Source organism: Triturus cristatus, chromosome 7 (genome assembly GCF_964204655.1).
Source record: "Triturus cristatus chromosome 7, aTriCri1.1, whole genome shotgun sequence".
NCBI lineage: Eukaryota > Metazoa > Chordata > Amphibia > Caudata > Salamandridae > Triturus > Triturus cristatus.
The window spans coordinates 1,404,219,711-1,404,363,889 of record NC_140590.1 but is presented as its reverse complement, the minus strand read 5'-3'; positions in this window follow the sequence as shown (position 1 = coordinate 1,404,363,889).

The window sequence follows — 144,179 nt, the reverse complement described above, 5'->3', positions numbered from 1 at the left end:
GTGTGTCAAACGGAATTGTGTTGCAATTGAGAGATAACGGGCCTTTTGAAGGGGAGCGGTGGGAGAAGGTATGTATGAGCTGGAGTTTTGGACTGGCTGACTTCAGAGGAGTATTCAGTATTAAATAAGTAAAGAGGTGAGATGCCGGGAGTATGGCAGTTGTTTGAATGTTCGTATGACTGTGCCATTGTAGAGCAGTCGTGTGGCACTGTTAAGTATGAGCCAGGTCAAATGATTAGGTGTGCGCTTGTGCGCATGAGGCAAGCGCAGATTAGAACAAAGGAAGAAGCGAAGCGGTTGAATGGGCGCATGCATATGCGCATGAAGAAGGCGGCATTTGAAACAAATGACAAAGCATTTACATGGTGAAAGTGCAAAAACATAGGTAAGCACAAAAGTTACACATGCACAATAGGCTGGCTGATGTTACAAAAGGATTCCAGAGCAAACATGTTACTAAGAGACTTGAATATGGAGAGTCCTTGTTGCCGTACATGAGTCAGCTGACAAGAGGCTATTTTGAAATGGGAAGTCATTAGGTATCTAAATGGTGCAGAGTGTGGCCATTTTTGGGCAATTATGATTGTTTTTTAGGCAGTTTCTGGTCAGTTTCTTTCGACGCCGTGAGAGAGATATGGAGGAATTCTGGTTTATGAAATGTTTGGCAGGAAGGAAGAGATTATTTAGTGAACTGAAGTTAATTAACAAGTTGAGGTTGTTAACACAGATAATTTGAGGGAAGAATTAGTTTATTTTTCTGGAGGAATTGTGATTTACTGGGAGCAAGGAATATGGAGGCAAATAGTGCATCTGAGCAGAGTTTAGATGATAGGGTTCAGGAGTGTGTAAATAAAGCAGTTTCTTCATTGGCAAGCCAGTTGGGTAAGAAACTTGATGATTATATGTAAAAGTTGAAAGGAAGGTATGGAGGGAGTAAAGTTGAGGATGAACGGTTTTGCTCCATGGAGGAGGCCGCACCTGCAGGTGGAGCAAAAGAGGGCCGTAAGGTGGTGCAGAAAAGGAAGCATTGTCAGAAAGTGAAAGGAAATAAGGCAAAAGGACATTACGGTCCAAAGGAAAAACAAAGGGCAACTCGGATGGAATTGAGTTAGAAGTGTATAAAGGCCAGTAAAAGGGATCACAGAGCGGTGGCCTGTGATGAATCCTCCAATTGTGGGGACATAATAATATCATGTTCTTCTGATTTAGAAGACACGAATGATGATGAGGTGGTAAGCAAAAGAGCAAAAAAGGAGTTGAGGGAAAGAATCAGATGAAGGAGCCATTGGTAGAGTATATGTCCGATCCTCATACCAAATAGCATACTTTGTCTCCTCAGTGGGTTCCAGCAGGGCATGTGGCGGAATATGTATAGTTCTGGATTAGGAGGGAGATGCCTAAGCAAGTCAAAACTATACTTCGATTTGAGTGCCCAAGTCCTTCTTTGCCCAAAACGGTGGCTTTCACACCAGAGTTGGATTCTAGGATGCTGACATTTTTAACCTAGTCAGGAGGAGATTCTAGGAGAGGATTAGACAAGGGGCTGAAGGGTTGTCAGGACCAATTACTCGATGCATTTGGTCCCATAACCAAGATATTAGATATGTGTGAGGAGGCAAATCTTAAGGAGACTGCTGTAGATGTTTTGGAGGTGTGACAGTCGATGCAGCGAGCTGTGTGCTTCTTGAGAAACACTAATGCGGCATTGTGTAATGAACTTAGGCACTGATCTACAACAAAAACGATAGGTTTTTAATGACCAGATTCAGACTGGATCTCTTACATCATATTTTAGCAGTTCCCGCAGGGTACACGAAAGATATTGGTTCAAAGGGTCCCTGTGGCTGCGATCTGGGATCTCCACAGGACACCCTACATTTTGTATTCTTTTGTCCACTATATGAATATCCGCGGGCTCTTTTTTTAAAAACCATCCTAAGAGTGAATAAATTCACCCAAGTTAGAGTAGCTCTTCTATACTTAAAACTCTCCGCGGACCCCCTTACCTTGTTCTGTACTGTAAATTTTTTAAGATTAGCCGTGAAATTGAGGAATTCTAGAAGGGAGGCGTAAGTTATTCTGTTTGCCGGATACTGTAGTTGAGGCACCCGGATTAAAGTCCACCCGTAAGATAGTTTTACACTTTACACAGAACAGGAGATAATATGTGGAGTTTTCGCAATTGCTGTCTCGCAATGTTTAGAGTACTTGGGATGTTAAAAGAAGTTTGTTTTATTTAGGCTACGGCTTATTTTAAATTGATTGATCTTATGTAAACTACGATCTTGTATTTTAATCAATGTTTATGTGTTGGTATCCCCTATCTGTATAGCTGTTAGCACACTGCACTTTATAAAAACTATGAATTTGCAATTTAGCACAAATCTTAGGCCCAACTCTGCTATTGAGATCTTGGAATGGCCCATTAGATATGTTTTATTTTAATGTTTTATGATGAACTGTTCATATTATTGTATATGAAATATGTAAATATATTGTTCTTTTCTGGATGTTTTAATATCCGAATAAAGATACTTTGATGAACTTAGGAAGAGTCTTCTTATGAAGATTTATCCAAAGCTAGGAGAGCTTGTTAATAAGGAATCAGGCCAGGAGGAAAAAGGCCTGATTTTTGGAGATTCATTTGTCAAGGAAATGGCAAAGTAGGCCGGAGCATTTAATTCTATGCAAAAAATACAAAAGGCTATTCGGAAGGTTTTTGGTGGGGCCGGGAGGAAGTCAATTCCCTGGCCGTGGTTTGGTATCGCATGGACATTGCTCTCTCATGGATACAGAGCCTCAGGATATCAAACAACAAGTTTCTACCCCCAGATATAAAGGGGAAGAGGAATAACAAGAGGAGACAGAAGGGGAAGAGCCCAGCAAGGTACGTTTGGCAAGAGACCCTTTGTGTATACTAATAAAACTGGGTGGCAGACTTGCCCACTTTTCAGAGAGATGGAAGGAGATAACGGCTGAAACTTGGGTTTTGCGGACTGTGCAGGTTTATCGAATAGATTTAGTAGAAATACCGGTACAGGAGGGTTGGCCAAGTGCCCTAAGGGTCTCAAAGGAAGAAGAAAGGATGGTAGATCAGGAAATAAAAGAACTGGTGAAGAAAGGAGCAATAGAAAATGTAGAAGGTGTGATGCAGGGTTTTGTGAGCAATTTGTTTTGGTGGAAAAAAAGGACAAAGGAATGAGGCCAGTAATAAACTGAAGGGAGTTGAACTATTGGGTTTAATACAATCACTTCAAGATGGAAGGAATTCATATGCTGAGAGATCTGTTAAGGAAGCCTGGTTGACACGTCTGGATTTGAAGGACCCGTGCCTTGAGAGTCCCTGCTTGCAAGGAACAGAGGGACTTTTTAGATTCTGGTGAGGGGTAATGTGGAGGTTTAGGAGCCTTCCATTTGGGTTGACATCAGCCCCTGGTGTTTCACCAAGGTGGTGAGACCAATTGTGAAGTGGCTGTGGACAAGGGGTGTCAGGCTATTAGTGCAGGAAGAGACGGAGCTCGCAGTGTGAGCATTAGAGGATCTTCATTTTGTGGTAAACAGGAAGAAATCATGTCTGAAGCTAGCTGAGGAGATGGTGTTTTGGGGACGATGGAATACATGTTGAGGGTACCCCTGGAGAAGGTGAAGAAGATTTGCAGGGAGATAAGGAGGATGTTGTCATGCGAATGGGTGACTTTACGTCAGATAGCCAGGGTACCAGGTTTACTATCAGCATCGATACAGGCAATTGTTCCAGCTCCACTATATTATCGGGCTATGCAGAGGTTGAAAGCCAGGTATTTACGCAATGCAGTGAGATAATAACAGAAAGGGCAGTTGGATGCAGAGACTGAAGAGGAACTGGAGTCGTGACAGGAGAACGTGGAAGCCTGAAATGGAAGGGCCATTTTTGGTGACATTCCGGATATGGTTATAGAGCCAGATGCTAGCCTTCAGGGTTGGGGAGCAAGGTGTGGCTCCCTTGCAGCAGAGGGAAATGGTCAAAGCAGGAGAAGGAGTTGCATATTAACTAGCTGGAGTACTTGGCAGAATCGTGTGTGATAAAGAGTTTTGTCAGAGAACAGGAGAAGTGTTCCTAAAAATGGACAATGTGTCTGCGGTAAGGTATGTCAACAAGTTGGGAGGGCCTTGGTCGAAGGCTTAAGTGGATTTTGCATAGGGGTCTGGTATTTTTGATAAAGAAATTATGGTACAAGCTCAGTACATTCTGAGAATGACTAATATGGTGACAGATTGGAATTCCAGGAAGTTGAAGGATTTCAGCGATTGGATGCTGAACAGGAAAGTGTTCAGAGTGCTGGACATCAGATGGGGTCTACTGTGTGTGGACTTGTTTGCGAACAGGGTGAATGCTCAAGTGACAAGGTTTTACAGTTGGAGACTGGATGCAGAAGTGGAGGCAGCGGATGCGTTTCTGCAGCACTGGGGAAATGACCACTGCTCTGCTTTCCCGCTGTTTGCGTTGATTCAAAGTCTGATATTGAAAGTGAGGAGAGAGTGTACGGAAATGGTGCTGGTATCTCCGTTTTGGCCATCTCAGGTATGGTATCCACTCTTCATAGAGTTGTTGATAGACAATGCAGTGCTTCTGCCAGAGGTTTCGGATCAGTTAGTGAAAAAAATGTGAGAGACACAAATTGGTTTTACAGGGACAGTTGAGACTGATGGGTTGGTTGATTTCAGGAGAGTCTGGCCATGAGTTAAGAGGTAGCTTGCCAGTGGGTTAGCATGATGTAGTGAAGAGGTTGTAGTGAAGTGTGCGAAGGAGGCTACCACCGGGCCTGAAATATTCATCTATGTAGGATGTAGAAATAGTTTTAGGGGAGTTGGCTAGTTGGACAAAAAAATCAGTTTTTACATTTAAAGAGTCTGTCATTCAAATTGATCATGCTTCTTTGTTTAATATCTTTTAGAAGGGTGTCGGATGTTAAGGCCTTGGATGTGACATCACAGAGCTATTTACCAGAGGGAGTTTGTTTCAATATTAGGAACAGGATTAAGACTATGTTTAGAACAATATTTTATCCAAATTTGGAGGAGAGCAGAAAATTGTGTCTGGTGTGATGCTTGTATGAGTATGAGAGAAGGACTGATAATATGAGAAGTGATGGAGAAACACAGTTGTTAATTTCATTCAGGCACCCTTTTAAATCTATTTCAAGCCCTACGCTGGTTAGGTGGGTTAAGGAGTTCATGAAAAAGGCAGGAATAGATGTTGTGAGATTTGGGGTTCATTCCCCAGAAGGGCAATGGCTTCTAAGGCATTGGTGACAGGTGGCGGTTTGAGTTGTATATTAGCTGCAGCAGATTAGTCTTCAGATTCTGTGTTTAAGAAATTATATTTTAAACCAGTAGACTGTGCAGTGAGGAATATTATGGCAAGGCTTTGAACATGCATAACACTGGCCTCCTTGTCTTGCCATGAAATTCAGATTTTTCACAACAGTGGTGATAGAAAATCATGATTTTATTAAAGACACAGAGGCTGATATTATCCCTCTCTGAGTTGACCCCACCCTATAATGTGTGTATGTTCCAGGAGCAGGAAACTTTAGGAAGTAATTTAGAAGAGCGGAGTGAAGAAGTTTTGGGGGAAAAGGCTGTTTCCATGAAAAGATGATTCAAGTTTAATTTTGGAACCTTGTTCTGTCAAGTTGAAGAAAAGAAGAAGGAAGATGGCTATCTGACATAGGATTATATTGAATTGGAATGTTCTTAGATTCTTATTCTAAGTTCTAATATTTGCTAAAGTTGCTGCTTTGAGCTGGCAATAAAGAAGATATGCATAATATCAGCCTCTGTGTCTTTAATAAAATCATTTTTTTCTACCCAACCCTGCTGTGGAAAATCTGAATTTACCAAGCAATGCCAGACCACCTTGCCTGGCCCTGCAATGCCTGGTAAATCTGGAGTAACACAAAGCAGCGCAAGGTGCTGCTTTGCATTACTCTGCCCTGGGAAGGCGTTTCATGGTTGAAGCATGAGTGTTAAAAACAATGTAAATTTATGAAGATAGTCACTGTACTCAAAATTAAGTTAATCAACCATGTACATTTATTTTATAAAAACATATTTTTGATCACATTTAAAAACATACCTATATATTCATTGCTTTTCCAATATACATCCTAAATCTAATTACATACAATATTTCATGACTGACCTGTATATACAAAGAATTTCAAACTGAATAGCACATTTATCTTACACATAACAAATAATAAAACCTTTACACGCCCCTATTTTACACCCACATCACAGAGAGAATACAACATAAAAAAGACACTCTACTTTGTCATACAGTATACATCCAATTTAGGGCAATTGAGAGGATTAAACACTTGTAAGATCTTGACCCGTTTATCCTATCAAGTGGATATCCGTTTCTTTGGATTGTATTTGTTCTATGCGTCGACGCGTTTCGATGGGCTTACTTTCTGCCACTATCTTTATCAAGACCCATAATCAATGTTTTTTTCTCTCATTCAGTGTTGGATTTATGTTCAACTCTGGAAAGGAGAAAATTTTGTTTAATTAATAAGTTAAGATGGATTGTCCCTTTAATCTATTTCGACAGCGTTATTGCTGGACTGTGCCTTAGCCCTAATGTTGATGTTATTGCATCTTGACACCTGGAATTACCCAAGTTCTAGACCATAGTCCCTGCCACTTCTATTGCTTGCTTTCTTTTATAACATGTACTAATCTTTCCACTTCATTTTGTGTTGATACTGTCTCTACTCATAGATGTTCTCACCTGAGTATATTGCTCCTAGTTTCTTTTTCGCGCAACCTCTTGCAGATGGTTGGATGATACTTCTTGTGTAGCAGCAATTATTAATCCTCCTTCTTCTTTAGGCTATATATGATCTGGAAAGTATTTAAATTCCCTTATTATCGTTACCTTTTTTCCTCACTTTATTCAACTGCCTCACTCTACATCTTTCCTCTATGGGCAATATTAGATTTCCATTCTTACCGATAGATTTATTTAGAACTGCTCGTCTTATTCCGGAAACAGGCTACGGTTCTAGCTCTTGTTCGTTTGGCCCCGTTATTGTTGTCGATCTACAATAGATATGTGTTGCTTTAATATCTCTACTTTATTTCACCTCGTAGGCCCACTAACTATTTCGAAAAAGAACTTTTTCGTACCTTTTTCTTCCCTTTGTGGTTTGGCCCGCATGTAATTATTTTTGCTTCGACTTGTAAGTGGATACAATTACGGCTATTACGAGGTCCGGAAATTACTGAAGCGTCCTCCCTGTTTTACACTTCCCTGTTAAAAAATAAAAAGAGGGGAGTTTTTGCAATTAATATCGATTACCCGTAAGGAGTATACCCCATTTTTTAGTCTTTCAAAAAACCCTCGTTTTAATTTCCTATTACAGCGAAAGATTACATCATTTCACTGTTCGTATTTCCCTCGTTATTCTCACCTTAGCAATGCCGATAACAAGCGTCCATGCGGGGGTCCTTCCTTGATGCGGTCTATGATAACCGCCATTGTTACCAGATGTCCTCTATTTATTTTGACAGAGTCCCTTTCTCATTGGTTATTTTGGTCCTGTGACTTGTTATAAGCCAATCACCACTCCTCATTCACGTGGTTTGTGGTAATTTATATGTTAGCTCGCTGCTCATACGCTCGTTCCAACCTAATGTGTACTAAAACGTGGAACCCCATTCGTTGGTTCTAGCGTCCCCGCCTTCTTCTCGTAATCATGTTACATTCATTCTATTTATTTATTATTTCGAGGGTAGTTTCAAATTGTTGAGTACAACCTGCCGGTTGGAGAGAACCTAGGTTTCCTAGGTGTTGAGAATCAATTAAAGTGATCTTAGGACACTCAGAAGTCTTTTAATTAAATCACGTATGGATAAGTTAAAAACTTTTGGATTTTCAGAGGACCAATTTAACAGGCTTATTAGCCTAAACCCTCGCTCTGGCAACAATAATGCCCTGAAAAATACAAGTCACGAACAATTGATAAAAATCTTGAATGCCAAAAAGAAATTGATCCGCACAGAATTACACGCGGAATTTCTAATAGAATATTTGAAGGCTGGGGTAATTCCTATAGGTCTGCAAGTAAGGAATGAGCCTGGACTTTTTACAGAGAACCCCAAATTTATAGAAACTTGGACACATATAGCCAATCGCTGTAGCCGAGATTGGCTTATTCTCATTATTGAGACAGCGCAAGAACTAATAGAAATAGAAAGGAAACAAATTGAAGATTTGGAGATCCAATTAAAACAAAGTTCAGCATTAGAAGAAGCAAAGAAAAAATTAGAAGAATTAGAAAATGAAACGCAGAGCTATCAAGACTACTTAACGAATAAAAAAATGAAGAAATTAAGAAAGGACATAGAAAGATACAACGAAGAAGTAGTATATCCGTACTTGGGGAAGGATTATTACAAAAATAGACAAGACCAAAGGTGGGAAAAACCCCAATACACTAGACCTGTATACTCAAGAGGTGGCAGTAAACGGGTCACCTTTTCGGAGACCTCAGGTTCCAGCAGTGAGGAAGAACAAGAGGGGGAACATAATAGTAGACCAACACCAGCGTTCGAAAGGGAACCTTTTTTAGGCAGGCGCCAAAATCGAGGACAGAGGGGTTACAGGAATTACAATCGGCAGGAACCCCCGAGGAACCCTCAACCTCAAAACCCAGGGCAGGAATACCTGACAACCAGGAACAGACAATATTGGAGATAGAGGAATTACCCATTATTAATTTGTCAAATAAGATTTTAACGAAAAATGAAGAAGACATTTTAAAGAAGGGATTTAGTTTTGCACCAACAGCCCCCCACAACGCATACGAGCTGGAAAGTGACCTAAAAATGTTCTTTAGGAAAATAAGATTAAATAGGTTTTTTGAAGATAAGGAGTACATACAACCAAACAATGTTTCTGGTTTCAAACCAAAATCGACATTTACTCCAAATTTGGGACAAGTAGACAAAAATGTGGAGATTTTCGAAAGGGTAGTAGAAATGGAGATCAAGAATATGAGCAATATTATGCCTAAACACAACAATCACAATTTATCTTTGGAACACAAAAAAGCTTTGAGATCACTACAAGAATGTGAGGAGATAGTCATCAAACCCGCCGATAAAGGCGGGGGGGTTGTAATTTTCGACTCCAATGACTATGATAGAAGAATGAGGAATCTCCTAGAGGTAAGGGAACATTATTGTCCCATCAATCTCAGTGCTATAGAAGACCTAAAGAGGGAAGTGGCTACCATTCTTAAACAGGGACTACAGGAGGGATGGATTTGCAAAAATGAGTACAAATTTCTTTTAAATACGCATCCAATTACACCGGCCATTTATGGTCTACCGAAAATCCATAAAAACATTAGTAACCCTCCCATGCGGCCCATAGTCAGCAGTATAGGCTCAATGTTGGAACCTCTGAGTAGATATGTTGACCATTTCCTCAAACCGATAGTACAGAAACAGAGGTCCTATATAAAAGATACAGCTCATGCGATTTCTATCTTCGAAGGACAAAGCTTCAACGGGGTGACCCAATTTTTGGTCACCCTGGATATCGAAGCTTTATACACAAATATTCCCCAAAATGACACCATCAGGGTGGTTGCAGACATCCTTGAGAACGAAAATCTGGAAGGGGCAAACAAAACTTTTATAGTTTCCTGTATAGAAATGGTTCTTAAAAATAATATTTTTTTATTCAAAAATGATGCATATATACAGGTAAAAGGGACCAGCATGGGGGCTACCTGTGCTCCCAGTCTGGCATGCCTCTATGTAAGTAACTTTGAACAAAAACACATCTTTAATGAGATGGCTCCGTTTTTCGAAAACATACAGGGATGGCATCGTTTCATAGACGACATTATCTTTGTATGGAATGGCAATAGCCAGGAGTTAGACTCCTTCATAGACTGGATCAATTTGGGTGACCAAAATCTCAAATTTACAGCAAATTACAGCAACTCGTGTGTTGATTTTTTGGACATCAAAATTAAGAATGTGGCAAATAAGTTACAGATGGAACTTTTTACAAAGCCCACAGACAAGAATACTTTACTAAAATATGACAGCAACCACCCTCGGTCCCAAAAAGATAATATCCCCTTTGGGGAATTTTTAAGACTGAGACGAAATTGCACTACTTTGGATGACTTCTATCGCCATGCGGAAATCCTAACAAATAAACTAAAAGCAAGAGGATATCCCAAAAAGCTAATAAAACATTCTTTAAAAAGAGCGAGGTTTTACAACCGAGAATGTCTACTAGAGACCAACAAGAATAAAAACAAGAAAGACATATCAAGTGGCAGAATTGTCTTTGTATCACAATTTTCCAACATAAGTAATAAGATCAAAAACATAGTTAATAGAAATTGGAAAATTCTTAACTATGAATCAGAACACAGATTAGAAAAACCTCTTTTCTCATTTAGACGTAACAAAACAATTCGTAATTCCCTAGTGAAGACTTATAAACAGACTCATGAAAATCAAACTACGCTGGCAGGTGAAAGAGCCAAAGGGAATTACAAATGTGGCTCCTGTTTGGCTTGTGTACAATGCTTAGAAGGTAAAAGCATTACACATAATCAAAAGATCATATCGGCGAAAACATTGAATAATTGCCGTAGCAAAAATGTTGTTTATCTCCTCATCTGCCCGTGCGGTTTGGGCTATGTAGGGGAGACAGGCAGGGAGCTCCGTACTCGCCTGTGTGAACATAGGTCTGCAATTAGGAACATGAAAGATAAGGCTCCACTCACAGATCATTATAGCAAATACAAACATGATTATAATGATTTCCAATGGTTCATCTTAGAAAAAATACAAGTAAACAGAAGAGGAGGTGACCCCAATACCCGGAGAAAACAACGTGAACAATGGTTCATGTGCTATTTGAATACAGTGGATAGAGGCCTTAATTCCAAGGAAGATTGGATGAGTATCATCGCAAGATAAAAACCTTTTTTTGAAACATTTGAAATATGATTCTGACCCTCTCCTCTGAAGAATGTATAGTGTATGACGATATGGGTTATCAACACGATTCGGCAATGGTCACCCGGCTTCCCTTCTACATAGGTGCAAATAGGTGGAAGATCCTGGAAGGTGATAAAGATTCCGCGTAAAGATTAATTTGGACAATCTATACAACGTGTCCATAATTACGAAGGGAGAGTAGACACACATTTACATTAGGGAAAGGGAGAACCAGGAGCATGTCATAAACAACGGGAAAGAGAAAAAAATAGGAAAATGTAGGTGATAATAAAACCAACAATAGCGGGTTTTTTTCTCTTTGTAGCGTCAAACGGAACAAACCTAAGAAATTTGTAAAGTTTTATTGAAACTACCCTCGAAATAATAAATAAATAGAATGAATGTAACATGATTACGAGAAGAAGGCGGGGACGCTAGAACCAACGAATGGGGTTCCACGTTTTAGTACACATTAGGTTGGAACGAGCGTATGAGCAGCGAGCTAACATATAAATTACCACAAACCACGTGAATGAGGAGTGGTGATTGGCTTATAACAAGTCACAGGACCAAAATAACCAATGAGAAAGGGACTCTGTCAAAATAAATAGAGGACATCTGGTAACAATGGCGGTTATCATAGACCGCATCAAGGAAGGACCCCCGCATGGACGCTTGTTATCGGCATTGCTAAGGTGAGAATAACGAGGGAAATACGAACAGTGAAATGATGTAATCTTTCGCTGTAATAGGAAATTAAAACGAGGGTTTTTTGAAAGACTAAAAAATGGGGTATACTCCTTACGGGTAATCGATATTAATTGCAAAAACTCCCCTCTTTTTATTTTTTAACAGGGAAGTGTAAAACAGGGAGGACGCTTCAGTAATTTCCGGACCTCGTAATAGCCGTAATTGTATCCACTTACAAGTCGAAGCAAAAATAATTACATGCGGGCCAAACCACAAAGGGAAGAAAAAGGTACGAAAAAGTTCTTTTTCGAAATAGTTAGTGGGCCTACGAGGTGAAATAAAGTAGAGATATTAAAGCAACACATATCTATTGTAGATCGACAACAATAACGGGGCCAAACGAACAAGAGCTAGAACCGTAGCCTGTTTCCGGAATAAGACGAGCAGTTCTAAATAAATCTATCGGTAAGAATGGAAATCTAATATTGCCCATAGAGGAAAGATGTAGAGTGAGGCAGTTGAATAAAGTGAGGAAAAAAGGTAACGATAATAAGGGAATTTAAATACTTTCCAGATCATATATAGCCTAAAGAAGAAGGAGGATTAATAATTGCTGCTACACAAGAAGTATCATCCAACCATCTGCAAGAGGTTGCGCGAAAAAGAAACTAGGAGCAATATACTCAGGTGAGAACATCTATGAGTAGAGACAGTATCAACACAAAATGAAGTGGAAAGATTAGTACATGTTATAAAAGAAAGCAAGCAATAGAAGTGGCAGGGACTATGGTCTAGAACTTGGGTAATTCCAGGTGTCAAGATGCAATAACATCAACATTAGGGCTAAGGCACAGTCCAGCAATAACGCTGTCGAAATAGATTAAAGGGACAATCCATCTTAACTTATTAATTAAACAAAATTTTCTTCTTTCCAGAGTTGAACATAAATCCAACACTGAATGAGAGAAAAAAACATTGATTATGGGTCTTGATAAAGATAGTGGCAGAAAGTAAGCCCATCGAAACGCGTCGACGCATAGAACAAATACAATCCAAAGAAACGGATATCCACTTGATAGGATAAACGGGTCAAGATCTTACAAGTGTTTAATCCTCTCAATTGCCCTAAATTGGATGTATACTGTATGACAAAGTAGAGTGTCTTTTTTATGTTGTATTCTCTCTGTGATGTGGGTGTAAAATAGGGGCGTGTAAAGGTTTTATTATTTGTTATGTGTAAGATAAATGTGCTATTCAGTTTGAAATTCTTTGTATATACAGGTCAGTCATGAAATATTGTATGTAATTAGATTTAGGATGTATATTGGAAAAGCAATGAATATATAGGTATGTTTTTAAATGTGATCAAAAATATGTTTTTATAAAATAAATGTACATGGTTGATTAACTTAATTTTGAGTACAGTGACTATCTTCATAAATTTACATTGTTTTTAATATATGTGAGTTCAAGGGACTGCTAGCTGCTACTTGGAAAAGTACCCTATTCCCTTGAATTTGACAAGGGGTCTCTCTCTATCTTTAAACACTTGTTGAGTACAACCTGCCGGTTGGAGAGAACCTAGGTTTCCTAGGTGTTGAGAATCAATTAAAGTGATCTTAGGACACTCAGAAGTCTTTTAATTAAATCACGTATGGATAAGTTAAAAACTTTTGGATTTTCAGAGGACCAATTTAACAGGCTTATTAGCCTAAACCCTCGCTCTGGCAACAATAATGCCCTGAAAAATACAAGTCACGAACAATTGATAAAAATCTTGAATGCCAAAAAGAAATTGATCCGCACAGAATTACACGCGGAATTTCTAATAGAATATTTGAAGGCTGGGGTAATTCCTATAGGTCTGCAAGTAAGGAATGAGCCTGGACTTTTTACAGAGAACCCCAAATTTATAGAAACTTGGACACATATAGCCAATCGCTGTAGCCGAGATTGGCTTATTCTCATTATTGAGACAGCGCAAGAACTAATAGAAATAGAAAGGAAACAAATTGAAGATTTGGAGATCCAATTAAAACAAAGTTCAGCATTAGAAGAAGCAAAGAAAAAATTAGAAGAATTAGAAAATGAAACGCAGAGCTATCAAGACTACTTAACGAATAAAAAAATGAAGAAATTAAGAAAGGACATAGAAAGATACAACGAAGAAGTAGTATATCCGTACTTGGGGAAGGATTATTACAAAAATAGACAAGACCAAAGGTGGGAAAAACCCCAATACACTAGACCTGTATACTCAAGAGGTGGCAGTAAACGGGTCACCTTTTCGGAGACCTCAGGTTCCAGCAGTGAGGAAGAACAAGAGGGGGAACATAATAGTAGACCAACACCAGCGTTCGAAAGGGAACCTTTTTTAGGCAGGCGCCAAAATCGAGGACAGAGGGGTTACAGGAATTACAATCGGCAGGAACCCCCGAGGAACCCTCAACCTCAAAACCCAGGGCAGGAATACCTGACAACCAGGAACAGACAATATTGGAGATAGAGGAATTACCCATTATTAATTTGTCAAATAAGATTTTAACGAAAAATGAAGAAGACATTTTAAAGAAGGGATTTAGTTTTGCACCAACAGCCCCCCACAACGCATACGAGCTGGAAAGTGACCTAAAAATGTTCTTTAGGAAAATAAGATTAAATAGGTTTTTTGAAGATAAGGAGTACATACAACCAAACAATGTTTCTGGTTTCAAACCAAAATCGACATTTACTCCAAATTTGGGACAAGTAGACAAAAATGTGGAGATTTTCGAAAGGGTAGTAGAAATGGAGATCAAGAATATGAGCAATATTATGCCTAAACACAACAATCACAATTTATCTTTGGAACACAAAAAAGCTTTGAGATCACTACAAGAATGTGAGGAGATAGTCATCAAACCCGCCGATAAAGGCGGGGGGGTTGTAATTTTCGACTCCAATGACTATGATAGAAGAATGAGGAATCTCCTAGAGGTAAGGGAACATTATTGTCCCATCAATCTCAGTGCTATAGAAGACCTAAAGAGGGAAGTGGCTACCATTCTTAAACAGGGACTACAGGAGGGATGGATTTGCAAAAATGAGTACAAATTTCTTTTAAATACGCATCCAATTACACCGGCCATTTATGGTCTACCGAAAATCCATAAAAACATTAGTAACCCTCCCATGCGGCCCATAGTCAGCAGTATAGGCTCAATGTTGGAACCTCTGAGTAGATATGTTGACCATTTCCTCAAACCGATAGTACAGAAACAGAGGTCCTATATAAAAGATACAGCTCATGCGATTTCTATCTTCGAAGGACAAAGCTTCAACGGGGTGACCCAATTTTTGGTCACCCTGGATATCGAAGCTTTATACACAAATATTCCCCAAAATGACACCATCAGGGTGGTTGCAGACATCCTTGAGAACGAAAATCTGGAAGGGGCAAACAAAACTTTTATAGTTTCCTGTATAGAAATGGTTCTTAAAAATAATATTTTTTTATTCAAAAATGATGCATATATACAGGTAAAAGGGACCAGCATGGGGGCTACCTGTGCTCCCAGTCTGGCATGCCTCTATGTAAGTAACTTTGAACAAAAACACATCTTTAATGAGATGGCTCCGTTTTTCGAAAACATACAGGGATGGCATCGTTTCATAGACGACATTATCTTTGTATGGAATGGCAATAGCCAGGAGTTAGACTCCTTCATAGACTGGATCAATTTGGGTGACCAAAATCTCAAATTTACAGCAAATTACAGCAACTCGTGTGTTGATTTTTTGGACATCAAAATTAAGAATGTGGCAAATAAGTTACAGATGGAACTTTTTACAAAGCCCACAGACAAGAATACTTTACTAAAATATGACAGCAACCACCCTCGGTCCCAAAAAGATAATATCCCCTTTGGGGAATTTTTAAGACTGAGACGAAATTGCACTACTTTGGATGACTTCTATCGCCATGCGGAAATCCTAACAAATAAACTAAAAGCAAGAGGATATCCCAAAAAGCTAATAAAACATTCTTTAAAAAGAGCGAGGTTTTACAACCGAGAATGTCTACTAGAGACCAACAAGAATAAAAACAAGAAAGACATATCAAGTGGCAGAATTGTCTTTGTATCACAATTTTCCAACATAAGTAATAAGATCAAAAACATAGTTAATAGAAATTGGAAAATTCTTAACTATGAATCAGAACACAGATTAGAAAAACCTCTTTTCTCATTTAGACGTAACAAAACAATTCGTAATTCCCTAGTGAAGACTTATAAACAGACTCATGAAAATCAAACTACGCTGGCAGGTGAAAGAGCCAAAGGGAATTACAAATGTGGCTCCTGTTTGGCTTGTGTACAATGCTTAGAAGGTAAAAGCATTACACATAATCAAAAGATCATATCGGCGAAAACATTGAATAATTGCCGTAGCAAAAATGTTGTTTATCTCCTCATCTGCCCGTGCGGTTTGGGCTATGTAGGGGAGACAGGCAGGGAGCTCCGTACTCGCCTGTGTGAACATAGGTCTGCAATTAGGAACATGAAAGATAAGGCTCCACTCACAGATCATTATAGCAAATACAAACATGATTATAATGATTTCCAATGGTTCATCTTAGAAAAAATACAAGTAAACAGAAGAGGAGGTGACCCCAATACCCGGAGAAAACAACGTGAACAATGGTTCATGTGCTATTTGAATACAGTGGATAGAGGCCTTAATTCCAAGGAAGATTGGATGAGTATCATCGCAAGATAAAAACCTTTTTTTGAAACATTTGAAATATGATTCTGACCCTCTCCTCTGAAGAATGTATAGTGTATGACGATATGGGTTATCAACACGATTCGGCAATGGTCACCCGGCTTCCCTTCTACATAGGTGCAAATAGGTGGAAGATCCTGGAAGGTGATAAAGATTCCGCGTAAAGATTAATTTGGACAATCTATACAACGTGTCCATAATTACGAAGGGAGAGTAGACACACATTTACATTAGGGAAAGGGAGAACCAGGAGCATGTCATAAACAACGGGAAAGAGAAAAAAATAGGAAAATGTAGGTGATAATAAAACCAACAATAGCGGGTTTTTTTCTCTTTGTAGCGTCAAACGGAACAAACCTAAGAAATTTGTAAAGTTTTATTGAAACTACCCTCGAAATAATAAATAAATAGAATGAATGTAACATGATTACGAGAAGAAGGCGGGGACGCTAGAACCAACGAATGGGGTTCCACGTTTTAGTACACATTAGGTTGGAACGAGCGTATGAGCAGCGAGCTAACATATAAATTACCACAAACCACGTGAATGAGGAGTGGTGATTGGCTTATAACAAGTCACAGGACCAAAATAACCAATGAGAAAGGGACTCTGTCAAAATAAATAGAGGACATCTGGTAACAATGGCGGTTATCATAGACCGCATCAAGGAAGGACCCCCGCATGGACGCTTGTTATCGGCATTGCTAAGGTGAGAATAACGAGGGAAATACGAACAGTGAAATGATGTAATCTTTCGCTGTAATAGGAAATTAAAACGAGGGTTTTTTGAAAGACTAAAAAATGGGGTATACTCCTTACGGGTAATCGATATTAATTGCAAAAACTCCCCTCTTTTTATTTATTTTTTAACAGGGAAGTGTAAAACAGGGAGGACGCTTCAGTAATTTCCGGACCTCGTAATAGCCGTAATTGTATCCACTTACAAGTCGAAGCAAAAATAATTACATGCGGGCCAAACCACAAAGGGAAGAAAAAGGTACGAAAAAGTTCTTTTTCGAAATAGTTAGTGGGCCTACGAGGTGAAATAAAGTAGAGATATTAAAGCAACACATATCTATTGTAGATCGACAACAATAACGGGGCCAAACGAACAAGAGCTAGAACCGTAGCCTGTTTCCGGAATAAGACGAGCAGTTCTAAATAAATCTATCGGTAAGAATGGAAATCTAATATTGCCCATAGAGGAAAGATGTAGAGTGAGGCAGTTGAATAAAGTGAGGAAAAAAGGTAACGATAATAAGGGAATTTAAATACTTTCCAGATCATATATAGCCTAAAGAAGAAGGAGGATTAATAATTGCTGCTACACAAGAAGTATCATCCAACCATCTGCAAGAGGTTGCGCGAAAAAGAAACTAGGAGCAATATACTCAGGTGAGAACATCTATGAGTAGAGACAGTATCAACACAAAATGAAGTGGAAAGATTAGTACATGTTATAAAAGAAAGCAAGCAATAGAAGTGGCAGGGACTATGGTCTAGAACTTGGGTAATTCCAGGTGTCAAGATGCAATAACATCAACATTAGGGCTAAGGCACAGTCCAGCAATAACGCTGTCGAAATAGATTAAAGGGACAATCCATCTTAACTTATTAATTAAACAAAATTTTCTTCTTTCCAGAGTTGAACATAAATCCAACACTGAATGAGAGAAAAAAACATTGATTATGGGTCTTGATAAAGATAGTGGCAGAAAGTAAGCCCATCGAAACGCGTCGACGCATAGAACAAATACAATCCAAAGAAACGGATATCCACTTGATAGGATAAACGGGTCAAGATCTTACAAGTGTTTAATCCTCTCAATTGCCCTAAATTGGATGTATACTGTATGACAAAGTAGAGTGTCTTTTTTATGTTGTATTCTCTCTGTGATGTGGGTGTAAAATAGGGGCGTGTAAAGGTTTTATTATTTGTTATGTGTAAGATAAATGTGCTATTCAGTTTGAAATTCTTTGTATATACAGGTCAGTCATGAAATATTGTATGTAATTAGATTTAGGATGTATATTGGAAAAGCAATGAATATATAGGTATGTTTTTAAATGTGATCAAAAATATGTTTTTATAAAATAAATGTACATGGTTGATTAACTTAATTTTGAGTACAGTGACTATCTTCATAAATTTACATTGTTTTTAATATATGTGAGTTCAAGGGACTGCTAGCTGCTACTTGGAAAAGTACCCTATTCCCTTGAATTTGACAAGGGGTCTCTCTCTATCTTTAAACACTGAAGCATGAGTGTTCCCATGCATCCACCCATGGATTTTGGTGCATCCCCAGATTTATCAAGTCTGGTAAGCCTGGGAATGGGTCAAAATGCTATGCCTTCCCAGGGGAGGCGCAACAAGGAGAAATATCTTTATTTCTTGTTTCCTCTTTCTAAGTGTGCTGCATTCTGCAGCATACTTAGAAAGAGAGAAAAGCCTCAGAGGATTGCTTTTGTGAATAAAGGTGTTCACTTCCAGAACAAAAGAAATCCTGCCTTCAACGCAGCAACCCTTGCTCCATGGGGCAAGGGTGACTGCATTGGTGCCAGGCAGTAGACTGTGCACCGGAGCAGTCAGAGAGCCGGAATGCACCATATATTTGTAAATATGGCACATTCCTGCCGTCTCCTTTCATGCAGTGCAGCATGTTGTCTTGCTGCGTTGCGTGAAAGATTGATACATTTGGCCCTAAGGGTAGGGTTGAAGTCTTGGCAAAACTCCCTTCAGGGGCATATAACAAAATGGCAGTAATAGAGTAACTAAAAACAAGTTCATGGATCCCTACAATAAATTGTTTGCTGTTTGTGGAGTTACTGCCAGAATTGATACTGATCTGGGTGGAGATGTCTAGAATGAAAAGCTATTTTTGTCTTGAAGGAGCCTGCCTTTTTGGTGGCACCATGCAGTCCCTGAGTGAAGCCGACGTCTAAAGCTGAGCGTCAGTGAACTTGAACTTGTTCTTTGGACATAGTCACAAGGCAGTTTTCTTTTCTTGTGTCTTCTGCATGAGTGTTGTCTTGTCTGATCCCATTTTCTGGGGATGTCTATTTAGGATCCGTGAAGGGGAAGTATGAGTTTTGTGCACATATAATTCTGAGCTACGCAAGCAGCTGTAGGGAAAGAAGCTGATGTCTCTTGGTTTACATTTTACTCCTATATAGGAGGCCCTTTGGTGTAGTACCTAGGGTGTAGGCTGGGAACAAAAGAAGCTGTTTGCTGTCTCTATAAAAAAATAAGTGAGTTGCCTGGCTGTGTGTAGGATTTCATTGTGGTCCTTGAAGAACAGTAGTTTAGGAACAATTGGTTGTGGTGCACAGGCAAGAGGGGGCTTTCACAAGGGTACACTGTGGGCTCGCTGGATGGAGAAAAAGAGGCTATTTTGGAACAAAGCTGTTGGTCCATTTCTCCAATATTGCTATGGTGTCATGCCCCTTTGAGCCCTCAGGCAGCCCTACAAGTCTGATGTTGCTCCGTGCAGTGTATTGAGCCCACCCTTCACGAAGTGTGCACAGTCCATCGGGTCAAGTAGTTGCTGTTGTAGTTCTGACCGTTGTGGCCCTTGCAGCTTTAATTCTGACTGCGACACCATGTCGGCCAATTTCTTACACCAAGTACCACTGTGTATATTTTGGTTTCAAGGGATGTAGTAGACATTACTATTGCTTCTACGATAATGTTCAATTCATAATTTTTTTTAAGGTGTGATGGTGTATTGAGCATTGCAATGCCCCCGGCCTTATATATTTGGCAATCCACGGAGGACAATTGGGTCATTTTGACAGATACGAGTCTCCCCAATGCCACAGCAACTGTAGGTACAATAGAAGGAGCATAACATCATGTATAAACCAGTACAACAAGTAAAGTACAGTCCTCTAGTGTAATGAAAACTGAACAGCTGTCAGCTCTGACAGTCATGAAATGAAAGCCCACTTTCCGTGGCTGGCCAGACCCAAGAAATTTAGCCAGACACAGCATAATGAGTGGCACGACAGTGTAGGGTGCAACAAACCCTAACGAGTCCCAGGATGTATAACTACAAAGTGAGCTGTGAGTAGTTTAGTTGCTACCCAATCATCGGCCCAAAACAAATCCTCCAAGCCTATTCTTCACTGCGTAGGATAGCTTTACCGTCAAAAAGTTGCACAGGTTATGTAAGGGCCCAACATTTTTTCATTGTGGTGAAGAAGTGAGGCATTAGTACGTCAAATTATTAGTGGTGAGTGATGTTAGGTTGGTCACCAACTATATATGGGTGGTGGCAAAGGGAAGATTGCAGATTACACTCATGGCACACAAATGAAAGCAGGATGTAGCATGATAGTCTAGAAGGCCAGGCAACAGAGGCCAGTATCTGCCGGTGAGCTAAAAACAAGCAGGCATTGAAAAAGAGATTATTTGAGGGCATCATACAATGCGGGGGCCCACTCAGCTGCCATTATAATACTTATCACTCATCAAGGGCCTGCACCAAGTACTATAAGGTGAGCCCCACTGGGGTGGGGGAAGGGGATGCCTTGAGGCTGGTCTTCCCACCAGGGAAGGAGAAAGGTTGCTTGTGCTTCTCCTGCCGCCCAGAAAGTGTGGGAAGGAGGGAGGTTCAAACTGGGCAGGACCATCTCAAGCAGCCTCCTCCATAGGCCCAGGACACTGCACACCAAAGGGAGATCCACCGAATGGTGCTTTAAGTGCACCCCTCTCTCTAGTCAAAGGAGGCTACCCTTCATCTTGTGAAACCTCCAACAGTAAAGTGAGCAATGTGGTTAATAGTTTATTGAGGTATGCCCCCTTAAATGGCCTGATGCGCTTAGGGGTCTTCCACCCTACTGTTATGATGGCTGGTTTCCAGATCCTTTCCCAGTGAGATAGGCAGCAAGGCCGCAGCTCACAGCAGACTATCCAGTCAGGCCCCGCTCACAATATCAGTCAACCCTGTCCCATCAGGGGTTACAGCCAAGTTGAGGTAGGTGGTGTATCTAGTCCATGATCCAAGGCCCTGCAAAGGCTCAGATGGTTGTCTCTGCCCACATTGCAGTCTACCGTCTCTCCTCCACTTCAAGACCTTTCAGCTAGACCAAGCACAGAATATCTACTTAGGATGGCGGGCCAGGCCACAGAAGAAGTGTCCCTAAGCGCTCCCTCACTAGCTCCAGCAGATGCTCCTGGCTGGCAGCATACAGTTGAGGCACAGGAGCGATGAGTGCACAAGGTGTCCCCTCGTGAGGATTATGCTGAATGTTAGGGGTGACGGGCATAGAAGGCATCTGCCATCCTGACCATCTTAGTCATACCTTACCACTAGTAAAGGACTTTTTCATGGCTTTTTTGCAACTCAAATTGTTTATCTTAGTGAAGTAACAAGTAATTTGTTCTTTCACTATGATTCACTGATTCTTTTCTGTGTGATCACCTGATAACTGTGCTTGATTTTAGATAGCGCCTGTGCTTTTCAATTATATTGTCCTGGTCTATGCTATACGGCAAAATTGTATTTAAAGAAAATATACCATCTCATTGGTAACCTTTTTAGTATCCCTTTGCAGGCCTTGAGTGCTAAAGAATCCTAAAAATACAAAAGTAGAGCAAACAAAGTTGCATTTTTCTCCTTTGGCAGACAATTAGTTGTCTCCTATTCAATGTAGCAAAGCCTGGATATTAGCAAAATGTTCAGCTTTTATTTCAGAAATAATGAGAATGTCATCACTGTAGACTATTACAGAGACATCAATGTAGTCTCAAAGAATATTTTATAAAATATTGAAAAGCTACTGGTGCATTGTGGAAACCAAATGGCATTACCTAGCACTCAAATAGTCCAAATTTAATATGGAAGCCATCTTCCACTTATCTCCTAGTGTCATTCCTACAAGACAATAGGATCCAAATAGATCAATTTTGGTGATAATCTGGAGTCTTTTTTGTGTGTCTAATATATCTTGTATTAATGGTAGAGGATATCTATTCTTTATGGTAGAGGATATCTATTCTGAGTGTCCTGTAATCATTACAAGTAGGTAGCTCTTCACATCTCCTAAGCGACAAAAACAAAGGAAATGCTGCTAGAGATTGCGAAGAACTGATCTAGCTATTTGCCAGCAATTTGTCTGAATATTTATGTAGATGTCCATTCAGTGTCTGGTTCAGTAACAACATAAATGTTACCACATAGTATTGGGCCACCGGGTTTCTTATCAGTGTAATAATTATAAGGGTGCTCTGGTGGCAGATGCTAAACACATCCCACAAAATCATAATCTTCAACTGGCATTACCAAGGACAGCTACTATGTATGTATGTATGTATAGATATACTTGTATAGCGCAATGACTGTCACCCAAAGGGCATCCTGGCGCTTAGACTGATGGAGAAAGAAGCCTGCATGAAAAGAAACGATCCACTGTATAAGAAAAAATTACGCCGCTCTTGGAAAAAGGTGAGTTTTCAGGGCTTTTTTGAAGGAGGGGAAATCGCCCGTACTCCTCAGTGCAAACGGCTGAGAGTTCCACAGCCTTGCTGCTGTGAATCGAAAGGACCTGCCTCCCAAACGAGTCCTTAAGATTTTTGGAACTACAACCAGACATGCCGTGGCGGAGCGGAGAGACCTACGCGGAACATACCACGAGAACATTTTCTGTAAGGGAAAAGGGCCTTGTTCATGAAGAGCTTTAAACACCAAGCAGAGGGCTTTAAATTCAATCCGCTGAGGGACAGGTAACCAATGGAGGTCCCTGAGCGCAGTAGTGGAGGAGTCCGCGCGCTGGCGTGACAGAGCCAGTTTAGCCGCCAGATTCTGCACGCGTTGAAGTTTACCCACCAGGGTCACCGGGGCTCCCAGAAGTAGTGCGTTACAGTAGTCAAGTCTACTTAGGATGGTACTCCGCACTACCTCTGGTCTTGCCTGCGCTGGGAGAAAAGGCAAGATTTTCCTTAACGTGCGAAGCAAGGCCATGCATGTGGCCACTGTTTTATTAACAGAAACATCCAGTTGAAGGTTGGAGCCAAAATAGACTCCCAAGTTCCGCACACAATTCGTTGGTAAACTGGTGCCCTGGAAGGATGAAGGCCAGAAGTTCGATGGAAAAGGCCTCAGGGTGCTGCCAGATGGGCAGTATAGGACCTCAGTTTTAGAGCTATTAAATTGCAGAGAGTTGTGGCACAGCCAGTCTGCCGTAGAGGTCATGCAGCGATGGAAGGTCTCTTGTGACACCGCCTCCTTACCCTCAAACGAGAAGATAAGTTGGGTGTCATCCGCATAGTTAGTAACTGCAATGCCGAAAGATTTTATCAGCTTAATCAGGGGGCGGAGGTAAAGATTAAAAAGGATAGGGCTAATGGCTGACCCTTGAGGCACACCCTGACCAACGCTTCTGATGGCTGATTTGAACGGAGGAAGGGCCACTACCTGGTGTCTATTATCCAAATAAGACGTCAGCCAGTCCAGGGCCAAGCCAGTCACCCCCACTTCCTCCAGCCTCCTGAGTAAGATCACATGGCTGACCGTATCGAACGCGGCCGACATATCTAGCAGCACTAAAAAGGCTGCCCGACCTTGGTCGGCACGCGTCCTGAGGTCATCGAGCACGGTCACTAATGCTGACTCTGTCCCATGGGCTGGTCTAAATCCAAATTGAGCCACATCCAGACAGGCATTACTCTCCAGAAAGCAGGAAAGATGTTTTGTGGCCCATTTCTCCAAGATTTTGATTGGAAAAGGGAGAAGGGAAATGGGCCTATAATTGGCAGGGCAGGAAGGATCCAAGGTTTCCTTTTTGAGGAGAGGAGACACCACTGCCAACTTCCAGCAATCCGGTACTCGCGCAGACCTGAGGGATTGGCAGCAGGTCGCGAATAATGGCAAGAAGAGTTCTGTCCGGAATAGCTTCCAAAATTTATGAGGAAGTGGATCAAGGGGAGAGCCAGAAGAGACGCTGGCGGCCAGAGCACTAAATTCCTCAAAGCATGGTACCGGGAAACAATTAAGGCGTGCTGAGCCAGCATCACCCTCCCTATCCGATGTCAAGGTAGAGGTGAGCAAAGGCTGAGTGCCAGAGCTTGATGAAGTAACAAGATTGCTTAGGATGGTGGCAATCTTCTGCTCAAAAGCCTGTGCCAATGAGTCGCATAAAAATTGAGATGCAGGGACAACATTAGCGACACAGGTAGGGTGTGAGAGATCTTTAACAATTTTGAACAGCGCCTGGGATTTATTTGCTGCCGACAATAGGGAATCCTCTAGGAATTTAGCTTTGGCACGTCTGATCTGTGCTTTATAAGTTGCCAAAGTTCGCTTATAGCAAGCTCTGTCTGAATCCCGGTACTGTTTCCTCCAAGCACGCTCCGTCCTCTTGCACTGGAGTTTAGATTGGAGCAGTTCCTCTGAGAACCAAGGCATTGCACGAGTGGGTCTATCTCTGATTTTGCGAAAAGGAGCTAGTGAATCTAATGAAGCCACAATTTGCTGGCTAAGCATCTCATAGCTAGCTTCCACGTTGTCTCCTAACGAGAAGCCCGACGGCAGCAAGGCCGGCAGGGGGGACTGCTTCACAAGCTTGGACCACTGTCTACCCACCCTGGTAGTGCCTAGGCTACCTTTCTTCATGGAGTCGGCGGAAAGAGAAAGGGTAAAGTGGACCGATGCGTGATCTGTCCAGCATTGGGGTAGGATTTTCCGAAGAGCTACATTCTCTGTATCCGCAAAAATCATATCTAAGGTATGACCTTTTGAGTGAGTTGGCAGGGTAACTAGCTGTTTCAGCTGTACATTACTACAGGCCTGCTCCAAATCTTTGAAAGCAGAATCCATTGGACCATCTGGCCATAGGTTGAAGTCTCCCAATACCAAGAGTCTGTTATGGGAGTTGGATAGGTCATAGATCAGGTCGATGAGCTCTGTTACCTCTGATAAGGAGCCAGCCGGGGGTCTATAGCACAGCAATCCAGAATATAAAGCTCCTCCTGGACTGTTTAGGGAAAAACCCAGTAGTTCATGCCCCGAGATGGCCTTGACGTCAATCTGAGAGAGACATAAAGTGTCTCTAAAGATAATGCCAACTCCACCTCCCCTGGCTCCCACCCGGGGTTTGTGTTTGATTTTATATCCTAAAGGACAGGCTAGGCCCAGATCCACTGAGCTATCAGCTCTGGTCCATGTCTCAGTCATAAAGAGTATGTCAATATGTTCTGACTCAATGAGAAGCACAATTTCCTCATGGTGTTTGCACAGTGATCTGACATTTAGTAGGCCACATGACAATGTTTCTGGGCATCTACTAATGTTGTGTAGCCCAGGTGAGGGTAAAGTCGTAGCGCTGGGTTGTAAACTTAGGAGTTCCTCACGGGAATAGCTTACCACACCCATGGGCACAGGGGCAGCGGTTTCCGCGTCCGTCGCGTTCCGTGCGCGAACGGGCGCAAACGGGCTTACCTCTGGCGCACCTCCGGCGCGACGCTGCGCGCGTACGCTGCGCGCGACCATAATGGCCGTTAAGTAACGTGTGGTGGGCGGTGCTCGTATCAACTAGAGCGCAGCCCCGGAACGTCTTGGGCGTCTCAGCCCTACTCCCAAAATGGCGATCGGGATCGAGATCGCGAAGGGGAGCAAACGAAGCAAACACCCAAATGGTGAGTGGTGTAATTAATTTTTAAATGCAGGCAATGCGGTCAGTGGGGTGAGCAGGCAGAGGGATTAAATGACAATTCAAAAAAGACAGTTTAAAATACACTTTACACACATTAATTCTAGCAGCATCAGTAATTTTAAAAGCACAGCGTAGCGTTCGCGCAGCGGTCAGTCTATTGACCGCCTGCAGACCAACTGGCCCCTAAATACCGTTTGCCGGGCGGTGCTCGTATCAACTAGAGCGCAGCCCCGGAACGTCTTGGGCGTCTCAGCCCTACTCCCAAAATGGCGATCGGGATCGAGATCGCGAAGGGGAGCAAACGAAGCAAACACCCAAATGGTGAGTGGTGTAATTAATTTTTAAATGCAGGCAATGCGGTCAGTGGGGTGAGCAGGCAGAGGGATTAAATGACAATTCAAAAAAGACAGTTTAAAATACACTTTACACACATTAATTCTAGCAGCATCAGTAATTTTAAAAGCACAGCGTAGCGTTCGCGCAGCGGTCAGTCTAGGTTGTGTATTCTGTAGAACCAGAAATTGTCATAGCTAATCCTAAACACCGTTATGATGCACTCCTCTGATTTGCTTCATTCTGTGGTAACAAGTGGGTTTGCATTTAGGAGAGGATAACTGAACTGTTCCTTGCTCCCACTGAAATACTCAATAATGATATACCAACTAGGGAATTCCTAATATAAGCTGAAATGTAGTGCATCGATTAAATCCAAGCTTACCCTCTCTGTGCGGAAGGTGTATAGGGAAAATATTTGATGCGAAAATATTGTTAGTCACAAATATCATGGTCACAATATTGTGATCGCAAAAATATTGGGAGACTTAATATCGAGGGTAAGAACATTGTTTTTTAGGTACTTAATATCTTTTTTTTAAATATAATTGTGTATAATACAGTTGTAATATGCATAATTTCACTAATGTAAATTTGTTATATAAAATGTATATTTTTACAAAGTAATTTCATTTGTTTTATATTTATTGAATAAATGTGTTATTTTCAATTTGTCTTAGATTTCTATTTTATGGTCTTCATTGAAATGTTTTATTTTAAAAAAATAGCAGTGGCCAAATGTGACAACTCCAAAGTCCAACACTTTCCCTACTGTTGCTCAGATTTGAGTGAGAATAGTAAATTCAGCCCCATCAAATCCAACACTTTCCCTACTTTTGCATATGTTGGAGAGAAAATAGTAACTTTAATCCCTCCAAATTCTAACAGTTCCCTACTTCTGCATACAATGGAGAGGGAATAGGAATTCTGAACTCCATGCATACAATGGAGAGGGAATAGGAATTCTGAACTCAATAAAGTCAAACACTTTTCCTGTTGTTGCTCAGATTGGAATGAGAATAGTAAACCTGACTCCTTCAAAGGCCAAAACTTTCCCTACTATGGATTATTTAAGATTGTTAATATCTATGTTATGTTATGTTATGTTAAAAGAGATTTATTCAGCGCACATTCACCATACAGTTTCTTGGCGCTAAGCAGAGTCAGACAGTTGCATAAAAAGAATAAAGAGGAAAAAGAGGTATTTTAATTATGCGCTTGAATGAACAGCCAGGTTTTAAGAGCGGACCTGAACAGAGCATAAGAAGAGGATGAGCGAAGATCAGGAGGAAGAGTGTTCCAAAACTGAGGCGCCAGGAATGAAAAACAAAGACCACCGTGTTTCTTACGCTTAAAGGAACAAGACGTCAAAAGATTCATGTTTGAAGAGCGTAGTACACGAGAAGGGGTATAGCGTGACAGTCTAGATCTAATAAAAGACAGGCCAAGATCCCAGAGGGCTTTAAAAATGGTGCATCCTAGTTTGAAAAGGCAACGTTGAAATTCGGGAAGCCAATGAAGATCCTTCAAAAGGGGTTTCACATGGTGAGATTCAGGCTGGCCGTGTACGAGATGAGCGGCTTGGTTCTGTACCAGTTGAAGTTGATGTAATTGATAGGCGGGAATGCCGGCGTAGAGAGAATTCGTGAAGTCAAGACGCGACATCACCAAGGCAAGGACGGCCTTGATCCGAGCCTCAAAAGTCAGAAATCTGGTAATTTTGTGAATTCTTCGAAGATGGAAAAAACAGGCAGATACCACAGATTGAATCTGTGCTTTCATCGAGAGATCGCAACTGATTACAATTCCCAGACTCTTGACTGATTGCGCTGGAAATGGAGCATGACCCAGGGAGTCAGGCCAGAAGTTGGAATTCCAGGGATTCCCTGAGCCCCCGTGAGGATCAGCTCAGTTTTATCTGGGTTTAGCTTAAGCTGGCTGGCACTCATCCAATTGCTAATAAATAGCATGACAGATTGAAAGTTTTCAATAGAAGAGGGAGAGGAATCAATATGAAAAACTAATTGGAGGTCATCAGCATAGTTGAAAACGGTCACCCTTCTTTTTTGGAGGGCCGAGATTAACAGAAGAATGTACAAATTAAAGAGGAGGGGGAGAGGGCCGAGCCCTGGGGGACACCGCATGTCAGTTTCTTTTTCTGAGCCAGGAAAATTGCCAGACGAACCACTTGAAAGAGGTCACAGAGAAATGAGGAGATCCAGTCCAATGGGGGACCCCGAATCCCGGCGCTCTCGACCCGATCGACCAAAAGTGCATGGTCGCCCGTGTCGAAAGCAGCCGAGAGATCTAAAAGTACCAGGGCTTGCGTGGAACTCGATTCGGCCCCTCTACGAAGTTCATCAAGAACTGCCAGAATAACAGCTTCCGTAGAATGTTTAGGTCTAAACCCCGCTTGATGGGGTCTAAGTACGATGACTGTTCAATAAAGGTGCTGAGACAGTCAGCAACATGGGTCTCCAAGATTTTGCCCAAGAAAGGCAACAATGAAATGGGGCGGAAATTGCTGAGGATGGAGGAATCAGAACCTGTTTTTTTTTAAATGGGAACCACCTCAGCACATTTGAAAAGATTGGGGACAATGCCCCGAGAAAGGGAATTGTTAAGGAGAGTCATGGGGGGCGCCGGACAGGGAAGATAAACTTATCGAAGAATGGAAAAAGGGCAACTACCTGAGGGGGATCCTGACTTCACTCTTTTAAGTAGAGAAAAAAAGGTTTCTTGCATAATAGGAGGAAAACAGTCCAGGCAATAGGGGTTGATATAAGGAACAGAAGAGGCCACAGAGACAGGAGGATGATGAATTAGTTTGATGTTAACAATTTTCTCAATAAAATAATCGTTAAGTGAGTCACACAAAGATTGGGAAGGGGTGGGTTTAACAGCAACACGGTCAGGTGTGACAAGTTCATCCACTATTGCAAAGATGTCTTTAGACCTGTTGGTGGATGCCAGAATTTTAGATGGAGAAATATTCAGATTTAGCATTAATGATGGCGTTTTTATAATCCTTAAGTGCGGCAGTAAATAAGAGCTGCTTGTGGGGACAGTAATCCTGTCCCCAATCCTGTATTTGCTGACAGATAACTGTTTTAAAACCGGTCATGTTGTCAAGTTTTAGTAGCATTGGAAGCCAGTCTTTGCTTATGCTTTGATTACATGAATCAGGCTTTGACACAAAAGTGCAGTCCTGAAATATGAAGATTGTGTGCAGTTCCCTTACCACTTCCACAGTAGTGAATGAGTTTTGGTAAACTCCTAGGGATAGTGGTGCTTGTCTAGAATCACAGTGTGAGTTAGTGTGTATTTTGGATCAGTGTGAGAGAAGCATTTGGTGACATCATGTATTTGCTGACAGATAACTCTTTCAAAACCTGTCATGTTGTCAAGTTTTAGTAGCATTAGAAGCTAGTCTTTGCTTATGCATTGATAAAATGAGTCAGAGTTTGACACTGTACCATGTACTATTCTGTTCACTGTGGCAGAACTGAAAATTTAAAAGTTTTACCTAAGCACTGTCCTAGAAGTAGTCTGATTATTTAGTCAGTTTCTAAGTACCAAATAGATTGCTTCAAATGTCTATGCAGTATGCATGTAGTGTTCTAACATACACTTGTCTTTCACACCTTCAATTCCCCAGTCAGTATCCATTCACTTCCAGCAAACACCCTGTCACTCCCGTGGCACTCCTCTAGTGACCCATTCAGTACCAAGTACTAATCCATTCCCTGTGCGAAAAGCCTAGCACTTATAAATTCACCTAGGCACTCTCCTTGCTGTACTCTAATCATTCAGTCAGTACCCAAGTAGTCATGCAGTGAGCCAGGCCTTAGCACATGGACTGCTTTAAATGCCTATGCAGTATGGATGCAGTCCTCTAATCACCTACACAGTTGTGTTTCACACCTTCAGTTCCCTAGTTAGTATTCATACTCTTCTAGCAAACACCCTGTCACTCACCCAGTGTGTCTCCTTATAGTACTGTAATCATTTAGTCAGTTAGCATGTAGAGTTTTAGTGAGGTAGGCTTTAGGGCATGAACTGCTTCAAAGTAGTATGCACCATGCATGTAGTGTTTTAACCATCGTCACACTTGTGGTTCAGGGACATAGTTTCTTAGTCAGTATTTATATAAAATGTGTTTGTATAGTAATGGAATAGTATAATTTTGAAAGTTATTAATATACATTTATTTGTGATTCTTTTTTACAGGTACAGAATAGGAGTGTTTCTCATCTGTTTGCACTCTTCTCGTGCAAGATTGTTCGGATGAAGGGTCCTTAGGTGTTTCATCATACTTGCCGTGCCGTACGAGTATTTCTTGTTAGGATCCCCTCGTGAGAGAACTCTTTTGCAAATGGTGAATGTATAACTGCAGAACTATGAGGAAGTGCTGCAGCATCACACAGGAACCTCTTTAACTGCAGTGTGCTGTAGTACTTCCAAAGCACAGGGATGCAACATATGTACATAAATATGCTGCAAATCCATGCTTCTCTCTGCACGGCTGCTTAAACTGCAGCCATGTGGTGACACAGGCACCCTTGCACCATAGTGCAAGGATATCTGTGTCATGTGCTGTTTGTTTTTCTACAGGAAGACACACCTTCCTGCACAAAAACAATGAGAAAATGCATTTTTCTTCTTCAATGTATGCTGAACATTTTAGCATGCATTGAAGATATAAAAATGTGGAGAAATTAAAACAATTCTCTTTGTTGTACTTTCCTACACCAATTTTAGAATGGTGCACCATTCACACACATATCGAGATTCATGATTTCTGATAAATCTAGACATGTGTCTTGTTCGATGAGTATTCAGTGCAATCATGCACAACAACACTTATAGAACACCCTTTCAACGCAAAGTGGTGTGTATGATGAGGTTGTATTTACATGGAGTATAAAAAGTGCACAGAGTGCCTTTTCCTCTCTTTGTAAATATGAAAGAGTGTCTTGCGCAATAACTATGTTACAAAAAGTGACATATTTCCGGTTTCAAAATTCCTTGCGCATGATAGAAGGTATGTGGAAAAGAACAATGGTTCGAGTTGGCCTGAGAAGGTCCGGTGAAATGAAAAAGCCCTTAGGAGGGCGAAATGATTTAGTATAGGTTCAAGGACTCATATTTGGAGAGTGATACTTAATATAGAGGAACAAGGGACAGGGGAGGTCAGTGTATGACACTTATTTATTGAATAAAGATTGAATTCAAAGTGCTCACATATTTAGTGACAAGAAAGCGTGACATGCAGGTGAGGGTGGAGACTTTAAAAGAGAACATCGCATTGGCAACAATTGAGAACGATTTTAAATTAAATTAGTACAAAATAGGTTCGAGTTGCATAGGGTCGACGGCGTTTCGAACTCAGTTATTTGAGTTCATCATCAGGACAAAATGTGAGCATATGAACTCTAAATGTGAGAAAAATACAGAAAAAATAAATCAATAACCAATTACAAAACATAAACAAGCATTTGCAATGCAATTGGTCTCGCATTTTTCAAAGTTAGAGCTATTGGCATTGTAAATCATATTTTTTATTATTAGAGGACTAACAAATGAGGAATTACCACTGGGAAGAGAGACACAGCTGTAGCACTGTCTAGAGAACTTAGAATGAGTAATTAATGAGGGGACCAGGCATTGGCCAACTCAAGTGCTTCAGGGGGCCTCCATCTGCCCCTTTAACTATTTCTGCTGAGGGAGCTGAGCTGCTGCAGACAGTATAGGAAACTAACTCCTCCCTGGACAGTCTATGCTCTATGCATAGCGAGAGTGTGCAACGCAAGGCCTGTGCTGAGTGAGCGTGGTGGGGGGAAGCAGAGACAACAGGTTAAATGCAGCCTAAATTTGTCTCATGCATTCTTCCAGTTCTAGCCCCTTTAATAACAAGTGGGGCGCAGAACACGTCAAAGGATATTCGTGGGTGCATTGTGGCGCTACATGGGGGAAATGTGTGGTTGGGGAGGGAACTGAGACGAGGGCAAGAAATATTAAATACATATCAAATACAATGCTGCAGGAGGGAGGAGGTGATGTAAATAATAAATATGCTGGGCTGGGGGAGAGTGTAAAACGTGTGCTCCTTGTTATGAAACATAAAAAAGAACCAGCGCAAGATGTTCCTGGACATCAAAAGTAGGAAGAGGGCTGGAAATAAGAAAAGCTTGGCGGTGAAAAGAATTAAAAAGAGACATCCAGTTTGCTAATCAAATTACAGTTGCCAGTAACGTGGAATGTGGTTACTTTGTTGATTAGAACATTAAAGAAATTATATAGTTATGATATATTTGTGCTCGTTATTTTCCGATAATTCCCTTCCCCGATTCTGTAAATGGATTTTTCGAATTAGCTGTATTCATATAGGTTGCCCTGAACTGACACTTTTGTGGAGAGTAATGAACAATGTGACATGCATTACTTTGAGAAACACACGATGGGTTATTTACTTGGTGCAGCTAGTTGACTTCATGGTTTTTTATTACATAGAATCTAAATGGATAATGGTCTGAAGCGCCCCGTCAGGGTCGGCACTTGTACTCTGCAGTAGGAGCGGAGCAATCTGTCCACATCTGCCACAGGATATATCTAATTTACATGATTGGAACATGTAACCAACAGTCTGCATGCTGATCTCCACAGCATGCACATTTACCCTCTGAGCTGCCTTACGACGACTGAAACGTGCCCTTTCTGGCACGAGGTAGCCCCGCACCCTGGTCATTATGAGTCCGAGCCGCCGAGTGCGGATTATTCACTACCAAAAAGGACTTGGAAGGTAATGACTCGAGCCCTACGTTTGCCACCGTCACAAAACTGCAATTACCAGAATGGATTGGAGTAGCCAGTTTCACAGTTGGCAGAAGGGGGAAATCGATTAGATCAGAAAACCGATCCACACATGCCAAGAGCCTACAATATCTTTGCTGGCGTCATATATGATGTCATCAGTTGCGTGGTGATGGTGTGACAGTTTCAGTGGCGCAATCATTGATTTGTTATGTGTATGAAGCGGTGGTAAAATGTCTGTCGGACTGGGAAGGGGTAGGGGACTCGGGAACGATTACAATATCTCTGGCCGAATCAGGAAATACCGATTGTAAAAGGGACCGTAGTGTTTACTTCACTTACAAGATAAGCACATCAACGCCTCGTTGGGTGTTTTAAGCGCTATACAAAAAGAATTACAGCACAATACAAGTCCCAGCCAGACTCCTCCGAAGGGCCCTTGCGTGCAGGGGGAGTAGGATCGGTGCCCACACTCGGTCGTGAGCAGGAACCCACAGGCTGAGCACAGAAGCCAGAGTTAGGGGCTAGGTCGAGGGGCTGCTGTAAGGGGGTAGCTGGGGGGTTTGGGAGGACACCAGTGCCACCATCCCAGCCCATGATCACACACCCACGTCCGCGCGCTTTCTAAACAGTAAGGGGACTACAGTGAGGAAATCATTGTTCCCTGTCGAAACCCATGACTTCATGGAGGTGCACAAACATAACAGGCATGGGCTGGGTGGGGGAGAAGTAACGGGACAGGCGGAGGGAGGGAGAGGAGAAACGGGAATGTGGACAGGTAGAGGGAGGTGAACACAGACGGGGGCACAGGGGCGGGAGGGAAAAGAAGCAAAATGGACAGGGATATGGGAGACGGCCTGAAAACATGCACGGAGTGTTTGGAAACAAAATATTCTCATTTTAAAATTAAAGGCCTTAAAAGACAAGACCTGTTCTGGAAGTTAAGGTTATAAATGCAGTGCTGAAAGCAGCGAGGGGGCGGGGTGTGAAAAGCTAACAAGCACCAAATGCAGGCGGCCTTTGGTAGATTGAGTGAAGAGAGGAGGACAAAGATAAGATATCACGCAGCCACCAAAGCCGCAGTCCTGAAGGGGCGAGTGTCAGTAGTGAGGTGTGGAGAAAAACCCACACAGGGAGCACATTAACAATTGCGCGCAGGTTCCCCGGGCCCGAGGCCATCAATAAACAACAATTCTAAACCAGAAGTTGAGGCAATCCTAACAAGACAAGGGACAAAAAGCTAAACGAGACCTATTGGTTAAGTGATCGCGATGGTGGCCGCGAAAGTGAAAGTAATCGAGGTAAAGTGCGGCGCGCGCGCCCGCGCACATGCACTGTACCTCTAGGCTGGCCTGGTAGCACTTTTTGGAGCCCTCTCAATAAGTCTCGCCAGACCAGCGCATGCGCTGGGTCAGGCGAGACCTAATAGTCCCTGAACTTTAACAAGCATCACAAGCAATTAATGAGCGGTACATAGTGTTCTCCAAAAAGTGATGCAATTACACAAAAATGAAAAATCGGTAACTTGGCAGAGTCAGCAAAGTGATGGAACTGGGCAGTCTAGTGCCCTGAAGGAATGCGCAATTACATGAAAAGGATGTAAGGGACTCCGAGCTCATAGTGACGAAGTAACTTATAGCGCTAGGGGCGGAGGTTGGGGCATCATTGCGCGCGCATGAAGAGGAACACTTACTGAGTATATGAGCGGTAAGGTGACCGGATAGTCGTCAGTGAAAAACGTGTTCGTCGCGGGAGTGGACGTCTTGATTTGAAACCATTAGTCTAGAAAAACGGAGTGACTATGGGTTACAACTAGACAAGGCGCGTGGTGATTGAAGCAAGAAGACCGCGTGGTGTCAGGGTAGTGAAGACACTTACTGAAGTAATAAAATGGGTCCAAACTTCTCAATAAATGGAAGCGCGGAGTCAGTGCCGAAACATATTCAAGCAGGTATCAGGAGGAAGTTACCTGAAGGAAAAGGGGTTGGGTTGTTAAGGGGGTGTGTACATGTAATTACGGGCCGGTGTCAAACTGAGAGCGCAGACACTTACTTGAGTTAGGATTGTAATCATGCCTACTCAGCGAGTTGAGGCGAGTTTGCGGTGCCGAGGAAATTAATCTGTAGAGGAGGATGCGGGAGGTTACCTTCAGGCGGAAAACAGAGCCGCGAGCAAGTGGAGGGAGGGGGTGTAGTTAGAAAAGTACTTACTTAATCCATGCGGCACTCGGTGCAATCAATGGGGGTCACGGGGAGTGGAGGGAATCCTGTGTGCGTGTGGTTACGCGCGGCGACTGGCCGGGTGGTGGGAGGGGGGAGGGTTTTAAGGGGCAGGGTTGCCATTGGTTACTCGAGGCGTCTGCAGCTGCGCCGATCGCAGGGTGTGAAGACCCAACAAGGGTAGTAGGCTCAAGGGGTGCCTGTATGCAAATAAAAACGCTAGCATGAATGGGACTGCTGGAGTTACTAGTTAATGTCGTGGGGCATGATTCCATAGCGCTGTGCAGCCAATGTTAAGAAGTCATAAGTCTGGGGTCAATACTAAAGGGCCAAGGGGGGGGTTGTGTGTTGGGTGGTTCAGTAGCTAAATTGCAGCATTAATATAGTAAAGGCAGCGTAGGTGTTCAAATACTTGCCCGCTTAGTCTACATTCAACTATATTCAACTATATACAATTAGTACAATAGGGAACAGAAAGGTTGCTTTACATACAAGAGTACAGAAGTCTCAGGGTTGGCAAGAGGAGACTGGAGTTTACAAGAGTTAAAGGCATGTTTGAACACAGTAGGTGGTTACAGAATGGTTCTGTATTCGTCCAAAGTGTTAAGTCCTTGTTCAATGGAGCGGCATTTAAAAATCCATTTACATTCCATATGAGCCCAGAAACCAGTGCACAAGGACAATACATTTCATTCTTTCCTTGGCCTCCCTCCTCTACAAGGCCACTACAAATGTAACAACTGTCTGTCGTGTGATTCCACCTGTAACACCCAGTCTTTTGAATATAATGGCACCAAACACACTTTACAATTTTTCTCTAATTGTAATTCACAAAATGTGATCTACTGTATAAAATGTCCCTGCCAACTACTCTATATCGGGCAAACCACGCAGAAAATCAAGACCAGGATCTCGCAACATAGGAGCAGGATCCGCTGCAAAATACAAACAGCACCACTTGTGGAACATTTTCTGGCCAAAGGACACTCTGAATCTGACTTCACATGGCAAGTGATTGACAGCTTACAACACAACCACAGAGGAGGAAATCAACAGCAAATCCTTAACCGTATGGAATGTAAATGGATTTTTAAATGCCGCTCCATTGAACAAGGACTTAACACTTTGGACGAATACAGAACCATTCTGTAACCACCTATTGTGTTCAAACATGCCTTTAACTCTTGTAAACTCCAGTCTCCTCTTGCCAACCCTGAGACTTCTGTACTCTTGTATGTAAAGCAACCTTTCTGTTCCCTATTGTACTAATTGTATATAGTTGAATATAGTTGAATGTAGACTAAGCGGGCAAGTATTTGAACACCTACGCTGCCTTTACTATATTAATGCTGCAATTTAGCTACTGAACCACCCAACACACAACCCCCCCCTTGGCCCTTTAGTATTGACCCCAGACTTATGACTTCTTAACATTGGCTGCACAGCGCTATGGAATCATGCTCCACGACATTAACTAGTAACTCCAGCAGTCCCATTCATGCTAGCGTTTTTATTTGCATACAGGCACCCCTTGAGCCTACTACCCTTGTTGGGTCTTCACACCCTGCGATCGGCGCAGCTGCAGACGCCTCGAGTAACCAATGGCAACCCTGCCCCTTAAAACCCTCCCCCCTCCCACCACCCGGCCAGTCGCCGCGCGTAACCACACGCACACAGGATTCGCTCCACTCCCCGTGACCCCCATTGATTGCACCGAGTGCCGCATGGATTAAGTAAGTACTTTTCTAACTACACCCCCTCCCTCCACTTGCTCGCGGCTCTGTTTTCCGCCTGAAGGTAACCTCCCGCATCCTCCTCTACAGATTAATTTCCTCGGCACCGCAAACTCGCCTCAACTCGCTGAGTAGGCATGATTACAATCCTAACTCAAGTAAGTGTCTGCGCTCTCAGTTTGACACCGGCCCGTAATTACATGTACACACCCCCTTAACAACCCAACCCCTTTTCCTTCAGGTAACTTCCTCCTGATACCTGCTTGAATATGTTTCGGCACTGACTCCGCGCTTCCATTTATTGAGAAGTTTGGACCCATTTTATTACTTCAGTAAGTGTCTTCACTACCCTGACACCACGCGGTCTTCTTGCTTCAATCACCACGCGCCTTGTCTAGTTGTAACCCATAGTCACTCCGTTTTTCTAGACTAATGGTTTCAAATCAAGACGTCCACTCCCGCGACGAACACGTTTTTCACTGACGACTATCCGGTCACCTTACCGCTCATATACTCAGTAAGTGTTCCTCTTCATGCGCGCGCAATGATGCCCCAACCTCCGCCCCTAGCGCTATAAGTTACTTCGTCACTATGAGCTCGGAGTCCCTTACATCCTTTTCATGTAATTGTGCATTCCTTCAGGGCACTAGACTGCCCAGTTCCATCACTTTGCTGACTCTGCCAAGTTACCGATTTTTCATTTTTGTGTAATTGCATCACTTTTTGGAGAACACTATGTACCGCTCATTAATTGCTTGTGATGCTTGTTAAAGTTCAGGGACTAATTTATGTTTTGTAATTGGTTATTGATTTATTTTTTCTGTATTTTTCTCACATTTAGAGTTCATATGCTCACATTTTGTCCTGATGATGAACTCAAATAACTGAGTTCGAAACGCCGTCGACCCTATGCAACTCGAACCTATTTTGTACTAATTTAATTTAAAATGGTTCTCAATTGTTGCCAATGCGATGTTCTCTTTTAAAGTCTCCACCCTCACCTGCATGTCACGCTTTCTTGTCACTAAATATGTGAGCACTTTGAATTCAATCTTTATTCAATAAATAAGTGTCATACACTGACCTCCCCTGTCCCTTGTTCCTCTATATTAAGTATCACTCTCCAAATATGAGTCCTTGAACCTATACTAAATCATTTCGCCCTCCTAAGGGCTTTTTCATTTCACCGGACCTTCTCAGGCCAACTCGAACCATTGTTCTTTTCCACATTGTATCACCCCAGGTTCGCATAAGGGGTACCCTTGTTCTTTAAAACACTCGTACGTGCAGTGGCTTCACTGCAAGGGTTCCACTCTTTAGTGGTTTTATTAAGTTATACTATAAAGAAATTACTCTGTCCCCTCCCTTGATCTATGTACATCACTCTAATTTACAGGCCAGCCAGAAGCCCTACCTCGGTTTCAGAATATGTCTACACCCACTATCCCAACCTATACCGAGGAATATATAGCAAGATTGATTAATGGTCCTTCACTGTTCCATACTCCGATACCAGCAAACAACACTCCCTCTAATGTAGCAAGTGAAAAACTTATTAGTCTAGAAAGACTAAAAAAGAAACACATACGTACTGAACTACACGCCCGTATGCTTACGGAATATCTGAAGGCAGACATCATACCAGTAGGTTTGCAAGTACGCAACATCCCTGCAATTTTCCTACAAGACCCAAAATTTAAGAACGGTTTCGCCCACATTGGCACCACGTGTTCCCGCCACTGGATGGTGCTAGGTATTGACACTGCATTAGAACACAGTAGAAAAGAACTACTAGAAATCCGAGAACTAGAAAAGGCAATCTTAGAACTAGACAGCCTAGCAGATGCCAAATCAGCCCTGGAGAAACTAGAACGTACCATTGTTGACTTTCAAAACTTTGAACACCATAAAAAGTCAACCAAAGTGACAAAGGACATAAGGACCTACAACAAAGAACAAACCTACCCTTACCTCAGAGAAGACTTCTTTACTCAAAACAACCAAGATCAACAGAGGTACCCAACAGGCACTTGGGGTAGATTCAGAAATAGACAGCCGGTCACTTTCTCAACCTCCTCTCTAGAATCCGAAAACTCTGATCCCGGGGAAGGCACTAGCTCCTCTACATACAACCCCAATTTTTTAGAGAGAGGCCAAACATTCACAGGGGAGAGACCGAGAGGCAGAGGTCGAGGCAGAGGGAGGCCCAGGTACAACCTCCCCCCAGGGGAGCGACAAACACGCAGGAAATTCTACCAATGGGGATACCAATACTAACACCTTCCCCCCTCCCACCTCCCTCATCCAACATGGACCAAATGCCTATCTTCAACCTCTCCAAACATCAGCTGGCCTCGACTGACATAGCCCTACTTAGTAGAGGACTTTCCTTTGTCATCACGGAAAAACCTAACTGGTTTGACATCCACACCGAAATTCTCCAATTCTTTAGGAAAGTAAGACTCAATGTATTTTTCCAAGATAAAGAGACAACCACTAGAAATGATATCACAGGACTGCGACCCAAATCCACATTCAACCCACCCACTGGTTCGATGCCCCCGGAAGTTATTGCCTTCGAACATCTCGTACTTAAAGACTTCAACAACATTAAAACTAACTACAGGTTCACTCCCTTCAATGTTAGCCTTGAAGAAAGACATAGTCTCAACGCTCTGAAAAACCTCGATGACGTGGTGATAAAACCCTGTGATAAGGGAGGCGGCATCGTCCTACAGGACAAAACCGCCTACGACAATGAAATCCAACGCCAACTCAGGAACACGTCACATTATGAACGCCTTATGCACAATCCTCTTCAAGACATCAGTGACCTCATCCTCACAACTACCAAAATGGCTCTAGAAGAAGGCTACATCAGCAAACAAGAATTTTCCTTTCTAAACAATAAAAACCCTAGGACTCCTGTCCTATATACTCTTCCCAAGATCCATAAAAATCTGGAAACTCCACCAGGCAGACCCATCCTCTCTGGCTGCGGTTCCATTCTAGAACCCTTAGGGAGCTACATTGACTTTTTTATAAAGAATATGGTACAAGACACCGCCACTTACGTTAAGGACACCACTCACTTTATCAATCTAATTGAATCCCAGCCTTTTGACCCCCAAACTGAACTCCTGGTCACTCTGGACATCGAGTCACTATACACCAACATTCCCCAAGACAAAGGCATAGAAGTTATCACTAAACATCTCAATCTACGCCCAGCACCTCATCGGGTCCCAACAGAATTCATCATCTCACTTCTGAAAATAGCCCTCACCAGAAACTATTTTATGTTTGAAGACCAGTATTACAGGCAATGTAAAGGCACTTCAATGGGGGCCATTTTCGCTCCTAATTTTGCCATACTTTTTGTTGACGATATTGAAAACAAGTTCATCCTCAACAACAACAACCCCTTCTTTAACAAAATTCGCATATGGCGAAGGTACATAGATGACGTCTTCATGATTTGGTCAGGCACTGAAACTGAACTCCAACTATTTAGTACATGGCTCAATAACACCCAGCCGGACCTAAAATTTACCTACAATTTCAATAAAAACAAAATTGACTACCTAGACGTCACGGTCAAAACGTCCGAGGGTGAACTTTACACTACCCTCTTTAGAAAACCTACAGAGCGCAACACCCTCCTACAGTACGATAGCTGTCATCCCAGGGCTCTGAGAGATGGCCTACCCTACGGTCAATTCCTCCGCATCCGCAGAAATTGCAGGTTCAAAGAGGATTTCTTCCAAGAGGCTGAAATCCTATGTAAAAAACTCACCGATCGAGGCTACCCTAGACGTCTAGTAAAGAGGTCAATGAAATGAGCATGGTACTCACATCGTGAATTCCTGCTGCAACCAAAAGAAAAGACATCCCTCAACAAAATCACATGCGTCACTACCTTCTGTCCGGTTAGCAATAAACTAACCAAAATGATAAAGAAACACTGGTCAGTGCTAGGCCCATTGGAACTCAATACAGGCACCCCACTTTTTGCCTTCAAGAGAGGACGTAATATTAAGGACCACCTAGTTAGAGCCCAGAAACCAGTGCACAAGGACAATACACTTCATTCTTTCCTTGGCCTCCCTCCTCTACAAGGCCACTACAAATGTAACAACTGTCTGTCGTGTGATTCCACCTGTAACACCCAGTCTTTTGAATATAATGGCACCAAACACACTTTACAATTTTTCTCTAATTGTAATTCACAAAATGTGATCTACTGTATAAAATGTCCCTGCCAACTACTCTATATCGGGCAAACCACGCAGAAAATCAAGACCAGGATCTCGCAACATAGGAGCAGGATCCGCTGCAAAATACAAACAGCACCACTTGTGGAACATTTTCTGGCCAAAGGACACTCTGAATCTGACTTCACATGGCAAGTGATTGACAGCTTACAACACAACCACAGAGGAGGAAATCAACAGCAAATCCTTAACCGTATGGAATGTAAATGGATTTTTAAATGCCGCTCCATTGAACAAGGACTTAACACTTTGGACGAATACAGAACCATTCTGTAACCACCTACTGTGTTCAAACATGCCTTTAACTCTTGTAAACTCCAGTCTCCTCTTGCCAACCCTGAGACTTCTGTACTCTTGTATGTAAAGCAACCTTTCTGTTCCCTATTGTACTAATTGTATATAGTTGAATATAGTTGAATGTAGACTAAGCGGGCAAGTATTTGAACACCTACGCTGCCTTTACTATATTAATGCTGCAATTTAGCTACTGAACCACCCAACACACAACCCCCCCCTTGGCCCTTTAGTATTGACCCCAGACTTATGACTTCTTAACATTGGCTGCACAGCGCTATGGAATCATGCTCCACGACATTAACTAGTAACTCCAGCAGTCCCATTCATGCTAGCGTTTTTATTTGCATACAGGCACCCCTTGAGCCTACTACCCTTGTTGGGTCTTCACACCCTGCGATCGGCGCAGCTGCAGACGCCTCGAGTAACCAATGGCAACCCTGCCCCTTAAAACCCTCCCCCCTCCCACCACCCGGCCAGTCGCCGCGCGTAACCACACGCACACAGGATTCGCTCCACTCCCCGTGACCCCCATTGATTGCACCGAGTGCCGCATGGATTAAGTAAGTACTTTTCTAACTACACCCCCTCCCTCCACTTGCTCGCGGCTCTGTTTTCCGCCTGAAGGTAACCTCCCGCATCCTCCTCTACAGATTAATTTCCTCGGCACCGCAAACTCGCCTCAACTCGCTGAGTAGGCATGATTACAATCCTAACTCAAGTAAGTGTCTGCGCTCTCAGTTTGACACCGGCCCGTAATTACATGTACACACCCCCTTAACAACCCAACCCCTTTTCCTTCAGGTAACTTCCTCCTGATACCTGCTTGAATATGTTTCGGCACTGACTCCGCGCTTCCATTTATTGAGAAGTTTGGACCCATTTTATTACTTCAGTAAGTGTCTTCACTACCCTGACACCACGCGGTCTTCTTGCTTCAATCACCACGCGCCTTGTCTAGTTGTAACCCATAGTCACTCCGTTTTTCTAGACTAATGGTTTCAAATCAAGACGTCCACTCCTGCGACGAACACGTTTTTCACTGACGACTATCCGGTCACCTTACCGCTCATATACTCAGTAAGTGTTCCTCTTCATGCGCGCGCAATGATGCCCCAACCTCCGCCCCTAGCGCTATAAGTTACTTCGTCACTATGAGCTCGGAGTCCCTTACATCCTTTTCATGTAATTGCGCATTCCTTCAGGGCACTAGACTGCCCAGTTCCATCACTTTGCTGACTCTGCCAAGTTACCGATTTTTCATTTTTGTGTAATTGCATCACTTTTTGGAGAACACTATGTACCGCTCATTAATTGCTTGTGATGCTTGTTAAAGTTCAGGGACTAATTTATGTTTTGTAATTGGTTATTGATTTATTTTTTCTGTATTTTTCTCACATTTAGAGTTCATATGCTCACATTTTGTCCTGATGATGAACTCAAATAACTGAGTTCGAAACGCCGTCGACCCTATGCAACTCGAACCTATTTTGTACTAATTTAATTTAAAATGGTTCTCAATTGTTGCCAATGCGATGTTCTCTTTTAAAGTCTCCACCCTCACCTGCATGTCACGCTTTCTTGTCTCTAAATATGTGAGCACTTTGAATTCAATCTTTATTCAATAAATAAGTGTCATACACTGACCTCCCCTGTCCCTTGTTCCTCTATATTAAGTATCACTCTCCAAATATGAGTCCTTGAACCTATACTAAATCATTTCGCCCTCCTAAGGGCTTTTTCATTTCACCGGACCTTCTCAGGCCAACTCGAACCATTGTTCTTTTCCACATTGTATCACCCCAGGTTCGCATAAGGGGTACCCTTGTTCTTTAAATCACATGATAGAAGGTAAGCACAGAGTTTTGTCTCCAAAGATGTTCAAAGAAGAATGATTGAAATGATTGCGGTCCTTCAATAGGTACAATGGGAAATATTATGAACCCCTCAAATCTCTTTTTTTGCTGGTGACATGATATCTGATTATGGTCAGATTTGAAAACTACATACGTATAAACAGAGTGTTTTTAGAAACATGTTTCAACTTTGTAGCTTCTTGCAGACCTCGTCATTCTGCATATTGAGACTTAGTTAAACTTACCTTCACAATAATAGGAATAAAAAATGGTAGACATTTTTTTGATATATTCATTGCAATCTAAATTCATATAAATTGCTTGTTTTAAAATTTGGATCTGTGAAAGAAAAGAGAAAAAAAAATTATAACATGTAATAATAATTTTTTTTCAAGACAGCATAATTTCCACAAAGTAATTTGTTTGCCTTTTTCGCTGTTCTCAGAATATATTGAATTTCACTAGAAATAGTGATTTCAATCGTACTCATCACTTAACAGCGGGGGAAAATAAAACAATCAGAAAGATTGTTAAAAAAAAAACAACATACTATTCTCAGTAAAATACCAGAAAATACAAATCATACATATATGAAATGCTTACAGATTACAAAATGTTATAACTTTAACTTATAAAAACTGTAAATGTTGCCGCATTAAAATAATCACCGAATAAATGACCACCAAAAAGTCCATAATTCAAAAATATACCTTTCCTTGAGGCCAAATGGTATTTTTGCACTTCTTCTTTATGTAAATTGTCCAATGGTAGTCCTATTAAATTATAATAATAAATTCCTCAGAGAGTGAATAATCTTCCTAAAACTTTGGCTTTAAAAACATTAGGTAGGAATTTGGTAATTCACTAGGCAAACGTTGTTTGAAAACCAACTGGGCATCATTACAAAGTGTCCAGCCTTTGTCACATTTTAGATAGGCAGTGTAATGTCCAGATGTCGTGGAAGGACCATCATGGAAAATTATTGCAATTGCTACAAAAGTCCTTCCTGATATTGATAGTTGTGCTGCTACAAATTGTTTTATTAAAGTATCCAATTTTCTTCCGTCAGCTGTACAACGTTGGATTATTAAAATTATGTATTTTCCATATTTTGTTAAGAATAATGTGGATAACATTTCTGATTTACATTGGCTACACTCCATGTTTTGAATTGCACCTTTCACTAATTTATTGAAAGACACTGATTTACAGTCTGGAAATGTTAAATACAGAAATCTCTCAGTGTCTAAATTGGTGCTACATGTTTACATGCAATTTTCACAATAATGTTCCCATTTGTAAGAAAGGCCAAAAATATTTTCTATTTCTACACCTTCAATTTCAAAAATGGTAAGCATATACATTAAAAATTCCTGAGTATCTTGTTGGATATTTTGTGTAAATTGTGTAGAACCAGAACACACATCCAAAAGACTACGAACATCTGAAACAGATTGTATTTTACTTCTATCTGTTGTAAATTTTTCATAAACAGAATGCAACAGAGAAGAAAATCTTTTTTGCCGATTCTCCATAATTTGTTCTTGCAAACCTTCAAGATAAAAAACAACATTGACCACTACATTAGCATAGCAGTTGACACCAGAACTATTTTCAAACTGATAACCAACAATCTCTTCAACAGTGTCCAATTTCTTTTTACCTGCAATCACAACATTATCTTGATCTTTTCTTTTCTTGACACCTTCACAACAGATATTCTCTAACCTTCTTTTTCGACCAACCACACGCTTTTCAAATACAAGATATTGACCTAAATTTGGAGCATACACCCTTCTTAACCTATTATACTCTTTTACACAGTTTGCATCTGCAGTAACCTTTGTCTCATCAAAACCAATCAAAAACAAACCAGATAATGTTCTGACTCGCGACAAAGCAACATATGCCATACCCTCTTTAAATACGGTAGATCCAATGTTCACCAATGCACTGTCTACACTTAATCCTTGAGATTTATGAATAGTCACTGCATATGCCAGAGAAAATGGAAATTGTTTCCTACGGACATATAAATCTTTAACAAGCAAAAAACGAACTGAACAACGACCAATTTCTTTAATTTCATCAATCTGATCAAATTTAATTTTTAAAAATTCAATTCCTTCTTTTTTCTGATTATTCACAAAATCCACCACTTTGCCCATTGCACCATTAACTAAACCTTTCTCTACATCCAAATTACGCCTTCAAATTACCCGACAGTTTACACACGCATATAGTGTCTTTTCTAAACCAGCAGTTTTAGATATTTTTTTTCTAAACAATCCAGTTTTGATCTCAACTTACCCGTAAAAGTAATAGTGATTCCTTCATGCAGTATTTTATCAATGGCTTCCATTTTTACAATTTCTTCATTTTCCAGTTCTAGTAATTCTTCGTTGAATATTGAACACTCACGCAGTGTTGGCATTAAGCAAATCACTGACTTATTTTTAGCAATTTCCACGTACACTTTTGCAGGAACTGCATTTTCATTTGGAAAGACATTGCAAAGTAATCGAGTCTCCAAAGCTTCTTTCCCTTGTTTTGAAAGAATTCCAATTCTTATATCTTGAAGAATACTTCCATATTCAGCATCATTTGCCTGTTGCATATTTGTTGTCAGTTCTTTGTATTCAAAATTACTCCAAATGTTCACATTACCAACACTGCCAAGAGACTTTCTGGTATCTTCATGACCAAGTGTTCTAAATACCGGTTGTCCTTTTACCGGGGAACTGCACACAATCTACATATTTCAGGACTGCACTTTTGTGTCAAAGACTGACTCATTTAATCAAAGCATAAGCAAAGACTGGCTTCTAATGCTACTAAAACTTGACAACATGACAGCTTTTAAAACAGTTATCTGCCACCAAATACACAATGTTACCAAATGCTTCTCTCACAGTGGTTCAAAATGCACACAGACTCACAGTGTGATTCTAGACAACAACCACTATCCCTAGGAGTTTACCAAACTCATTCACTACTATGGAAGTGTTAACGAAACTGCACACAATGTACATATTTCAAGACTGCACTTTTGTGTCAAAGCCTGACTCATTTAATCAACGCATAAGCAAAGACTGGCTTCTAATGCTACTAAAACTTGACAACATGACCGGTTTTAAAAGACTTATCTGTCAGAAAATACACGATGTTACCCAATCCTTCTCTCACAGTGATTCCCAAATGCACACACACTCACAGTGTGATTCTAGACAAGCACCACTATCCCTAGGAGTTTACCAAAACTCGTTCACTACAGTGGAAGTGGTAAGGGAACTGCACACAATCTACATATTTCAGGACTGCACTTTTGTGTCAAAGCCTGACTCATTTAATCAAAGCATAAGCAAATACTGGCTTCTAATGCCACTAAAACTTGACAACATGACAGGTTTTAAAATAGTTATCTGTCAGCAAATACACGATGTTACCAAACACTTGTCTCACAGTGGTTCCCAAATGCACACAGACTCACAGTGTGATTCTAGACAAACAACACTATCCCTAGGAGTTTACCAAAACTCATTCACTACTATGGAAGTGGTAAGGGAACTGCACACAATGTACATATTTCAAGACTGCACTTTTGTGTCAAAGCCTGACTCATTTAATCAACGCATAAGCAAAGACTGGATTCTAATACTACTAAAACTTGACAACATGACACGTTTTAAAAGAGTTATCTGTCAGAAAATACACAATGTTACCAAATGCTTCTCTCACAGTGGTTCCACAATGCACACAGACTCACAGTGTGATTCAAAACAAGCACCACTATCCCTAGGAGTTTACCAAAACTCATTCACTACAGTAGAAGTGGTAAGGGAACTGCACAGAATCTAAATATTTCAGGACTGCACTTTTGTGTCAAAGCCTCACTCATTTAATCAACGCATAAGTAAAGACTGGATTCTAATGCTAATAAAACTTCAGAACATGACAGGTTTTAAAACAGTTATATGTCAGCAAATACACAATGTTACCAAATGCTTCTCTCACAGTGGTTCCCAAATGCACACAGACTCACACAGTGTGATTCTAGACAACAACCACTATCCCTAGGAGTTTACCAAAACTTATTCACCACTATGGAAGTGGTAAGGGGGCTGCATACAAACTACATATTTCAGGACTGCACTTTTGTGTCAAAGCCTGACTCATTTAATCAAAGCATAAGCAAAAACTGCCTTCTAATGCTACTAAAACTGGACAACAAGACAGGTTTTAAAAGAGTTATCTGTCAGCAAATACACAATGTTACCAAATGCTTCTCTCACAGTGGTTCCCAAATGCGCACAGACTCACTGTGTGATTCTAGACAAACTACACTATCCCTTGCACTATACCAAAACACATTTCTTCATCTACAAGGAGTACTACATTTTAGTGCAGAAACATAACTCATTTCACAAATTCACAAGCAATAACTGGCTTCTAATTCTACCAAAATATAAAAACTGCATAGTTATCTGTCTACAAACACATGAAAAAAACAAATGCTTATCACAGAATGGTTTCTACATGCACACACACTGTCAATAAGATTGTAGAGATAAAAAAGTACTCCCTACACTTTAGCAGAAGAAATACATTAGTCTGATTAAAATAAAAATAGTCTCCATACATCCCCTCACAATTAAATAACTCACCTTTCAAGATGTTTTGTAGATTAAGAAGTATATCAGTCACACACCAGATATCAGTCACACACCAGATTTTCTTATACAGAATCTCTGCACTGTGCACCTGTCAGCAGAACCAAAGAATGGCAAATTTTCCCTCTCATTTTCCACACATATACATGTAAACATCAAATCACATTCCTTCCCACATAAATTCAAAAGCAAACACACATTTCTATTGGTTGAACATTTCAACCCTTTCCAAATGACATAAACTTCAACCCTTCCCCCAATCTGCCTTCTGCCCGTTACCATAGAAACAGGTCATGGAACTCTGTACTGAGCACACAGGTCACAAGTTCAGCACACACAATGTTGCTAATCAAGACAGCAAGTGTGCTTGACTTTTCAACATATCAGCTTATCATATATAATGTTCCTTACAATCAGTTTTTGTTAACCAATAAGAATCATGCGTTTAAAAAACTGAAATATACACCCTACCTTTCAGTGTAGAAGGTTGTCAAACAACAAATGATTTCTTGTCTTTTTTCAAAATTGCATCTTAGCCACCATTTTACAAACATCTTACTTTCCAAAGTGCCATTTCATTTACAGAGACCATCTGAGTGCATCCAGACCTCCTCCGGCCATAGATATTTAGGTACTTTTAACTCCAATTTTCTCAGGAACTACTGAACGGATTCACACCATTTATGCAAAAGGCATGAGTCTGAACTGAGGACTACCTCTTTGCCAAATTTGGTGTCATTCCTTTCAGCGGTAAGGGCTGTAGCTGCGACAACAAATCCTATGGGAAATTGCATGGGGAAAACGCGTTTTGGGACCCCCCTTTTTTCTCGGCCCCCGCTTGACGAATCAGCACAAAACTTTCAGGGTAGGAGCGGAGCTGGCCAAAAGTTTGGAAAATTTCGTGAAGATTCGTCAACCGGCGCCAGACTTATTGGGAATAGAATGTTGCGGATTTCCTATGGAAAATAGGTCCTAACTATAACTATCTACTGGCGATCAAGGAGATGGTCCATGTGTATAAGTCAACCCATCACTTGTGAGTAAGGGGCAACACCTCACCTGGCAACAGCTCAGGATGTGAGGCACCGCTCTCTCCGTCGGTACCCCAGGCTATTCAAGGCTGTAACTTGAGATCTAGTGTGGTATAGGTTGTATTGTTCCACTTCAATTTGGTTACACTTATTTTCTTTTGAGCACACACAGTAGCAATTTACATCGAGGTCCTGAAGAAAGGTAGACACCAGTAGGGTCATGATAGCTGAAACATGTAGACCACATCTGCAGTTATATTGTTAAAACTGCTATTTTGCACTGTTTTTAGTCCTGTCATCATAAGACAATTATTAAATGGCTTTGTGTCTCTTGATAGTCAGTTTTATTTCACATTAGCACATTTATTGCTTTTTTTGCACTGCGCGCATCACTCACTTTACATTACAACAGCTTCTCAATTCTGGGTGTTAAGAACCCATAGGATAGTGATACACATTTTAAAACATCCCTGTGCTCCTCCCTCTTAGTGAGGGGGTTGTAGCCCTCAGCTGTACTAGGTTTTACAGCTGAGAGGAGGACCCAGATGATGAAGCATGTCACCTCGTTGAGTGATGGGTTTCCGTCCTTTAAGATATGACTTCCTGTGTAGGTTTAGTTCCATAGTGTACGTACTGACACTTAGGCCACCATAGTTTTTAGGTGTCTTTTTTAGACCATTAGACTTGTTTGTGTTGTATTAGTAGACTGGTGATTTAGTCTAATTTGGTCTTTAAAATTTTTCCCTTTAGCCCTTCCCTCCCTTTGGTATATTATCACTCAATATTGCCACCATCATTCAAATTCTGTTCACATCAAAGCAGATATCGCGAGAAAACATCTGCCATGTCAGATAAGGCAAAATTTCCTTTCATGTCTAAGTTCAGGATCCATCTTGATTGAATATATGGTTTGATTTGATATATTCCACTATAATGTAAATCATTTATGTAGAACCAGATATTTAATAATGTATGAAATCAATGGAAATGTAAGCAGGTCTAGAACATAATTACTGTGAGCAATTTGTTTTTCTACTCGATCTGTTCCAGGTAGCACCTGTATCCATGCCCTTCCCCCTCCCCCCATCCCCTCACTCTCCTCTTGTGACAATGGTGATGCCTGACACTTTGATATTGAGGGGTAGAAGAACAAAAACTGTCAAATACTTCTGCTGTGGGCAAAATTCTAGGACTTAGTCTGAGCATGCTGGTCTGCTAAAAAACAACATTGTCTGTTCTTAAAATTTGTAAAGTGGATGTAGATCAGCTTAAGGAAAGCATATGATTTCTACAAGCAATTGAGAAAGATAATATCCTACACGTGTGCTTTGAAAATGAGATGGTATCATCTCATTCATCCAGAATAGTTGCTTGGCTGCAGACGAGACACCAATACCAACACCAGACCATGCAGATGCAGCTTGCTCCAAGTGTGAAAGGCCTTTTTTTCCTGCTTTTTAAGCCTAATTGGCCTTGAGTATATGCCTATGGTAATGTCTCTGAATCTAGATTAGATGCGCTATGGATACTGCATGTCTTTGTGGCAGCATTTAATTTGAATCACTGCCTTCTGAATAACTTAAATTAGTTATGAAGCGATCGAACCTTCACTTAGATATTACTGGTACTGCCACCCACACACCACTCTGTGGGTACATTACAGCCAACATTTTAGGTCTAAGTTTGAGAAACATAAAGGCGTATGTCAAATCACCAGCACCCATTCAAGATACACTCAACCTAGTCAGTTTGAAGAAGTGCCCTGATTATCTCATTGAAAATGCAAATATGTATAGACCGCTCAGAATACGCTTGTGCAACATTGATACAAGACTCTCTATCCCTGTTCATATCAGCAGATATCAAGCCTATCCAAGTCCTGGGTTTCTGAAAAAGAAGTAACCCTTTTGAGAATGGAGAATCTGCTGCAGAGAAGCATCTCCTGCCTGAAGTGATTGTCCTCAACCTTCTCATTTTTTTGGTGGTCTCCTTCAAACAGGGCCAGATTTACTAAAAAAATTGTCATGGTATTGCTACTTTTGTTGTACAGCCATAACGCAAAATGCTAGCAGATATTTACAAAGCCACGCAATGGGCAATTTACGGTGGCTTAGTAAAGAAATGAAATGCAACTCAGCAAGTAGTGGCGGGTGTGGATCGGGAGTGGTGGGCGGGGCAGGCCAGGGGGGGAATGTAAAAACAAAAAGATAAAACTTACCTCCTCTCCAATCTCTTGCTCTCTCCCATGTCGTCACAGTCTATCCTCTCCGGGGCCAGAACACGAAGCAGCCAGGCTCCCTCCCTGGAGCCAATTACAATGCTGCAATTCAGGGTTGTGATTGGTCTGAGTGCCATTTTTCGGTGCTCAGCCAGGGAATGGTGACCTGGGCATGTTCTCCACGCAGGCTGTAATGCCACCTGCATGGAGAACATGCAACATGTGCGTGACACTTTGACCGGCCCGAGTGGGCCGGCCAAAGAGTCATGCCCACTTGGAGTGGGCAAACCACTCCTCCCCTGCCCTGCTCTCTGAGCAGAGCATTGCCGCCCACCCCTCAAAGCTGCACAGCATGAACAAATACAATGAGAATAACCCAGAGTTATTATCATTGTATGTGTGCTTTCTTTCACTGCTTTGCAGCAGTGGGGTGACGCTCCTTCGTCTTAGTGGAGGAGCCGCCACGATCCTCAGCAGCTTGCGCTGCATTGCATTACATTTTGTTTTGGGAGGCTCTTCGTGGGTGGAGAAGGGGCTTTCCCAAGCTTCCACCCATGGATTTCATGGAATCCTAGATTTATAAAGGTCAATAAACCTGGGATTCCTTGAAATTGCTACATCTCTCAGAGGATGGCGTAACGAGGAGAAAACTCTTTTTTTCATCTCCTAATTTCCTCTATGTGTGCTGCATCCTGCACACACATAAAAAGAGTAAAATGCCTTGAGGGATTGTTTTTGTACAGGAAGGTATCCCTTCGTGCACCAAAACAATTTTCCTTGTAAAACAGGTACCCTTGCACTTTGGTGCAAGGGTGCCTGTGTTAACGCTAAGCTGCCTGAAGTGGGCCAGCGCTATGCGAGAGAGCAGAGTAGATATGGCAAATTTTTGCTCTCTCCCCTTCTTACAGTGCAGCAAGTTGCCTTGCTGCACTTCGTTGCGTGAAAGGTTACTAAATGTAGCCCACAGTATCTGGAGCTGTGGTAGCAATGATGCACATTGTCTGCAGTTTCATGCACTGAACTGATCTTTCCCTCAGAGCAATGATTATTATTTTTATTATTATTGCAACTTGTAGAGAGCATGGCTATCTCCAACAGAGGTGTCCCGGCGCTAACAGCGGGTGCAGAGTGGTAGTTGCTGGTGGGGATAGGTCTAATGTAGGCCAAAAAGCCAGGTCTTCAGAGTCTTCCTAAATAAAGGTTCTGATTTGGCCTTTCGTAGTTGCTCCGGCATGGAGTTCCAAAGAGAGGCGGTTTTAAGGGAAAACGATCGGCCACCAAGCCTAGCTTTTGTGAAGCAGGGGATGACTAAGAGTTCCTGGTGATTCGACCTCAGAGTCCTAGTCTAATTGTATTTAGGAAGTCTGTGCTTTAAATATTGGGGACCAGTGTCTCTGGTAGTCCTGTGGGCAAGGGTCAGAGCCTTGAACTCTAACCTCCTTTTAATGGGCAACCAATGAAGGCTGCGCAGATGGGAGGAAATGTGGTGGCGAAGTGGCACATTTCTGATGAGCCTGGCGGCCGCATTCTGAGTGACCTGCAACTTCCTGATCAAATAGGCTGGGAGACCCAAATACAGACTGTTGGCATAATCCAGCTGTGAGGTGATCAATGCGTGGACCACCGTTTTCCTACAGTCCATTGGAAGGAGATAAAGGAATCTCCGCAGGGTTTTCAGTTTCCAGAAGCATGACGATGAGACTTGGCATATCTGGGCTTTGCCCGAAAGGGTAGAATCAAATTTAAACCCCAGATTTCTTGCAGAAGCGACGGGAAGAGGGGGAGGGGTGAGTTCCAATGGCCACCAGAGACCAGCTCGTAGAGGGGACGGCTGATTTAAAAACAGAACTTCCATTTTATCTGTATTTAGCTTCAAACAGTTGGCAGTCATCCAGGATGAGATGTTGATCAGACACTGTTTGAAGTTGGTGAAAGCTACCTCAGCTTGTTCCCTAGAAGTGAACACAAGCTGGGTATTGTCAGCGTTTGAGACAACCTTTACACCATATTGCTCAACAAGTGGAGCAAGGGGAGCGAGGTAAACATTAAAAAGGGTCGGGCTCAGGGCCGAGCCCTGAGGAACTCCACAGACAAGTGGGCGAGTGGAAGAGACATGGGGGCGGAGAAGAATTTTCTGGGAGCGGCCCTCAAGAAAGGAGCGGAACCAGGCTAAGGTGGTACCCATCACTCCCATCCGCTCAAGCCTCTCTAGGAGGATCCGGTGTGAAACCGTGTCAAAAGCTACGGACAAGTCCAACAGCACTAACATTGCACAGCTACCCTGATCCAGAGTTCCACGTATCGTTTCCGCAACCTCAAGCAAAGCTGTTTCTGTGCTGTAGCCTGACCTTAATCCCAACTGGGAGTCCTGGAGCAGGTTGTTGGATTCCAGAAATTCCGATAATTGTCTCTGCACTTCCTTCTCAAGAATCTTGGCCGGTGCTGGCAGAAGGGAGATAGGCCTAAAATGTTTAAGTTCTGCCGGATCTGCATCTTTTTTCTTGAGGATTGGCTGGACCAGTGCTGTTTTCCAGATGGATGGATAGATGTCTGAAATCAGAGATGCATTCCAAATCTGGTTTAGTGAGGGATTGAGTAGTGGGGCCAAAAGTTTAAAAAACTTAGCCGGACAAGGTTCAATCGGAGATCCAGATTTGACTTTATTCAATTCTGTAAGGGATGCTTCAGAGTCAAATGGGTGAAATACAGACCAAGCGCCTGGGTGGTGGAGACTAGTAGGAGACAAGGCTGAAGACCCTGTCGGAGTGAACGCAGAGTATATTGCCGGACCTTTCTCCTGGAAGAAGCTAGAAAGATCCTCACACAGGGCGGCTGAAGGCGCTATAGTGATTTTCAAGGCCCCTGGTTTGATGAAGCCCTGAACAATCTTGAAAACCTCTTTGGCAGAGTTGTCAGAGGATTTGATTTGATCAGCACCAAAGGCCCTGCTAGTATTGCGCTTTAGCTTATGGAATTTTTTTAGCGCTGCTCTCAAGACACTCTTAGTGTCTGCGTCATTAGTTTTCCGCCAAACCTGCTCCAGCTTTTTACAGAGGCTTTTCTCCAAGCAGAGTTCAGTTGTGAACCAAGGGGCTGACGGTTTATTTCTATCCAATTTCTTGGTTTTAATAGGGGCTATTCTGTCAAGGGCTGCGATAACCCAACAGTTGAAAGAGGAGGCATCACAACTGGGATCCCCTGTGAGCAGCATGGAAGTATTTAATAGTGCTGGACCCATAGACTCAGGGGAGACTTTCCTCCAGTTTCTTCTATCTTCGTATTTCCATCTTGCTGGGTCATTGCAACTGGAACTGGTGTGGTTAAATGGTATTAGGCTGTGATCAGACCTTGTAAGTGGAATAGGGTATTCCACTTTTAGGGTAAGGACATTGGTGAAAATAAGATCTAGCATATGGCCAGCTTTATGAGCGGGAAAGGCCACTTTTTGAGTGAGGTTTAATCCCTTCGGGGAATCGGCCAGCTGGGACGCAAGAAGACAGCTGGCATTGTCCATATGAATATTAAAGTAGCCCAGGACTATAAAATTGGCGTGTCTCAGGGAGAGATCTGCGATCAGGTTGCAAAGCTACAGCAATTCCGTGGACACAGAGTCGGCAGGTCCATAGACCAGCAGTCCAGCCACAGCGAAGGTGGAGGAGATTTTAATACTGAAGGACATTGCTTCAATTAATCCCATCTGTTCAATCCTTTTATGTGAGATCTCCCAGTCGTCTCTCAGGATCACAGCAAGCCCGTTCCCCATTCCATCGCCTGTGCGGTTAACTGTAGTGATTCTGCAACTTTCTGGAATGGCCAACACGATATCAGGGTTAGAGCTTTCTCTTAACCACGTTTCAGTGAGAAACATGAGGTCCCAGGTATTCGATTCAAGTGTAAGCCAGATATCATCCGTGTGTTTGGGGAGGGATCTACAATTAATTAGACATGCCTTAATATTGAGCCTAGCAGCTGGAGTGTGTGCTTTAGAGGACATTATCGTGCCTTTGCCCTTACATCCACTTCCCAGAATTTGCCCTCTATCAAGTGCGAAGGAGCATGACTTACAACACAGCTCCTGGTCATGTCCCTCCAGTTCCAGAGTACATGGATCGAAACAGGCTGGCCATGGGCAACCTCCCACTAACAACTCAAACAGTTGCTCCCTGGACCAGACAGTTTTGATAGATGGCTCAGGATGGGCAGCATGGCTGGCGCTGGACGTGGGCCGGACACGTACGGACGCAGACAGGCTTGCCTAGCAGCGCGCCTGCTGCGTGTGTCCGCTGCGTGTCTGCTGTCCCATCTAATTAAGTAGGAAGCGCGCGTTAAACTAGCTCCACCCACTCCTGCGTCATAAGTGCAAGTGATTAGTAGTTGCTGCCATCTTAAAGAGATTAAGAGAGTCATTTAGACTCCTGCAGACGATGGGTTAACCCACCAGGTTGGTGGAGGCATTGCTTCCACTGGCCCAGCCACAAGCTGTCTGCAATACCCGCCCAAAAACAACCCGTGATCCTCAGTGGGTTTTGGAGCTCTTTTCACAAAAAGTGCTACCTCCTGCTTATTAAAAGTGTAAAGCCAGCTGGCATGTCATATTTTTCAGCCAGCATTTATTTTGATTTTCAGAAACAAAGAGTTGTTTTAGTATTGCAATGGCCCTTACCAAACGGACCAAAGGCCCAGCATGTAGGGGCCATTGTTTTAATTTCTGTTTGCAGTCCCCTTCATTTACAAGGCATTCATGAACAGAAACAAAAGCGCTGGAAGACCTGCTCTTAATATGTGGCTCTCCCGACTCAGGCAGCCTGTAGCAGATAGTCTGCTGGCTAAATGTTTGTAAAGGCAGAGCCATCTAATGCTGTACCATTGGAAAACAAGTGGTTCTGCTACCTTCAAAGGTGTTTTTTAGCAGATGACCTACATATTCCATTCTTAAATGAGACCAAAAGGGTCTATTTACAAAAGTAAATATGTATGTGTATATTTACTAGGGGTTGGTGTAGGTTGAGTAAATACATGAAATTACAGCAAAATACATGGAATTACATGAGGAGTGCATCCCAGCATTAAGCGCTATTGTCTTAGTGTAAAGTGCACACTCGCACCCAAAATGGACCTGGTGATTAATTTTGCTTTAAGAAAATACTACTAAATGGAACAAAACACAAACACCAGAAGTCAGCAGACACTCACACTTTCTAAGTTAATTGTTCCTGTGCTCCTTATGTAGGATTTATGTGTCAAATTACTCAATTATGTGATTGGCCAGAATCGTGCAATGTTCATACATTTTGCATCAAAATTGTAATGTAAAATTGCTCCAATTACTCAGGCATAATTAAAATTTCACCCAGGCCTAATAGTTACTCATTGATATGCTTACTACTACACCTGGATGTAAAACTACATTTTTTTGCTATTCAACCTTTTCTGAGTGTAGAGTCACATATAAGAGTAGACTACACATCTCTCCGCCTCCCTGAGTTCATTGAGAATATACATCTATGACTAAATTTAAAAGTGTAATGTTAATCGTAGTAACTAGTAACTTTTTACATGTAGGTGTAGAACTCAACACTTTTGCGGAGAGCTCCCCATGGAAAAGTATGGGGAAAATTAATACAGTTAATTAATTTAAAATATTAAAAATACTTTAATGTAAAATCTAATTGTAAAATAATTATATTTGGTGTAGAAATGAAAAATATAAATGTTACAGCACATTAAATCTTCCAAATAAATGTTATCAAATAATTAAGTAAATTAACTACATTCATTTATTTTATAAATGTTCATTTTTAAGCAAAACGAATCACACCCTCACTAGCATTGTTTATCTCAAATGAATGTTTAGTATATCTATTTATGATGTATGTGTTTAAGTAGGATAGATTATTCTTTTTATTTTTAATAGACGTTTAAAAATGTAGGTTTGTATAATTTTTTGCACTTAATACAAAAATGACAAAAATTCACCAGTTATACGTGTGGAGAAGTGTGGCTCACTGGTTAGAGTAGGCAGACCTGGAAGCAGAGGTCAGCCCGGGACCAGGGTTCAATTCCCGGCTCGTCTGGGTATTGAGTCCATAAATTGTCCATGGACTCGATAATTCTCGCTCCAGTGCATACTCGATTCATGGCACACTCTGCGACTCTGGGCAATAGCTTGCTTAATCTCCACAATGGCCCCTCGCGGCGGGATGCCTGGCTTTCACCTTGTGGATGCCCTGCTGGGTTATCTCACAGGGGAATACCAGGACGGGTTCCCTAAGCAAGCGCTTAGAGACTGGTTGGTGATTTGCGCTATATAAATATCTGCACATTTACATACGTATCTGACCTAAGTAGAATTTGCACTGACATATTTCTCATGTCATGTTATGTGAGGTCATATGTAGTATATCAAAGCGGTGCAAGTTATACTTAGCGCAGTTACGTATATCTGATGGATTTAAGTGTTTTTTTGTTTTTAAAACTGTATGGCTAGTTCTACTTTGGTTTTTCAGTGAATTTCTAAGGGTTTTTTAACATAAATTAAAATCTGACTACTTTTCTTACGCATAATTCCACTTTACATTTTTTTCAGTGAATTTCTGTGTTTTAAAAAGGGGTGATAACAGAGTTCAGTCACAATATAAATCATTTGTTGGTGGTACCATACGTATTTTAGTAATTGTGGTGTGCTTTAACATGATTTTACCCAGTGAAAAATGCTGATCTTCTGCTAGGATTTGACGAACCAGGTTTGAAAGAAAACTATTTTCACTCATGAATTCCTGTTCGAGGTTATGGAAGGTGCTCCAGAAGTTAAATTGAGAGCCCCTTTTCTATAAATCTACATTATCATCCTCAGCGAGGTGATAATAAAGTCTGACATTCTGAGCAAAACATGTACTTCCGACAGAAGCAGCATCTTGTCCCTAGTGTTCTACTGCAGCCTCCCAGAGTGTTTGAATGAACAACTAGAGAGCTAGCATTCTGTATTTATGATATAAGTGTGGTATACCTGAAGTCATCTTGAAAGATTTGAAGTAATAAACTTAATGCATTTCCTATACAAATAAACAAAATGAGCGAGTTTGTTTTTATCATTGAAATTATGATTCATTCTCTAGAAAGCTAAAATGGGGAAATATTTTCAGTGAATTCTCAAATTTGTTTTTCATCCATGTCAGTAACATGTTCTGACATGCAGACTGAAACATGTACTTTCAACACCAGCAGGAGTCTGCACTTCTCACAGTGCTCTAATTACCAACTAGAGAGCAAACATTTGTCTTTATGACAAAAAGGTGGAACACATGATGTCATCTTGATGGAATCAAAGCTATTAAACCTGAAGCATTTTCTTTTGAAATTAACAAAATGGGGGAGTTCTATTTGTCATAGAAATTATGGTCAGTGCTCTACAAAGCTAAAATGATGAGAAGCAGGTGTCAGGGGCAGAGACAGCACAACAGACCACATAGGGCAGTAGGGAGGGTGCAGGGGTACGCACAGGAGCAGTGAAGAGCAGGCCAGCATGGGCAGCACAATAGATAACAGAGGGCAGGAGGGAAGAGGTAGAGGCATGCACAGAGAGAATAGATGCCAAGGAGTACAGGGACAGGGCAGCAAGCTGAACCATGGAGGGAAAGTTGGATTGGACATAGGCAGCAAGCTGACTATGAAGGGCAGGTGAGAAGGAGTAGGGGCATGCAGAGGGTGAACAAAGAGCAGGCGAGAGGGAGACAGGGGCAGCATGTTGACTATGGAGGTTAGACCAGCATGAGCAAGGGGATCGCAATGGACCATGAGAGGACAGGGGTACGCACATGGAGAGGAGAGGGCAGGGGAGAGGGAGGAGGGCAAAGGGCAGCCAGCGGACCATGGAGGCCAGGCCAGCATGGGCAGGGGCAGTACAATGGACCGCGGAAGTCAGGAAGGAGTGGGTAGTGTCACACTTATGGAGGACGGAGTACATGGGGGATGGGGCAAAAGAAGCAAACTGATGATAGAGGGCATGCAGGAGTGGGGAGGTGCACACAGACAGAGAATAGAGGACAGGTGGGGGGTGGAGGCAGGTGGGGGTGGAGGCAAGTGCAGCAAACTGACCTCAGAGGACTTGCTGGGAAGGAAATTGGCAACAAGCTGACCACGGAGGACAGGTGCAGTTGCAGCAAGATTACTATTCACGATAGGCTGGCATGGGCTGGGGCCGCGCAAAAGTACAACCAATCACAAGGGACCGGTGAGAGGGGGCCTGGGAACTCAATTGGAGAAAGAAGGGAAGGGAGAGGGGACCTGGGAGAAGTGCAGGGGCACCACTGAGGGCAGGGCGGCTTAAGCTGCACAATGGACCACAGAGAGCAGAAAGGAAGAAGCAGAGCCACACACAGAACATTAGGCAGCCGCAGCAAGCTACTCACGGAGGGTGAGCCAGCATAGGCAGTGGGTAGCAAGCTGACCATTAAGGGCAGGCGGGATGGAGCAGGGGCACTGAGAGAGAGAATGAAGGGGCAGGGAAGATGGATGCAGGGGCAGCAAGCTGATTATTCAGAGCAGGTTCAGCATGAGCAGGGGCAGAAAGCTGGCCATGGAGGGCAGGAGGGTGGCAACAAGGGCAGAGAGAGAGAGAGAGAGAGAGCAGAGGGCAGGTAGTAGGGGGCAGGGGAAGTAAGATAACAAGGGATGCCAGGCTGCTGTAGGTTTGCCACCGGCGGGGGTAGGCTTTGGACAATCCCCTGCTGCTCATGGCTTAAGGCCGTGTGCGGTTCGAGTGTTGGGTGAATATGATTTTTTTTCAACTGAAATTCACTGCAAACAAAGGTTAAAGGAATAGTAAGATATGGTAATATGATCTTTCTTCTCATTAAAAAAAGAAATCAGAAAGGAGGCCATTTTAATGGTAAAGTGCTGCTTTTCCACCATTTTATCAGGTTGTTGTTGGGGAGAGTAGTCTCAACGCTTCTGGCAAAAGTACAGCTTGCTGGCATAGCACAAGAGTATTGTAGTTTTTTATAATCCTCTCTCACTGCATTTGGACTCTTACTCAATTGATGTCAATAGTGTGCTATTGAATGCAATGTTGAACTTGTTTCTTTTCATATGTTTGTAAGAGCAGAATCTCCTGTATCCTCTTGAAGACGACCAGGCTTGTTCCCTTTGCTTTCTTACAAAGATTGTTGTTTTTTAACATACTTTGCATAGGGGCCCACTATTCAGCTGAACTCCATTTGCTCACAGTTATGACAAGGATAGGATCAGAAGCCTGCAGTGCTCCCTTTTCCCAGTCATCACTTTATCTCTTCCAACATTGATCCATTCATCAGTCACTGTTTCCTTCCAACCCTTGCCCTACCCATTTCCCCAGTCATTGCTTTCTTTCTCCCCTCTGGCAGTTCTCCAGAAATACTCCTTCCAACCACCACTGCCCCTACCCCAAGTAATCACTTCTTTTCCCCTCCTACCAGTACTTCCTTAACCCACCCAGGTGAGGCCGATGGATAGTTCTTATACCAGATAGTTTTTCATGAAGCGCCATTACACATAAAAAAATGAAAATTGTTAATGACTCCTACAAGCCTATTTTTTTTATTTTACATTCTTAGATAGCACACCCGAACCGAGAGGGCGGTGTTTTCTACTTTAAAATCAAGCTAACACCCAATTTGCAGTTCACAGTATAGCACTGTGGTCACCTGAGATAAAGCCTAGATTCACGTTCTTTTCCTGATACATTTCTATTCACTAAACTAATCTTGTGAAAATTGTGCAAGGTTTCAATTTAAAGAATTTATCAAAGCTTCTCTTTAAATCATTTCCCCCGTTATCTGGCCTTGTTGAGTATTGGATGTATGACCCTTCCAATTTGCGAGTCGCAAATTGCGTCGTTTTGCTTCTTGCAAATCAGAATTTACAACACGGTTTGCGATTCCTAATGGGACACAAATTGCCTGCCTCATTAATATTCAGGTGCAATTTGCGACCCCATTGGGAATGGCTAGCACTCCCATGGATGGTTGCCTGCTGGGGTCAGCAGAGTACCAGGTCTGTGACTGCTTCTTAAAAAAAGCAGTTTTTTTATTTTTAAACGCAGCCCTTTATCCTCAAAGGAAAACGGGCTGCATTTAAAAAAGAAAAATGAAACGTTACTGTCCCTGCCCATACTGAAAAATATTTTCAATGCCAGTCACCCCTTCCCGTTTGCGAGTGGCTCACCACCCATTAGAAATGGGTGGTAAACTGCAAGTGTTTTTGCAGCCGCAAAACAATCTTACATTGAAGTGTAAGTTGCTATTAGGAAGGGACGCCCGTGGCACGCCCCTTCCTTACAGCGAGTCATAAACCCTATTTCGCGAGTTGGTAATAGGTTACCAATTTGCAAAATAGGGCTTGTAAATAGGGCAGACCTACTTTGCGGTCGCAAATTGGCTAATTTCCTGTTTGCGACCGCAAAAAATGATCGAACATCTGGCCTAGAATGTGCTGCCCCCAGGGAAGCAGCGAACCTGCGCTGCCCTGGGGCTAGAGTATTCAGATGAAAAACGGAGAGGCTTTGAAGCAGCCACTCCGTGTTTCACTTTTAAAGGTGATCAGAGATCTCCTTGCTGGCAGGTGCAGTGAGTGATTGCACCCACCTACAAGGGGATGTCCAGGGGTTCACAGGATCCCTCTTTCCCCGCTTCAGAGGGCTGCTACCACCTTTTAGGTGGTGCACTGTCAGTGCACCACCTGACAGCTTCTTTGCCTCTGCGCTCGATCTACAATACAGTGCAGGCACATTGGCACAGGGATTACCTCATTTGCATTGGGCCATACCTCATGCAAATGAGGGAACACCCCCTTGAGAAAGTACTGGTGCCAGTGCTTTTACTATTACAGAAGGGCCTACACACGTGTCTGCGGCCCCTTCTGTAACAGCAAAGTGCCCCGGGGCTGCGCAAAGCAGGCATGAACCTCTGCTGCGCCACTTGGGAACTTTGTGTAATATGGCCCTGTGTTTCAATTTGTCATGAGTTTGTGACAATGAATAACTCAATGACTTCAGTGAGTGAAGGAGTGTTTTATTGGTAACACGACAACCCCAGCAGCGTCAGGGCAACTGCCTCAGAGCAACAGTTCACAGAAGAACACCCACAAAGGAGCCCTCTCCACATTCTATGTTACACATGGAACTATTCCCTAGCCCTGTGGCCAACTACATCACCAAAGAGTTGCATAGTGTTCTGTCTATTTCGGTGAGTAATGTCTAGAATACGAATCAGCATTCTTAAGTGGCAAGGTGCATACATGAGGTATGCTGGATATAACTTTCAGTAGCTATCTTAATTCTGAAGCTATTTTTTCTTCGTTTCTCATACTCATACCAGTAACACATACAAGTTTGCCTTTGATGTACTTAAATATGGCCTCAACATACAAAGTATTCAATGGTCCTGGCAAAAAGGCAAGGTTGAATGCTTGAATGTTTTCCCAAAAGAAGTTAGCAAAGTTTCCTTACCAGAGACAGAGCTTAACTTGTAAAGAACAGAAGTGCCAGGGCCCTTGTCAGGAAGTTACTGCAGCTTACACCACTCATTGCCCCTGCCAGTGCTGCCAATAATAACTAGTAACCATGACACCTCTACAAGGGTGACAATTTAAACTATTCCAGAATGGCTTGGGTGGCTGGTATTGATCATTTTTAATGTAAAAATAATTGTTAAACAACTGCTGTTATGCTCATTACAAAATTAGACAGGCAGCCCCACCATGTGGTGGACTGTCATAAGTACTGGTGCAGACAATTAAGTACCGGTGCCAAGCACCAGAAACCACCGGGTTAAATTAAGCACTGGCAGAAAGTCAATCAGTGTGATTCCTCTGAATATCAGCAGAAATGTTAACTTTGGTTGAGATTCGACTGGATATGTTTAACTATATGATGAAAGAAATTCCCCTAGTGTATACGTTTTCAGATATACCAATTCTGTTGGGAGTGAAAAGTCCGCTTGCATGGTGACGGACATGTCCCCTTGCCCCAAGGGCCCCAGCTTCAAAGGTGTCTGGATCCCTGGTGCTGATTTTTGTTACCATGGGTGAACACGGATCATGCAAGTGTGCCATGACATAGGTCTGTCTCACGGATTGTTGTATTGTTGGACTGGGAGGGGTGCCCAAAGTGCTATCCTCATAGTGTTGAAAGGCTAATGCCTTTGCCAAGAGTTAAGCAGCATGAGCACGGTGGTGGCAAGCATACTGTGTAGTAATCAGTAGAAGTGACCAGGCCTGTTTACGTTTTTCACTGGACTGAGGCCTTTAGGCTCACTCATGTAAACGTCATGTAAACTCGCCCTTGACCTTCAGCAATTTGGTATGTAGCACTGTGCAGTGTGTGTGTGCTGAATGCATGTGTTGGGTGTATGTGTGCCTGTAAATGTACAATAAATAGAAGATTCTGGGTTCCATTTTAGGAGACCCAGGGCTGACTGGAGGTAGAGGAATCACCCAAAATTAGTGGATTGCTTCATTCCTGTGAATTGGGTGGGACACACACAGGAGGAAGGAGAAGCAGGCTCTTTAGCACACTTCAAAGAGGGCTCTTCGATTCAGAGTGCAGTCCCTGGAAAGGGACCTGGGCACATCTCAGGAAGGAGATGGTGCTGATAAGAGAATCATTAACAGTAGGACTGGGGCCCTGAGGTAACGTTCTGATACCCAGGTGTGAATCTCTAGTCACTCCCATGGCCTGTATTGTAGGGCTATCATATTTGGAGTTGCTCCTGATGTGAAAGACTGCTTTCTGGAGGAAGGGCAGAGCAGAGGAGAGAGCACTTCAAAGGGAATTATACCCTCAACACAAACTTCAAAGACTTAGGCCTTAAATCATATTTGGGGGCATATTTACAAGCCCCTATCATCACTGTTGCGTCACTTTTTTTGATGTTCCGGTGGCGTACTGCCATTTTCAATATTTACAAGGTGGTGCTAAGCCACTTAGCTTGGCTTAATGCCACCTTGTAACTATGCCTCTTTAGCCTCTTTACGCAGCAGTCCTCTGTGGCAAAGGGGCGTGCAATGGGTGTAGTTGTGGGCATTCTACCACAACACTCATTGCTTTTTGTTGCTACTCCAGATTTACAAGGAGGTGTGAAACTGTGCTTGCGCCAAAAACTAATGCCATGCAAGAGCAGGCGTTAGAATGATGCAAGAGAAGAAATGCTTTTATTTCTCCTTGTTTTTGCTTTTTCTAAGTTTGCTGCATTCTGCAGCACACATAGAAAGAGCAAAAACCCATTAATGATTGTTTATGTGCAGGAAGGTGTCAATTTCCAGCACATAAACAATCATTAAATAATGACGATTTGCTACTTCTATGTGACCTGCAGAATGCAACACACTTCGAAGTACCAAATAGCCATTATGGATGGCTTATGTGCATGAAGGGACCTCGGATTGAGAAGCAGGGTGTTGTGAATCTGAACGCCAGGGCCGGCTTCTGGAAAAAGACACGGATTATAGTCTGGTTCATGCCATCATTGTTAGGAGAGGTCACTGTGGTGATCCATGCAGGCCTGAGCCCTGACTGAGGATCGGAACCAGAAGCTGCTGAAATCTCCTCCACCTGTGGAGAAGCTCAAAGGAAACCTACAGTCCCATCGGAGGAGTGTAGTGGGCACTCAGCTGTGGCCCCTGCAGAGTCGCATGTTTTATACTCTCAAGAGACAACCACAGCAGCTGCTGCACCCGCAAAAGAGATGGTTCCGGAAACTCCAGTCAGACAATCCCTGCTGGAGTGGGAAAGACTGAGCGAAGGACCAGATGGCCCGGGGGGGGGGGGGCTTGTGGGGGGGATTTATCTGCCAGGTAGCGCTTTGGAGCTGGAACACTTTTGACTTTCTAACCGAGTTGTGAGTCCTGAGACTTGGATTATACTAGTGAGGCTTACATGAATGTCACCTATAGAGAATGGAGAATAACCACCAACACTAGTGACGGGGAAGTGGTTCTCAGGACTGTCTATTAAACACTAAAACCCTGACTTCAGACAGCCGTGTGTATTGTTTGTGTATGCCGTGTTGCACTTTGTGGTCGCATATAAATACTACTTTTGACATAAAAAAAATTTATTTAACTGGAAAACCGTTTATTGCTACTATTGAATGTACTTTCAGTTATGAGCCTGTGTTCACCCCCTCTGCACCCCCCTCCCCCCAAGAAGACTTGGACTGCTTAGCCCGCGCTACCACTAAGAGTCAAGTGCTGAAGCAGTACTTGACCCAGTTGCTCAGGATCAATAGTGGGGCAGGCCCTGGGACACCAGGAGTAAAATGCCTCAGCTATCAAGATTGGGCCCAGTAGCTCCTGCTTGCCCCGTGACCCTCTGAAAGGGGTTCTGACAAACTTCCTCAGAAATCATATGATTTACATTAACTTCCTTTCCTAAATCAGCCACTTTCCCCCAAAAAAATCTTCAAGTACATGCATGTAGACATAGATGTAGGAGCTTCCAAGTCAGCCTTTTTTATACATTGGACTATTGAAGTGTTATTTATATTTTGCTTCCGACCACCACAGCATACAGCATGGGGCACAGGTCAGCCTACTCCATCCACTAACTCCTTTGCACTTGAGTGATGATGTTTTGCCAGATCATATCTGCCCAGCTACCTGAGTAGAAATACATTTCAGTAACAGGGCTAGCTTGCCGGGGCAGCAGGGCCACTTCTTTATTTTTATATTTTTTTCATATTTGTCCATATTATTTTGCATATTTTACAAACAAAAAATAAATAAAAAGATTTCATGCATTCCAAGACCAGACCTATTGGCTTTGAAAATGCTTGTATATGTTTGCTGGCTGCTAAATTAGCAGTGTAGCGGAAGCATCATCGCTATCTCTCCAGTGGTCAAGGAGAACTTCTGCTCATCAGTAACAGTTCACGAAATCTTTTAAATTATAGTTTTTACCAATGTTGAAATGAACATTTATACATTATACACAAAGGTATTTCACTATCAGATTTCAGAGATATTGTAAATGTAATTCTGTTAGCCTGTAATGCCTACATGTGGAAAATGTGCATTCACATATTCTTAAATCATTTTGAAATATCCCTGGTCAGCTTCCAAAGGCTCCTCATTTTCACAAATAAAGGCGCAATAGCTCAAATTCTGAAACTTTATGCAATAGGAAGACTCTTATGTGAGAATGTGCTTCCTATACTTTATCAAAGAAAAAAAAAATCACAATTCATCAATCTGCCTTTCTGAGTAGTAAACAGAACCTTGATCAATTGGAAACCCTAAAGCCTTTCCTGTTAATGAATCTATTTTACAAAGTGAGTACATTCGCTTCAGGAGAACATTTTTAAGCAAGGTGGGGATTCGAACAAGCACTGTAGACCTATATTATATCCACCGAGGGAAAATAACCAAATTATCGTAGCAACGTCTGGCGTTAGAGACCTTGCTCTAAGGAATAGGAGTCATCTAAATCCAATCAGACTAAATTGTCATAATATGAGATAGCGATTTGACGGTCATGTGTATTTATATTTTTTGTTATATGATGTGCATACTATCAAAAAATATTGCTTAAGAAGTTTAAAAGATTAATGAAACTGAAATGAAAGTACTACATCGTGTATTATTTTTGCATTTTAAAATTTAGAACATTAAACATAGTTGTGAACCATAATATATGCTGAAAGCTAGAAGTAAATTATATATTTTTTGTTTACCAAGTAGAACAAAAGCAAAATTAACTGGGAGCGCCAAAGGCCCAGAATATGTTTTTTTTGTGAAAACAGAGGCACGGCTTGAGTAGGAATGAGAACAGTGAGAAGGAGTATTTCAGTTCTTGTTCTTATGCATGAGCTGTGTGAATGACCTCAGGTCAGGTCTTTTCCAGGATGCATGCCTAGTCTATGTAGTGGCTGTCAACACCGCGAGAAGCCAGTCGACACCTGCTACTTTCGGCTCCATTTTGCAAACAGTGAACATGAACCCTTAGATCCTATTTAGTCCTATTTCTTTACACAACCATTAAACAAATGTCGTCTCCCTTGTTCTTTTATCTACCGTAACTTGAGAAGACCAAATTCTCACTGCCAACCAGTGTGATGCACAGCTGTTCTACGGTCTAGGTTACAATCTTGTGAACATGGCCGATTATGTGTCACCTCTTAAAACAGAGTGTACTCTCAGTACACATCTTTTATGTAGGGAAACGGCATGAACAACGCTGCCAGAGCCACGCTTGCTGTTTCAAGGCAAGCGCATCCACGCATATGCCTTAACCAGCATATGAGTGGTTAAGGCAATGCGACGTCTAGGTCCTGAGGTGGGCGGGCCCAAGAACAGGAAGGATCAGGAGAGGACTGGTCAGTGGGACTGGGGCCAGGTTGTGGGGGTGGAGGGTAGTTTTTAAGGGTTGGGGTAGTTTTTAGGGTGCACGGTTCAGGGGTCGGGTTGTTTTCATTGTGTTTAGGGCTGAGGAGGTCAGGTTACTTTAAGGAATGGGGAGGTCAGACTAGTGTTTAGGGCTTGGAGGGGTCAGGGTAGTTTTTAGGGGTCGGGTCTTTTTTAGGGCTCAGGGGGTGTGATGCTAGTTTTAAGGGCTCAGGGGGGGGTGGTTTACATTTTAGGGCTTGGTGGTTGGGGTAGTTTTTAGGGCTCGGGGGTCAGAGAAGTTTTTAGGGCTCGGCCTGGTACGTTTTTAGGGCTCAGGGTGGGGTCGGGTACTTTATGGGGCTCAGGGGTGTCGGGGCAGTTGTTAGGGCTAAGGGCAGGTGGCATAGAGTGTGATCTTAACCACACATCCCTATACCACTCATGCCTTTACCATGAAATTGCATGGTAAAAGAATGCGTTGTTCAAATGCATTTGTGGTTCAGGATGCGTGGTAGAGGCATGCATGGTTTAGCCATGCATGCCTCTGTCATGCAACCTTTATTTAGTGTTTAATATCGGAATCCTGACCAATCCATGGACTGTGATGACAGTTTCTTTACAAGGGTTCCACAGATAGAACTTTCAGTTGGCTTTGGGTGGTTCCTGAATCTTAGGTTTGAAAGATATTGATGTTGCCATGGGAAAACACAGGATTGTTTTTGGGGAGCACTCGTGGCAAATGGTTTGACTTTACCTCTGCTGCCCATTGAACTTCCGACCTGTAGATTTTTAGGGAAAACCCCATATCAGTTTACTTTTCACTGCTATAGTAATTATTTGTAATCTAAAAAAAAATATTGCAGCCCAGATTTATCAAGGATTTGCGTAGCCCTTGTGCCACGCATAAGGGCGCAGGGCAACACAAATCCTAGGATGAGATTTACCAAGCCACACAAAGACACCTTGCGTAGCCCTACGTGGCTTGGTAAATCTGGAGTAACAGAAGGCAGTGCAAGTCACTACCTTGCATGACTCCTACCCCATATGCAGACGTTCCATGGGTGGAGCGTATTGGTTCCCACGCATCCACCCATGGATTTTTGCACATTCCCAGATTTACCAAAACTGGTGAACCTGGGAATGCGTCAAAATGCTACGTCTTACCAGAGGAGGCACAACAAGGAGAAATATGTTTATTTAGTATCGTCGTTTCCTCTTCCTGCAGCTTACTGGATTGTTTTTTGTGCCGGAAGGTGCCCTTTCCTGCTCAAAAACAATACTGGCTGCAATGCAGTCGCCGTTGCACCACGTCGCAAGGGTGAATGCATTGGAGCTGAACTGCACTGAGTGCGCCAGCGCAAGGAGAGGAGAGAAATCTGCCATATTTTGATAAATGTTGCGCATTCCTGCCCTCTCCCTTTCGCACAGCGCAGAGCAGAAAACTGTCTCGCTGCGTTGCATTGTGTTAAAAAATTATAAATCGGGCTCTACATTTCTAATTACTCCTCTTAACCTCCACTATATTACCACTAAGGTGGGTATATATGTAATCAAGAATAATGATTATGTATATTCTTTGCAATTTTGTGGTAGGTCGATGTGGTAGATGACATATTTTTGATATGCGATACACCGCAAGCAATATAGTGACCCACCACAGCACCAAAGATCTCAGACGTCATAGATCTCTGTTATTAAAGTCAACCATTGTTTTGCAAAAATCAAATACACTGTCTCTCCCCAGACTATGGACCTTTCCTATTAGGTCAGGTTTAGGAAGCAGCTCGAGCACAAACAGCAATGGAGAAACTGAGTGATGCTTGCAAGCCAGGGCATGCAGAGCCGGTCCACGCTCCCCCTTGGAGATGCGAAACCAGCTGATCATTCCTTGGGGAAAGGATCATTTAATACACCCGAGCCCATTCCCATCAGAATGTCAGAGAAAAGAACACCATTTACATCCACAATGGATATGGGCGACTTTGCCTGCAGGGAATCCCATATCTCATTCTACAATATTATATCCCTTTTTTCCCATTTTCAAATCAACCCCATCTTGAAATAACTATCACCAGAGAACATTACTCACCCCTCTCCGCGCGAGAATTGCATCTCTTCCACAAAAGAGCTGGGCGTCATTAATATTTTGTGATATTTGCTGCTTTCCTCTGGAGGAACATTGTATACATAAAGCCGCAGAAGCGCGTAGTTATTGAGAGCAAATATGTGTCTCCCCTCTGTTGATTAAAAAAAAAAAAAAAAAAAGAAAGTTTTTGGATGAGATGTCAGTTTCAGAAATGTCTTAATGTTGCGTGTTTGGAATTAAAATCAATAGTTCTCTCAAATGTGCACAGAAGCACTTCACGTTCCTTTCTTTTTTTTATTTTCAAGTATAAATATATAGAGGAGGACTTTTAGGCAGTGTTTCCAATTAAGTCTCTGCTGCACTACCTAGAAAGAGTTATAGTGAAGAACTCTGAACAAAATAGCCTTTAATAATTGACCTACGTGCAAAAAGGGATATAATGAGTCTTAGGAATTTCTTTTTTCTTAAGCAACATTTGTAGTTGAGAATGTAAAGGGCTGGCTATATGCCTAGTTGGCAAGCGAGCTAGTGAGTTTTACAGACGGAAAAGGTTGTGGATATATTTGATTCTCAGATTAGAGTCAAATGACAGGTTAGGCCCAAATTGGATAATGATGTCAGCAACAATGTGAGCCAGGGAGGTGGATCCAGGAAATTAAGATTTAAGATCATTCAGGACCTACCCAGCAGACCAATAGCCCCGGTCACCACCAGCATAGAATAAGCGCGCTCGCGAAGGCCGTCACGTGCACTGTTGTAAGTTACTAACACATATCAAAAACATTTTGAATCGGAGGGGTGGAGCGAGGAAACTTAAAGTTAGATATTTTGGGAGATTTGCTAAAGCTTGATGGCATATCTAAAGTAAAGTGGCCTCTGCAGCATCTGTCAGGCCAAATTATTTGTTGACCTGACCTTATGTAAATCCATATCCAGGTCAGAACTAAAAGCATTACTGCTAGAAAAGCCGAAGAGAGATAGATGGGAGTATAGTCATACTAAGCCTAGTGTCAAAATATATTTTTCACACCTAGAATCGACCCTATGTTTTTTTCGTACCTAACATTTGTAACGCATCCCAAGCACACATTTTTATTACCAAGATTTCGGCTGAATTATATTCCCTTCATGTTGGGTTATCCATATGATAAATATTCCCTGGATGCCCTCACGCCATGCCCTTGTGACTCTTATCCCCCCCCCCCAATGTAATCTTCACCTCCTATTTTTCTGTAGTTTGTATCATGAGGAAAGGAGGTCTTACATCACTCTGTTAATGCCACTTTTAAATTTCAACAATGCCGCCCAGCCCTATACTTTTTAAAGTCTCGATCTGATCCTTTTATCTGTTATTGTTTGCCTTCCTTTTTTCAACATGCTTTAGTAAAGAGATGTGTGTCAGCGTGAGCAAGATTCTAGTTCTTTTATAAGATATTATGAACTGATTCTTTTTTTTAACTTTGAATATCTTTTTTTGTAGCTGCATGATTTTATTTTGTTATTCTTTTGTAAATAGTATACTTTTATGCCATTTTATTATTGCCGAAATAAAGTGATTATGATGAAGATGATGGTTAACACATATCAAAAACATTTAAAATTGGAGGGGTACAGCGAGGAAACTTGAAGTTAGCTGGCCCATCGATAGCAGCTATGGCAAGGTTTACAGTGGTGTTAAGTGGGTATTTGCCTTTTCTATACATTTAAAGCCTATGGTCCTCACGAGTTATGCATTTGTATAGTTTTTAGCAAGTTACAGAGCAGTTTTAGTGTTTTGGCATCAAGAAGCTTTAGTTGTGAAAAGTATATACTTCTTCATTTAGAAGCATGGGGACATTTGACTATTTCTAGGTTCTTGGATTCTCTGATTCCACATACATTCATCATCACAATGTTTCTTTCTGGAAAAAGTTACATGCTGGTTTGTACAGTGTGTCCTTCTTTATCCCATAGTTAAGTACTTTACTTTATCCTATATGATTAAAATAGTTTTGAATGTGACCTTTTATTTCTCTCATAGCCACTCTAGATTGTGATCCTCCATTTATCTTACAGCCAATGTAGAGTTTTCAGAATCTGGGTTGCTTGTGAATATTTCAGTTACTGACAAAAATTCTTGCTTTTGTATCTTAGGTCCACTGCCGGCTAAAATGTATTATTTTGCTGATGTGGGGTTAAGGGAAGATGTTCTCTTTGTGTTTGCTCGACTACTCTGTTTGCCCTGCACCCTTCTTTCCTAACTGAAAAAACTTTCAGTTTTGTTGGGAACCTTATGTAGTGCCTCATTCTTTCAATGAATGGTCTGGAAGACTTGATGTGTTGTGGCTAAAGTATGCAGCACCAGTTTCTAAAGGAAAAATATAATTCCAGATGGTCTCTGATGTTCATTTAGCAACTTTTGTCCTCATCAAAAGTGGACAGAAAATGGGATGTGGTATTCACCACATAATGTAATCACTGACACCAAGGAGCGAGTAATTTAAGAGTGCGGTAAACACCTTCTATTCCTTGTTTGTAGTTGGACAATGGAGCATAACATTCAGGATTTGGTGCTCACCTCACCAAATTCTGCATTTATCAGTATTTAACAGGCATTAAACCCTGATACATTACATTATGCTGCATTATGGTGATGTTTGTGGCATTTGGACATGATTTTTGTGTTTACATGAGCTCTTCAGTATGAATGTTTACATGAACTCTTCAGTGCGCAGGTCCGCCCTCTCGGCATCTCCACCAGGCTTCTGATGAGAGGAGGAGGGAGCTGAGGGGGCTGAGGGATGATTCAACTACAGAATCTTGTTTAAAAACACAGCACTCTGTAGATGGATGTCTGGATTGTGCATCTGAGGGGCATAGTTCAACTACGATCTCCTAACACAGGCACAACCCCTTTTGTTTAGCATACATACTGCACGTGCCTCCGGCAACACAGTATATCTGCTAAAATTGGGCTGTCAGGACGCACATCAGTGCATCCCTGAGGCCAATAAGGAGCCACACAGAGCAGCAGGGGCAGGACCCGAACACTCCCCCAGCTTCCGATAGGACTTTGACTCCAATCCTATCAAGAACCTGGGAGAGGGCTTGCAGTGTGTCTTCCGCCTAAACTTGGCCCGTTAGGAATCATGGTTTGCCAGTTCCTATGTCCAGCACCAGATTCCTGCTCTGCTGCTGCCATGGAGCCTCCTACCTACCAGCAAAGGACGCAAGGTTAGTAAAAAACAAGCAGTGTTGTTTTTCTGTGCATGTGTGAGTGAGAGTGTGTTTGTGAGTGCTTGAGAGAGAATGAGATTGAGTGAGAGTGTGTTTCTGCTTAAGAATGTAAATAAGAATGAAAGAGTGAGAATCAGGGAGTGAGTGAGAGTGAGCATGAATAATGGAAAGTGAGGGAGTGAGTAAAGCAGTGTGAGTTAGGATGAGTGAGTGGGAGATTGAGAGGGAGTGGGAGTGAGTCAGGGGTGTCTCTATCAAAATTGTGCAACAGGTGTAGTTGCACGAGGGCATAGAGTCCCTGGTGCAACTACAACTGCTGCTTTATTAAAGCGGAACACAGTACCCCAGGAGTTCAAATCAAAGTCCCCGTACAACAGTAGTTGTGAGTGTGTGTTGGCGATTGTGGGAGTGGAGGTGTGTGCAAGTGCATTTGTAAGTGAGAAACAGTGAATGTGATTGTATGGGTACCTTTCTGTGTGACGTACCCCAAGAAACTTTTTAAAACAATGAGGTGTATCTGTGGTAAGTGCAATGCCCCCCACTGCATGGATCACCAGCCGCCAGTGTAGAATATGAAGCCTGACTCTGACAAACAAAGTCTTAAGCAAATCCAATACTAAGCACCAAAGTAAGCTGCCAGAAAGAGCAGGTTTTCCACCACATTACTTAACTGAGTGCTGGCTCATTTTAGATATTAGGATTTTGGGAAATGTTCTTTTTGGTTTTAAAGCTTCCAATATCATCACATAATACAAACTTTTCTATAGTCAGAATGGATTCAAACAGTGTTCTTTTTTGCCCAGCGCAAGCTATGTATCAGCTACTGCAAATAACAGCTTTTTTGCAACTGTGCCCTCTGAAAAATCTACATGGCCATGGTCCACGGAAGGCACCACAAGGTTTAAGTGAGATTTACTGAGCCACACAAAGTTACCTTGTGTGGCTCTGCATGGCTTTGTAAATCCAGAGTAACGCATGGTAGAGCAAAACGCTGTTTTGCGTTACTCTGCATTGGGAAGGCGTCCCATGGGTGGAGCATGGGCATTCCCATGCATTCGCCCATGGATTTTCACACAATCCCAGATTTACTAATGGTAGTAAACCTGGGATTGCATCAAAATGGTACTCCTTCCCAAAATAATATCTTAATTTCTCCTTGTTATTTCCACTTCTTCCATGTGCTGCATTCTGCAGTACACATAGAAAGAGGAAAATGCTTCTAAGAAATGTTTTTTGTGCAGAAAGGTGTCCTTTCAGGAACAAAAACAACACTGCCTATAAAACGGGCATGCTTGCACCATGGCACAATGGTGCCTACATCGGAGCCAGGCAATACTCAGTGTGTCAGCGCAGAGAGAGAGCAGAAATGCATCATATCTCAGTAGATATGGTGCATTCCTGATCTCTCCCTGTCAAGCAACGTGGCGTAGCAAGTTGTCTTGCTAACTTACCTTGTGTAAAATTTTGAGAAATCTGTCTCAAGGTATTTTGCTTCTCTGATTTATAAGGATTTAAAGAACCAGTGGCATGTGCTACAAAGTAAGCGGAATTCACTTTTAAACCCCGATGTTCCTGTTCTACGTGTTTTGTGGTTTCTGGTACAATATAGGCTTACTCCATAGAGTGTCTTGTAAAAGTTAATGGTTTAACTTACTTTGAAGTGACTAGCACAGAAAACATCTCGAGAAGACCTACATACAGGCACATTAAGATGTCATTGCATCAGTCATTACCACTGGTGATACCCACTCACCATCTAGTCTCTTCTATCGAAAAATATTGTTAGCAAAATGAAAGTACTTAATTCATGGAAAGATCATGTTTAACAGAACGAAAAACACATACCAATAAATCAATCTTCCTCATATACACTGATCACAATAAATTGCAAGATATAACACCACCTACAAATTGAAGAGTGGCACTGCTTACAGATCAAAACATCACCAAGTAAAAAAAAGTTAAAAAAAAACTACTGGGTATATTCACAAGAACGTGTGTTAAACATCACCAGAGTTCACTAACGCAACTTTTCACATTGCACCCGATTGCGGGAATATCACGACGTGTCAACGTGGAATTCAACACGGCGGTACCATGCGATAGTCTGCCTATAACACGGCCAATTTCCGCCAGACAACAATCTCGGCGGAGTTAAAAAAACACGGAAAAACGTGCGATGAGCTCATTCGCCTAAGTAAATGTTCTTTTGAAGACCTGTGAAGTTCTCGGGTGCGGCTGTGTGTGTGCCCGGGAAGCTGTCTCAGCCCGGGCTGACACACATGACGTGGGAGGGCTGGGATGTTTACGGTGAGCATTCGTTGCAGCAATGGTAAATGAAGGCGGGTGAAGGTGAGTGGAGGATAAGAATCCTCCGTATGGTCAGACTTCATAGTGATAATGGCCAGTCCTCCCTTGTCCACCGGAAATCCACACGGCCCCCACGTGGGGGCTGGAAGGGCTGGGAAAATAGATTATAGGCCAAGCCTCTGCACTGCAGTCAATTGCACCCCCAGGTTCATCTACAGGACGTGCACTTCAGCCATGCGTGTGGGGATGTGAAGTGGCACCTCCGCCTCCATGCAGCTGTCTCCCGGTAAGGCACCCTCTAGGGTCCTGCTCAGATGCTCACACCGGGAGGGGAGAGGAGGAAAAGGAGTGGGCCGCTGAGGCCAAACAATGCACGACTCTCCAAGTCATGGGGGGTTGTTTGGGCAGTAAAATGGGGGCAGCCCCCCTACCTCCACTGCTCTAATGCCAGGAGTGATGCCAGCGTCCCCAGCTCTCGTTTCCCCTAGGGCCAGGCCCCTCACCACCACTCCTGGGATCTGCAGTTTAGGGCAAGGTCTGCTCCGCCTGGCTGCCAGTGTGAACCACAACTCCGATGCTGCCGCTCACAGGATCGGGCCTCCAGGTGTCTCTGTTCCCCTGTTTACTTGCCCTGCTCTGCAGCCGATGTTAGCCAGCACTGCAGGATACATCTCCCCTGGGACCCAGTCTCAGGCGGCCTCTTCAGGGGCCTCCATACCATGCGGGGCACACTCCGCTCGCCTACTGCAGCCAAGCCCTCAGCCCCACTGCACATGGCACCCCCACATTAATCTTGTGTCTCCACCAGCAGCCGGGGAAGAACGGGGGCACAAACCAGGCACCTGTGGGTCTTCTGGTGTGGCTCTTGGCTGTGTTCCCTTTCATGCAGCAGGTAGTCGTCCTGCTTAACACCAGCAAAAGGCAGGTGTCAAATCCCTTGTGCTAGCGCGGCTTATCACCTGTTTTTGTTTCGCTTCGCAGATCTGGCAGTTCATTGTGAAAGTTGTGATGTGGTTTTTTTGTGTGTTTTTGCATGGGAACGCCTACTCTGCATCTCATTAGAGTTATTTGATGGTGTCCAATGTGGAGATAAATTTGGGGGCAGCTATCACGGGAATACTGGTGTTGTCTGCAGTTTGCACCAGCTTGTGAATGGGGCGTTAATTCTATCCCCACTTTTGCTGCGTTAAAGTGGGGATAATGTCCAAGATGGCGGAGTGAGCAGACATGCTCAACGATCTCTCCGCTCCGGCCCCGGACCAAAGCCCGAATATTGCTGTGCCCCACTTTCAAGTGGGGGCACTTTCTGCACGTGGGGGGCCAGAAATTCAGAACCTTATCGGTGAAGCCCACAAGCAATGCCGGAGACTGGGTCTGGTGGACGATCCAGCGGCCCCAGGGTGACCAGTGGAACTCCGGCTCGGCCGAGCCCTAACCGCCGTGCCCGAGAGTGGCAAAGCAGAGATGGCCGTTAGCGTCGTGAGGGTGGCCCGCCGAGACATTCACGGCCCCCTGCGCATAGCCTGCCTGCTGGGCACAGTACCTGTCAAGAGTCTCCATCCATCCGGCCGTCTGGATCCCTGACCATGACCTGCAGACACGGAGAGACTGAGCCTGGGCCGGAGACACCATGAGGCCGGCCCTCTTCCAAGCAAGCAGGCAAGAGCATGGTGAGCATTTGTGGCCCACCAGAGTGTTGCCTGGGACTGGCGGGCCCCTGATGCGACCCAGGGGGCAACTTCAGCAATTCCCCCGGGGGCAGCGTGGGCCCAACCCACGGGACCCCGGCTAAATCCTAATCACCGTGCCTGAGAGCGGCAAGTGAAGCGGACGCCAGCGCAGCAGGGGTGGTCGGCTGAGACATTTGCGGCCCCCCTGCACATAGCCTGCCAGCAAGCCACTACACCTGTTGGGAATCTGCCATACCTGGACGTCTTGATTCCTGGCCACGATACGCAGCCACAGGTGAACTGAACCAGGGCCGGGGACGTCACGAGGCCGTTCCTCCCCTGAGCAGGTAAGAGTGCGGCTAGCATTTGCGGCCCGACTGAGTTTTGCCTGGGCCTGGCTGGCTCCCGATGTAGCGGGGCTGACCCTGAGGGCACCTTCAGTGATCCACTTGGCCTCCGGGGGCAGTGCAGGCCCTGCCTATGGAACCCCGGGAGAGTGCCTGAAGAGGGTCCCCGAGAAGCGACGGAGATCGAGGGAGTCAGAGGGGGAGGGCCCCCGGAACAAGAGCAGCACAATGTTCCTTGGCCCCTGAAGAGGTAGGGGGACCCTTCTTGCCTGCAGAACAAGGGAGTGGGATGGGCCATGCTTGAAGGACGGGAAAGGCACTGGAATCCAACAGGCATTGGGCTTCCTACACGAGGCAGAGATGCAGGAGGCAAAGCCGGATCCAGGGGCAAGCACGGCCACGAGAGGAGCATCGACTGGCAGAGAGGAGCAGGCCCCATTCCGTAGTGTGCACGAGGGCCCTGGGGAAGGGGAAGTGCAGAGGAGAACTTTTGGGAGAGTGGCCCGGCTCAGCTACCACCAAAGTGCGCATCGACTGAGCTTCAATGCAAGAGAGGCTGCGAATCCTAAGTGGCCCCCTCTGGATACACACCGTCAGGCTCCTCTTCATATGGCCAAAGCATAGGGAGCCCTACCCCTGACCCCCCAAAGATGCATAGTTTCGAACAGCGGTGCCCCTGCCTTAGGGATAGAACCGTGTGCTGGACTGGGTGGTTCTGGAGTGAAGAGTGATCATTCTCCTCCTTTCCTGAGCGACTCCCGGACCCCTATCTTGTGGAAGAGGATCAATCAATCAATACATTTGTAGAGCGCACTACTCACCCGTGAGGGTCTCAAGGCGCTGGGGGGAGGGGGAGTACAGCTACTGCTTGAACAGCCAGGTCTTGAGAAGTCTTCTGAAGGTCAGCAGGTCCTGGGTCTGGTGCAGGTGGATGGGGCGGGTGTCCCATGTCTTGGCGGCGAAGCGAAGCTGGCGGTTCGAGGTGTAGAAGGTGAGCCATTTGTTGAGGTATGGTGGTCCAGCGTTGTTGAGTGCTTTGTGAGCGTGGGTGAGGAGCTTGAAGGTGATCCTCTTGTTGACGCGGAGCCAGTGCAGGTCTCTCAGGTGGGCAGCGATGTGGCTGTGGCAGGGGGTGTCTAGGATGAGGCATGCGGAGGCGTTCTGTATGCTTTGAAGTCTTTTCTGGAGTTTGGCCGTGGTTCCTGTGTAGAGAGCGATGCCGTAGTCCAGCATGCTGCTGACGAGGGCCTGGGTGACCGTCCTTCTGGTTCCAGTGGGAATCCATCTGTAGATCTTGCGAAACATGCGGAGAGTGTTGATGCAGGAGGAGGAGACGGCGTTGACTTGCTGGGTCATTGATAGTGATGAGTCCAGGATGAAACCCAGGTTGCGTGCGTGGTTGGTGGGTGTCGGTGCAGCTCCCAGAGCGGCCGGCCACCAGGAGTCATCCCAGACGGATGGGGTGGAGCTGAGGATAAGGACAACCGTCTTGTCTGAGTTCAGTTTCAGGCGACTGTTCTTCATCCACTCGGTGACAGCCTTCATTCCTTCGTGGAAGTTGGTATTGGGGGTGGTGGGGTCCTTGGTGAGGGAGAGGATCAGCTGGGTGTCATCGGCATATGAGATGATGTTGAGGTCGTGTGATTGGACGATGTTGGCGAGCGGTGCCTTGTAGACGTTAAAAAGGGTCAGGCTGAGGGATGATCCTTGGGGTATGCCGCAAGTGACCTTGGTGGCTTCGGATCGGAAAGGTGGGGGCGGACTTTCTGGGTTCTGCTGGTGAGGAAGAAGGTGATCCAGTCCGCATTGTGGAGGCATGTGCATAGGATGTGGTGGCAGACGGTGTCGAAGGTGGCTGAGAGGTCCAGCAGGATGAGCGACACGGTTTCGCCTTTGTCCAGCAGGGTCCTGATGTCATCGATGGCAGCGCTGGGGGTGGTTTCGGTGCTGTGCTTGCTGCGGAATCCGGATTGGGTTGAGTCCAGGGTGTTGTTCTCCTCGAGGAAGTGGGTCAGTTGCCTGTTGACGATCTTCTTGAAGACTTTCACCGGGAGCGGGAGCAGGGAGATGGGCCGGACGTTCTAGAGGTCCTTTGGGTCTGCCTTGGGTTTCTTGGGTAGGGCGTTGATCTCAGTGTGTTTCCAGCTCTCCGGGAAGGTGGCGGTCTCGAAGGAGCTGTTGAGAATCTTACGGAGATGGGGTGCGATGATGGAGCTTGCTTTGTTGAAGATGTAGTGGGGCCAGGGGTCGGATGGCGAGCCCGATCAGATGGTGTTCATGATTTTGATGGTATCTTTGTCGTTGATGTGGTTCCAGGAAAGCAGGAGGCCGATGTGGCTGGGGTGCGGTGAGTTTGAGGTGTCAGCGACTGTCGGGGGGGGGGGTCTGGGTGTTGAAACTGTCATGGATGTCTGTGATCTTACGGTGAAAGAAGTTGGCTAGGGAGTCGTAGAGGTCTTGCGACGGCGGGATGTCGTTGGAGCTGGAGCTGGGGTTGGCAAGTTCCTTCACTATGTTGAAGAGCTCTTTGCTGTTATGTGCGTTGTTGTTGATGCGTTCCTTGAAGGAGGTCCTTTTGGCGGTTCAAATGAGTTGGTGGTGCTTGCGGCTGGCATTCTTGAGGGCAGCGTGTTTGTCTGGTGTCTGTTCGTGGCGCTACTTCTTCTCAAGTCTCCGGCAGGTCTGCTTGGATGCGTGGAGGTCGGTGGTGAACCAGCTGGCCCTTCTGTCGGTGAGTCTGTTTGAAGAGGATGGCAATGGCCTGAGTCAAAAAAGCCTGTGCATTGAAGGATATGTTAGTCAAAGGCCCGTAGCAGGGTCAATTGGACCCCCAGTCAGTTTCTATACCCTGGACAGAGCGTACAACGGAAAGGCCCCCATCACTCGCTCCTACATTGGGTCCCAATTTGCGTCGCTTAAGGAGGATCGCAATTGATCAAAGGAGACATGGCTCGAGATATGCAGGGAGTCAGGAAGGAGATCTTGGACATAGGCGACAGGGTGGACACGCTGGAATCTAATGAAACTACCAGGGAAGAGGAACTGGAGGAACTTCGACAATAAATAATCCACCTCTCGGATAGACAGATTGACCCTCAGGCCCATGCCGAGGACCTTGAGAAAATAACATCAGGATCCGGAATGCTCTCACCTCGGTGGAAGGAGGTAATGGGGAGGAATACATGAAGGCCCTCTTTGCTCAGATCCTAGGTGATACACCTAAGTCGAACATTCGCTTGGATAGGGTCCACCGGGCTGGGCCTCCCAGAGCTCCAAATTTGCCACCCCTGGATATCCTAGCCTGTGTGCACAGATTACCCTTGAAGGAATATATTCTACGGGCCGTCAGGGGCTCCAACTTGACCCAATTTAGGGGTCACCCGCTCCAACTGTATAAGGATCTGTCGGCAATCACGCTCCAGAAGAGACGAGAATTCCGCCCAGTGACTTCCTTTCTCAGGGACCTCACCATCTCATACACCTGGGGCCACCCCTACTGCCTGATCTTTACATGGGAAGAGAAAATTTGCCAGTTGTGCTCCTTCAGTGCGGCTTGCGCCCTCCTTCAGATTGAGCAGACGGAGGCATCACCGGGAGGAGACTGGAACTGGCCGCTGGGAATGACGACGGAGGCCGAGGGGTAAGAGGCCCCAAAAACCAGATCCTGAGGCAATGGCGCAGGAGAGAAAAGCTGTCCTAGAAGCCTGACGGGCAATCGAGCATCTGGGGTAGCGGACTGATTCTGTACAGCTCGCCCTGCCTGCCACTGGGGCACACACTGGACACTTTCCGAGGCCGTGAGAGGGGTGATCCCCACGAAGATTTCAGGTCATGAAGAAGCCCATCCTGTTGTTCTCTCGGTCGGTGGAGACCGTTTCCATGGCCTTCTTCCTTCCAAAGTCTTCGTTCAGTATCCCCTGGAGTTCTTTTTTCTTGTTTTTTGTTATTGAATGTTTGTTTGTAACGTACCACCATGCTGAACTGTTGGGGGGTATTACTGTATCACTTTTAATGTTTCAGGTTCTTGCACTGCCCACACCACTGACAGGGGGCGATGGGGCAGGTCAGTTCCTCACAGCAAGACCTCACTCACCTGCAATGACTATATGCGGCAACTTAAAGATGGTCTCCCTGAACGTCAAAGGGCTGAATAACCCAGTGAAATGCAAGGCTGTCCTCTCCTAACTAGAGCACAGTGGGGCAGATATTTGCCTCCTGCAGGAGACCCATCTCTTGGCTGGGGACTCTCAGCGGCTTAAATATAGATCCTTTCCACAGCAGCTGTTCTCCTCTTCAGGGCATAAGGCGGCTGGGGTGGCTATCCTAACCTCACACACATTCAGAGGCTCAATCGGCCCTAAACTGCTGGAACTTGAAGGCTGTCTCCTGGTTTACCAAATACAGCTGAGTTCACAGACGCTAACACTGGGCACCCTCTACAAACCAAATGAAGGGCAGGAGCACTTTATCCGGGAGGCACTAGCGGGGACATTAACATTGCATGACCATTTGGTCCTGATCGAGGGTGACCTTAACATAGTTCTTGATAAGAATATGGACCACTCCGTACATAGGGATGGGGGTTCTGGGTCTCTGTCAGTGGAGGGCCTAGCTTGGCTAAAGGAGGCCAGGCTTATACACTTGTGGAGAGCATCCCACTCGGGCACTCGGGACTTCACTTTTTATTCAAACACTCTCAAGTCCTACACCCGTTTAGATTACTTTCTGGGCACCCAAGACTTACACCAACTCCTCCGCAAGGTCAAGATAGAGCCAAGAGCTCTCTCCGATCACTCAGCGTTGGTACTTGAAATACACAATCCCCAACAGCAGTGTGTGTGATGACACTGGCGGCTCAGGGAGACCCTGTTGCCGAAACTGGAGGTGACGACGCAGCTTAGGAAGGCCATTGTCGACTATTTGAAAGCCAATGACAACTCAAAGGTGCCGCTCCCGGTCATCTGCGACACATTAAAGGCGGTGGTTAGCGGGGAGTTGATATCCCTTTCGGCCGCCAAGAACAGACAGAGGAAGCTTAAGCGGGCTGAGCTGCAGGAAAAGGTTAGGGAGCTGAAGTGTATTCACCACCGAACCGGAGCCCCTAGAGTCTGGCGCCACCTTGAGGCTGCTTGGAAACAACTGGGCGGCCTGGACCTTGACAGGGTGAAATTCGACCTGTTACGCCTCAAACGCTCAGTTTACCTGAATGGGAACAAGAGCGGCAGACTCTTGGCCACCAAGCTCAGAGCCCAACGACAAGCCAACATAGTCCACTCCCTCCTGACAGAGAATGGAGAGGACTTGGTGAGTGACACCTCGATAGTGGCCCAGTTCAGAGACTTCTACACAACGCTCAAGTCGGAACAACCCATTCTCCCCGAGGACATAGCGGGCTCTCTCCACAGTCCTCCCGTGATCAAACTGACTGACTCCAAAGCGTTCTCCCTGGACAAGCCATTCGAGTGGAAGAAGTCATCTCTGTCATCTCGAGGCAGAAGCCATTGAAGATGGCTTCTCCTCCGGGTTCTACAAGACCTTTTGTTTGGAGCTGGCACCAGTCCTCACACAACTCTTTAACGCTATTGCGAACTCGGGCTCTCTCCCAGCCTCCAAGCTTGAAGCGACCATCGCAGTTATCTCCAAGCCTGGAAAGGACAAGCGGCCCTGCACCAACTATCGCCCTATTTCACTACTAAATGCAGACTTGAAGCTTTTTACAGGCATCCTCGCAGCTCGTCTCAACCCCCTGATGCAGGGACTTATTCACCCGGATCAAGCGGGATTTAGACCACAGAGGCACTGCACGGACAACACCAAAAGGCTTCTGCATATCATAGACAAGGCGCATTGTAGGCAGGTCTCCAGCATGCTACTCTCAGTTGAAGCTGAGAAAGCCTTTGAACGGGTCCACTGGCCATTCCTTCAGGCGACTGGCGCATTTTAGATTCGGAGAGAGATTTAGATCCTAAGTTTTCAGTGGATACAGGGCTCCGTCGGCCTTGGTGAGGGTTAACGAGGTGGGCTCAGAGAGCTTTCTTATACGCAGAGACACAAGACAGGACTGTCCACTTTCCCCTCCCTTGTTCGCACTTTATATGGAGCCTTTTGTGCAGCAGGTGTGAGATCATCCCCTAATTAGTGGGATTCCCTTGCGAGGGGATGAACACTGCTTCAGTTTGTACGCAGACGACATTATGGTAATGCTAGATAACCCAGTCAGGAGATTGTCTCCCTTCGTAACCGAGCTGACAGAGTTCGGAGCGGTGTCTGAATTCGGTATGAATCTTCACTAGTCTCAGGCTCTCAATCTCACAATTCCCCCTCCTGAGTTAGATGCAGTAAAGCAAGTGCACGTGCACTGCTAGGCGCCTGAATCCATCCCCTACTTAGAAGTCCAGTAATGCCAGACAATGCGGAAGAAAAACATCCTAAATTATGGGGTATTGACGGGTCGTTCTCGTGCTGAACTGGACGGATGGCGACACTACCCGTTCTCCCTACTGGGTCACGTCTCGGCCATGAAAATGACCACCCTACCCAGGATCCTCTTTTTTATTTAAGGCCCTGCCACTGGCCCCTCCCCGGCTGGCACAATTAAGATCCTTCAGGCAGCATTGAGTAACTTCATATGGGCTGGCAAACAGCCTAGAATGAGCAGGGACCGGAGCTGGATTCCCCCGGCAGAGGGGTCTGGAAGTGACCTGCCTCATTAGGTACTACCAGGCAGCCGAGCTTAATTATTTAGTGGAATCATCCAGGGCAGAGTCAGAGAAGCGTTGGCTGTTTATGGACAGGGCCCTGTCCGGAACACCGCTGGCAAAGGTCCAGTTTCTGCCCGAGCTCCCAGCCTCTACAACTCTCCGATAACATATTCACTGCCACAGGTTTGGGACGGTTACGTACGCAAGGGGAAACTGACCTCCCTACCGTCTCTCTTAACACCAATACCCGACAACCCGAACTTTACATCGGGATTAGGAGCATCATTCCAGGTGTGGCGGTAGACGCCCTGTAGTGCAATAGAACATTTTTGTGATCAAGAAGGACTGGTTCCATTTGCCACCCTAAGATCGGACTACGCTATCCCTGAATCTGAAAGCTACCAATATTTCCAAATTAGACACTGGGTAGCACATTCGTCGGTCTGTCTGGGGGCAGAGAGGTTGCTGACACTGTACCAAAATTGGCTCCTGGGTAAACACACACACAAACGTCTCATATCAGAACTATATGTCCTACTCCATCCCACTCAGACAAGCGATAAATCCTTCTCACAGAAGCACTGGAAATCTGAATTTGGCCGCTCGCTCACCCCTAAGGAATGGCTCAATATTTACTACCGAGCCAGACACACCACCTACATGTCAAACTTACCTCCTATTGATACTTAACACCAGTGCAACTTCACAGGGGGAACCCGGCTTGCAGTGACGCATACTGGCGTCAATGTGGGGCAAAAGGCATGCTCACGCACTTACTTTGGGATTGCCCAGGACTCACAGCACTCTGGGCTTCAGTCCTGGATGATATTGACGCTCACTTCTCTACTCAGCTCCCCAGATTTCCATCATACACACTACTAGGCCTTTCTAACCCACTCACTTATCCTCTCTCATCCTGCAGGGGGCGCCAGATTAGCAAAGCACTGGGGCCCATTCATCAAACCATCCTGGCCCTTTGGGGCACACCCATTACTCCAACTCATGTGGCTTGGCTCAGACACCTATGGGACATACTGGGGATGGAAAAATTCACCCTCACACTGAGGTCACGGGGTGAGACATTTAGAACCATTTGGCATCCTTTCCTAGCTTTGTTAACTAAGGAATTTAGAGAACTGACCTGCCCCCGTTATTTGCGGCTACTATGCTTGACTGATTAGAAGCAACCTAAATTGTTGAGATCACATATGTGAACCTTACAACTACACTGATATTACAGCTTACCTAGTTAGTGGTACCGAGGTCGGGTGGGAGGAGGAATAAGGGTGGGTTGGCGGGGTGCTTAGTTCCTTTTCCTTCTTCCTTTTTTTCTTCTTATTGGGATTGAAAAGTTGCATTATTATTCTGTGACTCAGAGATTTTCTCTCGAAGTGTATGGTTTTCTTGATTTGCCAATGCGACAATAAAACTATGTTTTGATGCAATGTCAATGAAAATAAATGTGGTTAAATAACACATTATTTGAGAATCTATGCTAATAGCATATTCACAGATTTAGTGCTATAGTGTAAATTACAAATTCTATGTTTTTTCCTGCAGTGCAGCAAAATTGTATTACATATTGCATGTTACAATGTTTTTACATAGGGAAGCAACTTCCCCGACCTTCACATGTCCTCTTTAATATACTAATCATTATCAATGATGAGAGAGGGGATAGAACATCATGACCCCACTTAAAACTTCACCTCTCATGAGCCATGACTTTCACAGATTCCATTATTTTAATAGCACAATGCACTCTGTACATCTGCATGATAGATAGATAGATAGATAGATAGATAGATAGATAGATAGATAGATAGATAGATAGATAGATAGATAGATAGATAGATAGATAGATAGATAGATAGATAGATAGATAGATAGATAGATAGATAGATAGATAGATAGATAGATAGATAGATAGATAGATAGATAGATAGATAGATAGACAGACAGACGGACGGACGGACGGACGGACGGACGGACGGACGGACGGACGGACGGACGGACGGACGGACGGATAGATAGATAGATAGACAACATGCACATAATCTCTTTTCAAACATTTCTTTCCCACCTGCAATCATGCACTACTTACGGTTGTGCAGCCATCTGCCACTAAATGGCTCTCCATTATATTGAAGAGCCATTAAAGTCTTGAAATCTTCCAAGATGGAAAGTGTCTATTGTTCAACCTCTTCCTCTTGCATCGTCCATCCCATCCTATTTCTCCTGGCATTGTATTCCACCCTTCCTCCAACAGGAATCTTACAGTACTTTGCAATTACACTCTGGAGTTGGACCCATTCATATTACCAACAGGAATTACCATCAGGTTTCATGTCTCCAGTTTTAGAAAACTCCACATTAATCACCGATTTGCAACTGTCAATACCCTGATCAATTCTCCCAAGATGTTGAAGTCGGTCTATAGCAATAGATTTCTTAATGACTTACCTACATATGCCTTTGCCCAACTGAAACAGGTCTAAAACTTTGCAACCTGCATGGTCATGGTCTTTAATCTCCCTCAATAAACACCCACCTTCCCTGTCACCCATGTCAGCTGCTCATCAGCTAAAATGAATACTTTGATTTTACTGTTGACCTTACTTTTAAAGTAGGTTCACGGCACAACTACCACGTACCTTACTCAAACCCTCAAACTTTACATCAGTAACACAATCTCTGTTCTCCCATTTAAAATCTCCTCAGCTCACCTAAACCCATGCCCTAAATCCAGATTCCATGCTTGCTAATGGCTGCCATCAATATTGAAACTCATTCCCAACAGTTTTATGAACGTGAACATTTTTAAGACTGCCCTCAAAGATCATCTCCTCCAAGTAGAATCTCTGCACAGATGATTACCTTTGTGACCCATGCCCACTTCTCAAGAAATCATCAAAAAGCCTGTTCAACGCATAATATATATCACATTGTATGCATGTATTGTTTTTGTCGTATTTACCACTTTTTTACCAAATCCTGGGCATCCTATTTAGGTGTATAAATGGCCTAATTCACAAAGGTGAATTTACAACTTTGTATAAGTTTACTTCTGTTTGATATTCACAATCTATGTTTAATTTTATTAATAGTAATTGTACGACTGTGGAGACTCTGCAGTCAGGACAGAGAATCCCGCACAGAAAAAGATAGGAATGACCTATCTTTTTATGTGCGGTGTTTCCGCCACAAGAGCGGACTCTCTGGAGTGGTAAAATTACTATTAGTGAAATTAAACTTGTCGTTTGTGAATACCCGAAAAATTGTTCATTTACACAAAATTATAATCTCACCTATGTGAATCAGGCCTCAAGTATCCATCTACTAGAGGGTTTGTGGTTGAAAAAGGACTCTTCTTTCAAAAAATAGAAATGAATACAATCCGCATTTTCCCCTAGATGGAAGTTATATATGCATGTTTAGAAAATGGGGGGCATATTTACACGGAAGTGGCGGAGTGTGGTGTTAGCCTCCTTGGCTTAACGCGGTGCTCCAACACTTCTGAAACACAGGGCTGCACCGTATTTTCAAGAATACGGTGCAGGCTTGCGTTTTCCCTGCACGGGAGCTAATTTAGCTGCCTAGCGCCAACGCAGGCACCCTTGTACCATAGTGCAAGAGAGCATTGAGACGAATGATTGTTTATGTGCAGGAAGGTGTAACTTCCTGTACATAAACAATCTGAAATGGCGTTTTGAAACTTATATGTTTGCTGCTTAATGCAGCACACATAGAAGTTGCAAAACGTCATTTTTTTTTTTAAATCAATGTTTACGTGGAGGAAGGGACACCTTCCCGCACATAAACATTCAATTACATTTTGCTGTTTCAATGTGTGCTGCACAACGCAGCACACATGGAAACATCAAAAACGAGGAGACATCGAACATTTCTCCTGGTTGTGCCTGGGTAAGACCAAGTTTCCCCTGGTCTTAATTTTGGTGCTCCCCCATATTTACACCACCCTTGTAAATAGGAGGCAGCGTCAAAATCAATGTGTGTTGCTGTGGAACGCCCACCACAACACCCACTGCCCGCCTCTTTCACGCTAAGTATAGCGTCAAAGGGTGCCTTGTGAATAAGGGGAAGCCCCTATCTCTGCCACAACGTCGAGAAAAGTGACGTTGTAGTGGCAATAGGGGCTTGAAGATAAGCCCCTCTGTTTTCAAACTCACTCAAATTAATATTGTGAGTCAAACTTTGCAATTAGCTTACGAGTATACATTATGTATTAATCATAAACAAACAAGAAAATCCACAGACATCATGAGCACTACTCCTTAACCAGACAGAACAATTGAAAATTAATGACTACAGTAAGTCTGCATGCCTAAAAGTTTAATTCTTTACAATAAATAAAATGTGCAAGTCTGACAAAGCTTATTGTGGAGTCTGCTGGGAAATAATTGTAGGAAAGAGTATCCTGAAAGCAAACTTTTTCTGAAATAAACACTTTAACAAAAGCAAATAAAAAACAATATGGATATGTATTCTTAGGAAGGAAGTTGTTTGATCATCAAGCCAGTCAGTCAGTTTCAAACAGTCAGTTGAATGCTGGCAGCTGCCAAAAATACAAGCCCTTGTTCAAAGATTCAAAAGGTGCAGCTTTCAAAAGTGACACGTACACAAGTGATTGGCACGGCATCAAGAACATGAGTGCAGCGCATACTCCCGCAAAAGCACTACAAAGAAAAAACAAAAAAACAAACCTTGATTCAATTATAGGAAAAAGTTGCAAGAGGTTAACTAGGTCAGCAGGCAGCTGTTTTTAACTATTTTTGGTTTTTTTTGTACAGTTTTCGTGCTTCCTGACAGACTGATGCAAATTAGGGAACAACAAAGTGTGCCAACTTTCTGTAACTGCATTAGATATTCATTTGGTGTTGGCTTCCTCCGGTGCTAAACATGCAACACGAAAAGGGGCATGTGAGGCACAAAAGGCATGATGAAAAATTACATGTTCAACCCAGCATCGTCCACTACACGCATCACAGTGCAGGGTGAACACGATAGCACGCTGTAACACACTGCACACAACACACAGCGTTTCACGAGCTTAATTGTAAGCACTAGACACAGAATCTACCTCCGCTCATCAACAGAGCATTCACCCTGCAAGAAAATAAAGGTTTAACAACACAATACCCTCAATTCCCAACAGTACACTACACACACATACACACACACATTCTCATATGTCTCTAACATGCTGCGATTAAAAATCGCGCACCATATACAGCATGGGCTTCATTGAGCGCACTGTCTTTAATACTACACACCTGGACCACAACATATGCTGAACACAAAGTCACACAGGACACATCATAACCCGGTACACAACAGAATAAACTAGCCACACTTAAAAACATGCAGTTCTCTGCATCAACCCTTGTAACAATATATTTCGCCTAATGCCGTGTTGCCAGATTTATATATTAATAGAACGCATGACATACCATAAAACTTGTGCAACAAAGCACACCTCGCATAAAAGAACCCACACCTTATGATAGGTAAACAAACCAATATCAAACTCTTTCCAGCATATCAGTCTTCACACACTAACAACGCACACCATGCTACAGTTGATATAAGAAACATTTGCCACACCCAATTTCACACAGTTCAAAAATCACACAGAGCACAACATAAAACATGGCACAACTTACAGTGTACACCATGGCACACATAGCATGCTAACAAACACACCACACATGCAAAGCTTTGTAGGCGCACAACAAATCAATGCACAGCATAAACAGAATGTATATCAAGTCACTTTCTATATGTTCCATCACGTGTTAGTTGTCATAACATGAGCAGCAAACTACATTTTAAAAAACACCGCACACACCACGTACAATGCCAAACATAAACTGCATGCAAAGCACACCCAAACACAATCATGTAGTCATAACACTTACACATATCCCCATCGTGACATATGGGGTGCACCATGAGGCACACGACGCCCAACACAACGCACCCTATGGCACATGGCATTTAGCACAACGTATGTTATTTAGCTCTGATCATTAAATCATACAACGCACAACATAATAATGGCCAGACTTCAGATCACTGATGTCACATAAAATAACACACTCCATAGCCTAACACATGACTTAAAGATTGGAAAATGGCTCAAACCATGCAGTATAAATCACAGTACACATGCACCAAACAATAAAGCATTCACCGCACACACAAGTCATACGCTATTCATCACATATCAACCCAGACTATTTACAATATCAACTCTTCATCTAAAAACGATCAATTACCCCAAAACATGCAACATACTAAATTCCAAACCACAGACTGCACAGCATGTAACATATGACATAATACAAGGAAGATCTCAAAATTTAAGTGGCACAACATAGCACACACACTGTTTACCTAAAGCCACCCTACACACTGCAAAACCCCCTGCACGTTGAAGTAAATTTTGCAGATAAGAGCACAAATTACACATGTCGCGCACCACAAACGAACCTTGTTAATCTCAAATACTATGTAAATTGAAAATTACGCCGCAAAATCTACTGCACACTACAATACATGTTACATGGACAAACTCACAAACACATATGCTGCACACCATGTTCCACAAGCTCAACTACTCCATCACTGACCATGACTCACTCTCCAACCAAGGGATTGACCCAATCGAACCATTTGCATTCAGGGTTCACAGGAGACCCAACGGGCGAAGTATAAGAAAGAACCCGCACATTTATGTTGCTCCAGACAGTTTTAGCTTCTGGGGATGACAATACTTAAAAGATAAACGAAAATGGTTTGATAATCTTAAATAGAAGGCTAAATTCCATTGAAGGCACATGAGAATGGCTTGTACTGCCCTAGAGTAACAGAATATGAAAAGAGCAGATCCATTCTCCGTCTTCAGCACCCAGTGGACACCAAAATAGCAGCTAAACTGTATTCTTGATAGGGATGCCCATGCCTCCTAATCACAAACTCTTCCTGTCCTATGAGCACTGTAGGGTTTCAATTAAGCCAAATGGAACCTCCTTTGTGACTCTTTAAGTAAAGTCGACAGGTGATCTGGGGGGATATTTACAATAAAATGTCAGAGCGCGGTGCGGCTCCAAAATTGCTGATGCCGTGCACCGACATTTTTTAAACGTAGGGACCAGCCACGGCCCGTGGAGGGAGTTCCGTAGGGCGGTAAGGCGGGGCGGGGGAGGGGCAGGGTGGGGGGTTCTAAAATCCGGAATATGGATAATTACAGGTAAGTAAACAATTAAATATGTAAAACGAATTTCGTAGCGCGCGCAGCATCGCAAAATGCGATGCAGCGCGCGCTACGAAATTTGTTTTATTTATTTATTTGTTTACTTACCTGTAATTATCCATATTCCGGATTTTAGAACCCCCCACCCTGCCCCTCCCCTGCCCCGCCTTACCACCCCACGGAACTCCCTCCACGGGCCGCGGCTGGTAGGGACGCGCCATATTTACAAAAATACGGCGCACCACGGAATTTCATCTAGCGCTAAAAAAGCTGCCTAGAACCAGCTCCGGCACCCTTGCCCCATGTTGCAAGGGTGCCTGCGCTGCAGGGGCGATTGTTAATGTGCAAAAGGGAGACATTCCTATACATAAACAATCTTTAAAGGCACTGTGCTGTTTCTATGTGTGCTGCAATCGGTCTTGGTGATTGGCCTGTCCACTTTGATTGGCCTGTCAGTCACTAAACAAAGCAAACTGTTCCACTCCCCCATGGCCCACCACATTTTGCTGGCCTTGAAGGTTTGGGTCAGCGCCTGGTGGCCATACACCCTGTTCAAAATAGATGGCATCGGACTCAGCACTACCTTCAGCTATGAGCGGCCCTGCTCCTCCCTGTACCAAAAACATACTGCTGGCCATACAGGAGCAGGTTGTACACATCTGTTCCAATCCTCTGCTGGCAATCTGGAACAGAATAAAGATGTAGAGAATGTGCTGCGAATCAGCGCAAATGTGTATGGGACACTATCCTAAAAAGTGCTTGGCCAAGCAGCCTTTTATTTAATATACCACATTGCACGAAGGAAGTTGGAAACAGAATATACAACACTGGGCCTAGTATCTGACTTGCAGATTCTCAGAGTAAAATGGTGGTTTTAAAAGTGGTGGAGATGGAAAAGGGGGTCCTTCCAGCGTGAGCGCTGCTTTGCCTTCTTTGTTCTTCATTTTTGGCACTCGGTAGCCTCTAGGGCATAGTTTGTTGGGCTTGCCGTCGCTTTTGCTCCATGCGCTAGTGAAAGAGGCCAACGACAGGATCCCCAGCCTGAACTTAATAAACAGGGATGTAACTGAATGAGAATTTACATAGTCCATGTATTCTTCCAAGCGAAAATCGCACTTAGCAGTTAGAAAAGTGTCAGACAGGCTACCGGAGGGTACAGCCAACATTCTGCTGTAAAAGACAGTATTCCAGTACACCCCCACTCAGTTTTGTTAATCTCCTGCGATGTTGCAAAGACATTTAAAAAATATTCCCTGCCTTTCTTAGGGAAGGCAACATATCCACTCACACTCTTTTGGACATGATGGCTCACACTCTCTTGGACGAGATAGTGGAGTGTTCGTTTTTCTTAGACCCCTACACATCTGATAAAGACAGAGTAGAGCTGAAAGCAAACTTGTCTGGCACAGGTGAGAGCGGTGGGGCAGTTGGGCAGGGTGGGGGCAGGGTGGGGTGGGGTGGGGGAAGTCGACATACAATCGGATAGGTAAAATTAAACAAAAAATAAATAAAACCACTTACCTTGCGCTCGTCGCATCACCGACTGGGCGATGTCACGAGGGCGAGGTTAGTCCTTTTTTTTTCTTAATCTTACCTATTCCGTCATCTGTTGACTTCCCCCACCCCGCTCCCGCTTCACCGCTCTTATCTGTGCCGGCCGCGCCTGGCTCAAAGCACTTAGGGGCATATCATCAAGCACGGCGTTAAAATTATTGCCGGTTTATCGGCAGAAAACTGCCGCTAAAGTGGCGATAATGGGCTTGATAATATGCCGCAGAGAATTCCAATAGGAGCCCATGTTCACACTGGAACATGGAATTCTATGGGAATTCTCAAGGGCATATTATCAAGCCCATTATCGCCGTTTCTTGATAATATGCCACTTCATAACGCCTGTCATTGGGTGATGCAGCAGTGTAAACGAGCACCAACTTGACCACTCTTTGCCAATGTTCACGAACAGACAGTAGAACTTGGAAAGAAACAGAGGGGAGCATAGAGGGACAGGAAAGAGTGATAGAGACATAGAGAAAGGGTTAATGTACAGAGGAACAGAGAGGGATTGGGACAGGGAGAGGGACATAGAAAGTGATTGAGTGGAAGAGTGATAGGGCTAGATTTACAGAGCGAGTGAGACAGACAGAGTAAAGGAGAGGGACTGGGGTTGTGAGACAAAATGGCACATGCCTCTAATGCCAGTACAGTCCGTCCTATTGCAGGCTAGTCCTGACACAGGGAACAGACAGTAAGATTACACTGCACAGTTGGAAACATTCATAATTAGCAATCTGTACTGTTATAGATGTGTGACTTGAAAGCAAGTATCATGAGACCTAAGTTAGAAAACTTTGTTTGAAGAGGTGTGTTGGAGAGTAATTTTAGTGCTTTGTGCACTGGCGCATCATTTATACATGTTATAAAATAATCATATTAATCTGTTTGCATCATACTCATTGATTACCAGTAGGTTGCTGCATTTATTTCTGGCAAGAGCCACTCATATACCAGAAATGTAATTAATGCCATTTACTTGTACTAACGGTACTTGCTTGGAAGCCATTTTATTGTAACGTGTAACTAGGCCGAAGTAACATGAATTTTATTTTCAAGCTCTCTTTTACTGCTAAATCAGCATATTATGCAGAGCAAATTAAATTACCAAGTGATTCCAACAGAAATCTTTTTCAAGCTATAAGAAAACTGACTTCACCTACAGCAAGTAACTCAGTCGCAAACTGCCAGGACTTTTCTGGCTCACTAGCATACTTTTTTCAAGGAGAAAGTAGTGACCATCTTCAATAAATTCACCACCACTGGATCCGGTTGTCATGATAGGTACCTGTCATCAAAGTTGACTCCAGATTCTAGAGGCTTTAGGCAGTTTGAAGCCTCTTCAATTGACCAATTAGAAAATGCCATGCAGAACCTCAAATCTGGATCCTCTCTGGATCTATGTCCCCCAAAAATAGTGCATTAGCATCTAAGGCATTAGCACTCTATTTAAAATCTACACTGCTGTGTTCGAGACAGGTGTCTTTCCCGCTTGTTGAAAGTAAGCTTCAGTTCTCCCTTTATTCAAAAAACACAATCTTAATGTGATGCTTCTGAAAAATATTGTCCAATCTACAGACTTCCCTATCCAGCCAAACTGGTGGAGAACCTGATGAATAAGCAACTTATCTCACTCATAGATAAGAATCGTCTCCTCGAAGACACTCGGTTTGGCTTAAGGCAAGGCCATAGTAAATAATCTGCTTTAATAGTGGCCACTGCGGGAATCAGAGCAGCTTTGAACGGGGGCAGAAATGCCGCCCTCATCCTGTTAGATCTTTCAGCAGCTTTCCAAATGGTCAATCTTGATCTTTTGGTCGTACTTATTATGTAGGGAAGCTCCTTTATGGAAAACTTATCTTTGGAATTTTGCCTTTCTTCTGTGATTATATTTTTCGCTCATTTCCTTATAATATACAAATTTCAAATCATAATCATTTTAATATGTATGCTCATATGATATTTTAACTGATTCTCCTCCACCCCGTTTATGTGTAACTGACAGCACCTTCCATCTTCTCACCTTCGGACTGAAACTTTGCTAACTGATTTGGGTTGTGATGTGACTAAATTGCTAACAAACCGTTAAACGTTTGGACAACATCCTCTCTGTTGTTTCTGTTGAAGCACATTGGATTCACTGTACTTGAAATGTATTGTTGAGGCTAGCACCTTTTTTATTCTTCAAGTCAACAATAAAAGGCCCAAACGACCTTGCCCTGACTAGAGTTGTGGTTTCTTCCTGGCTTAGGCGCAAGCCCTAGCCAACCAGAAATTCCATTTCTAACATTGGTTGTCAGCGGTGAGGATAGGACTTGCACCACAAACTCTGCATTTAGAGAATCACAGGTTTGGGGATCATTTCTACTGATTATTTTTCTCCCAAAAGTGTCATTTTTCTGAATTGTCCTCTCCAGTTGCAATGTGGGTTTTATGTCGTTTTGATCTTGGCTAATCAGATAAAGAGATTTATATTTTTATAAATAACTTCTGTGGTGTCCATTTGTGGTGTTTCACTGTGTTACTGTGAGTGTTGGTACAAATACTTTACACGTTGCCTTGGGGATAAGTGGGGACCAGTGGGGGATTCTCTTTGATGGCTTTCCCAAGAGATTGAGATTCAATGATTCCCGCTCCATTAGGGGTATGTGGGCTGGTATGCCACAAATAATAATGTAAAAATCTTTCATCAATTTCCTAAGATCAAGAGCTGCGAAGGGTTCAACAAGGAAGGCTTTCATGGTTTTTGCCTACCTACAGGCTGTTTTTTTATATTCCATTTCCCAATGAATTTTTAGAACTAAAAAGAGCCAGATTTCCGATTTGGTCTCAAAGCACAATAAGGCCTGAGTCTGTGTACAATCGTGTTTAAATGGCTGAAGGCCAACTCCTATAAGCTGATTTTCTTTGAAATAATGCTGTCAGGCAAGTAGGTGATGCTGGCCATAGAATATGCATTGTCCAGGAGATGCTAATCTTCAGCAAATAGTGCAGTTGGATTTGATTTCCATTGAGCTTCACAAAAATTAAAGCTTCATCTGCGAAATAACCAACTGATTGAATGCTGCATCATCAGTCTAGCTGCATTTACTCGTGGGCAGGCCTAGTTTGACACCCTTAAAAATTCTTCCTAAAATATATAAGATTTTAATTGTTAAATTTCATACTGTTTTGTTGTATTGGTTGCTTTGTTGGGCACAAGCCCTTATATGGGTTTTTTCAGTGCTTGATTTGAGCCGGTGGTTTCAGGTGGGGCCCATTAACACTCGTTTTTAGAGCCCTGCACTACTTCTTCCTAGAGAGACCATGCAAGGGGGATAGAACGAGGAAGAGAAAAACTGAAAAATCATGACATGGGGAAAGCAGGAACTTGCAATAATGAAATAAAGGGCCAAGGAGAGTCTGCAAGTGGGTTAAAGAGGAATGAGTTGGAATCCAGACTATGTGTCCTTGGTTCAGTACCCTGACCTTGAATTGCGCTGGCCGCGGGCTTCTGAGGAAATCTTTGGACCCCAGCAATGATTCCACTGCAAATTGAGCACTGATAATAGTTTAGCCTGGTTCAAGTGCAACATGAATCTGATTCCGTCTGGAGGCCCCATTGTCAGCGTAGATGGATCACCACTACAAAATAAATGGAGGAATTTTGGGTTCAATTCACTCAGTGGAGCCCCGTTCTAAAACAAATGGAATGGGTTGAAGATCTCCCCATCCACTCGGTTGAGCCATAGGAGCCAGACTTTTTTCAACGAAAAGGAATGAGTGTATTTTGGTGCAGGGTGTGATTCCTGCGATGGACAACACCAGCTCAGCCCAAAGGAGACCTCCATTTTGTGCAGCACACACAGGTAGAGACCAATGATCCATTCACAACCAACAAAGCAAATGAAATACCTCCAGTGGGTTGCCATGATTGCCAAACCCTGAGAGGAAGAGTACACAAGCCTGACATGTACAAGGGCAGGGAGGGACAGCTTGCTGCATGCCATGTAGAGGCATTTTATGCTAACAGAAGGGCTGTCCATTTCCACCTTCCTGGCTAACCCAGGTTGGAAGAGTTTCCGATCAGTAGGCTGGTTTCTCAATCTCAGAAGGTGAGATTATGGAAGGTGCTGTCAATTACACACAAACAGGGGTTGGAAGAGGATCAGGGAAGCTCACAGCTATCCCAGTCTCCGTCTGAGCAAGATGACAAAAATCTTTGTGGGAACTTGAACTACCCCACAGAAAGAACATTTTAAAAATCACTTGCAGGGTTTGTTCTCAATCAATCAATCAATCAATCAATCAACCAGGGGGTTTAAAGCATGCTACTCACCCGTGGAGGTCTCAAGACACGCCTGTGCAGCTCCGGTTCAGCCGAAGAGCCAGGTCTTGAGGTTCTCCCTAGTGGATGTGTACTGATATGGCATGCTAGTGTGTGTGTGGGTGTGTTGATTGCTAGTGTGTGTGAGAGATCGCAGTTTACTGTATTATGTTTATACATTGTTGACAGCAGAATTAAAAATCATTAGTGTCATCATTGAGGTCATTAATACCATGTCACCACTAACACATTGTCACATAGTCTATTTGCTGACAGTTTTGAGACATTCTTGCTTCCTTGCACTACACCCAGATCTAGCTGGACAGGTTGACAGCTTGGTCTGGGACCAAGAAAAAAGCGTGAAGGACCTGTCCATGCCCACAGACTTCTGGGTATGGCTGTCGGCTGTGATCAGAGCCCTGTGTCAATGGGGGCGACCCTCATACAAAATACCATGGGTGTGGACACCAGCAGTGCACTTGGGCACGAGAGTTGCGGTGATGCACCACACAACAATTTATGCATTTTTGTGGGTTAAGCCTTTCGATCGTTAAAACAACATTCCTTTGTTAAAACAACATTCCTTTTTTTACTCGATACTTTGATGGGGATTTTTATTTACTGTTACAATGCTGGCTAGTTGCTGGCCTTAGTAAAGACCCATAAACTCCCTTAATACCTTTAGAAAATTATTGACAGTGAATATATAGTATATGCATTTAAACATTTGGTTGTAGGCACGTGCGTGTGTCTCACATAATTCCCTTCTACTCCCCCAATTCGTTGAGCTGAGTTAAATCTGGTTGCTTTTCAAAGTTAATTCTTTTCTGTTTGTCGTTCAAATGAAGATCAAGTGATGCAACTCGAGGTTAAGTTGATGCAATGAAGACAGGCATCTTTAAGCATAGGATTTACACAGTAGCTGCTGTGTGCTGAAACGCATCGTGTGGCAATGAATAACGTCATTGTGTTCAAGAACTTCCCAAATGGCCTACCCACAATGTCTCTAACTGTTTCTCGTCAAGGTCTTGATTACACCAGTACATGAACAATAAAAGTCTGAGGTGTGGTATGTTTAACAAAGGCCTCTTGTCTGGATGCAGGTTTTGAAGTGTATTCCAGTAGTGGCGCAAAGTGTTTACAAGGGCTGAATGGTCCCTTTTGTTCTCAAGTACTATGCTGGTTCTTTATGCCCTACCTTTGGAAATGATCAGAGATGAATTCCTCCTCAGGGTACTAGTCAGTTGCAAAAGGCGGGGATGTGTGACCTGCCAAATCGGAGTATATGTTTCTCAATAAAGCAAAAAGTGGGCACCACAGAGTAATCTTATTAATTTGTTAATCTCAGTCACTGAAAGTATTTTTTAGGCAATTTGTCATCATAGCAATGCAAAGCGTTATATTTTAGATTATTTACAGGTAAACAAATTCATACTTATTAAACACACACTAACAAAAAATACCTTTACAGAGACAATAATGGCACATACCTCCCCTACATTTGTATGCAAACTCACCACAGCAAAAACAAATTTAAACGTAGGGCTTGATTTAGAGTTTGGCCTGGAGGGAGGGCACTGACAACAGGGAGGGGGCGCTGTGTTTAGCAGTAACTTACAATTTAGATGCACCTGCTGAAGAGTATCCTGTCCAGTTTCAGGCAACAATAAAAAGGCAAGATAACTCTTGTGTTTAATCTTCCTGCTAGAGAGAGATCGGAGTTTTGTCTAGTTGCAGTTTTGACGCACCATAAAGTAGCGCAGAGGGTTAATATGCCTGCTGCAAAGAAAAAGATCTGCATTTTATGAGGCTAGCTGAGTGGATTAGTAAAGCCAAACTTTAACAGCTCTGTGATACAAATAAAATATATGTGAGAGAGGGGCTGTGGAGAAAATGAGGAGCACTTTTGTGGGGGTGGTAGTAAGGGAAATAAAGGAGGAAGTCATGAGGAGGTGGCACCAAAAAAGATGGGCGCAGCGGATGCTACCAGCGCCAAAGTCGGCCCAGGTAGAGGTCATTACCTCCACCACCCTGTCTGGATTTCCACTCACCATATTTAGAGATCTTTGCTCCTGCGGAGATTCCTAAGAGGCTCCTCTGAAGGCACTAAAAGCTTGCTGAGTAGCCATCATGCTTCATGTGGTCACTCAGCAAACTTTGTTTTAAAAAAAAAAAAATCTCCTAAATTGGAAATTTTCTATGTAAAACCCAAAAATAATGACCTTGGCACCCTTGGAATATTACCCCAAGATTTGGAGCTCTTTCTTTCCTTCTATTTGGGACAGACAAGCTTTCACCAAATGCCAGAACCGAAAAAAATACATCACTTCATCTGCTGCTAAGAGTGCTGATGGTCTGATCTATTACCACCATTGGCCTGAGCCTGTTGGGGCTCTTTAAGTAGGGTTTGTGTCAGCAGAGCCTGCAGGGGTACCACAGTTGGAAATATGCTGACTGACTGACCCCCCTGGAGAATTTTCAAAACAATCCCAAGACACACTCAACCTACGTATCCCCCTCCAACGCCACCTTCTCCTCCTCCTCCTCCACTTCCCCTGACTCGCAAAATACATACCTCTTATCCAGAACAAACCCGAGGTAGGTCTCTGCTGAGACTCTACAATCCCTTGCTGACCTCCACCTCTCCCCCCTCTTCTCGATACTATTCCCATCAAGATACGAGCTAACCCGTCCCGCAGTCAATAGCTCCTAACGCTCTCCTTTCACCGGCACTCAAGAAGCTGCCGCTTGATTCACGATGTGACTTTTCACACCACTTGCCCACGGCTATCCTCAGAGGCAACATAGGCAACATTAACACTGGTAGCCACTCTCCCACTGACAAGCTCTCTACATCCCTGGACTGACCCACTCAGGACATCATGAACCTAAACTCCCCTACACCTTCCTCAATTAATATGATTCAGAGACTTGCTCTGATGGAAAGCCAGCTAGAGACCGTAATACAGGGCATCAACAAAATCATATCGAACCTCACCACACCTCTCGAGCCTACCCAAAGCCCACACCCTACACCCATAGCCACCAACAATAAACACACAAGTCCTCCCAAGGCCCAATGGCACAGCTGGAACACAATCCCCTTTTTGAACCAGCCTCAGAGACCCAAAAGAACAAGCGCCGCAATGTCCATGAGAGAGGCGATAGATCTTGCCAAATCCTATGACACAACCTCCACTGTCAACCCCAGCTCCGAGATCCAGGTCATCACTAGATTTGGAAGAGAGCGCATTGCACCGAGAACGTCAAGGCCTCCAGCCTTCCTCACTAATATCCCCATGGCTCCCCTAATGAAGAAACGCAGCAACAAGGGGACGACCAACTGAATGCTCATAAACTGCAGATCTGCTACCAAACATGCAACAGAACTTGCAGAAACCATCCTCACCCATGACACAGACATCACGTTCATCACAGAAACCAGGTTGAATGAATCCTCTTCCCCTATCATTGACATGCTTGTGCCCCTGGGGTTCTCAATCATCAATAAAGACAGAAAGAACCATTGAGGCGGAGGTTTTGCAATCATCCACAAGAGCAACATCTCCATAACGGAAACAGACTCCTTCAAATATAACACATTTGAATACCTAACCTCCACCATTAAGACGACTGACAACAAAACGCTATACTGCCATCCGCCAGGCAACACCCCTTCATTTTGAGAAGACCTTTCCGACCTGATAACACACTGCTCACTCTTGGACTCCAACAACATAATATTAGGCTACCTCAAACCCTACATTAGAATGATGAAAATAACTCTCTGATCCAATCAATGAATGAACTTCTACGTAACGATAATCTTATCCAACACTGCACAGAGCAAACCCATAACAGAGGCTCAATCCTGGATGCCATTATAGCTCACGAAGATACAATCACTATTGACCACATTCTTCCTGTTGACTGGTCAGACCACCACATCATTCTATTTCACATCAACCAAAAGATCCATTGCCTACCTCGTACACAGGAGACCCCCCACTGGACAAGAAATCTAAGAAAGATTCCCCATTGCCGACCTGGAAGAAAGGGTAAGTTCACTCCTTCCCTCCACCACATGCGACTTTTCTACAACAGAACTTACTACACACTACAATGCAACAATGACTTCCATACTTGACCAATTAGCTCCCTTGAAACAAAAAAGAGTCAGTTTAATGGTTTAAGTTTATTATGCATAGTTAATTAAAACCAGTGCAAACATTTAACAAAAAAAGAAAAAAACATTTTTTAAATAGCATAAAATTTGTTCATTATAATCATCATCATTTTTTTTTTTTTTTTAAAAGAATAAAGCCCAGAGTGATTGTCCAGCAGCATTTTTTCCCTGATGCAGGGCAGCATGTTCCTTGGCGTCCTGATTACCTCCTACTTATTCTCTATGTAGTTGGTCGCCGGTTTTAGTGCATTTAACAGTCTGTGCTCGGTCATTACAAGGAACTTAACAAATCTGCAATTCAGTTTCGTATTTGCAGGGTTCATGCAGGCAAGGACTGCTTGCCTTCTAGTGCTAGTCCCTAGCTGCTTGAACTGGTCCTTTAGGAGGTATTGGCGAGCGGGCCGAAGCTCTTCACAGAGGCAAGTCAGGTGGAGAATGTCGCCCTTTTCTTGATTGCAAAGCGGACAGGCTACTTGACCTTTACTCCTGAGCCACGGTGGAAGATGCTCTCTGCTCGGCAAAACCCCTAATCTCAATTTCAGGAACCGCAGTTTTGTGGCCTTGGGATAGCCCTGACTAAAGTATGATTGTGGTGTCAAGGTTTTATATGAGTTTAGGGTCATCCATGCGTGGCTTCTTTTTGTAAATGCAGCCTTATCCTCTAGTAATGAGAGAGATTTTACGTTTTTCCAAAGCAGTTTTTTAAACGTGTTGTACCCAAGTTGCATATCCCAAATCGCAGTTTGGTTGGTGACCCCCAGGGCTGCCTTCAAGTAAGTTCTTGCTTGAGATTCATCCCTGCTTTGGATGTCTTGCCATAGCAGCGAATTTAGGGTGTTAGCCATGGCTGAGCGGAGTTTGTGGCAGCAGATGATGTAAGCTCCCTGTCTGGCTAGGTCTTGTTTTAGCAAACCAAACTCCAGTCTTATTTGAGCAGGCGAAGTGTAGTGCGGGAGCGAGAACATTATTCTGTAGGCTTTTGTTTGAATTGTGTCCAGGTTCTTAGAGTCTCTTCCTCGTAGTGCCTCACTGCCATAGCAGATGGAAGGAACTAATTTAGCCTGGATAACCTTTAAGTAAGGAGTCAAAATTGGCCCCATCAGATGGTTGGCTACATTTTTTAGTGAGACTGCTATGCAGCTACCTCTCCTTTTTGTTTCTTGTTTATGCTGTGCAAATGTGCCGTCTCTGTCAAAGATGACTCCAAGGTATTTATACTCAGACACTTGCTCTATTTTTTGGTCGGCTAGGGCCCATGGCTTCTGATGTTTGTTCTCGATGTTGATTGACATGGTTCGGGTCTTACTCAAGTTTATTTTTAGATTGTTTTCCGTTGCATAACTATGCATTTGGATCAGAAGCTGCTGAAGGCCTATATAGGTGTGACTAAGTAGTACGACGTCATCCGCGTACAAAAGGTTGCTCAGAGCTTTTCCTCCCAGCCTCGGGGAATGGGAGTTGCATGTATTAAGTAGACTTGGGAGGTCAGCCATATACAGGTTGAACAGTATTGGGGCAAGCACACACCCTTGTTTGAGGCCTTTAGTGGTGCGAACCTTAGATGACAAGTGTGTGCCGCCTCCTAACTTCACTTGCACCCAGGTGTCAGAGTGGAGGAGCTTCAGCATGTTGAGTGTCGGCTGTGGTATGCCCCATTGCCCCAATTTCCCCCAAAGTCTGCCTCTCTCGATGTTATCAAATGCTGCACTAAAGTCGATGTAGCACAGGTGCAGCGGAAGTTTTTTAGTTTTTGCAGCATCTATAATTAGGGAGATAGCCAGAATGTTGGTTGATGTTCCTGTTTTTTTCCTGAAACCAGTCTGATTCAATGGAATGATCTGGTTAGCTTCCGCCCATTGCATAATCTCTTCAAGGATTGTTCCCACAAAGTATTTTGCCTCATTATCAAGGAGGGCTACTAGGCGATATTTGTTGGGGTCCGTTTTATTTCCTTTTTTGTGTATTGGGACAATTGTCGACCCTCTCCAAGATTCTGGGATTCTGTTTAGGAGTCTGGCTTCCGAGAATATCGGTTGCAGAATGTTTGCCCATTCTGTGTTTTTTTCCTTGAATAGGGCTGGCGGGATGCCATTGGGTCCTGGTGCGCCTTCTTTCCTGCCCTTACAAATTTGCTTTTTTATTGCAGCTATTTGCTGAGCGGTTGAAAGCTCCAAGTAGTTTTTGATTTGGCCTTGCTATCTCTTGATCAGAGGACCCAGCGTTAGCGTAGTGGAGTCTGCCTCAGTGTTGTTGCCATTTTGTGCTCCTGTATATTCCAGTTGGTCATTAAAGTGGCTGTGAAGGTAGTTGATCCATGACTCTTCCACGATGTGCGATCCTAGGTCTTTATGTTGTGGTCGCAAGATCCTGTTCATTGATTGCCAGAAGCGGGCGCTATTACTGCTTTTAGTATCAAATAGTAATTTTGCCCATGTCTCATTTTCAGTGTCTTTTCTTATGGTCCATTTTAAACAATTCAGCTCAGCCCTTTGTTTTCTCAGCTCTGCTCGAAGATGTGCATTGTTGGGGACTGATCTTAGCTTCCGTAGGGTCAAGGTAACTTTTCTATTGTGTGACCTTACTTGAGTTCTCGGACCTATTTTTAAATTACTTTTGCTATTTTCTTTATGGAGGTTCCTTTTTGAGGCGTTCTTAGTTGCCAGTTCTTTTAGCAAATGTCCTGTGTATTGCTCCCAATGGGAGATGTGCCCAGCTGCATCTGGTTTGTGTGTGTTAAATATGAGGAGGGCAGTTTCCGCCAAGATGGCTAAGTTAGTTGGCATGCATTTGATCCTTTTCAGGTTGATCAATCAATCAATCAATCAAGGAAATTTATAGAGCGCACTACCTACCCGTAGGGTCTCGAGGCGCTTGGGGGGGGGGGGGTGCCGCTACTGCTCGAACAGCCAGGTCTTGAGCTTCTTCCTGAAGGAGAGGTGGTCTTGGGTCAGGCGCAGGTCGGCCGGGAGGGAGTTCCAGGTCTTGGCGGCCAGGTAGGAGAAGGACCTTCCTCCAGCAGTGGTTCTGCGGATGCGTGGGACGGTGGCGAGGGCGTGGCTGGCGGATCGGAGGTGGCGTCTGGGAGCGTAGAAGTTGATTCGGTTGTTGAGGTAGCTCGGGCCTTGGTCGTGGAGAGCTTTGTGTGCGTGGGTAAGGAGGCGGAAGGTGATTCTCTTGTTGATCGGGAGCCAGTGCAGGTCTCTTAGGTGTCCGGAGATGTGGCTGTGACGTGGGATGTCGAGGATGAGTCTGGCTGAGGCGTTCTGGATGCGCTGGAGTCTCTTCTGGATCTTGGCGGTGGTTCCGGCGTAGAGTGCGTTGCCGTAGTCCAGTTGGCTGGTGACGAGGGCCTGGGTGACGGTCTTCCTGGTCTCCGTGGGGATCCACCAGAAGATCTTCCGAAGCATGCGCAGGATGTTGAAGCACGATGAGGAGACGGCGTTGACTTGCCTGGTCATGGAGAGGGAGGAGTCCAGGATGAAACCCAGGTTGCGTGCGTGGTCTGTCGGTTTGGGTGCGGTGCCCAGGGTGGGGGGCCACCAGGAGTCGTCCCAGGCGGAGGGCGTGGAGCCCAGGATGAGGACCTCCGTCTTATCTGAGTTCAGCTTCAGGCGGCTCGTCGTCATCCACTCGGCTACCTCTCTCATCCCTTTGTGCAGGTTGGCTCTGGCGGCGGCGGGGTCGTCGTTGGTCAGGGAGAGGATCAGCTGGGTGTCGTCGGCGTAGGAGATTATGTTGAGGTTGTGTTGGCGTGCGATGGCCGCGAGAGGGCTCATGTAGACGTTGAAGAGAGTCGGGCTCAGTGAGGATCCCTGAGGGACGCCGCAGATGACTTCGGTGGCCTCTGACTTGTACGGTGGTAGGCGGACTCTTTGTGTTCTTCCGTTGAGAAAGGAGACGATCCATTCCAGCGCCTTCTCCTGGATTCCGACGTTGCTGAGGCGCTGTACTAGGGTGCGGTGGCAGACCGTGTCGAATGCCGCGGAGAGGTCTAGGAGGATGAGGGCCGCTGTTTCCCCGTTGTCCATCAGGGCTCGGATGTCGTCAGTGGCGGCGATGAGGGCGGTCTCGGTGCTGTGGTTGGCCCGGAATCCGGACTGTGATGGGTCGAGGGATCCATTCGTCTCGAGGAAGGCGGCCAGCTGTTTGTTGACGGTTTTCTCGATGACTTTGGCTGGAAACGGTAGTAGAGAGATGGGGCGGTAGTTCTTGAGTTCGGTGGGGTCTGCTGTGGGTTTCTTGAGTAGAGCGCTGAGTTCGGCGTGCTTCCAGCTCTCGGGGAAGGTGGCGGTGTCGAATGAGGTGTTGATGATGTCCCGCAGGTGGGGAGCGATGACAGCGTCGGCTTTGTTGAAGACGTGGTGAGGGCAGGGGTCGGTCGGAGATCCGGAGTGGACGGAGTTCATCGTGTGGACGGTGTCTTCGGTGTTGACCGGGGTCCAGGCGCGGAGGATGGTGGTGGGTGGCGTTGCTGCGGTCGTGGCGTGGGTCGGATGGGTGCTGAAGCTGTTGTGTATGTCCGCGATCTTGTTGTGGAAGTAGGAGGCGAGGGAGTTGCAGAGGTCTTGCGAAGGGGTGATGTCGTTGCTTCCGGCGTTGGGGTTGGAGAGCTCTTTCACGATGTTGAAGAGTTCCTTGCAGTTGTGAGCGTTGTTGTCCAGTCGGTTCTTGAAAGCCGTCTTCTTGGCGATGCGGATCAGTTGGTGGTGTTTCCGGGTGGCAAGCCTGAGGGTGGTCCTGTTGTCCGGCGTGGGTTCCCTTCTCCAGGCTTTCTCGAGGGCGCGGCAGTACTTCTTGGAGCTCTTGAGTTCGTCGGTGAACCAAGGGGCTCTCTTGCTGCCGGGTCTGCTGGGCGGGGTCCTCAGTGGGGCGAGTTCGTCCGCGCAGTCGCTGATCCACTTCGTGAGGTTGTCGGCGGCACGGCTGGGGTTCGCTGAGCTGGCCGGAGGGTGCTGGCTCAGGGAGGCGGCGAGCTGGTCGGCTGTGATCTTGTTCCAGCTTCTTCGGGCAGCCTGTTGCTGGTGGTGGTGGATCGTCGTTCTTCTGAAGGTGAAGTGGATGCATCTGTGATCCGTCCAGTGGAGTTCTGTGGCGTGGCTGAAGGCGATGTCTTTGCTGGATGAGAAGATGGCGTCGAGTGTGTGTCCTGCGCGGTGGGTGGGGGTGGACACCAGCTGCTTGAGTCCAAGGTTGGCGAGGTTGTCGAGCAGGGTGCTGGTGTTGCAGTCGTTGTTGTTCTCCAGGTGGAAGTTGAAGTCCCCCAGGAGGATGTAGTCGGCGGAGGGGAGGGCGTGCGGGCTGACGAAGTCGGCGATGTCCTCGCTGAATTGGGTGCGTGGTCCCGGAGGTCGGTAGATCAGGGTGCCTCTGAGGGTGGTCTTCGGGTCGGTGTGGATCTGGAAGTGCAGGTGTTCGGCGGAGGGTGGGGAGTTGTCGGTGCTGGTCGTGATGCGGATGGTGTTCTTGTGGATGATGGCGATGCCTCCTCCCACCTGGTTGGCGTTGCGATCCTTCCGGGTGATCTTGTATCCTTCTGGGATGGCGATGGCGATGTCGGGCGTTGAGGAGGCGTTCATCCAGGTCTCCGTGATGAAGGCGACGTCGGGGGCTGTGGTGTCGATGAGGTTCCAGAGTTCGATGGCGTGTCTGTGGACGGAGCGGGTGTTGAGCAGGATGCACTTGAGGTGGTTGCTGCTGGTGTTCGGCATGGCAGGTGCTGGTGTCGGGCAGGTCTGGATGCAGGTGAACTTGCAGGCGTGGCAGCTGAAGGGCCCGTGGGTGTGCTTCGGAGTAGCTCGGTAGCATCCCTGGGTTCCGCCGGTGTTGAGTGCGATGAGGGTGGCGGCGTTGTACGTCAGGCGGGTCGGTCGGGGTCCTCGGGGGCCAGGGGTCCTGGCACTGGGCGCGGTCCAGGCGCGGACGGGCGTAGACGGGCTTGCCTTTGGCGCGCCTTCGGCGCACAATCGGCGCGCCCGCTGCGCGTGATCGCTGCGCGTTCGCACGGTCGCCATATATGGCGAAGTGCGCGGGTGGGCGGGGCAGCTGGGAGGCGGGAGCGGGGAGGGATACAGAAGGCAAAAGGGGCGGGGCTTAGCGGCGGTGGCGGGAAGCGGGGAGCGGGGAGGGAACAGAGGGACGGAATATGACAAAGCTGGCACTTAAGGAAAAAAGACGAAAACACACAGAAAAATGCAAACAGAACAAAATATGGTAGACAGACGACAGCAGGGCACAGGAGCAACCACGGACCTCGGGCTCGAGGGAGGGGGCGTGGTCAAGTGGCAGCAGCCGGGCAGCGAGGCACAGGCGGAAGGGGCACACGCAGCAGCTGGTGGCCGTGCGGCGCGGGGGTGTCCCACAAGTAGGTCACTCGAATAGATTTCCCCTAGCATATTGTCCGGCTTGATTGCAGTATACATCTTAGATGTCAGATGGCATTCCTGGGGGCGGTGATCACTTTCACCCTTGTCCCCCATTCTGAACCCCCGGATATATGGAAATAATGCCAAACTGGCAAAAGTGTAATCCAGGATGAAGCTGAAGGTTTGTGTGTAGAAGGTTTCTACTGGAGGAGAGTCAGTCGGAAATCTTCCATTTAAGGCTCGAAGATTTTGATGTTCTAGATCTTTAAGTACGGCGTTATTTGGATTTTTTCTCCTATGTAGCGAGGAGCTTTGTGGTGGGATGGTATAGATTTTATTGAGGGCTAAAGCCTCTTCTTCTGCTGATGAACCAAGTAAGTTTTGATTGAAGTCCCCTGACAAGAGGAAGAGAGGCTTTTCCATCTGAGTGACGTACTCCATCAGTTGGTTGCAGATTGTGTTAGAGTCTCTAGCTCTGTGTTTGGGGTGAACCTATGCATTGACAAGGCATATCTCCTCTTCTTTATTACCTAACTGTATTTTTATCTTCACAGTTAACGTTGTGGATGTGGATGAGTCCATAAGCACTGCCGAGGGTATTGTTGTAGTGGATATGTATGTAGCCATGCCTCCAGATTGATGACCGAATCTGTTAGTTCTGACTGCTGCTGTAGAATAGCAAGTATAGCCCATGATGTGTTGTGTAGTTGTGAGCCAAGTTTCTTGCAGCATTATTATATCAAATGGTGAGATGCATTTTTGAAAGTCCTTGTCATCCATTTTTGAATTTAGGCCATTTATGTTCCAAGAACATATGCCTATGGTTGGTAACCTTCCCTTTTTCTCGTCACTCATTTGTTGATAGCGTCAGACCTCTTCGGAGCGAGTGAAGATCGTGCGAGATAGTGTTTCTCTTGTTAGTGCTCGATTCGAATATGATACTCCCCTTGCACAAGCTACTGTACGTCCCCGTGGGCTGTGTGTATGGTTTTTTTTTACGGACTTCCTCGCGGGGGCTTAGTAACAGTAGGGGTCCGAGGCTGGTAATCCTTTGATGCTCCACCCCGCCAGCTCATTCTGTATGCTGGCTCGAATCCGGCTATCTCCTTCGGCCTGTCTGTTGCTTGCTGCCAGGGGCTAGCCTCTCTTGTTTTGGGCGAGCTACCCAAAGCACCTCTGAGGACGCTGTGGGTGTTTGCCTGATGTGGCTCTGGTTCCGGTCTTAGCCTCCTCTGAAATGTTGAGGGGTACGCTGGTCTTTGTAAAGGGACTAGCTTGATGCCCCAAAAAAGAGTCAGGAACATTCCATCGAGATCTTGGTTCAACACAGACCTAAGTTCGGGAAGAAGACAATTAAGAGCTGCACAAAGACTCTGAAGGAACAACCCATCCACAATCCACCTTGATCAACTCAAAACTGAACGCAGGAAATATAAAAAAGCACATCAAAAATGAAAAAACTTCCTTCTTCTGTGGCGCACTAAACCATGCCAAAAATCAGCCGAAAGAACTCTTTAATCTCATTAGACAACAAACATCCAAGCCCCCCTCAACCTCAGTGCAGGCTTCCAAAGACCTATGTGATAATTTTGCCAATTTCTTTAATGATAAAATCACCAAGATTGAGCTCTCCCTGGACAACCACCTCCGTCCACCCAACGAAAGCCCCCACCCCCAGCAAAAAAGACAACAACCCACCCAGGCACCCCCATAACAGCCGAAATTTGTTCAATCCCATGTCCGAAGCAGAAATCAATGAAATGATTACCAGATCCAATTCCTCATCACGCATTGCGGACCAAAACCCTGCCCAACTGGCTAAAAAGCTCAAACTCACCCTAGCCCCGCTTTGGTGGACCACGATTATAAACAGCTCCCTAAGAACTGGAATCATGCTTGACTGTCTAAAAATCGGCCAAGTCACGCCATTACTAAAATTAACGGGCTCTGACCCAAACGACCTCAATAACTTCAGGCCCGTCTCCAATCTACCATTCTTAGCCAAAATCCTAAAAAGATGTGTTCTCCTTCAACTTACCCAGCACATGGACAGCAACACCCTTCTAGACCCTCACCAATCGGGTTTCAGAAAAGGTTGCAGCACAGAGACGGCGGTCCTGAATGTCATAGATGATGTCCACAAATCACTCGATAAGGACCAATGCTGTCTACTCATACTCCTGGACCTATCGTCAGCCTTTGACACGGTAGACCACAAATTGCTCATTAATGTACTCCGAGAAAAGGTTGGAGCGGAAGAGGTGGTCTTACAGTGGTTTACCTCTTTTCTCCAGAACCGCTCCCAAAGAATAAAAATTGAAAACTTCACGCCTGACCTACTCCCCATAAGCAGGGATGTCCACCAAGGATCAATTCTCTCCCCATCACTGTTCAACATCTACATGGAGCCCCTCACCACCATACTCAAAAAAGCCAACACCCCCTTCCACCTCTATGCAAACGATACCCAGATCTACCTAGAAACTTCCTCCATTTGTGACATTCAGAGACTAAACAACACGCTAAGAGAAGTCCAACACTGGCTATCCCTCAACCACCTGAAACTCAACTAAGATAAGACGAAAATCCTTCTCATATCCAACAAATAGCAGACCCCCCAAATCACAGAATGGCTAAAAACCATTGATGCTCTCAATTGCAATCTCATCCCGGCCGACTCCATAAAATCACTGGGAATCACTCTGGACCCATACTTAGACATGGCCAAACATATCAAGAACACTGCAAAGAGCGCTTTCCTCAACCTAAAACTACTGAACAAAATAAAACCCTTCATCCCTCCCAACGACCTTAAACAGGCTACACAATCACAGATTGGATTATGGGAACGCAACCCTCACAGGCATGGCAAAATCTCACTTAGCTTCCCTCAGATCAACTCTAAATGCAGCAGCCAGGATGGTCACTGGAGTAAAGAAATACGAACACATCTCTCCCGCCCTAAGAGAGCTAAAATGGCTCCCAATCAAAATGGTAGCCAACTTCAGAACTACTTGTCTCACACACAAAGCTCTGCACACTGGTAAACCTGCCTACCTGACCTCCAAACTCAACAAGGTTGGTCAGACAAGGAATCTCAGGAGCACTAACACTCTACTTCTCATCCCACCGAAAACTCACAAACAAAAAACCTTATCACGCTCCTTCTCTGGAAATGCGCCCAAAATTTGGAATGCCATCCCAGTCCATATTAGGACTAACCCCTCCTTCATAAACTCCAAAAGCCAGCTCAAAGAACTCTTCCTCAACCGAACTCCTCCGAAGAGATAGCTGCCCCCTAACATAGAATATTGCCCATTGGAGTATATAATCACTTTGATAAGAAGACTTTTACATCACCTACTCTTGACTCGCTCCTTTGTCGCCCTCCCTGAACAGGAGTCGCCACTAATCAATGTGTTTACTATTGTTTTATCTTGTATTTGATTACTACATGACAAATGTTGTAAAGTGCACCGATACCTTCGGGTCTGGCCAGTGCTATATAAAACTCTTAAATACATAATAAATAAATAAATATGCTAGTTCACCTGAGCCTAAATGGAGTCGATGGACTGGTAGTTTGCCAGACAAGGTACTGAGCCACATTTGTTGCAGATTACGCTGTCCGCCAAACTTTAAATCAGGCCCTTAGCTAGCAGTTTGAGTAAGAGGTCAATCAATATTAAAAAAATCCATCAAGAGCCAGATGTACTAACTTCCTGGTTGGAAAAAGAATTGCAATTTGCAATACTAATTTTTGTGACTTGAAACTTATTTTGTGACTCGACCTATGTGCCAATAGTTTGGTTGCAAAATAAGAACTTGTCGTGTGTTGCAGACCACCATGCTTAATTAATATTTATTAGGCAGGTCACAATTCACAGCTCACTAGGATTGGTCACAATCATGGAGATGGTAGGTTAGCCAAACACTATTTCTGTGACTGCTTTTCCAAAAATATATATTTTTTCAAAGCAATCAAAAGAAACGGGGCTTCTGCTACTTAAAAAAAGAGAAAAACGTTTTTGAAATGTTTCAGGAAAATTAGGCAGTGGCCTCCTGTACTACTAACTACTTCCTCTAAAACATGTAGCTCAATTCTCAAAATGGAAGGCATCTATAGGTGCTCCCTTCCCTTTTGCAAGTCAGTTGCCGCCCCTACTTAGGAGTGGGTAACATTTCAACCCCCAAGTTGGAACTTCAGGACTGGAATTCCATTCTCAAATCATTTATGCATTGATGTTGAATCACAATTTGGAAGTGATGCCCACAACACCCCTTTTCCAAATTTCAAACTCTTGTTAGGAGTCTGACTCCTAAAATGTTTTTTTTTTGCAGTTTTAAATAGCGCAAACTCAACCCAAAGGTACTGGAGCACTTCACATAAGTACCAGTTACATTTGACAAGGACACATCAATTTTTTCATTTTTAAGGCACGGGGAGATTGTTAGACCTCAAACACAAAATGGCAAACTTCCAGAAAAGGAGTCATAGGGGAAATACGAAGATTTTGGAGTAGACACCTCACCCAATTTATAGTGGCATGCTTCATTCATGGATGCCTATCCACACCCAGGTATGATGGTACAACCAGGGCAGACTCAACCAAAAAGGTGTGAGTTCTTATATAAATCGTAGCTGGATATGTGGCAGTGATCCGGAGGTTAGGAGATACAAATGAATCAGGGTAAACCCAGGGAATTTTCCTTTAATAAGTGGGTACCCAATACATAACTAAAACAGAATTTGAGTCTTAATATTGAGTTTGAATGTCTCAAAAAAACCCTATTAAAGTTAACAAGGGTCTAGGGCAGGGTTTTCAAAGTTGTTACTGGAAGGCCGGATCCATGCCAGATATTTTGCATATCCCTATTTTGATAAATAAAGTTATCTTAAAAATCTGGATTAGATCTGGCCCTCCAGGGCCGACTTTGGAGAAACCTGATGTAGTGCCTCCATAAGGGATGGAAGTGTCCCTGCCTTTCTAGCAGTCATGCCATGCAAAAATGAGGCCTAAGAATCTCAACTCGAATCAAGGAAACTTTCCTTCAAAAACTCCTATCTTGGGATGGTTCAAGGGTCATATGCATCTAGCGGGAGGCACCCTCCTTTAGTCACACATATATCAAGGCTGGGTGCCTGTGGAAACCCACAGGGTTTACCCTGAGACATTTTCATCTCTTGCCCTCTGGATACCTGACACAAATCCAGCTGCAATTTACATAAGAACTCCCAACTTTTTTGGTTGGATCCGTTCTTGCTGTACCATCATACAGGGTGCTGATAGGCGCTGGTGATGAAGCACACAACTATAAAGTGGGTGAGGTATCTATTCCAAAATCTTTGGATGCCCCATGACTCTCTTTTCAGACAAGTTTACCTTAGCTGACCTTTTGTGTTTGTGTTTATATGTTTGTGAGAACACAACTAGGATTCCTCTTCTCTCGCTCTCTCATTGTGAATGAAAGACTGTTAGACTTGTCATTCTTAAAGTAGTCTTTGCTAAACCTTTGCCATATCTCCTCCATTTTTGCTTTCCTTATTTTTGTTGGCCTTAGGACTCTGTGCACTTTACCACTGCTAATCAGTGTTAAACTGCTTGTACTCACTCCCCTAAAAGATGGTTATACTTGTTGCCTTAGGACTCTGTCCACTTTACTACTGCTAATCAGTGTTAAACTTCTTGTACTCACTCCCCTAAAACATGGTTATCCTTGCTCATACCTAAATTGAATATTTAATGTATTTATAAGCCCCTTGTAGAGTGGTACTACATATGCCCAGGGCCTGTTAATTAAATACTACTAGTGAGCCTGCAGTGCTGATTGTGCCACCCACTGAAGATGCAGCTTAAAACATGTCCCAAACCTGCCATTGCAGCTAGAAAGCAGTTTTAAACTGCCATGTCGACTTGGTATTAAACCCCCTTTGTCAAACCTTAAACTCTCTTTGTATTACATATAAGTCACCCCTAGGGTAAGCCATTGGCAGCCCATACGGCAGGGTGCTGTGTAATTAAAAGTTTGGACATGTACTTTTACATTTTCCATGTGTCCTAGTAGCAAAAAACTGCTAACTCCACTTTTTACTACTGTGGGGCCTACCCCTAGGGTAACATTAGGGACTCGTTGCATTTAATAAGCTGATATTTCCAATTGGGAACTGGTAGCTATGTCATGTTTGGTGTCTTTGGGATTGTGGTGAAGATCCCCATTTAATGGTAAAGTCGGGATGTTGATCACAATTATTAAATGCCACTTTTAGAATGTGTTTTTTTTTTTAAACAAGGGGGGTTGGGCCTATATTTAAGTCCAAGCTAGGCCACCAATAAAGTATCAAAAAGAAGGGAGAAAGATTGGATGTATAATTAACTAGAATTTCTTTATAAAGAACCCTTCTTTTAGACAAATAAGCAGGGTTTGGTGTTTTTATTTCACCTTTTTACTTTCACGTAGTTTTTTGACATACAAAAAGACATTGAATTCATGCCATAGGAAAAGAACAGACATGTGCATTCCACAATACATCAAGGAATAAACAAAATACTTAACATTTAATGGTTACATGACAAAGAACATTAATGATGACAAATGAACAAAAATGACCAGTCCTTAAGTTGAAAAAAGAAAGAATGTAACGGTGCAGATCAGTTTACAATTTGAATTACTGCCACCTGCTACACACAGCTAGTCGATAATGAGAATACAACAGGCATGCTGCCTTGTTTGACCACTGTATCAATCAGTGCAATGCTAATTATTTCGTCTAGCTGTGAAGGCCGACCCGTTTCGGAACCCTATTAACATTAGAGGGTTCTCATCAGGACCAGGACTCGTCGAACTCTAAAATGTAATGAGAATGTTACACTAGTGTGAGAAAGGATATACAACTTATATACCTTATTTCTGAATGTACCACTGTTGCACATAGTCTTACCTTTTGTATAAAAGCGGTGAAAAATGTGCAAGCTGCTGGTGATCGAGTTCGGATTGTATCGGACTATTCAATGGATTTGTCTGAAAAGAGTGATATGAATTGCTCTGTGTTAGGGTGCACTCGCATGAAACCAGCCACAGGGTAACATTATTTAAAAAAGGTTCATGAAAAAATAGCCGTGACATTGAGCTCTGTGAATAAACGGTGCACGGACTTGCCTGTGATCTTTCACAACTGTTGCCAGCGAAGCCTCAAAAAACACCCCAGGACACTGGTGATCTACTTCCTCCGGAAGGTTCACAAGAACGCCACTGCCCCTCCTGGTCGCCCCATAGTTTTGGGGTGTGACTCGGTGTTGGAACCCATCTCTAAATACGTAGATGTATCCCTGAAAGAATTTCTGCCCGTCGTTACATCATACCTGAGGGATTCAACCGACTTTATTAACAAAGTTGAAGGCTTCGATTTCAATCCGGACCAACACAGACTAGTTTCCTTGGATGTCGTGTCCTTGTACACGCAAATTCCCCAGGATGACGCATTGGATGTTTTGGGATCGTACTTGGAAGGCAGAGAACGTCCACATTGTGTTCCCACCCAATTCATAATATCTCTTGCCTCATTGGCCCTTAAAAGAAATTACTTTAAGTTTGAATCTGGTATCTTTATTCAAGTGAAAGGTACCGCCATGGGATGTCCATTTGTGCCGGAAACGGCGGTCCTTTACATGGCCAGGTATGAAGAACGGCACGTGTACAACAACAATCCCTTCGGCCATTGGGTGGCCCAGTGGTACCGATATATAGACGACATCTGGTGTATTTGGACTGGCACAGAGGAAGAACTTCAACGATTTCATGTGTGGTTGAATGAACTAAACCCAGATATCCAATTCAGCTTGAACCACAGCACCACGAGTCTCACATTCTTAGATGTGGAAATACGATCTACAGAATCTGGATTGATTTCAACATTATTTACGAAACCAACGGATAAGAATACGGCCTTAAACTTCAGGAGCCATCATCCAAAAAGCCTTAAAGAAAATCTACCATATGGCCAGTATTTACGAATCCAAAGGAACAGCACTCGAAACGAGGATTATGAAATTCATTCAAGTAATTTGACAGCGAAACTACAGGAGAAGGGGTATCCGTACAAACTACTCAAACACTCTTTTAAACAGGCATGGTATACACCACGTGAAGTGTTATTGGAGAAACACCTCAAAAAACCAAAGAAACGTTTGGTATGTGTCTCTACATATGGCCCATACACAAACTCATTCAAGAAAATTGTATGCCAGAACTGGCATTTGATTAAAGACTTTGACAAGGACCATTATTCACACTTAAAAAGAACACAAGCATTGGCCAGCAAATCATTAGGGCATCAGATGACCCCCCCAAAAAAATCTGCTTCGTTGCGTTCCCTTTTGAACTTACCACCGGTACTGGGTCACCACAAATGTGGAAATTGTCAAGCCTGTAGTTCTACCATAGAAGGGACAGGATTCATCAATGCGAATGACAAGTGGATACATAATGACTTCTCGAATTGCAAAACCAGGAATGTAGTGTACGCCACCTGCTGCCCATGTCTTTTAATTTACATAGGCAAAATGACACAAGAGATCAGATCTAGAATAAATCAACACCGATCTAGAATCAAGAATAATGTGCTCCACGCACCTTTGGTTGCCCATTTCGAGGAGCTCAAACATTCAGAAAAAGATTTCAGATGGACAGTCCTTAGTGTTATCAAACCGAATCCCAGAGGGGGTGACCTTGAAAGGACACTACTACAAAAAGAGGCATATTTGATCATGCGCTTCAACACGGCTATCAGTGGGCTGAATGAGATGTCTGAAATAAATAGACTGTGAATTGACACGATTACCACATTCCAAAGCGTTATGAATTAAAAGTTCAACTCGCTTTGTTTGAGACTAGTTAAACTGTGAAATGACATTTTATCACCCCCAAAAGCGTTATGCACCGATAGTCCATTTCGCATTATTGCTCCAATTTAGCGAATCTTTACACACACAGAACTACCTCAACCAGAATTCCTAGTGTAGATCATGTGTCCCCCATTGTGAACGGAAATCTATAAACTAAGTTCGGAATAGGCCGTGTTTGACTTCCGCATTCATCGAATGCCAAAGATCGTGCGCCGGGAGGAAGGGAACCACAAACCATTCATGCAGGCAAGTTTTTTAGCCGAGGACGAGCTCTACGAAGTACTGACATTGAGCTCACAAAGATTTACATCCGTTCATTATTTTGACCCGATAGGAGTCGAGGCAAAGCAGAGAGTGAGACGTCCTGACTATATGATTGACAGCAACTCAAATCTTAAAGACGCCAAAGTAAGTGGCTTCTTCTTCTATTTAGAGCAACTTTCAAATGGCATAAATAAACACTGATGGGTACAACGGTAACCCTTATTTCTCCATGCCTTGTCAGGCAGTGCAACAGCGCACGCGCTGATCTAACTGGTCCCTGTGACACCGTGCACATTGTAGGAATTGGGGCTTCGCTGGCAACAGTTGTGAAAGGCAAGTCCGTGCACCGTTTATTCACAGAGCACAATGTCACGGCTATTTTTTCATGAACCTTTTTTAAATAATGTCACCCTGTGGCTGGTTTCATGCGAGTGCACCCCAACACAGAGCAATTCATATCACTCTTTTTAGACAAATCCATTGAATAGTCCGAATACAATCCGAACTCGATCACCAGCAGCTTGCGCATTTTTCACCCCTTTTATACAAAAGGTAAGTCTATGTGCGACAGTGGTACATTCAGAAATAAGGTATATAAGTCATATATCCTTTCTCACACTAGTGTAACATTCTCATTACATTTTAGAGTTCGACCGAGTCCTGGTCTTGATGAGAACCCTCCAATGACAATAGGGTTCCGAAACGCGTCGGCCTTCACAGCTAGACGAAATAATTAGCATTGCACTGATTGATACAGTGGTCAAACAAGGCAGCATGCCTGTTGTATTCTCATTATCGACTAGCTGTGTGTAGCAGGTGGCAGTAATCCAAATTGTAAACTGGTCTGCACCGTTACCTTCTTTCTTTTTTCAACTTAAGGACTGGTCATTTTTGTTTATTTGTCATCATTAATGTTCTTTGTCATGTAACCATTAAATGTTAATTATTTTGTTTATTCCTTGATGTATTGTTGAATGCACGTCTGTTCTTTTCCTATGGCATGAATTCAATGTCTTTTTGTATGTCAAAAAACTACGTGAAAGTAAAAAGGTGAAATAAAAACACCAAACCCTGCTTATTTGTCTAAAAGAAGGGTTCTTTCTAAAGAAATTCTAGTTAATTATACGTCCAATCTTTCTCCCTTCTTTTTTTGATACTTTTAGAAACTGGGCATTTTTCTGAAGTTAGTCCATTTGCGCCCATAGCCTGTCCTGGGTCACATGATTGGGTGTAACTGACAATTAGACTTTGTGAATTTCTCCAAGACAGAACTCCTTGCAATTCCAAGCCTCTGGCTGGAAGCTTCTCCCACCTTCTACAACCAGGGCACCGGGGTACAAGACCTCAGGCACCAGCTGTTCAGTATACTTCTGGACCTACGGATGCTCTGCCAGGAAGAAGGACTGCTGTGGTACAAGGACTGCCACTCTACTGGACTGCTGCTCTAACTGAACTGCTGCCCTGCTGACCTGTTGCCCTCTTGCCTGGGGAAGAAGAACTGGACCTGCAACTTCATCCTGAAATTACGACTTGAGAGTGACTTAAAGGGCTATTGTGCTGTCCTCCTGATCTGAGCCTCAGGGAAATAAGATGCTCCCAAACCAGCTCCTGGACCAGCGGCAGCGAGTTCATAACCCACAAGTGTGGTCTCTCAGGTCATGGACCCTTAGTGGGGCTCACAGGCTCTTTAAATCAAGCTTATGGGCTCTTTGCTACTGCGAACGGGGCCATTCGCACACAGACCACACTGCTCACAGCGAAATTCAGCACAAGCTGCCATCATCCCGTCTCTTCACACAGCAAGCTTCGATCCCCCATGGAGGACCACCAAAACGAAGCTCCAGCCCACCTGTCCGCAACGCCCGGCCTGCTCTTCATTCCACGCCAACCACTGGCCATGGCACTTTTCTTGCTCCCTGTGGCCCTCTGCAACGCGAACAGGACTCTTTACACAAAACTTGAGAAGTTAAACCTTCAGATGGGCTAATCTGGGACTGTATCCGACCTGCGCTCTGCTGCGGTCGGCCTGAACGTTTGACTTTGACTCTGTCCACCATGACCAGATATCTGCAGTTGGAGCCTTATTCTTTTAGGCATTATATTTCAGTTTATTCTTGAAACATTCATACCTCTGGTTCTACTGATTGAATGTTTGTTGTTTTGGTCCTGTTTAATTTATTAAATTAAGCCCTATTTTACTAACCTGGCGTAGGTTCCTTTTTGTGTGGTGTTGTCACTGTTTTACTGTTTGAAGTGTTGCACAAATACTTTACACATTGCCTCAAAGTTATGCCTGACTGTACTGTGCCAAGCTACCAGGGGCTTGCGCACAGGTTAATTTGGGGTTTGCGTCTGCCTTGCCATGACTCAGATTGTAGTTACTTCTTGACCAGGGATCATACCCAAGTCAATCAGTAAACCAATTTCTAAAAGAGATTATTTGATTTTCCCAGAATCACAGGATGTTAAGCCGATGCCAAGGCTTGAACCTGGTTCCACAGTTGGCAGCTCTAGCTGTCAGACCATATCCTCGCTTTCATACATGGGAAAAACAACTTTGCAGTCCCAAATACCAAATTGAAGTGCTTCCAACCACAAAAACATTTCTATAGCTGGCCTTAAAACTCTTCACAAGGAGCAAATACAAGAAGGAACTACTACAATGATGAAATATGTTTACTATAAATGTAAGCCTGATGTGTGTTTTTTTTCAAATTACATTAACATTAACAAATCCAAAAGGCATGACAGCATTTAAGGATGAAAAAATCAAACTTAATTTTTATTCGAGATTTATAACACACAGTTTGCAACTACCATGGCACTGTAGCATTTTCAAATTTGCTGAGGTGACTTTGCAAAACCTTTTGAGGTTTCAATGGTAGACCATTTGTAGAAAAGTGAAGTCAGGGTATTGAAGGGATGTCCCTCTGTTTAGTTGAATGTGTCAGCCTGATTTAGTTGTGGGTTTGCATGGTGAGGTCAGGTCTCTTACCAGGTCCCTTACAGGTCTTTTAATTTAGCATGCATCTCCATTTCCCAACAGGTTTGTTAACAGATGATGTCCTCCAAAGATCAAGAATTATAAACCACTGAGACAGAGGTCACGAATTAATGGATTGATCTGTGAATTACATACAATATAGACCAGTTTAGCCCACTTACACTTTCCCAGTTACTATGGCAGTCCACTAGTGGTGGAAATTATGAGCCTTACCATCTGGAGGCTAAGCATCTATCTTTGGTCAGCATGCTGAAGGAATCAAAATATGATGTATGCCTGTTACAAGAGACCCACTCTATAAGGCAGGACTGGGGACAGCTAATATGCCGCTGGTTTCTCCTGACAGTGTCTCTCCTCAGGCCCCAGTAAAGATGTGGGAGTGGCCATTTGCTGCCAAACAAATTTAAAGGGAAGGTTCTGAACACTCATTCTGAAATCCCCAGAAGCATTTTGGCAGTGCCGGTCTCCCTAATGACTCACACTTTCACAGTGAGTTCTATCTATGGCCCTAATAATAACAAGGAGAGGTTTTTGAGAGAATCCGTAGCAGAAATCTTGACCTCTCCTGACTCTGATGTGCTGGTGGGAGGGCATCTGAACATGGTAATGGAATCTACCCTAATTCGCTCAACCCAGTGGATGGAACAATTGAGAGCTCCATTCAAGGTGGGGCTGGAATAGGCATAGGGTTGGCAGATAATTGGACAATCCCCCTTCAAGTGACTATGTGTTCTTTTCCACTTCACGCCAAACCAATGCTAGGCGGGACTAATTCATGGGCACTTCACAGATACTGGAAAACACATGCCATATAGCCATATCATTATTAATGTATAAGCCATGTGCCTATCACAATAGCCTAATGTTAGACCTGTAAAATTGGCGTGGGTCTCCCTTCCATTTTTCACTGTTGCCTAATATGTTTTTGCTGGTGTTAGTTGCTCAGGGTACTGTGCCACTGCTGTCCAGTGCCACAGTGCAAGTGCTCCCTATTGTAAATTGATGTATGATTTGTGATTCCATGATTGGTTGGTTAGGTTTAACAGTCAGACCCTAGTACAGTGCACCAAGAGTGCCCAGGGCTTGTAAATCCAAATACTGCTGGTGGGTTTGCAGCACTGGTTGTGCCACCCACAGAAGCAGCCTGTAAAAGTGTGTCTAAGGTCTGCCATTGCAGAGCCTGCGTGCAGTCTGGTACCGTCATGCTGACTGGGCAAGTGCATCCACTTGCCAGTACCTAAACCTTAACTTTTCTTCATATCAGACACCCCTATGGTAGGCCCAAGGGCAGAGTGAATTGTAAGGATAAGGTAGGACATGCCCTGGTGTGTGTGGCATGTTCTAATAGTGAATTATAGCCATTTTCGTTTTTCACTATTGCAAGGCTACCTGTTCTCCATAAGCCAGAATGGGCAGTTTGCTTATTACATCTTATAATCCCAACTGACTCTGGGAACATGGTAGAAATTCGAATTTAGTATGCCTGAACTCAGAATGATAAAATACATCTTTTAGTGAAGTTGGTTTTAACATTCTGTGTTTAAAAATGCCACTTTTAGAAAGTAGTACAAAAGGGGGTGGTAATGGGCGGAGCATCAGAACCAATCAAACACTCACACCCAGTCAACAGATCTGGGTTTGATCCATCACCGTTCTTTAGCCCACTCTGTCACCCCAGTTCAGACATGGCCATATGCAAATCAGTCTGACCCTGTGCCTCATGGGAACAGTCCAGCCCGAACTGCCAAGCCATGCCTTCCCTGGACCGGAAACAAGCCTCCTAGGACCGGTTTCTGGCATTTGAGCCGTCTTCAGCCAGGCTTGCTTGAATCCAGTGGCAAAGTGAGCAAGGGACTCACGTCTGAGCATACCCTGCCAACTTATGGCGAACAAAGCGGTACAAAAGGGGGTGGTAATGGACGGAGCATCAGAACCAATCAAACACTCACACCCAGTCAACAGATCTGGGTTTGATCCATCACCGTTCTTTAGCCCACTCTGTCACCCCAGTTCAGACATGGCCATATGCAAATCAGTCTGACCCTGTGCCTCATGGGAACAGTCCAGCCCGAACTGCCAAGTCATGCCTTCCCTGGACCGGAAACAAGCTTCCTAGGACCGGTTTCTGGCATTTCAGCCGTCTTCAGCCAGGCTTGCTTGAATCCAGTGGCAAAGTGAGCAAGGGACTCACGTCTGAGCATACCCTGCCAACTTATGGCGAACAAAGCGGTACGAAAGGGGGTGGTAATGGACGGAGCATCAGAACCAATCAAACACTCACACCCAGTCAACAGATCTGGGTTTGATCCATCACTGTTCTTTAGCCCACTCTGTCACCCCAGTTCAGACATGGCCATATGCAAATCAGTCTGACCCTGTGCCTCATGGGAACAGTCCAGCCCGAACTGCCAAGCCATGCCTTCCCTGGACTGGAAACAAGCTTCCTAGGACTGGTTTCTGGCATTTCAGCTGTCTTCAGCCAGGCTTGCTTGAATCCAGTGGCAAAGTGAGCAAGGGACTCACGTCTGAACATACCCTGCCAACTTATGGCGAACAAAGCGGTACAAAAGGGGGTGGTAATGGACGGAGCATCAGAACCAATCAAACACTCACACCCAGTCAACAGATCTGGGTTTGATCCATCACCGTTCTTTAGCCCACTCTGTCACCCCAGTTCAGACATGGCCATATGCAAATCAGTCTGACCCTGTGCCTCATGGGAACAGTCCAGCCCGAACTGCCAAGCCATGCCTTCCCTGGACCGGAAACAAGCTTCCTAGGACGGGTTTCTGGCATTTCAGCCATCTTCATCCAGGCTTGCTTGAATCCAGTGGCAAAGTGAGCAAGGGACTCACGTCTGAGCATACCCTGCCAACTTATGGCGAACAAAGCGGTACAAAAGGAGGTGGTGATGGACGGAGCATCAGAACCAATCAAACACTCACACCCAGTCAACAGATCTGGGTTTGATCCATCACCGTTCTTTAGCCCAATCTGCCACCCCAGTTCAGACATGTCGGAAAGTGCCATCTTTGAATGGTCATCCCCCAACTTTTTGCTCTGGATTTGATGGTAATAGATCTGAAAGTGGACTAGGACCTGCTAACCAGGCCCCAGTGCCAGAGCTCTTTCCCTCAAAGGTAATGTGAATTGGTACACCAAATTGGTAAAATGCTTTAACCCCCCTTAAAAGTCCCTAGTGTATTTTACCAGTAATGCCCAGGGCAAGGGAATTAAAGGGTTCACCAAGGCTACAGCACTATTTGTGTCACCCTGAGTGACCCGAGCAAAAGTAAGGTCTGCAGGTCTGCCACCGCAGTCTGCGCGAGCAGCTTCCCTGCTTTAGAATGACCCTGCACAAACCATGTGTGACAGGGTCACTACACTGCCTTAATATAAGTAAGCCACTACTAAGGTATGCCTCTTATAGCCCAGGAGGCAGGGCACACTATATTAATATTAACAGTGTAGACTTGTATGTTCAGGCATACATGTCCCTACAGTGATCTTTCCATTAAAGAGCACTAAATGAATGGTGGTCCATAGGTTAACATGAGCTGGCTACTGGGAACCCCGAGTTAGTCAGCTCATTATAAAACCACCAAATTCCATCGTGTTTGGTATCACACATTGTGCTTTTTCACCCCTGACACGATCCTCATGTCGAGGATGAGCTGGCATGTACCCGGGTGGCATCCTTAGCGGTTGCGCTCAAGTTGTCTCAGTCTCCTTGTGCTTTGGTGAGCTTTCCCAGCCAGTTGCCGCCAAGACAGATGTCTGCCCTCCTGATGGGAAGTGCTGTCATTCCCAGAGGACAGAGACAAAAGGCCTGGGCAGAAAGGAGGTCAATACTCCACCCTCCCAGGATGGCTAGTGAATGACACATTATGGCAGTGAGCCCCAAAGGCCACACTACCTTTGATATGTAAGTGACATGTCTCCCAGTGGAGAGAATGCCCTCCCCGCCCCCAGCCACTTGTGTTTGCGAGTAGGCAGGAAATTAGATATCCAGGAGGCGTACAACCCCCAAAGGTTAGCCACACCACTAGGGCTAGCTGGTCTGTACAGCAGGGGATGGCTCGTGCCATCTTGAAAAGTCACAAAAAAGTGAGTTCTGGGTAGTTTAGTGGCATACACCCCCAGGATGTGATCACCTCAGGAGCAGATTAGCAGCAGGATCATTAGCCAATTGGTTCTGACCCTCATACCCTAAACACCCCCTAAATCCAGGATTTAAGAGGCACCCTGACACCAGAACTCCAGATCTGCTTTGAAGAAGAAAGACAAAGAAGAGACCCATGTCTGCACAAAGCAGGACTCCACAAAGAGAAGGCATGAAGCACTGCACTTGTGGCAGCCTACTTGCACCTCCTGGACTAGGATTCGTACCAGACTAGAGACTGGTTCCAAAAGTAAGGTGACCCCAACTGCATCAAAAAGACTTCACCAGTACTCACTGGGACTAGAAGTACTAGTCCCCTGCAGTCAGCAGGCACAAACCACACTTCCATGATCCAAAGAAAGACTGTCCGTCGGGCTCTGTAGAGGGCCAGTCTCAAAGTGACAAGCCAGGTGCCTTCGGGGAAACATAGTCCTGAACCTGTCTAGGTCTCAGCCCTCTACAGTGTTCCCAGGACTTCTGTAAGAAGATTTGCTTTAATCCTGCACTGTCGACCCTCAACTTCTGTGGCACAGTTGTCGTTTACTTGATCCCAAACCTGTCTGTGTTGGTGTGCCTGGAAAGTCAGTCCTGCAGATCATGTTCAGCACCACGGATAGCCAGGCACACCTCTGCACCCAAGACTCCCAAGCTAGGTAGAACTGTTCTACCTGGTGATTTCGGGTCCTGAGACCCCTCCAAGCTTAACCTCCAAGGGGCTCCCCTGAAGCCAACCTGCAAGTGACAGAGTGTCACAAGTGGGTTTTTGATAAGCCTGGGCAACTACGCTACGCTCGTGAAGTTTTCGTAGATTGTGCCACTTCACACTACGCAAATTGCACGTAGCACAGTGCAAAATCGTGTAGCGTAGTGTAGTTGCCATTTTTTGGCGACCGCGAGCGAACAAAATGACATCCCGGCAAGACTTTTTCCTTGTTCGCGATCAGCAACATCAAGTTGCCGATCACGAGCGTGGAAAATAAACCTCCCAGTGCGAATTCTCAACGTGGGGAGGTCAGGTTTCTCATTGCGAGTGGTTGCGTATGCTCGCGACCGCTCGCGATGAGAAACTACCAGTCCGCGTTAAGAAAGCTGCCGCTCGAGTAAAAATCTACTCGAACGGCAGAAAACGACAGCTCGCACTGTGCAAGATGCCGTTTTCAATAATTGCACAGTGCGGACAAGCAGCCGGCACTGTGCAATCATCGCGAACAGCGCACTACACAGTTTGCGTAGTGCTAAGCGTATCTCGTGTAGTGTGAAGTGCACTTCGCGTAGCTACGCATAGCACTACTACACGAACTATGCCCAGGGTTAGTTTTTGACAGCTCCCGCAGCTCACCGTTCAGCACCAAGGACAGCCAAGTCACCTCTGCACTCGGACTGCCTGGTCAAAGTAAAATTGTTCTGATGTTGAAACTTGGGCTGAGGACCCAAAATAATTAACTTCAAGTGAGTTCCGTTAAAGTCACCCTGCAAGTGACTGAGTGTCACTTAGGGGTCTATTACGATGGCGGGCGGACACCACAACGGCAATTCAAACACTGGCAATGCGCATCCTGCATTGTTTACATTGTGGCGGGTGGTGCTGTAAGCAGCACCCGACGCAATGTAAAAAATGCATGTAGTGCATTTGCATGCATAACGTGACAGGCACCGCGCGGTGCCTGCCACCTTGTGCATGCAAATACAGGGGGGTACCATAGGTACGCCCCTTGTGCACCCCCACCCCCCCAACATCCTGGGGGCCTGCTACGGGCCCCCTACAGCAAAAACCGCATGCCTGGAAAGGCTGCTCTCCGCCGGCATCCTGATATGGTTGGCGGTGTCTTACAGACACAGCCACCATGTTGTGGCAGTTTTCCGCCCGAGCGACGTGTCGACTGGCGGATAAGAGGTGGACGGTCTTTCCGTTCGCCGTGGAAACCCCAGCCATCCTAATGTGGCGGGGGGTCAATCATGGAAGGATGGTGGACGGATTGCCCCCACCGGGCCGGCGGTGGCGATCCGCCCCCTATCCTAATAGGCCCCTTAGTGTTTTCTCCATTGACCGCGTTGAGGAAGTTTGACAGTTCTGTAAGTACTGATTTTCTGAACAATTTAAATTTGATAAGTCTGGTCATATGCCTTGTATCGATTTCTTTTGGTGACTACATTTATAAAAAAAATAAACTCTATTATTATAAATTAGTGTCGGATTTCTTTTGAGTTGTATCAATTACTAATTGTCAATGTGGTGCTCCGAAATGCTTACCACATGTTCATCCGAATAAGCCTGACTGCTCTTTGCTACTCTTCCCAGACTGAGCTAAGGATTACTAGTGCAAAACCGAGGTCATCTTTTCCATATTGTGTTAATATTTCATGGTAAGGCATCTCAGTCATACCACATGATATCTCCACCTTGCTACATTTTCTGTTAAGTAAAGAAATTCTGCAGTATTGTTTTGTGAGTTTCTATAGTTGCAATGAGCACTGCCCCACTTGCACTTTTTCAGTTCTATTCAAGTTTTTCGCAATATGCTGTAAGATTTACATCCAGTAATTGTTTATAAGTGTATCGTTTTATTATTAACTATCCACTGATTACTACTTCTGATTTATTCTATGCATGCACCTAGGAGGAACCACAGTCGTTTCTATTTCACTTTGACCCACAAAGCAGCATTTATTTTGGCACAAGTGCCCACTTAAAACATTACTAAAACTTGAGCCTCGGAATGCATTAGCATTAAAACAGTACATTGATAAAAAACATTTTATACGTAATATCTATATTTATTCTACAAGTTGCAAAAGATCCACCTTATCTAATGCATCTTATGTCGGAACAGATCGGATTGTAAATGCCTTTGACCCAGGTTTGATGTAATTTCCCATTCTCTACGTGGTGATGGTTTGTGTAATGGATCCAAGCAGCCATTTCCTTTTCTCATTGCAATCTTTTATTCTTGACATCATGTTAATGCTTTTGTTCTGCTAAATATGTTAGTAAGATTTACTGCCTTGACTCCGACAAATGATTTAATTTGATTTTCGGACAATGTACATTTCCTTCCTATTTGCATTCCTGTTAATATGAAGGAAGGTCAGGGTGGTTTGGGGGGAGGGGGCAGAGGAGAGTGGGGGCTGGAGAAACAGGCAAAAGAGGTACCCAGCTAAAGGCTGGTGCAAATTCAAAATACTGAAACTGTTACATTGTCCCAGAATAGAAACATTTTATAGATTACATAGCATTATCTAGAGAAGGCTTGAGATCAATATTGGGTCACTTGCACATCAACATGTGATGGATAACACTGTAAACTATATAATGCCTTCCTCCATGCTGAAAAACACCCACTGGGACAAAATGCCAAAGTGAGGTTACCAGATGGTTCCATCCTAGGGCTTGTTTTGCAACAGACTACATTCTGGGTGTTGTAGTCCTGCTGCACTAGTATTGATAGTAGTCCAAGAACAGACCTGAATGTAATGATTTTTAAAAGAAAAGCTCAGGACTAGACCATTGCGTCCGTGGGCAAATGGAGTCTTCTGATTATTTTATGTCAATGGATGCATTAAATAAAGTTATTATTGTGGGGCGCCTTTGATCACAGCACAGTTTTCTTCTATTTTGATACCAAACGTGTTTTTAACCATTGTACTGCCTGTCGAACGACAAATTCCAGTTAAACATTCCTAATAAGTGATTGACAAGGTCGGTAAATGAAATTAAGTAGAGTTTTATTAAATATTGAAAGACAGACTATGGTACACAAGTCTCAAGAATGTATAGCAAAAGTACAGAATCACTACCAGCAGGCCAAAATTATCCAACAAAGTTCAACCTTAATAACATGAAACATAAAAGGAATTTGTTGATAGCAATGAAGAAAATAGGGAATTTAGGGCTACATGTATCAACATTGTAAATTGTGAATACATAATTGAGAATTCCTAAGAATCGCAATTAGGTAATCGCACTTTACAATATATGAAGCTCAAAAAGTTTCAGATAACGATTCCTAGGGGTTCGCAAATCGCTCTACCTCATTAATATTAATGAGGTAGATCGCAATTCTCAAAACCCCACTATTGCAACCAGTGCTACCTGCAACCCGTGAGAAACCCCTCTTGGTGACTGCAAGTACATAAGTGGTGGAGCTACTCTGACACTGAGGGAATTCCCCGTCTGACTGGACATCTCATTCTACAATGTGCTGGGTCTGCAGACAGAATAGCGAGTTTAAAATATAGAGTTGCACAAATATCGAGTCAGAAATATTGTGGATCAGAAATTTCGACAGCAAGAATATCGTGGTCAAGAATATCGGCTTCAGGCAAGTAATATCGATGTAATAAATTTTGAAGTGTTTAATATCGTTTGCAAAAATATAGTTGTTAAAATATCGATTTTTTAATTAGCGTTATGTATTCTAGTATATGTTTTAAATGTATGTGATGCATGTTTTTTGTAGAATTGTTTGTATTTTTAATATATGTGTTACATTTTTAGTAGTTATTTTTTTTATTTGAATTTTGCGTTCAATCAATCAATAATTTGTATTCTAGTATATGTTTTAAATGTATGTGATGCATGTTTTTTGTAGAATTGTTTGTATTTTTAATATATGTGTTACATTTTTAGTAGTTATTTTTTTATTTGAATTTTGCGTTCAATCAATCAATCAATAATTTGTAAAGCGCACTACATACCCGTGAGGGTTTCAAGGCGCTGGGGGGGGGAGCTGCCTCTATTGGTCGAAGAGTCAGGTCTTGAGTTGTCTCCTGAAGGTCAGCAGGTCTTCGGTTTGTCACAGGTAGAAGGGGAGGGAGTTCCAGGTCTTGCCGGCGCGGTGGGAGAAGGATCAGCCTCCGGAAGTAGTTCTCCGGATGCGTGGGACCGTGGCTAGGGCTTGGTCAGCGGAGCGGAGTTCCCTGATGGGTACGTAGAAGGAGAGTCGACTGTTGAGATAGGCTGGGCCGGTTTTGTGGAGTGCCTTGTGTCCGTGGATCAGGAGTTTGAAGGAGATTCTTTTGTCGACTGGGAGCCAGTGCAGGTTCCTCAAGTGAGGGGTGATGTGGTTGCGGCGCGGGACGTAGAGGATCAGGCGTGCAGAGGCGTTCTGGATTCTTTGTAGTCTGTTGATGAGTTTGGATGAGGCAACGCCGTAGAGGGCGTTTCCGTAGTCGAGCCTGCTGCTGACTAGGGCCTGGGTGACTGTTTTCCTCGTGTTTGTCGGGATCCATCTGTAGATCTTGCGGATTGTGGGTTTATAGGGAATAGGGTGGGAAGTAATTTAATAATATAAAATTATTGATTATTTTTTATTTATTAATATTTGTTTGATTGAGATGTTATAGTGTTAAATGTGTAAAGTAATTTATTTTCAATTAATTCATATTTTGTTGTTAATAATAATTATTTTGTAATTAATTATGTAATTGTGTAATTAATTTTAGGTGTGTGTTTTTGTGTTTATAGGGGTAATGGATGGGAAGTAATTTGTGTTTAATTAGTTAATATATAGTTGTTAATTAATGTTAAATATTTTATATTTATTTTGGGTCATTGTTTAATTTTGTGTGTGTTGTTTTTACTTTTAAAGTGGTAAATGGTGGGTATTAAATAGATTTTAATTACTTTACACTTAGTTGTTAATATTAATACTTTTTATTTAAAAATAAGTTTTAATTGTGTTTTATTATTTTATAGTTTAATCCAGGTGTGTGTTGCAGACATTATAGTGTTAAAGTGTGTGTAGTTAATTAATGTTCATTAGGTTTTTTTAAATAATATTTTTTGAATTGATTGGTAATAATGTTAATTATGTAAGTACATTTAATTTAAAATGTCGAAGTGTGCTGTGATTGGTGTGGTGTTAAGGGTAGGAAATAAAAGGAATACATTTATGTTTTAACTAATGTTTTTGTTTGTAAATATTTTCTAGTTTATTTTTTTTACTGTATTTTTTATTTAATTTTATATAATATTTGTAGGTATTTGTTATATGTAATTAATTTTATAATATGTTTTCTGTTTATATATTTAATATAAAATATTAACTATTTATTTTTAATATTTTTTCTTAATTTTTAATATATATATATTTTTTAATTGTTGAAGTTTGAATAGTAATTTCTGCCTCTCTGCTATCCAACACTTTCCCTACTGTTACACTCACTGGAGTGGGAATAGTAAATGTTACCCCTCCGCTAGCCAACACTTTCCTTACTGTTGCACTCACTGGAGTGGGAATAGTACATTTTACGCCTCCGCTATCCACCACTTTCCCTACTGTTGCACTCACTGTTGTGGGAATAGTAAATTTTACGCTTCCGCTATCCAACACTTAACCTACTGTTGCACTCACTGGAGCTGGAATAGTAATTTTTACCCCTCCGCTATCCAACACTTTCCCTACTGTTGCACTCACTGGAGTGGGAATAGTAATTTTTACCTCTCCGCTATCCAACACTTTCCCTACTGTTGCAGTCACCGGAGTGGGAATAAAATTATTTACCCCTCTGCTATCCAACACTTTCCCTACTGTTGCACTTACTGGAGTGGGAATAGTACATTTTACTCCTCTGCTTTCTAACACTTTCCCTACTGTTGCACTCACTGTAGTGGGAATAGTAATTTTGGCCCCTCCGCTATCCAAAATTTTCCCTACTGCTGCTCTCACTGGAGTGGGAATAGTCATTTTTATCCCCCCGCTATTCAATACTTTTCCTACTTTTACACTCACTTTAGTGGGAAGTTCAAATATTTTTTGATAGTTTAATGTTTTAATTTATCATAAATTTTTGTTATTTTATATTTTAAATCATTGATTTATATTTGTATTTTTTATATAATTTAAAATATTAGTTTATTAATTGTTTCAAAGTAAATATATGTATAAATAATTATGTTTGTGTGTTTATCTTTTTCTATTAAGTTTATTTCACATATTTTAGTAAAATTGTATATTACATTTATTTTATTTTGTTAAAATTGAATTTAATATTTAACATATTTAATATATACTATTCTATATTTATATAAAAGTCGATATTTTATAAATCTATATTTTTAGCAATGATATTTTTTAGTTGATATTTTTCTACTTATCTGTTTAAGTATAGGAGTAGATATTTTTGTTGTCTATATTTTTTACTCAATATTTTTCACATCAATATTTATTACACAGATGTAGTGTCAGCGACCCAATGTGCTGATGTGAATCACGTAAAGGACTTCTTCCTCTTCAGAATCTACTCCGCTTTAGATGAGTTCTTGGTACTGCCTTCCCCAAACATATGACAAGAAGGCACTGAGGCCTGCTAGGTCAGAAAACCTTTGCTCAAAAATCATAACTGACCAATTGCCACATTGACACCTACTTCCAATTCTACATTCTTTCTTGTTTTTGTTTTAGTTATAGTGAATACAAAAAGGAATGAACTCTCCACGTACATTACATCAGAGTAAGAAGCTTGACTTTTGTCCAAAATATCAAACAGTGTCAACCATATAATCATCAAAGGAATACAAAAATGAAATCTTGGCACAGATATCTAAGCATACGGTTGGAAGACAATGTGGGTGAATATATTAACAGTAATGTCCATCTATTGGAAAAGATTTTGGGGAGTGAGTCGAAATATCAAGTACGATCACTTGTTTCCAGACGTCCCGCAACAATTTGCTGATGTTAGATGGAGAATGGATCTACTCTTCTGTTGTGGACACCTCTCTTTGATGACTTCTACCCTTGCCCACATGACGAGAAAGGGGTGGATTTCTCCTGAAACCATTGCATGCCCATCCAGAAAGCATAAATTAAAGTCCTGCACATGGAAATGAAATCAGGAATACTGGAAGGCCCCTGTTCTACAACAATTTTGGAATCTCTCTACTACAGTTACAAAATAATCAGTACTAGCCTCACTTATGGCATGATGCCCTACAAATGAAAAATCGCTTCGGTTTCATTTGCTAAAACAGCAAGCTTATCACCTTTGAGTATAGACACTTACAGGCCAGTAACTTTACTTCAAGAACTAGGCAAACTATGGGAAAGGGTTACGTATGACTGGCCACCACATTTTATGCCCACTCAGCTACACGTTTTTTATTGTCCTGATATATGCACCCTAAATGATTGCGGTCTTCATGAAGGCCCTGATAGTGGTATAGATAGGGTTGAAACATCAGTTCCGGAGTTGCTAATATTATAACTCTTGAAAGTGATCTTTGTGATTGGATTTTAATGTTTATTGATGCTGCAGAAGAGCAATTTGACCTACAAACTTCCTTATTTATATATGCATTTTGTGCTCAGTACAGTTCACTGTGTGATCACTTGAATGCTGAGCACTGTGTCTATATGCATCATAAACAATTCATCTGTAAGATTAAGGGCCTGATTTAGAAGGCAGTGGAGAAAATACTCCGTCACAAACGTGAGAAAATAACACTCGTCCGCCATAATATGATCCCCATACGATAGAATGTGATCGTACTACAGCGGATCGGATATCTGTCACATTTGTGACAGAGTGGTCCCCTCTGCCGACTTCTAAATCGGGCCCTAAATCATGCAGCTTTGATTACATTGCTACTATGTTTTTTTATTTTGATCTCTTGGGACACATCCCTAGAGTATTTATTAAATCTCATTCCACTGTGAGACCTTGTTGATGTTTACAATTATCTGGAAGAAACATGTTGAACATAGGATAACCTAGACCCATTGTTATCCCTATGGGTTCTATCCATTTTTAACCTTGGCATGAGTTTCCTACAAAATTAATATTTACAGGCATTTAACTACCCATAGCCAATTATTATTTTTCCCAATTCACCTCATCCCTCCCATAAACTGTGCTCAGGGCATTCCTCAGCCGCCTTATCACCAGCAGCATTAGTCAAAAGATCTCTGGCAAAGAGCCCCCATCCTTGGGGTTCTCTGGGCATTGCAGTGCCTGCCCAGCAAGAAGAACGCCCAGATGATGAAGCATAACATCTAGGTGAGTGAGGGCTTGTGCATCCCAAAAGGGATGCTCCCCTTGTCTGACTTGTTCTCGATACAATACCAATGAAGTGTTAAATACTTATCGGAACAGCACACCATTATTGTTGATTGTTCATGGAGAAGGGAGGACACGTGCTGAACAACGCCATTAGTTTTGGAATGCAAGACTGCAATAGATATGTTCTTGGCAGAATCTCCAAACTTCAGTAGGTAAAAGAACGAGTTTACCATAACAATTATCTGATGTCCTTTTAACATTCATTTGTCAGTTGAAATCCAGATCTTTGGCAGGATTCACTACACGAAGCCAGGCACCCTTCAATTATTTTCTTACAAGGATGCTTTGTCAAAGTCAAAGTTTATTGTTTCGGCTATCAGACATGCAGTAGTAAAAACTGCAATTTAAAAATACTAGAGATGCAAAGCTGATTTCATAAAAACATGTTCAGTGCAATCAGCTGGAGACACAATCACATTTAGATACAGTATTCCATTCCAATATAGCAGTCATTAAATGTATTAAATATATAAAAGTGCAGGTGCAAAAAACATTAAAAGATATACAATTCAATCAATCAATTATTAGCTAAAAAACATATACTCTATCATCTAGTTATCATAAAAGCACTTAGACAATATATTTCATCCCAATAAAACCAGTCAACCACTTTACCAGATGTGGAAGGTACAAGTGCAAAGGAACATTGACGGCGCGTAAAATGTCTGAAATTTGCATGCTTTAAACCAGGGCTAGCAGCAGGACATGTTATAGAAAGTGTGCAGAGTGTCTTAGGTTATAAACCTAAACTAGTACCTAGCGGTTTAGAAAGCTCTTTCAGATGAGGCCACACAACCCTTAAAAATGACGCTACTGAATTAACCACATACATATTATCCGGCCTAATGCACAGTGCCAGTGACGATTTAACACATCTAAATTCATAAGATTTAGAAAGGTTGAGAAGTTATCGCTGCTGAGCACAATCATATTTGTTGCAGAATAGGATAAAATGGGTTTAATTATATATCCCTCCAAAGCTACCATCACAGTGCTCAGATCTAGCAGCGAGCCTGTAGATTCGGGTTAGGTGCTCGCTTTTCCGCTTTGGACGTCGTGGTTCCTTTGCCGATTTTCCCAACCTTGCTGAAACCAATCGAAGTGCATACGACAGGGTGGAATCTTCGCTTCTCAAGGGATACATACTTTTGTAAAGTGAACATCGACTGTTGGATAGCATCTTGATTCGCAATTCACTTGGCTAGTAGCCAAACACCTTTATATATACAGCTGCCTTGTGTTGGCTTGTGCGCTAAGAAACTATTTTAACCATTGATGAGAAGGCTGGATTCACATGTTGACGTTAATATGTTTTCGGCCCTGAAGAAGTCTATGTTTAATGGACGAAACGCGTTGGCTGACTGATGTTTTTATGAATATTAAATGAAGCAACAATAAATACAACTGGATCGTGCAGAAAATATTGTTATTGAACCACAAAGTATTATAGTGTTATTATTTTGTTTCTCATGTGGTGCAGCTCTGATCCTGTTTTTTGTGTATAACACATTCATATACTCAATACAGGTGAAGCCACGGGTGTTACTAAAATAATTACGTGCAATAGAACCCGGACTCAACGCAAGGCTCTTCCTTGTCTGCATATGTACGTGATACCGTTCTTAAATTAGATCTACAGTATCCTGACTAACTCTACAGGGGACTGCCCATAGGGACTCCAGTCGTAGGTCGTTGGCCTAAGAGCTGCAGTTTCTGGTATTGGAGTAAAGTTTAGCTCAACATAGAGTGCCACTGAGGGGGTACCTGTCCCTAACCTCAGCAGAGCTCTTAAGAAGTTGTTCTCAGCAACTTGGAGTGATTGCACAATCACGTAACCCCAAAGCTCCACCTCATAGAGTGCACCTGCCACTGCCCTTTGCTTATTTATTCGCTAAATTACTCTAATGCTTCTGGCACCGGCTTTGGGTCTGAGTTTCAGTACTTCACCTGCCTGTTGTCGTAGGACTAGAGCTGCCTTCTGCATATGGATACTCCAATGTAGTTACCCTGAAAGACTAATTCCAAAATAGTCAAACTGCTTGACAGTTTCTAGGGGTAAACCAATCTTAGGATTCTGCTTAAAACTGGGAGACGGCCTTAGTGCGATTCTCTTTGTTTTGCTGCCATTGATGGTTAGAGACTTCTTTGTGCAGTATTCCTGATAGCACTTTAATAGCTAATGAGTGGCATTTTCTGGTTGCGCCATCAATACTGCGCCATCTGTGCAAAAAAATAACAGCACCCTTTTCCCGGCTATCTTGGGGATGTCTAAAGGGTCGTCCATCTGGTATTCTGCTACATCATTTAGAAAAAGACTAACAAGTAAAGGCACCAGCACGTACCCTTGCCAGACACCATTCTCAACCGGCAAGGGTTCAGTAAATTCCCCACCAGGGCTGTGCCTGACTCTGGCTGTATTACCAGTGAGGAAAGCCTTTATAGCCATTATCAATCTGAAATCTACTCCTAGATCTACCAGGTATGTCCACAGCTTCTCTCTATCAACTAGATTGAAAGCTGCTTTCAGATCTATAAATGTAAGATAAAGTGATGACTTTCTAACTACTGTAAATTTATGAGCAATCATATATAGTCAGAGAAGCCAGCTTGCAGTTCTGTTAAGATGTTGTGGGCATCTACCCATCTCTGGAGTTGATTGAGCAGGACTTTCCCCAACGATTTACCCACCTCATCCAGAAGGAAGATTGAGCCATAGTTGGTTGGTCTATCCCCATTACCCTTCTTGTAGATCAGCACAATGATCACAGAGCACAGCAAGGGGGGCATGCCATTGCAGGTAAGTGCTGCTTTAAAAACTTTAGTGAGGATGCTGGTGCATAGGTGGGGCTCCTCACAGTAGTTATCAATGGGCACTAGGTCAGGGCCTGGAGACTTATGTCTCTGTATTTCTTTCAATGCTCTCTCAACCTCGTGTATTAGAATTTCAATTGCATGGGGTCCAATACATGGCTCTCTCCTAGGGTGACACTGCACAAGGTGGTCAACTTAAGTTTGTGCTGTATAGAGTGCTATAATGCAAAATCCACGCAAATGGGCTGATATGGGTTTCTATAATTTTACATATCCCCTTCTCTACCAGTGTTACCAGTTCCAAGAACTTTCTAGTATTTTTCCAGTGTGACGAGCCCCTCAATTCCTCCCAGACAGCTAATTAGTGTAGCAATATCTTAGTTTTTAGAAGGCGTTCATACACACTACTACACTCTCGAAATAACAATTCACTCTTGGGATTGGAGTTACTTCATACTAGGGCAGATGAAATGGCTCCCTTCATTTTAAAGCATTCTTCATGATACCAACTAGCCCCTACACTTCATCTTCCTCCCTTAGAGGCCACAGTTTTAGTTACAGAGGGCTTAGCAATAGGGCCGTCAGATCCTTCACCATACCCCAATAAGCTGCTATGATTTCCTTATTATCAGCGCTCGGGAAATACAAAATTGTAGGTCCATATTTGACCATTATATCTTCCAGCAGTGAGAATGTTGATATTTCTCAGTTCTCCAACTTATTCTCCTTCTGCTATTGGATGGGGTACTCCTTGGCTCGTAATTCCTCACCCATGAATTTACCACACTGCTACGCCATCACAGACACAGTTTTAATCAGAGTGTTACAGGGTCATGATCACTTTCCACCTTTCTAACTACGGTCCGATCATACACACGTTCCCACCCCTCTGTATTGAGTAAAATATAGACAATTAATGTCAGGCTTCTCCCGTTATGGAAGTACTATCTGAAAGGGTGCAGCCGGGGGTGTGGCTTGATGCCCGTGGTGGATGGCGGCGCGGACCGGCCGCATCTTGAAGCCTCCAACCTCTTTGTGAAACGGGCATTTGCGCACAGGATGATGCCCTCACACCCGGGGCTCAGTTTCGGAGCTTTCCCGGCAACGATCACGCCACTCAGTCTCATTGCGCACCTTTCATCTCTCCTGCACATATTGCGACCGCCATCTTAGGTGCAACGTTTTCAACTCTTTTAGTGACTGGATGAAAGTAATGCTAACTTTCGTTACTGGAAAGTATTTTTCTCTCCACTGAGTAACATTTCAATAGTCAGACAACGCTCTTCATCTCTAAGAAGGCTGAAATTGCTGGCCCTCTGCCTTAATTTCTTCCAATCACGCTGCGGCCACCATTTTGTCATCCGACTTCACTTCTCTCACAATAAATTTCCCAGAGCTTTTTGGAGCTACTGTTTTTGTCAAATGTGCTCTATTTTTCTCTAACAAAATAACTTGTGAGAAATAACTTCGGAGTTGCTCATGTGAGAAATATTTTGTCTTTCTTAATGATGTAATCTTACTTCAAGCTTTGCAGTCTATGACCACCATTTTGAGTACACCAATTACTTTTTGGTTATGTGCTTGGGGAGGTTGAAGAGGCCCATCATCTAGATGAATTCTATCCAGCCTTACTACGACTGATACCTGGCCCTCATATCTCATCCCTGCCCTTATTTTGTGTGTGTGCTTCTGGGGACGTTGCCCTCTTTAAGCCTGACAATATTCTTTACTACAATTTTGTATTTGAAAAATAAAAAAATCTGTATTTGTGCTTTCTCATGGGCAGACTGAAAAAAATTGGGCCCTCCTACAACCTGCTCATTGCAGGCCTTAATTAAAAATTCTAAGAATTTTACGTAATTTTCTAAAATGGAAGACCCTTTGGTTGCTGTTTCTAAAAACTCGCCATCTTCATGCAATACTGCCCCTGCAACATTGAAGGCTACTACTAAGCGTCTAAAAAAAGACTTTCCCTCTCCTCCGAAGTCTTCCTCACCTGTCTCTTTAGACATGTTACTGGAGGAGATATGTGCACTTCGTCCCTTCAAGGAGGAAACAACTACCAAATTGCAGTTTTTGACAGAAAATTGGTCTCTGATGAATGATCGCCTCACTTCTATGAAACACAATGTCTCTTCTTATGCGCACACAGATGAAAAAGTTAATTTTCTTCAATCTCAAGTCTCCTCACTCCAAAGCCAAGTTGAGGATCTTGAAAACAGAAATAGAGGAAATAATCTTTGTATTTATGATCTGCCGGAGGGCTCAGAGGGCTCAGACCCTCTCTCTTTTTTCAAAATTTTCCTTCCAAAACTACTACATTTACCAGAAGGGACTTTACTCAACATTCAACGTGCTCATAGGCTCGGCAATCAATGCACAGATATAGCCTCTCCTTGAAGACATAGAGGGGTTATTAAGTACTTTCTTGAATACACGGATTTACTTAGGGTACTTTCAGCAGTTAAGTCAATGCAACCCTTCTCATGGTCAGGTTCCACATTATTTTTCACTCAAGATTACGCTAGAGCCACAGCAATCAAAGGTAAAGAATTTCTCAGCATGGGACCTGATCTCCGTGCCATGGGGGCTCAATATGGTCTTTTCCATCCATGCCTTTTTAAGGTTACGTACAAGAACAAGACTACGACATACGATGAACCTATCAAACTACAGAGCTTTATCAACTCCTGCAAGACAGATTCCATGGAACTTTCTGGGGTGTGTCATCTAATCATGTTTGATGTTTTTCTTCTTTATTCATGGTTTTAATTTCTTCACTCAAACTTTAACGTTACAGAGCTCTAGTTTATGGCTTATTAACTCGTTGATGTTTACTCTTTACCATATTCATCTTTTGTCAAGTTTATTTGTTATGTAAACCCATTTCATAACTTCAACTTATTTTTCATAGTAACTATTCTTTTATGCCCTTTCCCCAGGGTTGTCCTTGTTTGTTCCTGCCATCTACCCTTGCACCTTGTGAAATGAACGATGTGGCCCGTTCCTTTTCTACGTTTCGTTGAGCCTGAGTGTGCCATCCTTCCATGTGGTCTCACCCCCCCCCCCCCACCATCCCATGATATTTTTTGATGTAGGTATGTTGTTCTTCCTTTCTTGTTACTTCTTTCTGTTTTTTCTCTATTTCCTCTTCTTTTTCTGTTCTATTTCACTTTTCTTTCTGTGCCATTTCTTCTTAATTTTTTCTGGTTTAATGCCTCACACTCATATTTGCTTTAAGCGTTTTTGAATTTCCTTTATTGTTGTAATTTATGCTCTCTCAGTTGGATTGCTGCATATTCTATTTCACACTTCCTGATGAACTGCTTTGACCTTCATATTTTTTTTTATTTTGTTGTTGTTTTATGTACTTGAAAACTATATCATGCAATGTCAGAGGTTTGAATTCTCCCATCAAAAGACAATGTGTTTTAATTCATTTATCTAAATTGGGAGCCGACGTTGCTTTTTTACAAGAATCTCATCTAACTGCCACAGAATCTTTAAAATTGAAGAAAGGATGGGTTGGGAATGTTTTTTTTTTCAGCAGGTGATCGCAAACGTAATGGTGTGATAACTCTTTGTCATAAATCGATTAATATTAACCTCCTTTCTCAACAATCTGATGATGAGGGAAGATGGTTATGGGGGACGAGGCTTGGCCAGCAATGGAGCCGGACGTGCTCTGGCTGCATTTCTCCGAATGTAGCTGAGCTGCAGAGGCTGCTGTTTGCTTATACTGCCCAGGAGGCGACCCTGATGCCCTGGTGGGGTGGCAGAGCGCCGTACACAGTGCAGTCTGGTAGCAGACATTGCTACTTGTGACTTGGCCGATGGAGGCTTCATGACGCTGGGAGCGTCGCAGTACGCGAGGCCGGGGGTTGGCTCCACCCCCTAGGCCCCATCAAACGCAGAGGATTTGGGTGCGCAGCCGGCTGTTGGAGGAGGGGACCGGACTTGGGAGACGGTGAGGAGTCGGCGCTGCTCAGCGTGCTGTCGCTTCTTGACGCAAGTGTAGCGGTCGACCGGGGAGCTGCAACGTTGGCTGCAGAGCGGTATGCGAGGCCGGGTATCCGCCCCGCCCTCTAGGCCCAGACAGGCATCCAGGCGCAGGCTTGCCGATTCAGCCTACTACCCTCTGCAAAGGCTCCAGAACCCACAGCGGGGTACCGATCTGGCAGTGGACGGCGCAAACACAGTGCGCGAGGTGAGACACAAGACGCTGAGGTTTATTTGAAGACGTAGATCGCTTACCTCTCACGCACGAAGGCCCGGGCTATACCTTCCTGTTACGATCGCACCACCCAAAACACATCCAGGGCATGATACCTTTGGGGAACAATGGGGCAGATGTTTGTGGTCCCTATGCAGTGAACTGGGCTTCCTGGAGAGTCATACAGTACTACCAACTATGTGGGGAACACAATGCTCATAACCTGAAGTGGCCCATATAGCAGGTTGCCGACGATATCCACTAACTACGGGATCTGCTCTGGTGCAATCCTCCATATCACGTGCTCCTCGCCTTGGGGCCTACTGACCGGGGTGATGCGGCCCTGAGACTAACACATATTGGTGTGAGGTACGCTTTGCACACCTGGCCTCCTACGACTTTGGCACCGAGTTGGAGGCTTGCAGGGCTCGTACGGCTGACCCTACGCCTGAGAGACTGTGGTATAGCTGTGGATAGGGCTGGCATGTCACGTCCGCCCAGTCTGATTCGTGTTGGGCCTTGATTGACGCAGATGGTGGGTGCAGATCCTGGCAGCCACTCCAGAAGCATTCATGAGATATTACGACCAACTTAGACGTTATCACTAGTTACCCCATGTCACGGGGGGCCGTACGAAGATTGGCACCGCAGTGTTAGAGGCAGGGGAGAAGCTCGGAGAGACGATGAATCCAATCCGCCCCTCCTTGAAAGGTAAAATAGACAAGGTGGCGCTGGATCTCACGCTGCTGCATGCCGATCACCGAAAGCTCACAGACCGCACTGTGGCAGCAGAAGGAGACATTGCAGAGGGCTCGCCACGAGTGTCCACGGCTGAGAAACACATTTGAGATCTACTCAACAGAGTGGAAATCTTGGAACACAGAGCAGAGGATGCGGAAGGTAGGGCCCGCCGCAATAATATACGTGTTATGGGCTTTCCGGAGGGAGTGGAGGGAAGAAATGCTGTGCTTTATGCAGAAGACTGGATCCTATCGCTGTTGCCAGGAGAGGCCCTGTCCCCGCACTTCATTGTCGAGAGAGCTCATAGGGTGCCTGCCAAACCCCCGCCCCCGGGCTCGAATCCGAGGCCACTGCTAATTCGATTATTAAATTACAGAGATAGAGATGCCGTCCTCCAGGAGACTTGGAAATTACAAGACATCCAAGTAGATAACCACAAAGTCATGATCTTCCTGGACTATAATTTCCAAGTACAGAAGCAGTGGCATTCTTACCTTGCAGTAAAGCGGCGCCTGAGACAATATGACCTAAAATACTCGCTGTTGTTTCCTGCGAAGCTGAGAGTCATTGCAAATGGCAAAACTCACTTTTTCACCACCCCGGAGAGTGTGGAAGAATGGTTGGACGTTCATGGTCCATCACAAACGGGGCAGAAGGAGTCAACGTCAGAAGCCCTTCTGCGACGGCGTCGACGATGGAAATCGCAGTCACCTTCCTCGCAGAAAACTGGTCCACCGCCTGACAGCTGGAAGCGGTGCAAGTTGTGGCGAATATCAGTGGCTCACCGGCAGAGGATATCAATTCAGACTCTGACATACAAGGACTGGCTAGTGATGATGAGCTGTCGACAATATTCCTGTTTCTCAAGGCTCCTGTGTGCTGCCGTATGTCACCCCACAGACTTCTGATAATGTTGCTTAGGAGTGTATCCTTTCCCTCATCAGCCGCATGACACCAGGCCCTATCGGACACGAAAGTATAAGAGACTATGTATACTGCTTTTGCGCTGTATTAGTTGGATGTAATGGCCGTGGTGGTGTAGCTGTACTGTGGCAGGTCCAGACCTGTCGATTTGCTCCCCTTGCTGGCCCCTCCTTATATGGGGATACTATGTATATTAAACAAACACCGGCCCTGCTTTTATCAGTGGCTAGCCAGAGTTGGGTCTAACTGCTAATGACGGTCTTTTTAATCCTTTGTGATTAGCTGTAGTAAGCCTCCACATTGCTGTGCACAATAGTCCCTCCCAGACGTTAGTTGTGTGCTATTGGGATGTATGACGTTACAACGCACACTTTTACAACGCATGCACTTACAACGCATTTTTTACAAAGCATAATCCATTACAACGCATGACATTACAACGCATGACACTACAACGCATTTTTAAAAAATACCTTTACAACGCATTACCATTACAACGCATACTACCTTTACAACGCATACCATTACAACGCATAATATTAAATTACATTTAAGGTAAGTATTAGATAGTATAGGGGTAAAAATTACTATTCTAACTCCAGGGGGTGCAACAGTAGGGTAAGTGTTGGATAGTATAGGGGTAAAAATTACTATTCTAACTCCAGGGGGTGCATCAGTAGGGTAAGTGTTGGATAGTATAGGGGTAAAAATTACTATTCTAACTCCAGGGGGTGCAACAGTAGGGTAAGTGTTGGATAGTATAGGGGTAAAAATTACTATTCTAACTCCAGGGGGTGCATCAGTAGGGTAAGTGTTGGATAGTATAGGGGTAAAAATTACTATTCTAACTCCAGGGGGTGCATCAGTAGGGTAAGTGTTGGATAGTATAGGGGTAAAAATTACTATTCTAACTCCAGGGGGTGCATCAGTAGGGTAAGTGTTGGATAGTATAGGGGTAAAAATTACTATTCTAACTCCAGGGGGTGCAACAGTAGGGTAAGTGTTGGATAGTGTAGGGGTAAAAATTACTATTCTAACTCCAGGGGGTGCATCAGTAGGGTAAGTGTTGGATAGTATAGTGTAATATTATGCGTTGTAATGGTATGCGTTGTAATGGTAGTATGCGTTGTAATGGAATGCGTTGTAAAGGTAGTTTTTAAAAATGCATTGTAGTGTCATGCGTTGTAATGTCATGCGTTGTAATGGATTATGCGTTGAAAAAAATGCGTTGTAATGGTAGTGCGTTGTAAAAGTTGCGTTGTAAAGGTTGTTCCCCGTGCTATTGTATTATCAGTTTGGGCGATTGCCTGTTGCAGAATTGCTCTCATGGTATTTTACCTTGTGAGTTGTTTTTATGTTTACTATGCCATCATTATTAAGCAAGGGTATGATTGTTGTGAAGTCACTTCTCGCACGATAATGTGCTCCAGCATGGGTTTCATATGTTCACTGCCGGCCCCCCCATCCTCAGGCTGGAAGGGATTGCTGGTATCTCTGACATTCATAGGCTATGGCGCCGGTCAGGATAGGAACATGGAATGTGAGAGGGATCCATAGTCCGGAGCGTCGTTACCTCATATACTCCTATTTAAAACGCCATCGCATACAAATAGCACTCCTCCAGAGACACATCTGCCCCAAGTAGAGGTCACTCGTCTCCACAGACGGTGGAGGGGGCAATTGTATGCGGCAGGTTATTCTGCTTATGCACGTGGGGCACTAATATAGGTGAGGCCGGGTACTTCATTTAGAGTGACAGACACAATGATAGACGGGGAGGGCAGATATGTTTTAGTTTAAGGTGTACTAGATGGCAGATCTGTAGTATTGGCTTCTCTGTATGCACCCAACACTGAGCAGGCAGCCTACCTGGAACAGATATCGCAAAAACTATCCGCATGGCATGACACACCCATGATTCTGGGTGGTGACTATAACTGTGTACTGGATGTCTCCCAAGATCGCTCCTTTCCTCCCTTGCCAGGCACGGCCTCTCACGCAGCTGCGAAAGCCTTGGTGCACTGGGCTGAGCAATGGCACTTCACCGATGTGTGGCAGTTCAGGGATCCACTGGACAGGGTGTACTCCTACTATTCCGGAGCCCATAAACTCCATGTACGCTTAGATCGCTTCATGGTGTCAAATGACCTCCTACCAT